This window comes from Tetrao urogallus, assembly GCF_951394365.1.
Source record: "Tetrao urogallus genome assembly, chromosome: Z".
Lineage (NCBI taxonomy): Eukaryota > Metazoa > Chordata > Aves > Galliformes > Phasianidae > Tetrao > Tetrao urogallus.
This window is the reverse complement of record NC_136816.1, coordinates 42,108,076-42,234,475: the sequence shown is the minus strand read 5'-3', so window position 1 is coordinate 42,234,475 and position 126,400 is coordinate 42,108,076. Positions and strand designations below refer to the sequence as shown.

Below are 126,400 nucleotides of genomic sequence, written 5' to 3'. Positions count from 1 at the left end.
TGGGGCTAATGAATCTAAATACCATAGTCTCTCTGAAAAAATGTGCTGCAGTAGAAGTCCACTGTCTGTCTCCATGAGCCTCTGTCTCCCCTAGAATGCAGTGCCGAAAAGGCACAGGAGCTCTGCAAGTTTCATCCTACCTGCTCAGGCTGTGTTGTTTCTCTCATGCATGGATAGAAAATGTTTTGTGAAAATGCCCCTTAACTATCCCATAACATTTTGGTGAATTGTCCTGTTTTTTGAGTGGAATATTTAAGAAGCCCTATAGCAAAGAAACAGAGGCTGTAGGAAATAGAGGAATAATCTTTGTTTCACAAGTGTGTGACCAGAAATGTTTCTTCTTATTGTAGTCAGTGTCCATGAGAAATTTGTTCCTCACCTGCTTTGTTTTTCTAGAAGTGGAAAAAATTGTTCCTTTTTTATTTTACTTTCTAATTTAGCTTTGAGACTAGTCTAAACTATGATTCCTATTCTATTATATAAACCAGGCTCATTCATTGTATAATTTATTTATACGCTGCAGATGCATTTTTCTGTACAAAATCTATTATAACTTTAATTTAGTCATAGAAACAGAACAAAAAAACATTACAAAAGCCTCTCCTGCTTTCTTCTGGGCTGCAAAAAGATGGAATATTAATGATATTCTTAGATGAGAGAAGTGTACTGGTTACTTAAATAATGACAAGGAGTCTGTAAAATGAAAGCAGTGTGGCTGATGCCAAGCACTGGAATGAACACTGTTTTATGTTCTCTCACCAAAGGTGATTTTATTTAATTACAGTAATTAATGCAGGTGGAAGAACTTGGGGCATCCAAACCTCATATTAAAATTGTTTTTTATAGTACTAAAACCAGTAAATGTAAAAATGTTCACCTTAACAGAGTGCTATGCACACTGCAGAGGAGAAATCTCTTCCCAGCTTAAATATGGCTCAAATACTCAAGATGCATGTATTTATCACTGAGGTCTTTGACTCAGTACTTGGCTGAGCACATAGCATTCCTATGTGTTAGTTACTGCAAGACTTTTACTGGAGATGATAATCCATTCATTAAAATATAAAATCAAAATTAAATTAAAACAAAACAAGTGAATCAACAAACCAAAAAGTCCCACAAAGCTTGAAAAGGAGAGAGAGGGATACAAGGTGACCCACCAAAATCAGTGTTTCAAAACGGTCTTATTTCAGCTGAAGGCTTTGAATATATCATCTACTCTTCTATTGCCTCTGATGTCCTTCCTCTGACCTCTTACATCTAGACATAAATCTCAGAAGCCATCTTTCTGCACAGACTAAAAAATTGCTAAGTTTCAAGCTTATGGAGCCATATACTTGCATGCATGCCTTATTCCTGTATTAAGGAGCTCTGTGAATAGCATCTTTAACATCTGTGATCTTTACAAATAACCCATGCCATGAGTGACAGATAAGTCTTCTCAGGATATCAAATAGGCACAGATGGAATGGTCCCTCAGCTTGTGGACAAGCATATGAACAGTTGGACAGAAAATGATCTTAATGTTTTCTTAATACTGCTATTACTGCACATTCAACAGCATAGAAGAACCAGTCTGTACCCAAAACCACACATTGATCCATGGTAATTCTGTGAAACATACATACATGGGCAAAAAATTGTGCATTTTCTTCTGATAGAGATTAAGAGCTAATGGCACACCACTGAATCAAAAATCACTATTTCAGTGACTGCTACAAAGCTAGAACTGCTATTTTTTCTTCAAATGTCATGTTCTTACATCATTTACTATGAAGCTGTTTCATGCTAGCTGCAATGATAATTTAGATCTCTGAAGGTATTTTCACCTTAGCAATGTGAACCCCACTTTAAAGTACCTTCACTGTTCCCTAATTCTATCTTGTATTTCTGTAATTCTCTCTCATTTCATATGTTTGAAATATTTTGGTCCCTATTAACGAAGCTGTGCTTCCTTGAAAGAAATCACAAGAGTGAGCAGAAAGTTTGGAAAAACTGTCTATTCACTGATTCTCAGAACTTGTAGTCCAAAGAGTCAGAAGTTTCTTCAGATGGTCTATACTTACTTTATATCTGCTGAATAGAGTGATTCGGTTCCAATGAACATTCTGCAAGAGCCTATATGTAGCCTCAGCATATTCTCCTGGAATTCATTTTTGAATTCCTTAGGCTCAAGTACACTTTCCTAATGCTTTTATTTCGTTTTTTTCATTTTTCATTACATCCTTTTGTGTGGTTGAAAATGCTATTTGGGTTAGAAGAAAAAAAAATTAAAAACAAAACAAAACAAAACATCAAAACCACAAGAAAACAAACAACAAAAAACAAACGACACCAAACTTTAAGATGGAGCCAACATCCGAAAAATGTAGAAGTCGAATTCTTCAGGATCTCCTATTATAATTAATTACAATTTTTCCATTTCTTTCAAATGATGACTTTCAGAATGAAACTAGCTATATCACCTTGCTTAGCAGCAACAGACAATTTCTAAAATACATTCAACTTGCTTGGAATTTGAATGTGAGGCTTACAAAGAAAAACTCAGAAGACAACAGTGAAATTCTTTTAACTAAGGCAGATTCAATTCATACTGTCTTTAGAGCCGGTGCAGCAGATTGCATCTTCAAAATGTCTTACGTTATGAGAAGAGCATGGGGTATACTCTACCTCATGCCACTGCCAGAGATGCCTAGATTTCTGTATTTCTAGAGGCTGAAGTCTTCTGGAACTCTGCTATGCATCTTGATGTCCTGACAATGGAAATTAGATCAAACTCCAAATCCTATATGTGAGCTACTTGTCTTTCCCTTTTATTCTCTCACTGTAAAGTAGATTTAAGCTCCTTGGAATAAAACATGAGGAAGAACCTGAGAATTAAGGTAAGAATGAGTGGACAATATATGAGAAACAGCACTGCAAAAGAATATTTGAAACGAAGATTTTTGAGAAGAAGAAGGATGTGTTAGTTTGTCTACACTCAAATGAAGTACCAACAACATCAGACTGAAATGAAGGTGCAAGCTGAATGGAAACAAGTCTTAGAATGTGTGTTAAATAAAATATTATCTATGGTCATGTTCAAGCACTAGTGGAATTTTTGTTCTGCCATGAGGCTTCAATTTTCTACTCCACTGACCTGCAGATTGCTGCATTTTATAAAGAATTAATGCTGCTATGTAGCTAGCTGCAAAGGATTTTCCCACCATATTTTGCTGAAAAATGCAGTTTAGATGGCTTACATTTTGGAAAAAAAAAAAAAAAAAAAAAAAAAAAAAAAAAAAAAAAAAAGAAGAATTAAAAAAAAAAGAATAAAAGTGAAAATCCATGCATTCCACTATAGAAAGCCAAAGTAATGTTCACTCCCATTCAGTGTCCACTTGTAAGAATTCTGAAAATAAGACAGGAGCTTAACATATCAACTATTTCAAACTAACTGCTTCTTTGATCATCAAGTAGGACTTTTATTCTATTATTTCGTTTTCTATTATTTCATTTAGTTTGCCTGTTTTCTTCTTTGCCTTCTTTAAAACAAACAAACAAACAAGCAAAAAAACCAAAACCATGAACAATTCACAAGTGGGCAACAGGTGAGATAGAGAAAATTCTTGTTATTATAAATTCTCTAGAATAATATGATTATTTAGACTATTAAAAGTGCTTCTTACATGATCTTTACCGCACTATCAATATTTACCAGGTCACACAACAGCTCTTACATAATAAAAAACCCTCTTTCTCTATCATATGAGATATTTTCCATGTATTACTCACTATTACTCACTATTGTACTTGCATAACAAATTTAACTTAGTTTTTGCTCTTTATATCAACTGGCAACAGACGCACACACAAACTGCTAGAAGTAGCATGCAGTTCTAAATTTGCAAAATCAAGTCTGTTTTATTTTTCTTGTCTAAGAAAACAGTGATTAACAACCCAAAGTCATGATACTGTGCACAAAATCAGGATTAAACACACACAAAAAAATACTGCATTTGGATTGAATATGCAATGATATTTTCTTAATTCGTTTTTGTATACGTGTGTATCTTGTAAAGAAATACAAATACTTCAAAATGAGATACGACACAATACAAGCAAGCATCTTGTTATTGCTCATTACAATTTATTAAAAACAGAATTCAGCTCTCTGAGTTCAAAGCATTATTCATACAGATTCTTGAAGAGAAGTCATAAATGATGGGACAGGTGGTAGAGCTGACAGTAAACAAATCTTTCTTTGACAAATGTCAGCATTTAATTTAGTCAAAGCAGTTCTAAGTCTGTTGAGACTGACAGGCATCAACTCTGTTTGAAGCAAGAAACTACTTTGAGCTTTCAGAAATACAGATGTTCTTTAAAATTATAGTGAAAAGCATGAGTACAATTAAAAGCATTCACCCATGTGAATAGAAATACAAAAGACAAATTAATCAGGGCTTCCCAGCTTCTAGTTGTGCTGATATATAGATGGGCAGCATACCTGTGATTTCAATTAACTTGCAATGGGAGCTTCAGGGGTACAATATCTAGAGAATGACACCACGTACTTCTGCATACCACGAACTGGATGTGGCAGACCACATTGTCCCTCAGTTATATAATTCCCATGCAAAATATTTAACAAACTGTAGAATAGTCTTTTGAGGAGTGCTCTCCAGATTAGTGATCATGGCATCGAACTGCCAGACTTCCAGATGTGTTTGGACAACACTCTCAGACATATAGTCTGAATTTTGGGTGGTGCTGTGTGGAGCCAGGAATTGGACTTGGTGATCCTTGTGGGTTCCTTCCAATTCAGGATCTTCTATGATTCTATGACTAGCACAAGAACCTTCCTTGTACTCCTCACCTGTCATCTCTGTACGGTCTCAAAGTTCATCCTCTAAAATAATACTAATACTAAAATGAATGGACGTGTTTCATTGTTGGTGCTGGACTAGATCAGAAGCAAATGCCTCCTACTGTGCCCACGAGGAGGCCATTACATTCTTCCATTCTGCTCCCCATGAGCACAGGGATGTTCTTTGTTTGCCACTCTCTATGATGAACAACGCTGGTGATACTTCTGAAAGCACTGATGTGACTTGCATTCACAGTCCTTTCTCCTACTGCAGTCCCTTACAGAACCATGATTCAAAATTGGGCACTGTGGAGACAGCGCTGTCCCACACCTCATGGGGCTAAGGTGATACATAGGCTTACACAGTGCCTGTTTTGCTTTAGGTGCACCAAGCATACGTGCTAACGCTGTGGCAAGTCCACATGCAGATTAGAAACAGCTACAGCTATTTCTCAGAATGTTTCCATCCTATCTCCTGTGAACTGCACTACCTAGCTGCTGTGGGTTGTTAGCAGGGATGGAGCTGCCAGTGCAGCATGGCTGCTTTCAGCAGATGCAATCTTTCATCCCAGCTGGGCTGAGATGCAGCATACATACGCAGTGGTTGGCTCAGCCTGCAAAGAAGAGTTGTTACATTTGGATCACACTGCTTGCTTGCACTGCTTAGGCTTTTCCTGGCAGAACTAACAATGACTGTTAATTACTGTTCTGCTAGTCCGACCAAATTGCTAAAGCACACGTTATTGACATTTATTTGGGTTTGATGCTCTTTACCTTCAAGCCAACAGTCACACCAGCGTGCCAGCAGTGGGGCAGGCTGTAAGTTTGGCTGCCCGGGTGTCACTGGCATCGCAAGGGAAGAAGAACACACATACTGAGGGCATACAAGGAACCAGAGCTTTCATCGTCCCACGGAGGCCAGCCAGGCCTGAAGAAGCGGCACGCTAGCACCTGCACCCAGTCCCAGGTCTACTTGTCCACCATCGCCGCCTGCCCGCGCCCCAGCCGAGGCGAGTTGAACGGGCCGTACGGGACGAGAAACAAACGGCACAGGACGGACCGTCGGCAGCGGCCCTCGGGATGCCGGCAGAATCCCGCAGCCCGCCGCCTCCAGCCGCGCGAAGGCTGCTCTCGCTCAGCGCTGCCGGGGCCGGTGGCGGGGCGGGGCGGCCCGGGGCCGCGCGAGGAGGCGGTGCGGCCCTCCCTGACGTCAGGGCGCCCCCGCAGCGCGGCCGCCGCCTGACACCTCCCAGCGCCGGGCGCGCGGGGCTGCGAGCAGCGGGTAGCGGGCAGCGGCAGCAGCTCCTCGTCGGCGGGACCCCGGCCCCATCGCTCCTCGGAACCGCTCGGCTCCGCTCGGCTGCATCGCGCCGCCTTCGCCATGTCGGTGGCCGGGCTCAAGAAGCAGTTCCATAAAGCGACCCAGGTACCGCCTCGGCCCCCCGCGCCGCGAGGGCCGTGCGCGGGTGCGTGGAACGCGGATGCGTGGCGCAGTCCGGTGCGCGGCTCTGGTCTGGGTCCGGCTGCCCAGCCCGTACCCGGCTGCACGGGCACGCTTGGGCGCTTCTGTGAACGAGTGTGCACGAGTGTGCGTGGTGTATGTGGTGTGTGTGCGCGCGGTGCGTGAGCATACACGGGCTCGCGTGAGTGCGCGGTCCACGAAGTGCCCCGCAGGCTGCCCCGCCGCCCCAGCCGCACCGCGGTGCGGAGCGGTGCGCAGGTGCCGATCCCGCAGGGTTGGCTGGGCAGCTAGGGCAGGTGCCCGAGTGGGCGTCGGACCCGTTCTGCGGGCTGCGCGCCGGGTTTCCGTCGGCATGGCTTTAGGCTGGCTTTCTAAATCAGACCTTTTTAAAAATTATTTTTCTCCCCTCCCTTCCTCCCCCCCGACCCACTCAGGGTACAGGCAAAATCTGAATAATGAGATTTGGTCGTGTTGCTTTAGGCATGGTGTGTTACTGCAAGGAGGTCAGGATGGGTGCTTCACCCGGCTTCGATTTGTTTCGTAATGCAGAAGCTGTATGGTGTAGTCCGTAAGGGTACAGTTTCTGAATTGAGCTTGGACTTGATGTGCTTATCTGTATCCCTAGATAAATCCAAAATGGTTTCATAGAAGCCAGGGGAATTTATTCTAATTTACAAACTATAGTCTGAGACTGGTGTGAGGCTCCATTATTTTCTTTGCAAGTAAGTACAGAACTCCTAGTAATTTTCACTGATTGTCACTGCATCTTCAGGTAGCAGTGTATGTTGCTGTAAGCAGCCCCTAGGTGCAGACTTGCAGATACTGCAGCCTTTTCAACACCTACGCTTTTCCCTTTCTCATCAATCTCTTCTCTTTCATCTCATCCGTTGTTGCACTGTGGAGAATTGTGCCTAAAGGAATGATCCTTTTCACAAGAATTTGTCCCAACTTTAGTTCTTGCTGTCTTTACAATTATACCATACCCGTGTTGACTACAAGTGCAGTGGGATGTGCCAAGTCCTCCACAGGCCCATGCAGGAGCAGGGTGACATTGTGTCTCACCTTTCATACCAAATTATGCTGCATCACTGGTAAAACAGTCTCCACAGAAGCCTGCTGTACTCATGACAGATGCAGTAAGGAGCGGTTAAGCGTGCTGCAGTGTCCATCTGCTGCTGCTACTTCATTTTATCACTCCCTGCTACCTATCGTGGTGTTGCAAACCCAGGAATCATCAGTGCTACATTGAGTTCTCATACCAATAAGTAAGAATTGCAGGATCTGTGTCTTCCATAGTTAAGAAGTAGGCAATGAAAAGTTCTCTTTCTAGTAGTGTGTCTCAGTTCACCATTAGTGTAAGTTAATGAGTGTAACTCCACAGCAGTGGGGGTGCACATCCCCTCTGGAGTGAGCCTCGTACAGAAGGGCTGTGAGTGCTGCTCTGTCCTTCAGATGACATGCTCACACAGACTGTCAGCAGTACTGTAATGTAGAAGGAAAGAAGAGTTTTAGCTGGCTGGAGCCAAAATAGTACATTTGTGTTGCCAGATTTAGCAGCTATCAGATGACCCAGGGATTTTTGGGCCCAGCCATGACTTTCACAGACTGTTTGTATGCAGGGCATGAAGACACATTCATGTATGAGAATGACTCACAAGTAGGTTGCAAGACAGATCTGTTTATTGGCTTGTTTTCAGCATAAGTGAGAAATCCAGGCCTTGATTGTGCTGTCCTTACTCCGGGGAAAATACTTCTGATAATGGATTAATCCCCAGGTGAAGTGTGAATTGGCACTGCCAGTGTGAATGGAGCTTCCCAGATGGGACGAAACAAACTGGAAGTTTTGAAGACTGAGTCTTTCCCGCTGTTCTTAGTCATGAAAGAACATGTGTATGATGCAGTTGTACTGCAGTCAAAGTCACACCTGTAACAAAGTTATTTCTGATGTGCCCTTTAATCCAGTAAAGCATTTGGAAGTCTTTCATTTTGTTTCTTTCTTCCTTCAATGCTGTAAAATTAGTAGTCCTCTCACACACAAGTGCATTATGAGTATACAATATTATTATTATGGAATACAGTTTTAGTTGCAAGCATAAAGATACGTGTCACAATTTAAATGTTACAAAAATGTTTTTCTATCAGAAATAAGCCACTGGCAGAACTTGCAATTGTATGACTTGTATGTCTAGATTGTTTTATTGCTAAGTGTTTTGATTTCAAATGTACACATATATATATGTATATATGTATATAAACTTGTGAGAGGTCAGGCTCACCTGCATTAAAAAATGCTACTTTTTTTACCAGAAGTCCTATTGAAGAGCTTAATGTCTGTCAAATTCCTTGCACCAACTGCTGCAGAAGTACATCATTGGAAAGCAGGTGGTATCTTTGCTCCTCACAGAATGAATGGGGTGTTCACCCCTTTTGCATTTTAGAAAACAATATTGATGGTTTTACCTCTGTGCAGCATCATAAAGTTTAGAACAAATATTCCTGAGTTTGTGAAAACAAGAATGAGTCTGTAATCGTGACACTCCTTCAAAATTACAAGATACTAGACTGACAAATGCAGAAGTACTGAACAGGCTAGACTGCACGTTTATGTGTGTAGCCCACAGAACATCTAAGGAAGAAATATAACCACATTTGCCTATTAACTGTGCTGCTGCAAGTCTGTCATCCTTGAATTAAGAGCATTACTCAGTGTACTTTTAATTATTATGTGGGGTTTTTTTTCTTTTCTTTCTTTCTTTCTTTTTTTTTTTTTTCTGAAATGAGCAGCTAGATGCTGTACTACTAAATGGTCAGTTTTCCTTTGGGCATGCAAGTTGCTCTGCCATCAGTGCTATGCCAGCATGGAGAGGTTATTGCAACCTGCAGGTTTGTGGGCGGTGTTAACCCTGCCAGAATGGCTTTAGGTGGTAGAGATTTGACAGTCTGGGGCATGTAAAGAGAGTCGTTGTAAAATATCAAGAACTCCAGTTCTGTGTGATTGCTTTCACGGCGTAATATGGTTCTTGTGAGGGACAGTCAAAACTGGGATAATTTCATGGGGAATCACAGAATTGCAGGAGTTAGATGGGATCTCTGGAGATCATTTAGTCCACTTCCCCTGCTAAAGCAAGTTGCCACATAGGTTTTGTAAAGAAACACAGAGTTGTCAGAATCAGACTTTTAGGTGGAAAGTACCATGCTTTCCTCTTTAACAAGGCAGCCTGTAAAGTGCATGGTGAGACTGACCCCACTGATTAATAAGGAGCAAATGGGACTCTTTCCCTGCTCTGCTATGATGCATGAATTCATGCATTGCAAAATTGTTCTGGCCTTCAGTGGGAATTTGCTGTTCAGTGGGAATGACTGTTCATTTGCAAAAAGACCTCATTAGAGATGAGGCAGAATTTGAAAACACTGAGCCTGTGGATTAAAAGTGTACTGTAAGAGTGTCTGCTTATTAGGAAGAGTGCGGCAAACCTTCTGAGTGCATGAAACCATATAAACTTGTGAAGTACATAAATAATTTCCACTGCTGTGAGTAAAACAGCCTTTCTTGAAACGTAATGTCTTCTGCCCCTGTTGAACTCTTCAACTGCAACTACCCAGTTGTTACACCATTTATTTCTTACTGATAGAGATTGTGGGTAGTGATATATCAATGTCATTATTTTCCTAAATCCTCACCCGGCCCCATATTCTATAATACAAACCTGAGTATCTCTCTGTGTTTAGCAGGAGCTGTTCATGCTTGCCAGCCTAGGCCTTTCCAAGGAAGGCACTTCATCTGTCTTTTCCCACTTACTTTGACTGAGACTGAACTCACACTGTGTCTGCTTATCTCTTTTCATGTCTCCTCTCAACATTATCCATGAAATTTGGTTTAGTTCCCGTATACGCAGAAGTAGATGGATAAGTTTGAGAAGCTAGACAGTACCGTATTTTTTACTGTATTTTTCCTGGTGGAGCTATTGCACTTTGTGTTGCATATATTGGACTTAAGAAGCCTCTATCTTTTGCAAGGTGTAACAAGTGAGCAGATGAAAGAAAGAGGAAAAAGAGATTTTTGTAAGGTGTCATGGCTCTGAGGACAGTGCTCAGACTAGATGTTGAAATCTCTTAGAGGACAGTGTACTACGAGAACTCTATTTTCTCTCAGTTTGGAGTGGTACACTTGTAGGTCAAGGAAAGTGAGCAAATTTTTGATCCAGAAATAAAGAATTATTTTTAAGAAAGTTATGTAATTATCTAGAGAGGGGAATATTTCCAACTGTGAATAGGGAAATTCCTTCTATTTGTGCGCTGTAGCTTGTTTGTCAGATACAGTATTCATGTTTGGCATCATTCCCACATGTCCTTTTATTGATATTATGTAATTGAAAGAATGAAAAATTGACCTTAATCTAAATTACCCTTTGCTTGGCTATTGTATAACCCTTCTGAGTTGTTGATGGCTTAAACAGTCTGTTCCAGTTTCTAACTCTGGTTCTAATCTAATAGGAAGAAGTGCTACTTAGTATGTGAAAAACGTAACGGCTTTTCAAAAATTATTATTATTTCTTGATAATAAGCTGGTTTCTAAATAAAATTTTATCACTGCGTCTTTCCACTTGATATATGCAGTTTCCATTGTTTTGTACGTACATACAAATAAAGTTGGATGATTAACAGTGCTCCCACTGGTCTTTAGAAATAGAATATCTGTGGATGCTGGGCTCAAAACATAACTTGGATTGGAATTGTATTTTCTATTTTGATTTCATCTGCACTGAAAGAATGACACAGCGAGGAATTAGGAAGAGTGGGCTGTTCTTGGTCATCCATGCACAGCCGTGTCTTTAAGATTTAAATGTGCCCTTGTGACTAGCAAGGGCTAATGGCATTCCATAAAAAGCACTGAAGCAGTGTATACACGGTTGATAGAAATGGACTTTGCAGATGTTACTTTGCAGAAGATTCTGCAGTGCTATGTGAACACTTAAGTGAGGTGCTGGGGTGACTGTGCATATTTTAATGGAGACTGAAAGCTGAAGGAGCTTGAACACAAGCTGTTGTGATGTTGTAAGTGTGCTGGTGAAATCTTTGACCTTAAAAACTTGACAGGAGGTAGAGCACTCGAAATCCGGCTTGCTGACCACAGGGAGCTATTGCAGCTCTTTGAGTAAACATGAGTTGTGAATGGGCAGCATTTGGTTCTAAGTGCCTGGAATTAAGCAAACCTATGGCTCCCTTCGCAGGCAATCAAAACTTGCTTCCGACATCTTCTTTTCCTTGAACCAGAAGGTCTTGTTTTGTATTGCCTTCTAGAAACTTCTCTTACTCTTGTTCTCATTTTCTTCTCTCTGGCTGCTAATGGACAATGGTGCTGCTGATCATCTCTTAAATGTAAGGCTTTATGCAGACGAAAGAGCACTAAGCCAAAGCACAGTGTTTGTATGATGCGAACACAGAATTACCTTCCACTCTTATGTAACCCAGCACTTAATCTTGGAGAAAAAAGAGTGGCTTTCTTTTAAACTTGAGGTCACAGCAGATCTTACAGGAATACATTCAGCTTGTCAAAGAAGTGATAGCAATTAAAATTTTTATTAGTTTGTTGTTTTTTTTTTGTTTGTTTGTTTGTTTGTTTGTTTGTTTACCCCAGAGAGGAGATTAAAAAAATGGAAATTCACATTTACTGTGTTAGTGTTTTTCACAAGTTTTCCCTTTTTCCTTGTAGGTCTTTATGGAAGAAAATTGAGAAGAAGTGACTCTTTTTGAAATTGAGTGTAATTCTATTTTTTTGTGTGTGTGTAAGTGGAAAATACTGTGGCAGTCCTAGACAGGATGATTCATAGATTTGTCATTGTAATTTATTTGATACAGATGATGCTCTTCTGCCCATGCTGGAGGCCATATCTGTACAATTAAATAGCATTTTAAAAAGAATCCTCTTACTTAGACTGAGACTGACTGAAGCAGTTGTTGCAGCATAGCATGGGCCACATGAAGGGACAATGGTTTGGTCTCACCTGCCTTTCAAGTCATCATGCACCCACCAAAGAAACGGTGCTATTTGATCCCAGTAGAGGTGCTTCTGAGGCAGCAACAAGTGTGTCTTAGTTTCAGCTGGGGTGAAATTGTTTTCTTCAGGGTGTCTGCTATGGTGCATTTATGGTATTTATAGTTTCTGCTAAGCGGTGTTGTACAGAGCCAAGACCATTCTCAGAAGGGTTCAAGAAGCTGGTGGGAACAGGATTAGGAAAGCTAACTTGAACTGTCCAAAAGAATATTTCATACAGTATGACATCAAGAGGAAGGAGTTTTGGAGGGAGTGGGAATTCATCAATCTCTCTTCTGATGCTCGGGGATGCTCAGCTAGGCAGCGGTTGGGGGGGTGGTGAGCAATTGCTTCTGCATCGTTTCTCACATACCGTCATATATATATGTGACACATAACTATTATATTTTTCCTTTCCTCGATCTTAGTAAATAGTTATCTCAACCCATGAGTTCTACATTTTTTTTCCAATTCTATCCCCCATCCCACTGGTAAGAGAGAGTGAGCGAACAGTGTGGTGCTCAGCCACCTGCTGGGCCAAACCACAACAAAGAGTAACCTTGCTAGCAGCAGCCTGTAAAGGAGGCTTGAGGTGATGCCAGAGGACCTCCTGAAAGAATGACAAATTAATCCGCTGGTTCTGGTTCAGCTAACAGGCATGTCATGCAGGAGAGGGCTAGTAGGGTGGATCCATATTTCTTAAGAACAGATAGCACTAGCTGAGTTAATTAGCCACAGAACAACTGGAATATTACTGCAATTTACATTGGGTTGGTTTGGTCATCTGTCTTGCATTTGAAATCTCTCTGTCAGATTGAGATATCGTACTGAGTTCTTGTAAACTGAAGTTCTCAACAGAGAAAAATGCTGACTTTCTCCACCTTTCTTGCCTACTCTGATGGCACGGAGGGTGTAGTTACACCACACATTTCTGAAATGATGGCAGTCTCTATGTGTTTTTATGATTTGTAGTTTTATTTTTGAAATGATGTGCGATGTGCCAATTATTTGTTTAATTAGATGGTGTACTGGTGGCTGCAAAAGGTTTTTAGATGTGAAGATAATTTAACTGGACATTTTGAAATTGGGCATATTTTTCACTTTTGTGCTAACAAATTTAGTCAATGTTCAAATTCAGTAGCACTGAGAACAGAATTAATTATTCTTCTACTTTAAGACCTCAGCATGGAGCATTATTTTTGTTTTGTTTCTGTGGGGAAAAGTGCCACCACAACAAATGGAATCGTAGAATCATAGAATCACTCACGTTGGAAAAGACCTTAAAGATAGTTGAGTCCAGCCATGCTACCCTAACTCTAACTACCCTCTGCTAAATCAAGCCAGAAATAGGGTGATGGCAGCCAAAATAGTGTGATGGCAGAACACAGTCCAAAAGAGATTCTTCTGCAATGCATCAGGCCCAGCACTGTCAACTGGGTGAGAAAAGATGCTTTGCTCTGGTGCAGTTTTACCTCAAGCACTATGTGTTGCACTATGTGTTTCTGGGCACTGCAATATAAGAAAAAAACATAAAATTTCTAAGGAAGTGTCTAAGGAAGGCTCTCAGAGCAGAGGAGACTGAAGGAATCCCCTCACCAGGGGAGCAGAGGGGTGGCACTGAGCTCTGCTCTCTAGTGATAGTGACAGGACCAGAGGAAGCAGCACAGAGCTGCGTAAGGGGAGGGTCAAGCTGGATTTTAGGAAAAGGTTCTTCATTGAGGTGATGGTCAGGCACTGGAACAGGATCCCCAGAGCACTGGTCACTGCTCCAAGCCGTCAGAGTTCAAGAAGTGATTGTACAGTGCTCTCAGGCATAGGGTTTGACTTTTGAGTGGTCCTGTGTGGAGCCAGGAGTTGGACTTGACTTTTTTGGGTGGGGGTGGCATGTTGCGTGGTAGAATGGCAGGATACGTTTGTTTGTTCTATCCTAAAAAGAACATTCTCCTGAAAACTCTTCTTGATTTCATCTTCTATGACTTTCGTAGACTAACACTTGGTCCTTCAAACATCATTAGCCAAATGCATAATTTTTTGCTGAGTTCTATTCTAGTCTGTTCAATTTTCAGTCTTCAACAATGTGCCAAGATTTCCTTTTCATGCAAAATCAATCTAGATGCAGTAAACCAGTTAATAATTCATAAGACATGAATGTCAAAAATAGTGTTTGTCCTACTAGATGAGTCACTTAGACTGTCTTGGAAAGTTATGGCATCATAAACTAAGGACTAGATTTAAAGCACTGCAGTTCTACAAATATAACTCGAGGATGGATGGATTTCCTCCTGCCAGTCTTTTCTACTTAATTGGTACTGTTTGGAAATGCAGACAACAAATCAAGCCCCATCCTTTTCATTGGCATCAGGATATTTGCATATTACTGGCCAAGGCATTAGAGATGACCAAATGGTATATTGTTCTCAATTAATTTGCCAGCTAAATTTGTGTTTCTTTAGGAATGCTACACTTGGCACTAAAACAAAAGCTGTCCGTGGCTTTAGATGAAGTAAAAGGAGGTTTGGTTACATAGAAGCTGGTCTTAAGTGTTCTGATCCCATTTCTTGCTTTGGCCAGGAATAGAAGGGATTTGACTTTATTTCCTGTTATTTGAAATGAAATAAGAACTTTTAAAACAGCTGCAGCATAAGGAAGTTTCAACTATATGCAAATATTGTTTAGAAACCAAAAAGTTTGAATGTAGAAATATGCCTTAAAATGCATAACAACCACGTGTGCACATAGTTTACTGATTAGACTGGAGTCTAATTGAAGGATTATGTGTTAGCATAAGCAAACAAAAGTTTGTCTTTCAGGAAGGCTAGCTGGATCTTATGTTACCTCTATTTATTATTTGTTTTAAAAATTGGACAATTTATTTCTGAGTCTGAGGGAAAATCTTTCCACAAAAGTGCTAAAAAATATTGTAGTACATATGGGCAGATCCTTTGTTGTTACTGTTGTGGGCAGTATGTATGATATACCGTACCTCTGGTATGTATTAAGAACAGACATGGAAAATATGAATTTCTGGAGGAAAGGAAGACTTAATTGCTGAAAGCAGAGAGAAGCTTGGATACTTTTTAAATAAATGTGTAAATCTTTAACCTTTTTCTTGTTCAGTGCAGAAAAATACTTTTTCATTCTTTACTATTAACCAATTTGTCTTGCCTAGTTATCTTTGCATGCTAGGAATAGGGTTCTCTCACTAGAATAAGAACCACTGATACTGAAAGGCAGATAAGCTTTTCGTTTTATTCTGCAGTGTCTTAATTCAAAATAATTCTAAATAGGATGATTTGGGACCTGTGATTTTCAAAACCGTCAAATCCTTACTCAAATATCTGGCTTGGCATGTTTCAGAATAGCTGCATTTTGAAAGCAAAAAAAATATATACATCCTTGTGGTGACTGAGATGGATTATAGAGCTTCTGGTGTTCTCTTCAGAGTATTGTAGTTTTTATTTAGCTGTGGATATGGGTGGGAGTAAGATTCCTGAAATGAAGATGAATGAGGTTGAAAGAGTAGTAAAGTTCTCAGCAGAAAGCTTTAAAAACAGAGCTGAGGCAAATCTATTCAGATTTGTGGAGATAACTCTGACTGGAGTTGCTTTGTTAGTGCACTGTATTCAGTGTCATCAGTTCCTCATTTGGGCATTATGACAATATGTGGTGTTCCAGCACAAAAGACAAGATGGCCACTATTCCAAAAACACGCAGATAAAATGAATAAAACCAATAGATTGAAAAGGTCGGTATGGATTTTATGGTGTCTGTCAGTGCACGTGGAATCAAACATGACTAAGAATGGACTAAGACTGAAGAAGCTGACATTGTTTCTAAGAAGATAAACCTATAATTTCCAAATTTCCTGTTTTACTGGGGAGGAAGAATATGGAAAAGCAAAGAGAATATGGGAGAGCTCTAATCTGTGGATACTCTTATAACAAAAAATATTGAACAGTCACTGGAAAGTAAGCCTTGTGTAACTTTTGTTCTTCTTCCTTCCCCAGGAGTGAGTTTGCTGTCCCAGACAGGGTGGCAGTCCTTAAGCACATGACAGTTTTCCTCAGTGCTGTTAAAAATTCTGCTAGCTTGTGATGAACGAAGTGCCTGCTTGAAATCTTTTATGCATTCTTATGATTATTAGTGGAAGTCAAAACTGTTTGCATTAGTGTTTTCCCTTGACTCTGTGAAATACCATAGCATCTGTGTTAAGGCCAGATGTACAGCCAGGTACTGAAAATACCTAGGTAAGCTGCAAAGGCAAAGTACAGTATTTGGTTTATTATGACTTTGTGTGAGTCAGGACAAGACTGTCTCAGTTTTTCTTGCTTCTTCATGACCCTCACGCAGCAAGAAGACTGTGCTATTTTAGTGTGAGAAAATGGTGCAGATAAAATTTCTAGTGCCTCTTCAGAAAAGGAGCTATCCTTCTGTTCTGTGCTGATCTGTGCCTACCATAAACGACCATGTTCTATAGCCCCCTTACACATACTTCTGTTAATCACTGGTCTAGAAAGCCTCAACTCCATGAGCTGGTGTTTTGTGTTTCTTGATGCACATTGCCAGTATACTAGACAAGCGTGCAGCTGGGTATGCTTGGGTTCCAGTTCTGATTCATGACTTCTGGTATTATCCTAAGATATAAAAAATATATATATATAAAATAGAATGTTGATGGTCTTAAATTTAAAAATATCTGACAGTGTATAGCAGAAAATTAGTTGATGACTCATTTCCTTTGCTGTAATTTTGGGCTCTGTAAAGTTAACTGCTGATTTACACCTCTCGTTTTGAGAATAAGAGAGCTTCCCAAATCATACATTAAAGTTAGGTACATAGAATTTGTAATAACTTTGATGAAAAAGAGGCAGTCTGCCGAAACAGACTCACTAAGTTCTCTTGACATGTGCTGAAGTAGTGCTGTTACACCTTGTTTACTTTCATCCTGTGAAGGACTTCGTCTCTCCATGCTCAGTGCGCTGGAGTAAGGGAATAGTGAAAATTTAATGAAGCTTCAATAAAATAGACTGTTCCAGTTCCATATTTTTCTCACATGTTTGCAGATTAACTACACTTGTGTCCAGGGAATCTTCTTCATCTGCATGAACTTAAGCACGTTCACTGCTGTAGACTTTTTTTATTCCTTGATTTCTTTTCGAAATGTTCTTCAAACTTTGTAAAATAATTATTATCAAGAATCGTATTTCCTTTAAAATCTTAATTCCTTTTATTGCAATAAAATTAAGTTTAGGAAGGTAAATTAAGCAGCTGAGAGAGAAGCCATGAATATTAAATGAGCTTTATGTAAAAGAATGAAGATCAGATCAGGAGTATAAGAAACAACCCTGTGCAATTGCTAAACCGGAGGCAAAGCCTACTTGAATCCTTGAGCTTTTGAGAGCATGGGAAGGAGAAGGCAGTAGCAGGCCAGCAAGGATGGGGAGTGGGACCAGACCTTACCTTTGCTTTCTTGGATTTAGGAAGCTTATTAGCAATACACTGTTACAGAAGAGTTTATGAGGGAAGCTCTGATTCTTACTGTGTTTTTTTTGTTTGTTTGTTTTCTACAGTGCCATCAGGCACGGAGTCACTGTAGGACAGCTTACTGTGACTGTATCTATTAGACATCAGCAGTATCTTGCAGTGTCCACCTTCTGTCTTAATGTCTCCACTATTGCTCTAAGAGAGTCACAGTGATTTTGAGGTCATAAATATAAGACATGCAATGTTGAAACTTAGAGTTATGAATAATCCTGGATGAGATAATGTGACCTTGCTCCACTGTAGTCCCAGCTGAGAGCTAGAAGTGCTTTGAAGTGTTGTTGCCCCATTTTCACTTTTGTGGCTGGCATTGCTTTCTGTACACTGAATAGAAGAGTAGCAGTCATTTCTGGCTTCCCTGTGCTCAACTGTCAGGAAGCCCTTAGGGAAGGAGATAGGATCTCTGTTATAACTGATTCCATCGCAAAAGCCCAGGAATGAGTGGGGGAAAAAAAAGGTTAAAGAAACCAAACTGTAGTTACAGCAACTTTGTTTCCTGTTCCAGTTCTCACTAGGCTTGGCCAACAGGAGAAGCTTTTCTTCAGTGCACTACTCTGCAACCTTTTTATTCCCAAGTAATCCTTTTCATACAAGTCTCTGCTGCAAAGTGAGCACTGAGCACCAGACAGGGAAGAGCTACTTTCACCTCTTTTTCAGTGCCATCCTATGATATTTCTGGCAGGATTTGTGGAACCTGGTTTACTCTACAGGCATCTCTATGTCATCAAGGAGCTGGAACTTAAGAGAAGTAACTAATTAATTGTGTCCCTTTGACCCTTTTGGAAGAACGTATTTGGCTTGAATACTGGGAAGATTAGTGTTCGTCTTTATACTTTATTATACCTTATTCGTATATCCATATTAAAAAAAAGAGTTCTGTCTTTAGCAACTGCTCTAGATTATAAAACAGCATAGTATGGATCAATTCTTAAACATGGTATTTAAAAGGTAGATCAATTCACAAAAGTAGACAATGATCTTCTAATATCAAAGGACCTGGAAGCAAGCAATGCATACTCAAAACTGAAACATTATGCCACAAATTTGTCTCCTAAAATTTGTTGGAAGTGAACTATGGAGTTAGCTAGGTGAATAAGAGATGATCACTAATGTTTATGCCACATACATTTACTCAACAATAGCAACAACTACAAAACATTTAGCTGACTAAATTTTGCTAATTTGTATTATTTTGCTTATTATATTTCAAATGTTCAGGAGTGACTTTTAACAAGCTGTTTTCTGAATGGTGTTTTATACAGCATATATAACCAAACAAAGAAAACAGTGCAGAATTGAGTCATTTAAAAATTAATAGTAATGTCCTCTATCTCTTTTGTAAATTCTTGTGATTTCGAAGTTTAAATTTTAGGTTCTTTTGAGGATAAATCTAATCTTAAGAATTTTGAGGCAGATGACAACTTTTGCAAAGACCTGCAATAATTCCTTTGAGCCATTTTGTCTCCTGTCAATCTATCTCCTCTGGGAGCTGTTCCAGTTTGAAATATGTGCCAGAACTTTGACTGAAGCATGATTATACTTCTCCCTCTTGCTTTCTTTCACGCTGAGTGATGTATCTGCTGATCTGAAATTCTAAGGCTATGTCTACTTTGGCAAGTGATGCAGTGAAATAGGCATGGGTCTGCAGAATTGACCAATTGGTGCAGAGGATAGAGTGTCCAGCAGAGGACACAGTTTTGGCATATCAATGCAACAAAAGTAATGCAAAAGAGGGAGAGAAACTCACAGCAAAGCTTGGGCTGCTGTTGGGTATTACAATTTGTTAGTTGTTAGGATTATCTACTGTTCAGCTTTCATCTAGGTGCACAGAAAAAGAGTGATTAAGGATCCTTTTTACTTCTTAGGCCAACTAATGTAGATATCAGGGCTCACATGGCTGCCTGACCTGTGACAGTGAAAGACCAGTTGCAAGCTAGTGAGGAGTCTGTGTGAATTTCTCATTTCCTGGTGTGCCAATAAAGATGACTGTTGTAAATAGGACCTTAAGGCAAATGCCTATATCCTGGTTTTTATTGCTGTTATGTATTGTTTTGTCTGTCCCTGTATGGAGCCAATGTACTGATGCAACCAGTGCATTTACCCTGTAAGTACAGTGGAGCATGATCTTGCTTGACCTGTTGTGATATAATTTCTATTTGGTAAATTGCTATTCCTTTGTCTTACTACTGATTTTAAATATCTTGTTTTAAAGATACAGTTTTTCTACCAGAGCTAGGCCTCCTGTTTTCCATGGGATATAAGTTAAGATTTTGCCCTATTCAGTGGGGCTGGAGACCTGATGGATTTTATCTACACTGGATATCCAGTGTTCCTCGTAGGAACAGGAATATTTTAATCTATCAAGGAACTTACAGCTCTATTAACATACGTTGTGAGAAATATTCTCTCTTAATTTAAATTCATATACCTCCTGTTTAATCATTGATTTGCATGAGAGATAGAGGTTAAATGTCTAGATGGCAACCTACAAGTACTTATGAGAACCAAAAAAAGCTGAAATTCAGGAGGAAAAAAAGTTACTACTTTGACGCATCATAAACACTTAAAACAGCCACAGATGTTAAAGGAAAAAAAACAACAGTGTACTGGTTTCTCTCAAAACATTTAAAAAGAGACATTCTCACTCCCAGTTCCTGAAACACTGTAAGGGCCTGCTGCTCTGGATCTGTTTGTTCGGTTGTTTGGTTGTTGTTTTTTTGTTTGTTTGTTTTGTTCTTTTCACATCTGTGCTTTTTTGGGACAAGTTTTATTGAGTTATAGTTCTGTGGTTTCTGTGCTTGCACTGAGCTCCAATAACATAAATTCACTGCTAATAGGTTTTATGAATCTATAAGATATCTTGCCATTTGGTAATCTTGAGTTTGTTACTGGTGTTGCTAACTCCCAGAGCTCAGGATGTCCTGAAGCCTGAACATATTGCTAAGCAGAGTGAAGAAACCTTTAACAATGCTCTGATGTCTTTTTCTCTGTGTCATGGGATGTCTTCTTTATGTTATTTGTATCCCTAGAATAAGATGATGTCCTGTATAGGAGTAACTGCAGGAGATATATAAATATCTCACTGCATGTCTCTCTGTGTCTCTATAGACTTGAAGGGGGCATGCAGATGTCAAAGTTTTCAAGGCTGTATGGACTTTCAAGGTTTTCAGAAAGCCCTTTCGTGCAAGCTAGATCATTCTAGTGTTTTTTTGTTTTGTTTTGTTCTTTCTTTCATTCTTTCTTTCTTTCATTCTTTCTTTCTTTCTTTCTTTCTTTCTTTCTTTCTTTCTTTCTTTCTTTCTTTATTTATTTATTTATTTATTTATTTATTTATTTATTTATTTATTGTTTCCTCCCAGTAAATCTTATTTAAAATTGAATACTAGATGTGTGGTGTGCTTACTTTATTGTTATACTGCACAAGTAATGCTTATCAGTAGCTCTGTAAATAGCCTTCATGACAGCTCTCTTCTTTTAGCATACTTGTGGTTTTTAGGACTATTATAAATTTCTGTACGTAAGACTTAATGGCATCACTGATTATCATTGCAACTAATTCTTGGCTCTTTAATGTTAAATAATCACTTGTGGAGAGCTGTCCATAGACCTCAACCACAATAAATTGTATTGTGTTTTTTCAGTGGAATGGTTAAGTGAGAACAGACACGAGGAGGACATGTGTCTAGATATCAGCACAGAGAGACTGTTTTGCCCTCAGTCTGCTCTGTCTCATGCTGGAAATAACTACAGAGAGACATGTCTGAGTGGCATCCTATATATGCGTGAAGTACTCAACCTTTGTCTGTGAGAGCAAAAAACACTGGAAGAATTTCCCAGTCATTTCCTTCATGCACTGCTAACTTGGCAGGCATGGTTTTACCACTGGGTTGTTTGAGTCACATCATGAAGAGCAGCTATGTCACTGAGACTGACACAGCTTTGCCTGCTTTCATTCAGATGCCTTGACAGTTTGTTGCTTTACAGGTGTTGCTGTACTTGGCAATTAACTGTTCCTCTGTTCTGGTCCTGGTCATCTCTTAGGATCTATGAAGCTCTTAGGAGCTTTATAAATACATTACTTGCACTTGTTTTTTTACAAAACAAAAATGTTTGTTTTTATACCAGTTCTGTTGCTCACATAATATCCTCATCCTCCCAGCTAATTTCACCTCTGCATGCTCTGTGGAAATGCCTGTGAGTCACTCTTTGCGTCTCTGCATTTGGAGACGGATTTAAAATTCTGGAATCCAATTAGTGTCTCCCCATAGACATGCAAGCCTTTTTCATTCCTAGTTTCTCTGCTTTACTTGTCCTTGTGGAACTTGCAGTGAGATTACTGCAATACATCCCCATACTGCAGATCTGTATATGATTATGTATCAAACACTCTTCACCATGGGGATGATCACATTATACGCTGACAAAGGGAACATAAAGTTTTGTATATGTTTCCAATTTTTCACATGGCAGAACAGGAGATTTTTAGGTAACTACATTCCATCTCTGGCAATCTGCAGACTGCAATTTGAGCAGAATTTTAAATGAAGTGGTAGGTATGGGAAAATTATAAGTTAATGCTTCCATCTGACCAGCACAACATATCTGAGATGTAATACAGTATTTGATTATTTTGTGGAAGAGTGGTGCTTTTGTTGTGCTTGTATCCACTGCAAACACAAACAAAAGGACAGAAGTGAATAGAATCAGAATGAACATTAGCAGGCTTTTTGGAGGGGACTTAAGCAGAGCAGTATCCTGATACAAATTAAAGGATGAAAGTGGTTTCTGAAGTAGTGGTAAATATTTTATGTCACACATTGAAGTTGTAAGTTTTGACTGTTTAATGAGACAAGCATTTTCATACGTAGCGTGGACAACTGTGAACACTTTGAATTGACGAAGTGGGTCACTACAATACTGAGAAGTTCTATTGAAAATACAAAATTTTGAAGATGATTTTGGACTTCTGTGTTGTTTTTTATCTGAACCTTTGGGTACTCATATTTGCTTCTAAAAAGTTCTGGCACCAAATACTTGCTGCAAAATTTTATGAAACACTTCTTTTCAAACTTTCATTTGCTTCCAGGGTAAGGAGCTTTTCAGAAAATATTAAACAAAATTGCAAAATTTCAAGGTAATGGAAAGCTCAGGACTTTCAAAATCAGTAAAGCATGTGTCCCCATAGAGTAAGTATGGATGGCTTTTTCTTTCCGTTGCTGTTGTCAGAATTATATTCTTCCAAATCCAAATAGGACTGTGGGAGGTGCTGGCCTCTGCTCCTGGGAACTGGCATCAGGATGAGAACAGTACAGTGCTGTGCCAGAAGAGGGTCAGATTGGGCATTGTAACAATTTCTTAGTACGAGGGTGGCCCAACACTGAAACAGCATTCCTAGAGAGGTGGTTGATGCCCTGTGCACGTCAGTCAAAAGCTGAAAAGGCATTTGAATAATGCCTTCATTAATTTGTTTTAACTTTAGTTTATCTTCAAAGTTGTCAGGCAGTTGGATTAGACGATCTTTGTAGATCCTTTCCAACTGAATGATTCTATTCAGATACTTGCTAAGTTAAACAGATAAATTATCAGTAAACTAAGGGTTAAATGAGTCCATGAAAAAAAGTTTACTTCATTTGTCAAAAATGTTTTCAAATGAGACAGTGAAATATAAGTTCATTGTTTTGTTGGCTTTCTGGATGAGACTTTATTTTAAGCATTGGCAATTGAAGAAATACAGAAAAAGCATGTTCAGCAGAAAAGTGAGCATTGATTGTGAAATTCACATCAGGCCATTAATGGTGAATATATGTGGGACGTTACAAGGTCATAATTCTTCTAGGCATCGTCATAACATTGCTGATTTGAAAACTGAGTCTTCCTCTGTTCTTTCTATTGTGCTTACTTCTGCAGAGATCGGTGACACTGGAACAGTGATGCCTGTTTTGGCAGGGAGTACTTTTAGTCAAGTGTTTTGTTTCCTGCACTGAGTGTGTTGTGTGGCAATGTCCCAGAGCATATTACTCCTATGTGACCTCTCCTTAAAGGGAAGCTGCCTATATTCTCAGTTCTTATTTTTATTTTATTTCAGCCTAAAGCTTGTCTATGGGGAACTCTGTCTACTGTCTTCTCTTACATTTCTTACACTGGAACACTGTTTAGTTTACATCTATTTTCCACTCAGACTTAATTTAAATGTCTACTGCAAAACAGAAGCTGAAGGAAATCTTGTATTTCTCTTGCCTCTTCCCTTTGTGATTTTTGCTGCTGATCTTGAGGAGGCATTGAAATAAATACAAAATTGCAGAAATTAAAAGCACACACTAAGAAGTTCATACTTTTTGAGAAGTCTGTCTTGGCTTACTTAAATTGCAGTAAGCTGCCAGAATATAAATCTGATTCTTTTTTTGTAGCCACTTTCATGGTGCATGAAGACACAATCATACGTGAAAGTAGAGTGTTTGCTAAAGTAACAATATGAAATCATAGATTGCTTTGAGTTGGAAGGGACCTTAATGATTTTCCAGTTCTAACCCACTGCAATAGGCAGGGCTGCCACCCAACAGCTTAGCTGCCCAGAGCCCCATCCAACCTGGCCTTGAACACCTTCAAGGATGGGGCACCTGCAGCTTCTCTGGGCAGCCTGTGCCAGGGACTCACCACCTCTGAGTAAACAATTTCCTCCTAACATCTAATATAACCCTACCTTATTTTAGTTTTCAACCTTTGTCTTTTGTCCTATTACTGCAGTCCTTCACGTACTTTAGATAGCGGAAGGCTTCTATATGGTCTCCCCAGAGTCTTCTCCAATGTAAACAAGCCCAAATCCCTCTGCCTTTCTTCATAGGAAAGTAATTTCAGCCCTCCAATCACCTCTGTGGCCCTCCCCTGGTCCCAGTCCAACAGCTCTGTCCTTCTTATGCTGGGGGTGCTGCGGAGGGAGGATTTATGACATTGGCTTTTCTTTAAAAAGTTGTAGTGATGTCCTTGTTGAAATAAGCTGGTCATGGTGATAGTATTATCACTCAAGATTGATTCTTGCCATGATGGTGAAGTCTGATGAAATTTAATGGGAACCAGGATTTCTTTTGTCAGCTTGGCATTCACTGTTTGGTTCTTCAGTCTTTTTATCTTATGTAGACTGTATTTTCTTTTTTGATGGAATTATAAATTTCTCATAAATTAAGTACTCAGAATTGTTTAACAATAAAACAGGCCAACTCTGCTAATTTATACTGTTGAAGTAGTAGAAAATTGTCATAATTTTCAGCAGAGCATATTTGTTTCTTTGTTTTTATTTACTGGATTTTTGTTGTTTGTTGTTTTGCTTTTTTTTTTTTTTTTTTTTTTTTTTTTTAATAGCACCATTGGCTGTTTACAAAGATGACAAACACTTGTTTCAGTGGGGAAAAAAGTGCTTGATCCAAGTGCTTGTGGGTTTAATTCTTACCTGTGCAGAGTAGATGGGGAACAAAATTGAAACACAAATTTTCTAAGTTGTTTGTCCTCTGTTTTTGTTTTTTGTCTGAAATGTGACAACAGGCAGATACGGAAGCTTGGCTGACTATTGCTGTAGGTAGAAAAAAATCTTGACAGAGTTTTCATAATGGGAATGCGTCTTAGCTGCTAGCATCAACCTTCACTAGAAATGAGAAAAGAAAATAGGCTATTGTGAGTGCCTGTGTTTTGTATACCATTCCTCTTCATGTAGTTATCAATGGGGGTGGCATAATTAGTAACCTTCTCTCTGCCACCCATCAGTTGTTGCAACTTGTTTAAAGCCAGGCTAGAAACGGTGATGGCTTGGATGCAAATCTCATTATTTCTTTTCTGAAAGTCTGTGGTGTTTTTTAAGGCAAGTTATGCTATCATGATGATCTGATGTTCTAGATTCTTTTAAATCACTTGAGTAGAAACAATGGAAATTAGACTGTTGATGAGTTGAAGTGCTAGGAGAGACTAGTGTGAAGGTCCTCTACATTCACACTCTGTGCAAGGTATTAGAACAGGTTTTTTTCTGGTGGCCCAAAGAATGCTGATCACTTAGCTCAGCATAATCATAGAATAATTTAAGCTTAAGTTTATGGTTTGATTCTGAAAGAGTTTAAGCTACTGGCCCTCTTTATTCATCACCATATCATAGCATCTTTATTGTCAACCACTATTCACTATAATTTCAGTACATTCTTGGAACTAATTTGGGATCATCAGCTGACTTACTGAATGACACAGAAAATTGAAATAACTTTTACTGCCATTTAGGGCTGGATCCTTTCTTTTGTTGAAAGCATTGTGGAAAACTGAAATGGAGTTGAGTGACAGGAGGATCAGTTGTAGTTAGAAGAAGATAGACTGGCTAGAAATGAAGTATTTTTTGTTTCAATACCAGTCTCCCTGGACATCTCATGTAATGAGCAGTCTATTCTAACTCGACCACCTGGTAACACAGACACACAGCGTGGGGATCTGAATATCTGCTGGTAGCTGGAAAATGGCTCGCAGACTAAGTAAAATGGCTTTTTACTACATGAAAAAATTATCTTAATATTTTACATATTCTCAGTGCTGAATGAAAGAACTTTGAATAGTGGTGTACAGTCAAACTGCCCAAGAAGAACAGTGATGTCATCAGTGTATTTATTATTATTTTCCACTTAAGCCTCGTGTCTATGCAAAATAATAAAATATTAATAAAGCTTTGCAGTTCAGATATGGCATTTTGGGGATACAGGAAACACAGCTGCAATTTCTTGAGCTTGCTATTCCTTCACTTTCTCGCTATTAATAACTAGGAAGGAGAAGTCCTTGGGGATTTAGAGCCTGGTAAAGACTGCTCCTAAGTGGATTCATGGATACAATGGAGATCTGTGCAGTATTGCTTTGCCTCTCACTGTGCTTCTGGCTGTAAATGAGCATCCTTTCCACTCAAGACTGTATCTTGAAAAGTTCACTTTTTCATTGTAAGGAAATTAATTCCATTTTTACATGCATATAAATGAAGGATATTGTAGCTTCAGTTAGAGTCCTTGGCTCTGGCCCCTGTTTAATGGTGATCTCTTATTGTGATTGGCTGTTCAGTGCTAAATGAGGAACATCCATGACTAGAAGTGTAAGACAGTTCACGTTAATCTTGAATCCCAAGCCCCACTGGCTGGGGTTGTGGTTGGTTTATATTCTGCAGAGACAGAGGATAGAAAGAACATCATTAGAGGATCAGAGCTGAATCTTTATATCCAACCTTGTGAAATATGCTGTTCTCTTTTTATCTATGGTTAGTTCAAACTGGGATAAACCCGGAGGTAATGGCAGCAGAAAAAATCCTCCATCGACAGAAGTCAATCGATACCAGATAAGCTGTATTTAGAACATGTTTTTGCAGTAGAAGATTTGTCCTCATCCTCATCTCTGAATAGTCAAATGTGCTGGGGCTGTGTTAGTAGCACAAATTAACACATTCTCTCCTGGCAGAACTCAAAGCAACTGTGCCAAAATCTTAAATTCATTCTTCAAGAACTACATTGATTGTTTGCATGAGTCTCTTTATAGGAAGCAGAGCACTATGTTAGCGCAATACTCGTTGTCTGAAAAGTTGTAACAAAATTGTAAAGGCCACCATCCACGCTTGATGCTCCTGTTCCTGGATGCATTTTTTTTTTCACTTTGGCTTGTACTGGAAGTGCTTGCAATGCAAACAGGTACAGAGACTCTGCTTGTGCTGTGGAATGGGCCAGCTGGGCAGGGCTGGTGCTGCTATCCCTAAGGAGAGGGCAGTGCCACAGGAGCATATGAGGTGAACCCTGGACAGGCAGCTGTGAGCCTCTTCATGATCTTCCGCACAGCATGGAGTCAGGCCCTGACTTAGCTAATTTTAGTTATAGCACTGAGGGAGGAGGGGGGCAAGGTACACAGTCATGCTTTGCCCTGTGCCTGGCCTTTTCCCGTTGATTTAAGAGTATTACAGTGCTTACATAACACCATTATTACAGTGTCCTGAGAGACAAATGCAGCAGATCCTATATCTGAGGTCATCTATTCACAGAAATTATGGTTTACTAGCTCTTCTTGGGCTTGCATTGTCCGATGGCCTCCTAAATTGATTTATCGCTGGCTGGTAAAGCAGTATAATGTACTTGTTTCTATCTGCTTGATACAAAGACTGTACTTAGTTACATGCTATATTAATCTATATATGCCTTATGTGTACGTTACAAAATGTCTCACAAATGCAGGCTTGGGGCTTCATTTGTCTTGGGCTGGCTCTTTACTGATGCATGGGATGTATGTTGCTGTGATGCTATTCTAAGGACCAGTATTTATCAATTTCTGTAGAAACATCCATTCCGTTTCATGTGGAGTTTTATTAAGGATGTTAAGGCCAACTCTTAAGGGATTTACCAACAAGACATCTCATCTTTTTTTAAAACCCACACAGCTGCATATATGAAAAGTTTCCACTGCCTTGAATTTAGTTACCAGATCCAGAAACCAAATAACAGTGGAAATATTTGTTTTCATCCTTGAGTATGTGTAATCTTTACAAGTCACAACACAAATATGTATTGTGTACAAGCATTGGGTACTTAAGGCACCTGGATTTTGGAGGCACTGTCCTGTTAATTTATACTGTTAATACAAGTCTTAAGTGTGTGAGCATGAAGATACATATTTTTCAGAGAAGATATCCCAAAAGTAATGATCATGATTATGTGAAGAAATAAAATATAAGTTATTAGTGAGTGGAGATTTGAAATCAAAGAAGCAGCTCTGTCCACAGAAAAAGATGTGGTCATTAAAGCTACATACCCACAAAGAAAAATCATCGATATTTTCTACAGATAATTACATAATTATGTATGATGCAAGAAAGCGATGTGATACTTCTGCAACATTTTTGTCATTTTTCTCTCTGCATTGTCAAGAGTTTCTGAAGACTTATCTTTGAAAGGATAAGTCCTACACCCTAAAACGTATTTTAGAAAAAGCAGGGGAAGATCTGTGGTTATGTGCTAGACACATGTGTAATTGAGAAATGCATTTCACCATAAACTGTCTTCAAGTATTTCAGCAAAACTTAGTATCAGTTACCATGTTCTGATTCAAAAGTATTGCTAAAACCAGAAATGGATGCAGAATAGGTAGTGATTTTGACTTTGACCCTATCAACTGTATTGTGTAGAATCCTAGGATGTGTATTGACAATTAATATTTCTTCAGGTGTCCTATGGAAAATATGAGAGAGAATCTTGCAGTGCCTTTGTTTATGTAGTCAGTGTAGAACAATTAACTGATATTTTTGATGGAAAATGCATAGATAGAAATTGAAATTGAGATAGCTGGAAAATAAAATAGACTGAGATAATACACCCATGCTTGGTTCACAGTGCTATTTTCTATAATGTATTTACAAGCTAAATAAGGGAAAGGAATTTTACCATGATCTGTAAAAGTCCAACCATAAAGATTTTCTCCCCTCTGCAAAAAATTTCAGGCAGAAAATAGCAAATCAATTAATCAATTGCACATTAAAATGTAGGAAATGATTGTATGAAGAGTTTTCAAAGAAGTCGAAAATTTCAAGTACGTGTGTTTATAATTTCTTCAATTTATACTAATCCAGGATGTTCAATATAGTACTTATTTTTAAGAGAGAACTATTGTTTAGAAATTGTATTTTTCTCTTTTTTTTTTTTTTTTTTTTTTTTCCCCCAATAAAAACAGTCTTTTAGAAGTTTTATAAATAGAAAAAAGCTGAATGTGGCAACTGAGTTCATTAATAACAGTGCTGGCTTTCACCGGCCTAACAGTATTTATCTTTTTGACTGAATAAGTAATCCTCAACCTAAATTGAACCCAGCTGTCTTAGCCTGTTACTTAACTGCTGCAGTTTCTGGAATAAGCATGTGTTCGGCAGCAGCTTCCTGGAGATTATTCATTCCATTGAACAGGACATCGTAAAACTCTGATACATGCCTTACCATACTGGAAGTATTCATTTATAGTTTGATGATCTAAATCAGAAATCCAAAGCTGTTCAGCTGCATTATAATTTTGATATATTATGCTATTTCTCCTAGAATCTTTTCTTTGTAGGTCATCTACTTAGATTTTTTAGGGACTAGAGTGACTAAAAGTTTCTCAAAGTAAACATTCATGTCCTTTTGTGAAGCAGATGGAAACTGGCAGGAATACTGGTCAGTATTTCTGAACCTTTAGCTAAGTATACGCAAAGCTATATTACCAAAACTGATGCTTCCTTCAGAAATACATAAATAAATAAATTTTCAATTCTCTGTGGATAAATGAAAGCAAAGCCTCCAGAAAACTGGCTTGCTATTCTCTGCAACAGCTCCAGCTGTCTGTGTAGATTTGTATCAAAGTGGCAGGACACCAGTTAACATCCATTCTGAAGGATTTATTTGAAATGGTTTCATCCCGATGGCCAACCAAACTCTACTACACTCTCTCACTCTCTGTATTAAAGGGAAGAAGGGGAGAAAATTAAATGAAAAAGGGCTCAAGGGTTCCAATAAGGACAGGGAAATCACTCACTAGCTACTGTCATGGGCAAAAGAGACTGTCTAGGGAGATTAATTCACTATCTATTGCTAACAGATTGGACCAGTGAGAACTACAAGCAAAACAAAAACTCTTTCCTTCCATCTACACTCTTCGAATGTTCTCCCCTTACCAGTGAGTGACGGGGAATGGGGACTGCAGTCAGTTTGTAACGCTTCATGTCTATCACTCTGCCACGGTCACTCTGCCCCTGCTCCACATGAGTCCCAGATGATGCCACTCTTCCCAGACGGATCCTGCATGAGCTTTCCACAAGCTGCAGCTCTCCGAGTGCTACTTAAACATGATTCCATACTACAGGGCCCACCCTTCAGGCACTGCTCTGTACAGATTACCCGTGGGTAGCATCTCTCCCAGCCCTCCTGCCCCACCACAGGCTGCTCGCAATGGGCAGCAGCTGCAGCTTGGAGTGCTCCTGCAGGGGCTATCACCTCCTTTAGGCCTCATCCACTACTGTGCTGTGGGCTTCTCCGTGGCTGTACGTGGAGATCTGCTCTGTGTGGTGCAGATCTGTGCATGGACTGCAGGAGGACAGCCTTCTCCTCCACGGGCCTCTCCTGGGCTGTAGGGAACTTCTGCTCTGTGCCTGAAACACCTCCTGCCCTCCTTCTGCACCGTGGGGTCTCCAAGGCTGTTCTCTCATGGTTTCTTACTTCTGTCCCCCAGGTACGTTGCAGAGCACTGCTTTCTTTTCACAAACCTGCTCTCCCAGAGACACACTCAGTGACGCACACGGCTCATCTCTGGCAGTGACAGATCTCTTTTGGAGCTTCTGGAGCTGGCTCTGATCTGATATGGGGTAGGGCCAACCCTGCAGCCCCTCCGCTGCCAAAATCTTGCTACATAAACCCAACATAGGAACACAGAAAAGTTCTGTTTGGAATAATTTCATGCGCTTTGAAGACTTAAAAGCTGTCTAAAATATTTTTCTACTTATTCAGAGAGATATATGCAAATTAGTTACTTTCTTTTTTTTTACTAATTTTATTTTTTTCCTTATTACTGTTGTATTTTGTATTAACATTGACCACTGTCCTTTGCAAAGTATTACTTGTGTGGATGGTGGTTTTAAATTTCCCAGGAAAAGCCACAAAGTCAATTTGTATCATTATTATCTCATTATCTTCATCCTCTGGTCAACTGTATTCCACTATATTAAAATGTGTCTATTGGAAGTTGGATATTTTAAAGTAATTGAATGTTTGTTTTTTTTGATCACAGGATTATTTAAAGTGCCCAAAGCCTGTAAGTTGGAATTCAGAGATACATCACATACTCCATAAGCATCATATCTCTGTTGCTTTACAGGCGCTTGTGACAAAGAAACACAATACCAAAGATCTGTATTTAATAGTTAGGTAAATTAGACTTTTATGTCCAGGTACAAAACAAATAGCCCTTTTCGCCGGTTTTTACCACATGGAAAATGAGTAGTGTGCCAATCATTCACCTTAGAATTGCACTGCTATTTTTGATCTCTTCTACTGTGTTCTTAAGGTGAGTCATTATGAAATTACCACTTCCTGCAGAGAAAACCATAGCCAGAAGAAATCATAATGAAAAATCTTTTTATACAATGTAGAGTGGGGATGCTGTGAAACTCCTGGAGTGTAGGCTGTATGGAGGTACCTGTAAGGTAAGTCATTCTAACTTCTTGCTTATACACCTAATTGTACCCATCCAAGTCTTCCTCATATGTTCTGTGAACTACAGAAGAATGTTTTCATTGTATGCGTTATTTCTTGTCATTTCTTTGTTTTGTTCAGAGCTTTTAAGGTTCATGATTTTTTTAACAGGATTTTATTAATGGATCCACTCTTCCACCATATGCTTTTACTAAAATATCAGTCACTTAAACAGAAAGTCAAAAGGAACATTTTTGTTGCAGTGGTGTGCAGATTATTTTGTATACAGTCTTTGGACTTCCTGTCTTACAGGATTTTTCTAAAATTTGTTTTGAATTAATGACAAAGAGGAAAACATTTAATGCACTGTGATTATTCAGATCAGATTTCTGTGCTCCAGAATGAGAAATCTTTTTCAGTGGCTACTCTGTAAACTGATTCATGATTTACCATGCATTTCAGTTCTACTAGACCATCCATCTTTTATTATGCAAAATTTGATTTTTTGTGCACTGAGACAAAATGGATTTTTAAGACTCTATATGTTTCATCAGTAAAAATAAAATTATGACATGGAGAAAGTGATTTGGAGTTTATTGCTTGGCTGGTTGCAGTAGTTTGGTGGATACAATGAAATGTAATAAGAAACAAAGAAAAATAAAAAACAAGAAAACATTGTTTCACTACAAATTATCAAGTTCTCTTATTAACTGCTATATTATGCAATTTGTATTCATGTGATCTCAATGACTTATTTTGTTTATTACCTAATTACCTTTTTATTACCTAAAATCTGTTATACCTCATCTGTATTGGCGTTCTTCTGCTTATCATACCCTCCTTTTTTTCAGTTTGAATTTCTTGAAGATGTATTGCTGTGGCCATGAAAAAAGTTGTATATTAGTCCTTTTTAGGGATCAAAGGAGATAGTACAAAGAATACTTTTTAGTGGTTTACAAGAAGCATGCCTAGTGCTTAATGATCAAGTTTGAGTTGGATTTAACAAAATTATTATAGTTACAGAGTGCTCTGTAATGTAAGTCAAATTTTCCCTGAAATGCATCCAGCAACACTGGAAAAATATTTCATTCTGATATTAACATCTAAGAACATAAGTGTGTTTCATTCACTAGCTCGATTTCCCATCTGATTTTTCCTGGTCTCTTTGAATGCATAGTGCACTTGTCATGGACAGGAAGTCATTACTGCTTTTGGGTAGAAAACTGTGAAGGAAATCCTTCAGATTGAATTGTGAGTGACATTTCCCTGACAACTGATGTTACGTATTTTTCTGAGTCTATCATATTTTCAGTAACTGGAGAACTTTTTTTGCTCAGGCAGAGAAAGCAACATCTGATTAGTATTTTTTATTTTAAAAAACAAATTATTAACCAATTATTTAATATACTGTCTTTTTCCTCTGCATAATTTTATCTGTATATAATATGACTTCTCAACTAGTAAAGTCCTGTGGAAGTGTTGTATTTCAGTGGTGTGAGATGTTTATGCAATTGTATAGTTTTGCTTTGGAAGTCAGCCGAAATTACATCTTTTATGACATGTTTATTTTTTATCTATTTTTTTAAAAATCCTGAATCCTATTTAACAATATCATATTTCAGGCTTAACTGAGAAATAAAAATTAGGCAGATTCCTTTCTCTAATGCAAATTTTATTTATGTTTTACAGTCCATATGTCCTTACACTTGAATCTGAAAACAGATTTAGCTGAAATATGTTTCTGAAATTCCAAATCCTGTTTACCTTGCCCCTAGCTCAGAATGTGTCCAAACTTTTACAGACTTTTAAAATCTCCCTATGTCTTTAGTTCTGTTTTTTTTTTGATAACCAGCTGAATCTTATTCCTTAGACAGTGGAGTAGCTCATTGCCTTGCTTATCTTACAGGAAGACTGGGGTTGAAGAATTTGATGTTCATTCATCTGCTTTCCACTAAGAGATCCACACAGCAAGATTTGATTTCATGCTCACTGCAGGGATGGCCGTCTTTCTTTTTGTAGTGGATTCATTGTACCATTCCTCTTAAGGCACATTCCTCTTCCTGTCTTAAGGCACTCATTCAGGAAATGGGAGATTTCTTCTTGAAGCTTCTAAGACTCAATACCCATCTTCTAGTTTTCTTAAAAAACTTGCAGTCCTCAAAATCACAAATAATTTGTGAAGCATATGAAACAAAAAAAGATTTAATGTTTTGAGTGACTGGAAACATGACTGTAAGATGTGATTTTTCCCTTACCTTGTGTCACCATATGGAATTTGGAAGGTTTCTATCCAGAGAACAAGGGAAAGTGAGGGAGTCAACCTTTGTAATGTCTTTTCCTTGAAAGACTTTACTTTCTGTTATACTGAAATGTTATTTAATGCTAACCAACATTCTCCAGAGTTTTAAATTTAGCATTGTAACAAGAACCTAACTGAAGCCATAGAAAAGCACTGTTACTGAAACTTTTTTTTCTCTGCTCCTTTCCCTTAACTATTCTCTGAGGACTTGGAAAACTGCTAATGGATCTGAAATCTGTCTGTGGAGGAAAGGTGAAATATGAAGAACAAACAAGACTGAAAACTGAGCTCACTGTGGTGCATGTGTATGTTAGTGGAACTTTAAATGGTCTCTGGATGAGTTGATGGGCATGCTTGCTAAACATCATGAACAATAATTCATTCTGCCTGACACCAGAACCTACTGACATCTGTAAGTGTAAAATGTCTTTTAGCAGTAATGGCAGTAAGACAAGAAAAGAAGAGAGAATTAAAAAAAAAAATTAAGTCTAATGTTTTGGCTTCCTCAGAAGGTATTTAAATGCCTGCTGTGTTGGTTGGTTACAATTAACTTTGTGCATTTAGAGTGATTGGGTCAAATAAGTTTTGGAGATACCTGCTGAAATGTAGGAAAAGGATTTACAGAATATGCATCAGTGTATCCAGGTATTGTGACCAAAAGGATACTCTCTGTTTTTCATATGCCTTCAAGCAAGAAATTCCTGTGCTCTTCATCGTGCTGTTATAGCTAGGCCCCACAAAGCAGAACTCAACAGCTGTTCATCTTTTGCAAAGGGGAATGTCTGTGGCATAGCATCTGTTGAGTCTAACTTCACCCACGTGTTCCTTTACACTAAGAAGCTGCCTATAATTTCCACTGCTTCCATGAAAACTTGTGGATATGAAATTCTTCTAGAAATTGCATGCAATTATTCCTTTAAAATCTTTTTTCAAAAAGGAAAAAAGCATGTAGAAAAAGAGAAGGGCTCTGCAGGAGAGGGGGAGATACAGCTGAACAAATTCTGACAAATTCTCTTTCATGCACTCCTACACTGCCATCGCAGATATACTTGTCTCTTTGTAAGAGGTGAGGAAACTGTGGCAATGAGCTAGGCAACATGGATCAAATTCTAAGGTGGTTCTCCTTTGGAAATATCACTTATATGGCATGTGCATCTTCTATTAGTGAAATCAAAGGCTGTTTTGCTATTGATTATAGTGGGAGAATGGATCATGAAGATCCTCCTCAGGATTCTGGATGCAGCATTTCTCAGATCTATCTGTGGAAGGAGAAATCCTCAGCTCTATCAAGCATCCTTGCTAGGCAAGGATGTAGCATATCATTACTTATGATACATAGGCAGAGAAAAACCTTATGTGTTTGTTGCTCTTACAGCTTCATTTGCAGAGCTAAAAAGTAGAACAACTTCATGACATAAGAGTTGGATTTGTGAAAACTTAAAAAAAAAGAAGAAGAAGAAGAAGAAGAAGAAGAAGAAGAAGAATTACTTCTGCCTGAAGTTTCTACCTTTACTTTAAATAGGAAATATTTTGAGAAAGAGAGGGAAAGAATGCTAATTCCCTCGTACTTATTCTTGGCTATGTTAAAAGTTGAGCCTTTCTATTTTAATAGTGTTGTCATAATCATATATAGACACCTTCATGTTTGTCAGTGTTTCAGTGAAATGGCATGGAATTAACACCAGTCAGAATCTCTTAACTGAAGTTTATTTTAAAACTCTTGTGGGCATGATAAAAATCTATTTGTGGAGGAATGAGACAGAGATGTAAGGACAAAAAATGGAGGTGCGATTATGTCGCAGCTACTCATATCTGTATTAGTTAAAATCCTCAGTAGACTCTCCAGATGCACTTGCTCTCCTTCCAGATAAACAGACGCTGTGTGTAAGTGAACAGCTTGTGTGAAGAACATCAGTCTGCTAATTAAACTCTGCATTAGTTTTCACATTTATTACATTTAATCACTTGGGGAATATAATCCCCGTAAGTATCTTGCAAGAAGGAAATATACTTGTAGAACTCCTGATCTCTGACAGACCCAGAGCAGTGAGTGACTCTTGACATCTGGGTATCTCCATATCTGGTGTACAAAAAAAGTACTTGACATTTTATTATTCATGTATCATCCATAACAAACAGGAGCAGTAAATCATCTCCAGTTCAGATGACTTTTTGTAATATTTACAGCTAAAGAAGAAGATTCTTATCTTAAAATATTTTAAAGACAATTATTTGAGAAGTGACAGGAAGTCACTTTTCTTTTGTTTTCCTTTTCTTTTGTTTTCCCTCTGTTTTCAGCAACTGTAACAGTGGGTCTCAAATTAACTACTTGATGACACTGAAAATTCATTAGTAAAGCAGTCAGTTAGAAATTAAACATTGTGTTCCCCTTAAAAATACTGCATTGTGCTTTTTAAAAATGGTGACAATGGATTACAATCATAGGAATTACCTTATGATGGAGGCATTGTACTATGTAGCCAAAGATTATCTGAATTTCTTCAGATGACAACGATATCAACACTTGTAACCAAAAATTACTTTTACTTAATTTTTTTAAGGGTGAGTATTATAAAAAAAAAGCCTCTATGTAGTAACATTAGCACACAGAATATTGCAAAAGAATGTAGTATGTAGCTAATGTTATGCAGACATGGAAACTTGCAAACTATTCTGTTTCTTTTGGAGCTGATCTTAGAAACAGAGTTTGCATCTGCTGCTTTTCACATAAAAGTTAAAATATATAACTTCTAAAAAATATTGAGGACTTCACGCTGTAATGCTGTTCTTCCTTAGAAACACTCATTTTTCTTCTAATACGTCTTTTGTTTGTATAATTTCAGAATCAAAGAAAAAGAACATTGAAAAGGAAAAAAAGAAAATTTAAACAGTTAAGTGGGAAGTTCTAAGAGTATATTTCACCCTATCCTTTAAATGTATGCAAATAGATACAGAAGGTGCATCTGCTACTGTGCCTTGCCATCATAGAGTGGCTTGGACTGGAAGGGACCTTAAGGATCAGCAACACCTCCCCTTAGACCACATTGCCCAAAGCTGCATCCAGCTGGTCTTGAACATACTTAGGTGTCTTAGTGTGCTCATAGTAAGGAACTCTTTCTCGATATCTAATCTATACTACCCTCCATTAAGGCATTACTCCTTGTCCTATCTCTGCACTCTCTGATGAAGAGTCTTTCTCCATTTTTTTTCTTTAGGTCTCATTTAAGGAGTACTTTGCACAGGCTTTGTGTGTGGTGTACAATTAATAATTGTATCCTTATTATGTTGAATTTTTTAATCATTCTCAGCCATGGCAGTTCACTACTTCATACATTATTTTGTACAAATATATAGCATTGGCTTCCATTACTGCTGAGTACTATGGTCAATGGCATAGTTCTATATCAACGTGCAAAGGAAAAATAATTAAGGATTGGATAATTTTGTGTTTGATCACTATTCCTTCAAGGAGGAAAGGATGAATTCCAATATTCTTTTCTGAAGAAAAGAATAAGAATAAGAAACAGAATAAGACATGCCTAGTAACTAAATTATGCCAGTGTAATGTCTCTGTCCAGCTGTGAGACACAATGCTCCAGACCTGCAGGCTACAGATGGCATACTAGGATAGTCAGAAAACATCTTAGTATGTGTTTTAAATGGCTGACCGTATGAAAACTCAGCTGAATGTTAGTCAGCACCCTTGAAGCTGACACTGTATTTAAGTTTGGAGGACAGCAGTTTGCCTATGCTGCAGGTTGCTAGGTGACCCTGCACAGCACCCTTCCTGCCCCCAGCAGTGAATGCAAGCTGCTGCTCTGCTTTGCTTTGAAGTGCCATTTTCCTACAATAAGGAAAAGAACTACATTGTTCCGCCTAAGTGACGTATTTAAGCATACAAAGGAAAATTCTGTGTATATCATGAAATTCACATTTCATTAACTAAATGCAGACATTCCTCCCACCCCCACCCCACCACCAGCTTTACAGCAACTCTGGCAGGTATGAGCTGGCACAGTCATTGTAGTGATTGATTATAACTGGAAAAAAATAATTTTTTGTTAGTTGTGTTGCCTCTTCAGAGATTTCATAGCTAATTAAACCCAAACTCTCAGTATCTATTACACGATACTTTTAAATCTCTGAGAGGCTGCTGAAGAACTTGAGGGAACTGTATAATAGATATCTTCTCAGAATCAGGAACTGAGTGCTGCTGAAACAAAGTGTATGGGTATATACATGTGTAATACGCAGCCTTCACTGATGTGTCAGCAGTGCCCTGTAATTAATATTAATGCAAATATTAAATACAGTGAAGCAGTTTGCTAACCTGCTTCAGTTCTGCATGTGTGCCAGGAAATATCGTAGTGCAAGTAAATCGAAGTAGGAAACTACCAGATACATAGGTAGATAAAATTGATAATTTATTCAAGAAACGTGGTGAATGTTAGCATATGGCATGCTCCATCCTTATAAGACATTTGAAATGAAATAATTTGAGTCTAAACTGACAGCAGTGCAGATTTATTTGAATATCAGTAGGAGGAATAATGTTAGGTTGTTAGGAATAAATTTAAAATTGTGTTTTTTAATTCTTTTTTTTTCCCTCCCTTTTTCCAGTTTTACCCAGAAAGCGTGACCAAAAAGGCTGATCTTTGACAAGCATCAATCTCCATTGCAGAATTACCATATGAATTTTCTGTATTCCATTTGTACACATTTTACTCCAAAAGATGATAGTGTTACACATCTGGGTTATATTCTGCATCCCAAAGATCTGGGCTTGGCTATGAGTGCTTTGCTCATGATAATATGAGTAACACCTTTGACACATCATTGGCCAAAGCCTTATTAAGTCCAGAGAAACCTAATTTCGCCACATTCCTGCTGGCTTTGTAAAGCAGCTAGTTTTTTAATGCTGCAGTAGAGCATCTGAGACAAGACCTAGTTTCTCATACAACACCTTACCAGTCTGTCCACCAGGACAGTCTGGGCTTTGTAATACAGATAGTCTCACTAGAGCCAGGTGAAGGCAATCACATTACAAATGCCAAGGGTAACTTCAGTAAAGACAAATCCTAACACTGGAAGTCTCTAACACTGTTCCTGTGGGCTGCCTGGACCAGGTTTCTCTGTCCTCTCCTTGCAGTGTTCTCTCACTTACTTCCTACCTTTTATGTTCTTACATAGTTAATGCTTAATTCACCTTGCATGCCCCTTCTCTAATATCAGTGGTTGTTTTGAACAGCAAACAACAACTGGTCATTCAGGGTAATGGTTTCTTACCAGTTCCTTCCCTTGAACCTTAATCCTGTATGTTGAAAGAGTGCTGTGGAGTGTTATGAATGTGGTTCAATAATACAGGTCTCTGAAGGTTTAATGACTTTATCTGAAAGCAGATGAGGCCAATGCAGATCTCTAAAGCAGGTATCAAGTACTTAACAGCACTTAATGTACTTCTGATTTTCGCATTGGTACTTCTGTAAAAACATGCAGTGTTCTTTTTTTATTAAGCAATGCCATTTTTCAGGAACAGCTGGTACATGCAGATATAAAATTCTGTAGTATATTAGCTTCTCTATTTGCTGGGAACAAACAGATGAAAAGCATTTTTCCTATTCCTGCCATATTCACCAGATAACAAGAATTTCTAAGAAACAAAACCATCATAGGAATTTATTTGTACACTGATTTTGTTATGAAGGACTTTGGCCTAACTCTTAACTGTTTCTTTTAATATTGGTCTTCATCTTGAGTTGACACTGACAAGGACAGTTCTTTAAAGAATTACTTAGAAGCCAAAGAGTACTTAGAATGTATCAGGCTGACCAGCAGAGGAATATCAGAGTCTTATTCTGCTGTCGGAAAGTCATCTCTTTAGATTACAATTACTATGATGTATCTTTTCAACTCCTAACAATGCATACTTTTGGATATATATTGAAGAGAAAAACTCTACATGCTGTAGTTCAGAGAGATGCTTTCAGAGGTATCCAGTTTCTTCATTCTTTTCCATGTTAAGGTTTACAGTGATATAGCGGTGAGTTGATGTCTTTTCCTTTTATGCCCAGATTTTTTTCTGGAACTTAGTGGATGTTATTTGGCAAGGGTGCTGTTGAAATGATGCAGAACATAAAAGGTCAGCATTAGCTTTGCTTCATACCCTTTGCCTCCCTTCAATGCCAGAAATGACAGATGAAATTAGTCCTAAGATTTATCCTTTGCTATTAATCTCAGGGGCATTAGCCCGCATTACAGCTAATCAACATGAAGATAGATGGTTACAGAATATTTTGCCCTTTAGTTGTAGTAGTTTTTGCATCCTGATCAGAAATGATGTTTAAATATTACCATTCATTGAGATTTAAGATGCTAAAAGTAATAATGACTGCAGGTGGTGAAGAATCTGGGGTGGGAAGGTGTATGAGGAGTTGTTGAAGTCCCTTGTTTTGTTCAGCCCAGAGCAGAGCAGAGTGAGAGTAGGCCACACAAGGGGAGAGGAGGGGCAGTGCTGAGTTCTGCTCTCTTGTGGCAGTGGTGTAATACAAGGGAATGGCATGGAGCTACATTAGGGGAGGTCAGATTGGAAGAAAAGGTTCTTCACCTTAGGATTTGAGGCACTGGTGCACCTCCCCAGGGCAGTGGTCATAGCCCCACGTTGACAGAGTTCAAGGAGCATTTGTACTCTCAGACATATAGTCTGAGCTTTGGGCAGTGCTGTGGGGAGCTAGGTGTTGGATTTGATTACCTTGTGGGTCCCTTCCAGCTCAGGATATTCTATGACTTTTTTAATGTATCTTGATTCTGTGCTTGGAGACATTTCTCCCTAATCTAAAATCACAGAACAAGAAAAGAAATGGCTTCAATATTCTACTTAAAAACAGCTAATACAAACATTTTTAAGGAGCATATTGCATCATCAGATTATAGCTTGCATATTCTGAAGGGTATCTGACTCTTCAGCCTTTTAACTCTGAAGTTAGAGAGTTTTGTAGGACTTCCTGTAAAGTCAACAAGTAGTCTCACAGGCTTGGGAGACCCGCTGAGTGAAGCTGACTTTACCACCAGATAAATGTAGCAGGAAGAAAATGCACCTTGCACATTTTAAAAAGTCATAACACCATGTAACATGTTTTCATCTTACAATGTAAATCCTCTTTCTCTGATATTTTGTCTTGCCATTAATATCCTCCTTAAAAACATAATGTCTTTATCGCAGATATCTAGCAACTACCATATCCTAGTCTATTTCTATAATATGGGTTTTTTGTGCTCTATCTACACTGAGAAAAATTATGGTATTTGCTGCAAATTATGTTTAACATTTTTAAAAACAATTTTAAAAAACTTTTCATAGAACTGTGTTCCGGGAACACATTCTTTCTTAAGCAAGGTGTCTTTCATTTTGCTGTAATTAATTATAACTAAGTTGATTTAAAATTACACTATGTGCCATGACTGATTGCCATGTGCCAACTAAGCTGCTTTCTCACTCCCCCCTCCTTAGCAAGACTTGGGGAAAATAGAAGATTAGAAGCTTGTGGGTTGAGGGTATTACTCATCAGTTACTGACACAGGTGAAACAGATTCAGTTTGGGGAGTTTATTGCCAATTATTAACAAAGCAGGATAGTGGGTAATAAAAGCAAGGCAAAAATATATTCTTCTACCCAAGTTTCATTCCTGACTCTTCTACCCCCTCTCTTCAAAACAGCAGGGAGTGATGAGGTATGGGAGTTGCAGTCAGCACAGAAGACTTCATCTGTGTTGCCCCTTCCTTATTCTATTCTTCTGCTCTGTTTGGGAGTCTCTACCATAGTATATACTCCTTCACAAGCTGTTAAAGTGTGTATCTTTCTACTTTGGGCTGCAGTTCTTCAAGAACAACAGTTCTTGAGCATGTGTTCTTTCCACAGAGTGTAGTCCATCAAGAGTAGAGTCCTCTAGTAAAATCCTGCTCACTGTCTGCAGTTTTAGCCAGCTTGCTCCTGTGTCGGATCTTCATGGATTGCAGCCTCTGTGGTGTGGTGTCCTTCGTGAGTGCACACGTTGATCTGTTCCACCATGGACTTCTCCATGGGCTGTGTGAGAACTTGAGCTCCAGTGCCCTGGGGCAATTCCTGCCTTCTTTCTTCACTGACCCTGTTGTCCGCAGAGCTGTTTCACTCGCATTTTCCTCTTGCCTTTCTCAGCTGCTGCACATTGCTTTTAATCTTTAAAAAGCGTGGCAATTTTTCTATTTCCTGAATTTTGTTAAAATCAGATTCTGAGTTTCATGTTCTAGAAACTTTCTAAAGAGTGCTTTTGCTAAATGCATGCTGAAGCAATTAAAGTAATTTGCTTTGCTTTTATAAAGTATGATTTTAAAATGATTTACAGAAAAGGGCTTTTTAGCTGTTCTTACACAGTACCTTGCTTAGAGAAGTAGGGCTTTTTTTTTGTTTTATATGTTGTTGTAATGTTATTTTAAAACATAAAATGATAGTCATAAAATGTCAAGACTCTTGAAGCAGTGGTTGTCATGACAACTTTCGTTCCATCGAGCAGAGTACAAGGTCTTTCAGTACGTGACTGGACAGCATACAGAGGTAGATAGATGAAATGTTATTCAATATAGTAAAAATAATTATGATTTCATTAATGGATTGACTTTTTCCAGGTTATGCAACAAATTAGCAGAAAGCTGCATTTCGGGAAATAAGCTGTAAATGCTGTGCTTGTTCTATTAATTATTTAAATGGTTGGTAAAGATCTACTGTCTCTTTCATATAAGGAAGTACCAGTGGAAGGAGCATATTTTGTGGGTTCTTATGACTATAAAATTGTCTAGGTTGGAAGATACATCTGAGATCATCTAGTACATCTGTTAACTCAGCATCATAAGGCCCATCACTAAACCATGTCCCATGTCCTACAGTGCCATATCTGCACAGCACTTAAATACCATCAGGCATGGGAGTCCACCATTTCCCTGAGCATATTCTGTGAGGAAGTTCTTTCTGATATCTAGTCTAAGCTTCCCCTGTATCATAATGCACATGTTTGGAAAGCCAAATTAAAGGTAGCTAATAATTTTCTGTAATTTTGTGTAATTTTTGAAAATTTGCCTTTAAATCATTCAGTATATTGAAAACCAGCTTGATGTGTGCAGTTATCTCTTGTGTGCTTGGTCTAGCGGCTGGCAGTCCTGCCTGTGATGTGGGGTTGGAACTGGATGATCCTTGAGGTCCCTTCCAACCCAGGCCACTCTATGGTAATGCAAAATACTAATTTTTTTTATCTTGGTCATCCCAGTTACTTTTTTTTTCACAATGCACAGAGTTACAGAGCCTGAGCTATTTTGCCTTCATGAGATTGTGTCTGTTTATTCTGATACATTGTCATGCACCACGTATGCACCTTTGAACCAGGCAAAGTCATGAGATCTAGAACATAAACAACTGATAATCCTACAAAACAATCAAACTTTAAGGTTAATTCAGAACTTCAGCAGGAGTGGGAGGTGATCAGAGCTTACTTCATGGTTCTGGTGAGAAACTGATGAACCCTAGTCTGTGTAACTGGAACTAATGGGGGTCTGACTTTTGGAAATAATGAATCACAGTAGTAATGCTGAGAAATAGACAAACTTCAATTATCTCAGGACTTTCCTCTTAAACAGGAATCTCAAGCTTGAAAGCACTCCACAATTGATTGAAGTGTTTTGTTCAGTGCAGTTACACAAGCTAGGAAAAAAGCCACCTACTTTTTCCAGAAAACAAAGCAAAATGTAAAGCCACTGAGAGAATCTGGTGTTATTATTATCTGTCAAAAAGATTTTGTAAGGCAAGAACTCATAGTTTCCTGAAGCAAAATTCTGTTTGTATTTATAAAAAAAGAAGATTTAAGTCTAAAGGTCTAGACTACAGATGGAAAAGAGTAAAAGAAAAGAAAAACATAGAAGATTTTTTTTTTTTAATAATTTTTTAATGTCATCAACTGTTACTGTTTATGTCTGTAGGTAGAGGTCTCCCTGCACAGAATGTGATCATAAAGTTATTTCTCTTTTGCTGGTAGTGGTAAGAACAAATTTGAGTTGTTTTTTACTTTCTTATTTAAGAAAGCTCAGTTGTTCTAATTCTTACTGCTGCAAAACCAACAGGAAAAAAATGCAAAATATATGCAGGAAAAATATGTAAATTTGATCCTTTAAGCTGAACAGATGCTATTGTATTTGGAAAAATTATGTCATGAAAGCTGTTAAAAAAATGATCTTGGATTCTAAAGAGTAACATGTGAATATATAACAAACTGAATACTGTAGCCTATGTTATGGGTTATCTCGGTCTGGAAGTGAACAAGGTGCCATTTCTGATGAACCTATTTGATAGCATCCTTAGGATTGTGCATGTAGAATGATAGAATTCAGCACAAGTTTTTCTCTGTGCTATATTAAAAACTGAATATGGTAATGCAGTATTACTTCATTTCCCATTTGCAAGTTATAACATCGATTTGCTTGAGTGACATTAGTATACAATTATATAGATACACTGATTCAACATTAAGACAATGAGAGCACTTCTAGTTAGGTTTCCTGAAGGCCATTTTAATGAAACATAATTTCTTGCTCATGAACTTAGCTTTTTTTTTTTTTTTTTTTTTTTTCCTTTCCCTCAGCAATATTGCTGTTAAATTCCATGATTCTTTGATATTCAAATGGTGCTGGCAGGAAGCACATTTTGCTCTTTTGTTTACACTGCAGAATTCAGGCTATATTTTTCTTTTTTACTTTTTCCATGTAAATCTTCTGGTGTTTTTGCCTGTTGACAAAATCATCCCTGACTGAATTAATTGGTATGTTTATTGGTATGTATTAATTGGTATGAGCTAATATTTGCTGAACTTTACTAAAGAAAGTGTTTAGAATTGTAAACATTTCTTTTGTTTCATCTGTTGGACACAATTAGTTTCATGTTCCTTTTATTTCATTAACATAGAATATTTTAATTATTCAAGAAGAATTGTGTACTGTTCATTCCCCTGTGTAGGTTTTAGGATCTTTGTAGGAATAGTAAATCTGGGGATAAATCTCCCCAGTTTATTATCTTGAGATATATTATATTTATTATTGCAATTAGACAATTCCCATTAAAGTTAATAGAATACAGGAAAATAAAAGCAGCCCTTAATTGTGTTCATCTTTGATCCCCTCACGACAAGAAGGACATTGAGATACTCAAGCATGTGAAGCGAAGAACAATGAAGCTGATGAAGGGACTAGAAGGCAAATGTGAAGGGGAGCAGATGACAAGCTGATAGAATGTGAGGAAATGGCCTCATGTTACAACAGGAAAGGTTTAGATTGGACTTTAGCATGAATTTCTTCATGGAGAGGATGGTGAAACATTGGATTAGTCTACCTAAGTAGTGACAGGATTGTCGTTCCTGGAGGTATTTAAGAGGCATGTGGATGTGGCACTTGTTGTTTGGTGATGGGACTTGGTGTTCAGTTTGATGGTTGAACTTGTTAATCATGAATGTCTTTTTCATTCTCGATGTGTCTGTGTTTCTTTGAATATATAAGTAGAATTTGAAGGACTCTACGTATTTGGCTTTGAAAATGAAATGCTGCGGGAAACTTGCTAAATAGGAGCAAATTGGTATAGAATGCTAAGATGAGAGAACTGTGAGCAACAATCTCCTAGAGTTGGTAAACATTATGTGTGTACGCTCTGCATCATTTGCTTACATAAGCATCTTTTTACCTATCAGGATATAAAGGGAATACTAGTGTCACCCTCACTTTCTCATCAAATCTCTGTGTTCATGTGGTTGAATGGTTATTTTCAGAACTGAAACCCTGTGGACTTTCAAAGTGGCCTAGAGTTTGCAGGCATTTTTTGCTAGGCATGTTGTGCAATGCATCTTGCATGTTGGATATGGAGCATGGTAAGGCCCTTGCAGTGTATGAGGCCTGGAAGTTAAGTAGTGGGATGGTAGTTAGCTGTTTTGGGAAACTGATATTATCTGAAAATTCTTCCTAAGTTGATCTCAAATTGAAAAGTTTTTTTGGAGCTGTGAGATCTCAAGTAAACAATGAAGAAAAGTTTAAGGAAGAAGAAAAGTCTAAGAAAGATTTTTTTGACTCATAACTTTAATGTGTCATTGTTTTCAGTTTTACTTATAAGCTGTGTTCAGCTGTTTGGGTGAAAATATTCAGGTGAGAAGTTACTGAACTCGTATTTTTTAGGCTGTATCTGGATAGCTGCTGATCACAATAATCAAAACTTCACCAAGGATTAGGGAAGCATCAGTTAAAACAATGGGCAGAGGAGCCCCTGTAAGCTAGCAAGAAGTATACTTAATCAGAGACTTGCCATCAAATACCATCAAAAGAGACTGACTATTGGTAAGATGATTTAAGACAAAAACCTCTCAATCTGCTAGTTGAGTTACTGAATTTACTTTGCAAAACAGTGGAAAAATCCTGCATTTCTTGAAGGAATGTAGTCCATTACTAGTCTTTCTCTAAAGGGTATAGCTGTTTCTCCAGCTTAGAGGCTCTCTATCCACTGTATGCAAGAATAACAAATATAAACAAAATTACTTTTCTTGCAGGAGCTCTGCGAAACAAAACCAGGTAGAGCACATTGCTAAGACTATTGTCAAGTCCTTAGATTAAGGTCAGACTGCAAATGTTAGAATGCTCTTCCAAATCTAGATCTTGTGGAATTTTGGATTTATTTTTGTTGCCAGAAAGATTTTTTCAACCTTAAAAATATATAACAAATATTTTCACTAGAGTGGAAGAGTGAAGCAATGTATAAAAAAGCTTTGTACGATGTCAGATTTCAAGTACTACTATGAATTTCATATTCACAGGAGAAATGTCTTATCTGATTGAACTTAATTCCTGTGCAAGCACTTTGCTAATTTCTCTTCACACGACTCCTTGCATTAGTACTAGAAAAAGAACAGTGCTGTAAGTATTTGCTTATTTTCTTGCTGTTGCATAGCCAGCCAGTACAAAGAGAGAAGCAGGAGCAGAAATTGAATCCAATCAGGATATTGAATATTTGTTAGAGATGTAATCCTTGTTTAGTAGCTTTATCTTCTGCTTAGATTTAAAGAAAAAAAACAACCAACGTTTTGCATCTGTGTAAAACTAAGGAAAAATAGTTATCTGAAATTTGGTGTAGGAGATTATCAATGAGTCAAACAGATGGAAAGAATTCAGATAAGGACATGATAAAGCACAGCGCTTTTAGGTCCAAGTTTTAAAAAAAAAAAAAAAAAAAAAAGTGCCTACTTTTCCAAAAAATATTTCACTGCAATTGACACGAAAGGATTCTTCTCTCTGAGAGCCATACGGTTTTTTTATAACAAAAATCCTTATTTCTGGATCTATTGTAATACATCCTTTCCTTACCTTGTGTTTAACGAATAGAGTTATTTTAATTCAGATGGTGCCTATCTGAAAACCTTAATGTAGTCCCAAAATGAAAACTGGAGTCTCTGAAGCAAATGTAAACCACATTGGAAGGATTTTTATGCATATTCTCTTCCCCTACTGAGACATTGCTTGTGTTCCCCTCTTACCTGAAAACCGCCTGTTATTGGCTGTAATTTTTAACTTGATATGGTTCCCTTCTTTTCCTCTTGCGCAAACCATCTGTCATGGCTTTTCTGATGCTGATGAATACAAGCTAGCCAGCTTCATGCTTACATTGCTGCTTGCAGTATACTTTTCCATTTTAGATTTGTGTAGCTGAAAAATCTCTGCTTGTACTTTCTTGTGCTCCATTTAAGTGTCCAAGTTGTTTTGTTCCTGCTTTTAGCAATTTCTCATTTTTCTGTCCATGCTATCAGTTAGCTTGGTACTAGGTGCTTTTCTTTGCCTTTTTTTTTCTTCTTTGAATATTGTTTTTTCTTGTCTTTACTGTTCCTTTGTTTGAAAAGCATGTGTGCTTTTCAATATTTGTCTTTCATTTGAGAAGCTAGAGAAAGTAAAGTTTTAACTTGTATTTATTTGAAGCACTTTTATTGGCAACCTTACTGATCATTTCAGATTTGTAGAATGACATTATAGTCTTCAGAAATATTGTAGAACTGTCCTTGAACCTAACCTGGGACACTACTTACAGAACTGACAAAGACAATACTTGCCAGAGTTTTGAAGCATCTGAAAGGAAGAGTTACAGTGAACTTTTCTGACCTGCTTTGTTTTCTCCAGAAGTGAGGCTAAATTGCAATTGTAATCTATAGTGGAAAAAAAAAAACGATGAAAGGAAAGAAGTAGCAAATAACAGTAAATCCTGCACAAATGAATATGTGCTTTATTTCAATCTCTGTTGGAGTCTGATCTGTCCTACTTCCTGATTGTTTTTAGATCGCTGTCTGCTTCTTACCTCTTGCACCTTCAAGATGACTTTCTACTTTTTCTTCCTTTCTCTCTCTTTGGTTTGTTTTGGTTTTGTTTTTGTTGTTTTGTTTTTTCTCTCACTTTTTATTTTTTTAAGGGCTCTCATGTGGGAAAAGCATAATAATATCTGGCAGCATAGCAATTAGTAACGGTGACCTGAAAATCTCTTTTCCTTCAAAGCCTTTGAGCTTTCAGATCACAACCACTACGTCAAGGACAGTGTGAGCATTAATCAGATCATACGAAGTCTTTGTTTGCAATCCTCTGTGATTGATAGCACTGGATTATGACCAACAGCAGCAGCCTGTCAGTCTAAGCTAAGGTCTTTTCCTAGACAGAGATTGTTAACTTTGAATAATGATTTCATGATTTAAGTGAGTGATCTCCAAAAGTAAGCTTGAAACCAACCATTTTCCTTTGTAATCTGAACAAGATACGACATTAAACACTGAAATGAAAGTATAGCACACAAATACCTCAACAATGAAAAAGATGTACCCAGGGAGAAGTCTTTTCATGCACAGAGTCTACAGATGCTCTCTAATTGTCTACTACAGAACAAACGTTAAGTAACTACTGCTGATTTTAATTTTTGTTCAACAGCTGATCTCTGAAAAGACTTCATATAGCCCTTAGAAGGTTCTAAAAAAGCTTTCAGTTTTGTAGTGATAGATGTTAGCGGTGTGATGAACCTACAATAAATCATTATAATGTCTAAGAGGAATAAAAAAAAACCCACACCATCTGTAATGAGCAGAAAGCTGTGTCCTGGTTATGAAACACTGAATTGTAGCAACATTGCTCATATAGCTGATGTCACTGAAGCTCGGCTGCCTTTCGGGGGCACATTTTATAATTTTTCAGTTGAAGCATTATCTCAGTTCAGGTACAAATGCAGCACTTTGCAAAATGAATCTGGGAAATGGTTCATCCTGAAAAGTCTTCAGAGAAACATAGTAAGTATTAAAATATCTGTTAATATCTGCAGCAAACAATAGCGTGACATGACTGTGTTTCTAAAATATGACAATGTAGAGTTTAACATAATAGTAGCATCTCTAAGAAAATGGGCCACAGAAATGATCCAAAGGATGGAATACCTCTCCTACGAAGAAAGTCTGAGAGAGCTGGTGCTGTTCAGCCTGCAGAAGAGAAGGTTGTGAGGTGACCTGATTGCAGCCTTTCAGTATCTCAAGGGGAGCTACAGGAAAGAAGGGGACAGACGCTTTAGCAGGGTCTGTTGTTATAGGACAAGGGGAAATGGTTTCAGTTTAAAGAGGATAGATTTAGGTTAGATATAAGGAGAACGTCTTTTACAGTGAGAGTGGTGAGGCATTGAAAAAAGTTGTCCAGAGATGTAGTTGATGCCCTGTCCCTGGAGACTTTCAAGGGAAGGCTGGATGGGGCTCTGAGCTGTGTGCATCCCTCTCCATTGCAGTGACCTTTAATGGACTCTCAGGATTCTATGATTCTGTGCAAATAGGTCTTCAGTGTCATCATCTTAAGTTTGACGAATAGTTAAGAGATATCCCTGTAGATAGTAATTGGCTAAAATTACAGACTGCATACCCTAATTATATGATTTAAAGTTTAATCAACACAGAGTTATTTGAGGAACAGTCTATAGTACTGGCAGTTTCCTGGTAATATTGTACCCATAGAGATGAGTGGAAACTATCTGAATCCAGTGTAAAAAGGAGAGAAAGCCTTCAATTTGAAACTTTTATCAGTAAGTAAAAAAGTTAGGAAAGAAGCAAGGAGAACCCAGGGAACTACAGGCTGGTGAGTCTCACCTCTGTGCCTGGGAAGATCATGAAACAGATCATCCTCGATGACGTGCTTGATCATGTGAGGAATGAGCGTGTGATCTGAGACCGCCAGCACGGCTTCACCAAGAGAAGGTCATGCTTGACCGATCTGGTGGCCTTCTATGATGGAGTGACAGCATAGGTGGACAAGGGAAAAGTGACCGATGTCATTTACCTGGACTTGAGCAAGGCCTTTGACATGGTTCCCCACCACATACTTATCTCCAAATTGGAGGGATGTGGATTTGATGTGTGGACCACTCGATGGATAAGAAGCTGGTTGAAAGGCCGCAGACAGAGGGTGGTCATCAATGATTCTGAGTCCAGGTGGAGGCCAGTAACAAGTGGCATCCCCCAGGGTCTGTCTTGGGACCAGTGTTCTTTAACATCTTTATCAATGACATCGATGATGGAATCAAGTGCAACTCAGCAAGTTTGCTGATGACACCAAGATGAGTTGTGTGGTTGATACGGTGGAAGGAAGGGATGCCATTCAGAGAGACCTTGACATGCTGGAAAGGTGGGCCTGGGTGAAACTAATGAGGTTCAACACGATAAAATGCAAGGATTTGCAATTAGGCCAGAGGAATCCCAGGCATCCATACAGACTAAAAGGAGCAGTCTTTGAGACCATCTCTGCAGAGAAGGACCTAGGGGTCTTGATAGATGAAAAGCTTAACATGAGCCAGCAATGTGTCCTTGCAGCTCAGAAAGCAAATGGTATCCTGGTTCCATCAGAAGAGGGGTGACCAGCAGGGACAGGGAGTTGATAGTCCTGCTCTGCTCTGCTCTTGTGAGGCCCCATCTGGAGTACTGTGTCCAAGTCTGGAGCCCCCAGTACCAGAAAGACAGAGAGCTATTGGAGAGAGTCCAAGGAGAGCCGCAAAGATGATCAGGGGACTGGAGCACCTCCACTACGAAGACAGGGGAAGGCTCACTGCAGCCTTTCAGTACCTAAAGGGAGCCTACAAACAGGAGGGGAATCAACTCTTTGATTGCAGGACTGCGGGACTAGGGCAAATGGATTGAAAATGAGGGAGGGAAGATTTAGATTGGATTTCAGGGGGAAATTCTTTACAGAGAGAGTGGTGGTGTGCTGGAACAGGCTGCCCGGAGAGGCTGTGGATGCCCCTTCCCTAGAGGTATTCAAGGGCAGATTGGATGGGCCTTGGGCAGCCTGGTCTAGTATTAAATGGGGAGGTTGATGGCCCTGCATGTGGCAGGGGGGTTGGAGATTCATGATTCTTGAGATCCCTTTCAACCCAGGCCATTCTGTGATTCTGCGATCCTTTGATCAAAGAAGAAATGCACTAGAAATAAATACATACTGTACAAAGGAGTTGCATTATTTCCCTTCCCAAGAGAGATGGGGTGGAGCAATGTGTGAAAAGCAATGAAAGCAAGTGACTGTCTAAGAATAGAAATAGGCATTCAATTTTTCACTGTTGTGTTACAGTACCTTTCTTGAATATCCTCCATATGCACACATGAGCCAGCAATGTGCCTAGGTGGCCAAGAAGGCCAATAGTATCCTGGCTCATATCATAAATATTGTAGACAGCAGGAGGAGGGAGGTGATCATCCCCCCGTACTTAAAACTGGTGAGACAACACATCCAGCGCTGTGTTCAGGTTTGGGCTCCTCTCTACCAGAAAGGTACTGAGTCCTTGGAGTGTGTCCAGAGAAGGGCGACAAAGCTATAAGGGTGTGGAGCACAAGTCTTATGGGGAGCAGTTGAGGAACCTGTCTTGTCTGGAGAAAGCTCAGGAGAGGCATTATTCCTCTTTACAATGACCTGAAAAGAGATGGTAGTGAGGTGGAGTTCAGCGTCTTCTCTTGAGTTACTAGTATTAGGATGAGAGGTAATGGCCTTGAGTTGCACCAATGGATCAGGTTGGATATTAGAAACAATTTCTTCTCAGAAAGAGTAGTTAGGCATTGAACAGTCTGCAAGTGGTGGAGTCACTGTCCCTGAAGGTGTTCAGGAAAAGAGTTGTTGTGGCACAACAATAGACTATATACAAAATAGACTATATACAATATAGTTAACTGAGATTGCTGGTTATAGTATATGTTTCATATAGAAAATAAAAAAGCTTCGGATGTTACATTGATTATATACATTTGGGCATTTATTTATTCTTCCTTTTTTGGGAAAGCTCTCTTATTTTTGAGTTCTGACTTGGTAACAAGTATTGTCTTCTGTCTCTGAAATTTAATATGACACAGATAAAGTCTAAATATTATTAAACTGTGCAGCAAAACAATCTGAGTTTTTCAGTTCATCCTTTGCCTTCTCATCAGACTAACATGTTACATCATTTATGCCCTAGGAATCTTGATTTATTTCCTGTTGCTCTTCAGTGTACATGATATCTCTTTGCTAGTGTTACTCCGACAGCATGTAGATTCTTCACCTGAGGTATAGTAGTAAAATATTTCAGTATTTGGGATTGCTGTCAGATAGTTTTTCATCTTTCTGCAGATAATAAAGTGAGAGAAACTCAGAAGAGAAGTGGGAGAATTACCTCTGACTTAAAAAAAAATTGAAGATGCTGGATTTGAAAAGGAAATGGAAGCAAGTGAATGGCTGCAAAGAGCATTCTGGACATTTTAAAAAGAAGAGGAAAAACTCAGGGGAAAGAATTGGGTTCAACAGTCATTGGACATTGGACTGTTAAGTAACTGTAGGCTAGTGGTACAGTATGGGCAGAACCAGGAGGTACATAAAGCTGAATTTTTTTAGGCATAGACAGAACTAAATGTCGAATAGTACTATAATACCTGCTATCTGGTGTCTTCCATTTTACCACAGAGTTCTTGAAAGTACCTGTACATGCTAGTTGGAATAAGAAGAGCTTGGACAGCAGTTACTTCAGTAGTGGGTAGATTAGTGCACAAAAAACGTGACAGAAAGCAGTGGTGACTGGCATTGTAACAGATTGCACAAGCTAGTAATGAAAGCTAGTTGTGTGGGAAGTGAGAGCTAGATTGTCTGAGGTTGAGGAGTGATACCTCAGAGAATGCCCCTCAAAGTTCAAACACTGTGCAGAAAGTCATGTAGAAGTGGTAGCATAAATGAGAATGTTCTGCTTTTAGCTGCCACTGAGAGCGCTTGCAAAACAAAACATAACAAAGAACAAAAGCAGAACTAAGTTTTCATGTGGGTTGTCATTTCCACTGCTATTTTGGTAGTATTTATCTTTCCTGAGAGATAATTTTTAGTAAGGATATGATTGTAATTTTTAAAAAAGTAAAACTGATTTTGAATTAAAACGAATTTTACTTCTGAGTTGTTATAAAACAAAACGAACAAACAAACAAAAAAACCAAAACAAAAAGACCAAAAAAACAAAACCTGGCTATGCAAATTTCTGTGCAGTAGTGGATATTAAAGACATTGTACAAAACCCATCTATGATAAACACTGTTTCCTCTATGTCGAATGCTAATATAGGTCTAACACAGAAATGCTTTTGGTATGTGAAATCAGTGGTCTGGATTTCCGCAATAATGTATACATCCATTATTTTCCCTGAATAAGTGAATTTACATAACTTAGTGACCTTAGTTGGTATAAATTAACCATTTCTTGGAACAATTAGTTCCTAGCTCCTTTAAGAAAAACATCATAGAAGTTCTGTCTCCACTACTTTGAGAGACCTGTGTTTTCTCCCATATTTTTCAACAGACATCACAGTTGGTGAGTGAGGCTTTAAAAACATGGTGGATTTTGTTGTTATTGTTTTGTTTTCTCTTAGACTTTAAATATGCATAATTTTGGATTTTTGAGGAAATACATATTCACAGTTTGTAAGTCAGTGCAAGATGATGCACTGTGCTTCTGAATCCTTAAAATTAACCTATGGATCCTGGTAATTATCTGCCTTGAAGCCAGCAGATTTTCTTTTCTGCATGTATTTTGAGATGACACTTCTGTAGCTCTGCATGGCAGTTGTGGCTTAATGATATCCTGCTGCCTTAAAAGCTTTTCTTCTTTAAATATTTAATTTGAGCATAGCTAATTTAGGAAAACCTGTGCCACTGGCATTGCTACTGAATTGGCCGGCTGCAGAAGTCAGTTTAATGAGGCTGAAGACAAGAAATTAGATCTGTTTTTGAATTATTTGCATGCAACAGCTGCTCACTTTCCAAGAAATACCTCATATTGAAATAGCTTTCATCATAGAAGAAAGCAATTAGAAGTTAAAGCAGTGAAAACATTCTTCATCTCTTTAGTGATCATTTTAAAATAGAAAAAATGGTTATAAATGTGTGCAGTCTAAGGCTGCCTTTAGATATTCATGCTCTTCTTTTTACATGCAGGTACAAACCAAAGGAAAGCAACAAGTAATAATTCTATCTTATATTGCAACAAGTAATAATTCTATCTCATAAAACTGAATGTGATCTGGTATGCTGCATTTCTGCACAGTGTTCAACTGGACTCCTTACTAGGGAAAGAGTGAAGCTTAAGTACATTATTTCTGTTATGTTTTCTATAGTGGCCAGTGTGATTATTATCAAAAGAGTATCCATCTATGCTGATACATGTTACTGGATGTTAGCCCCAGATGCTATTGCCTTCACAGCTTACAAATTTATTGTGTTGATCAAAACTTCATTTTAATGTGGAAAGTCTTGTTCTCTTCCCATAATTGTATAACGAAAAATTGATTTAGGGATGCAGATGCATTGTTTATGCATTTCAAATGCAACTTTCAGTTACAAGCTAAAAGACTTCAGTTAGTATATGTACGTACTTTGCAAGATGCTGTGGTATCTATTAGTTCTACTTTCTTTTTGCCCTAAAAAAAACTGCTATCCAGCCATTGCATTATCTTAATAAATAAACAGTAGTAAATTTGCACTAATTATGTCATTACATTTGGATCTTTCCAGTTTGTGTTCTCTACTTAAACTTCCCTGAGCTTTCTTCTGATACTGATGTATCCTATTCCAGTTTTAGGCAGAGATTGTCTATTGCATCCAGTCCAGTAGGATCTTTCTTCAAAAGAGTGATCTCCAAAAGAGTGGCCAGTTGCTGGAACAGAGTGCCTAGGGGAGTGACCTTCCCTGCAAATGTTCAAATGTGAAAATGCACATTCTACTCAGGGACATTTAGTGGGGAAATACTAGTGGTAGGTGGATTGTTGGACTGGATGATCTTGGAGGTCTTTTACAACCTTGATGATTCTATCTATGTACAAAACCAGGACTTTACAGTTCTTGTTTTACAAATACTGACGTTTCCACTGTTCAGTTAATCAGACCACTTAGATTACAGAAATTTCAGAAAAGGACTAGTCCTCCATAAACTCCATAAAAGTAATGGGAAATGGACATACTATGACACAAAACTTGAAGTACAGATTTCAGTAGAATTTAAGCACAGTTACGCTCACTTTAAGCAAAGCCTGTTTGACTTGGGAAATCCAAATCTTATCTCTGAAAGTGACTTCAGCACAAGTCCCTGTCTTTTGAGGATCAAATTCATACTTCTGAGGACCTAGGACAGTTACTGCTCAGAAGGACTAATGATCTCTCTCACTGCAGTGGAATTGTTACAACACTTAATTTTGCAAACCTATCAACTTGCTTAATATCAGCAAGTTTCGGTGCCTCCATATTTCCCTGAGGTAATTAGGTATGTATAATTGAAGGTTAAGCAGGAGCGGATGTTTAGGCACCAGTGGAGGTTTTGCTTCCTTAGTTCTTTTATGTCTACCACCTGGGGTAAAACCTTTGCAGTCCTGCACACTACTTTGGTGCATTTTGTCTAAAAATCTCTGCGAAGTCACAAAACCTGTATGAAAACTCTGACCATTTTCTCTGCTGGAAAGAATGACAAAGTTAAAGGAAAATGCTCATTCTGCTGTGAATAATTGGCACATATTTCATCCCTTGTGAATGCTGATGCAGTAAAACCTTTTATTAGGTTCAGCAGGCTATCGTGAAATGACTCAAACATCTCATTACAGTGCAATAGAAATACATAGATTATAACTTGTGGTTACATAAAAGAGAAAGGAAGATTTACTGTGTCTCATAGCAGCTAACTCTGCAATGACTGCCTGAATGCCTTTCCCTGATCAAGCATGGTTGATCATTTCCCTTTTCAAGAGCTATAGATAATGGATTTTAATGGGTTATTAAATTAAGAAATGTTATATAATTAAATTCACAGATCACAAAGAATTTTATTTGTATTTTTGCTGTGGAAAAAAAAGAAAGAAAAAAAAAAAAAGGATGTTTTTCTCTTGTGCATGTAGTTATTGTAGCATTTCTGGTCTAAAAAGAAGCAGAAGTTACATAAAGGAAGTTTCACTGCTGACACAGAAGGGAAAAACAAGCCTGTTGTTTTATGATTTATACAAAAAGTGGATTCATACACTCTGTATTTATGTGGATTCATACATTCTGTATTTATGATGCTATCTTTTTCATTTCCTACCTTATGTAGTAAGGAACATTGTAATAAGTATCAGCCCTACCAACATGCTGAAAGAATTGGAGTTGACCAGCTAACTTGTCATTGACCTCCAGAGCAAAGTGTCTTCCACAGAGTCGTTTAAAAATAGTGAACCTGGAAACTCTATGAGATACGAAGTGATCAGATTAGGAAAGCATGATTTACTTATCTTATAAATCTTTCAGAGATGACAGAAAATCTGCTAACATGTATGATGCTGAAAACAGTTCTGAGATAGCAGAGGAATTTTTATGTAAAAAGCAGAGAGTAGTTTGCTGAAATATATACTGCTCATTTGAGCGTTGTCTGTGAACAGTGTGATCGTAGTCTCTCCCTTTGGACCTCCTCCATGTTGTGTGAGATCCACATCCTTTGCTTCCAAATGTTAACTCGGCCAACGTGATTTTTGTCATTGAACAGATCAATCTTTGAGATGTCAGAAACCCACGTTTTAGTCTCTTCAGTTAGAGAGTTTCCCAGAGTCACTTATTTGCATGATTTTGAATGGAATAACTATCTATTAATGCAGAAATCATTTCTGAAGTCATACCAAAACCACTAAAACTCTGCCAAGAAAATATTTCACTCGGCCAAGTGATGTTATCTGTCAAACTGAGAAATACGTAGCATCTCTGAAGTTACTCTATAGCATACTGTCAGAATTACTATTTCTAATTACCATTTCCATGCCCTAAACCATAAAAGTCCTTCTGCAGTTATTTAACACGCTGATCTTTTGGTTTCCTGACTATATTCATGCAGAGCATCTAAGTCATCAGAATCTATTACAGAGAAGAGATCTCGAGAAAGAATGAGAGATCATCATACTGCATCATCTGAGCTATTTACACAGAGCTTGATAGGGCTAATACCCTCAGTTTTATTGGTTTGCTTGTAGTTTGCACAGGGCTATAAAGCTCATGTAATGATAAATGTGAGAGGTTTTAGACTTTTTCTATGATAGTTTGATGGGGGAAAGCTTTCACTTAATTTTGCATCTCAAAACGTAGGTAAATCTTCTTAGCACAAGTGCCTAGGGAACGTGAAGACCATGGTCTCCGCTGAGTTGTCTTAATGATGTATATGTATTCTGCATACAAATAAACCCAATTTTACTCAGACAGTTTCACAGCTCAAATTGGCAAGAAAGATAAAAGTAGAGGAAAAGGGAGATACTACAGTTTATGCAAAGAACAGTGACAAAGAAGTGTTACCAGCTTCAAAACATTAGTAGCTTTGTCAGCTTATATGGGTACTGTATCTGCAGCTCTGCAGTCCTACAGAGGTTATTTTTCTCCACTTTCCTGTCAGATCAGCAATTGTTTTGCTGTTAATTGTTTTGGTTTAGGTTCATTATTTTGGGGTTTTTTTTTTCCAGTTTCAAATTTCGTGATGATTGTAAAATTTATTGCTGATAAAATATACAGGATACAATAACCTTTTGAAAATGTCCTTATTTTAAACTGTCATCTTTGTTGTTTTCCCCACTGATATCCCTTCAGTATAAAAAAAGGGAAACACTGATTTGTTTATTTTGCTCTGTTTGACAGAATCAATTTCATTTGTTAAAGGAAAAGTGAACTGAAAGAACACTAACTTCATAAAACAATTGTCTTTGTCAAAGAAGAAGTAGAAACTTTATCAGCTATCCAAAAGATAAGGACAATGTTTATTACAAGAGCAAATTACAAGAGCAAAATGCTGTTTTGCATTAAGCACAGTAGTTCTTTCCTCAGTAATTTAAAGTTGCATTATCCTTCAGACTGACTGTGCTGTGGTAAGATAAGATTGAAGTTGAAATTGAACCTGTTCAGGAGCAAAGGCTTCTAATTTCCTCATTTTCTGCTAACTGAAATAGGCTAGTGACCATGCGAGTTGATCGTTCTGCTGGATTATCTTACTGAAAGACTCCAGTTATACTGATGCTGAAACAAACAAAAAACCTGAATCAGAGTGACTTGTGTTAGAACTGATGCACAAATTCTAGTCTGGTACCTGTTGACTGGAAATGAAAGTAAATGGTTGGGTGGTCAGGAGGCTGTGTGAACTTGTAACCATTTTTCTGACAGCACCATCACTAGACACTGTCTCATATTCTTGGTAAAAAGCAGGAGATGGTTTAGTTTAGCTGGGGCTAAACTTTCTTCTCTTGGAAAAAGGTATTGGCTTATGCATTTCTGGCATCTTAAAGAAGAGCAGCTGTGGGTCTGAGAGCTGTTGGTTTTCTTATTGCCCCCCTTATGGTTAAACCCTGGAAAGCCACTGAGCCCCTTGCAGCCATTCGCTCCCTTGCTTACTCTCCCCAGCTGTGAAGGAGAATCAGAAAAGTGAGAGAACTCATGGGTTCAGAAAAAGGCAGCTCTTCCAGCCTCAACTGTTCTGTGGTTGCATGTCCCAAGATGCGTGAGGAATTCTTTTGCCTTTTGAAAAATTTATATTTAAGGAATCTTACCTATTCAGGGCTCTTGTAAACCATTTATGGTTATGAGGCTTAGATTGGCACAGAGTGGCTAGAATATGAGTTAATCAGATCATAACCGGAAGACACAACTGATTTGTGGATGCTATCACAGCCTATGCACGCTTTAAGGAGAAGATGTAAAAGTGGTTTATTCTGAGTATTATCACCTCACAGAGCAGCTAAAAAGCTAGGACACAGACAGTGTTATTCACAGATTCATGAATATTCAGAATGTGACTTATTTACTGTCCAGCAGACTACACAACTTCAGAGTGAGTGGCATATTCTGCATAAAATAAGAATGAAAAATGAGATCTTGCAAAACCCACTGCAATTTCTCAGTCTCCATACACCCTACCTTCAATTCAAGGTACTTTTCCACCACTGGAATCCTGTTTTGCATTGCTATTACCAACAGTGAAAAATATTTACACTTTTACCTAAAGACTTCCAAAATTCTATACAATTTAAACCTCACCTGTATTCATATATATTTCATGTTTTGGATGTAACTTCATGATGGACAATTGCAATGCAAATTTAGCAATAAATTATTATTAGCAGTGTAGAAACTTAAGATACAAATAGTAACTTATTCTTGAAGACAAGGACCAAATTCTCCTTTTTGGATGGTGTCACATCTTTATCTTGTAGAGCTAAGAGTTAAGAATGAATCATCTAGGAAGCAGGTGGCATGCTGTTATGGTGCTTGTTAGCACTGGAATTTGTGTAACCAATTTCTCAGCTTCCACATTTTGCATTTAATAAACAGGATCAAAATGCTTCCATTCATGTATTGTTAGTTAAAATATATGTATATTTTCACTCGTTCCTTTTTTTCATGCCTTCCATGCATACAAAGGTGGGCGTAATTCAGCATGCTGAATTATTCTATGTTACTGTGCATTTATGCCTACTGAATTCCAGCAGCCATCTTTAAGTCTCAGATGCCCTTGCTGTATCATAACTAGCAATTGAGAAGTGTTAACCTGGTTGGGTTCCACCATTGCTAATTGTATTGGCAGTCCAAATATGGGCAGGTCACCTGGCTTTGCATAGTGAAAACCTGAGTAGGGTTAGAAGTAGTTGTGTTTGAACTGCTGGCAATGTACTGCCAGCATTTGAAGTCCTGTGCTGGAGTACTTCTAGCCATAAAGGAGGTGTTTTTGGAAAAGACTCCCTGGAGTAGGCAAAGCTTTTATGTGTCCTTATTAATCAGTTAAAATAGTGCTTAAAATAAAGGGACTAATGGTTTTAACCATAGGCTATAACATTATGGTTGTTTAATATTGATTGTTTTATATGGATTCAAACAACAGCCATTAAATACTAATGAAGTGCAAAACCATTACAAGGTCAAAGTTTCTGTAAAAGTTTGTTTTTACAAATGCGTCAAACATTGCCGTTCCATTTTGAGCTGGTATTTCTGAAATCTGAATAGTACAATATTATCAACTTCCGTTTTCTTTTGTTAATGCAGGACACTCAAGAATCGTGGAAGAAGAATCAGTGGCTTGTGAGGAGAATCTTGACATTGCTAAGATTGTCTTAAATATGAGATTATTGATAAGCAGACTGTAGCAATTGTTAGTTTTAAGTTCCATCACTTCTGCTGTTTTGCTTGATCCTCTATCAGTAAGATCAGTGGGAGTTTTCCTACCTGTCCCTTATGGATAAAGGTGAGCTCTGGGAGCTATGGTATATATGCTAAGAAGGAAGTTATGCTGCCTGCTCATTAAGAATGCTTGTACTTTGCAAAAAATAAAATAAAATAAAATAAAATTGTTGTGGAAACTGATCCTAATTGACTAATCCACCCTGCTACTGATGTGGTGTAGGGAGGGATGAAATCTGAGCAAAGTGGATTAAATGACTTGGCATAGGCCATGCTCAGCCAATATGATACCTTGCTGGAAAAAAGCTGTAAAGCCCGTGGCATAACTGAGACCTACATATGAACAAAAGTGGTGTCTGTTGGTAGGGGGTTGTTTTGGTTGTAATGTAAGCCTTCCTTATTTACTTATCTTCTGTGAACGTGTTAGTTTAAAGTATTTTTTAAAGCTACATAAATGTCAGATATCATTATAAGCAGGTAACAATGAAAAAGCTATGTTCTCAGTGTCCCCACAACCTACAGGTGATACTGTAACAAATGCTAGGAATTTCCACCTGTCACTGACCTTTTTGTCCTGGCTAATCTGGGATCTTCTCTGGATTTGAACTTGCATTAAGACAGCTCAAGTCTAGCACACTATATTGACATATTTCAACAACCTCAGTGTATAATTTCTACTTGTATGTTGCCAATGAAAGCTAATTGAAACACAGTATTTTAAAGCAAGCAATGATTCCATATGAGATTAGAATTTTTCAGAAATTGTTTCTTTCCTCGGACTAAGTTACACTGTGAAGTATCATAATGTAGACTAAAGCAATGAAGTATTTAGCATTCTCTCTGTCGCTCTGTTTCTTCTTTTATAGCCAAGTTCAGACCTGAAGGATGTGAAAGAATACAAATAAAGGGGATATCCGTTTATCCCCAAGAGATAAAACTAGATGGTTATAATGAAGATGTTACTGCAGTAATTATCTGTACAGAGGACAGTAACTGAGCATGTGGATAGGTCAGATGATCAGGCTAATTAAGTAAATGACATGAAGAGGCTAATGCTATATTTTTATTGTTCATTCTGATGTTGAATGTAGTCATTTTCAGCTGCTTTGTACTTGCCGTTGTTTGTTTGCATTTTTACCACCACATAATAATTTATGGTAGATGGCATGTTGAATATAAATGTTTTAATAAATTTAATCAGTAGATTCCCATGAAGGATCGCACATGCTTAAAAATTCCATGCAGATTACAAGATATTTAAATCTTAAAATCCAAGATAAATTTTAAGACTTGCCATTATAGAAAACATGGCAAGGAGGAAGGGAAAAAAAAAAACTGTTATTTTCACCTGCTCTATAAGGTGATTGTCCTTAAATACACTTAGCATTTCAATTGGAATTTGGAGTAGCTATTTCAAATGAAAGAGAAATCCTACACATTTGAACACTTTTTTTTTTTTTTTTTTTTAAAAAAAAAAAAAAAAAAGAAAATAGAAGAAATACAAGAAGATTGGCTTTTCAACTGCAGGGACAGCATAGAGCATCGCTTAGGATGACATCTGGTGAACTGAAAGCAGATCTGTTTGTTTACAACAAACATACCTGCTTTATTTCTCTCTCTGGTTTTGCTCTTTCCACATCCCCTCTCTGCTGCTTTTGCAGATGGCAGGCAGAAACCTCCAAATACTTTACAGCAGTTGGAAAGCCCCTGAACACATGTCAAGGACTGTATAGCATGCCCTATGACAGCTATATACTGCAAAATACATTCAGTTAGGAGAAAACTGGTTTCAGTGGGATGGCTGTGGATGTGTAGGCAGCCAGCTTCTGTGGACTCTGGGGTGATTTCCCTCACCTGTGAAACACAGCTGTGGTCTGTCTCTCTAAACTGGATGAGGCAGGATTAAAGTATGGGTCTCTGTCTGTACTTGGTAGGTATGCAGCTGTCTTTCTAGGATGCAATTAGGATGCCTCTTCACCTATATGAACCTGCTGAAAGGACCAGGTGTATGTAATTCTAAGAAATATATTCCCATGCAAATTTCTGCACTCTGAACTGTGAACATTACTCCCCTCTTATACCAGTGATTTTATTTTTGTAATGCACTGTTTAAAAGGTACTGCCTATCTTTGTGATCAGAAATGTATATAATGTAACTCAGGGAGGACAGAACTTCAGCATTGATAGTCTTCCCCTTATTTCTTATGGGGACTAAAGCATGCAGTGACAAATGTTTCTATTCTGAGTAATGAGTTCCACACTGATATCAGGAAAGAGTTCTACTTTTGAATCTTCCTAATCTGTTTTTAAAATTCAATTTAAATAATTTTAAAATGAGCCCCTACTGCAAGTGCATGAAGGCTCCATAATATTTTTAGGAAAAATCAATAAAATCTAGCAGTTTTATAAAGCTGAACTTGCTCATGCAATAGTTTATTCTCATATCATGTTAAAATTACAGGGACTATAATCAGACAAAAAACAGCAACTGAAATTGATTTTTCAGAGAAGCATTTTTCCCCTTCTTTTCTGTGAAACTTAAGGTAGGTATGCCACAATACTTTGGTCTGTAAAAAACAGAACTGACGTAAGTATTTGCAGTATGCATGTAAAGCACAGTTTGTTGTACTAGACTGTGTTGTCTTATGATGAATCTCTTCTCCAGGCTGAACAAACACAGCTCTTTCAGCCCTTTTTCATAGGAGATGCACTCCCCCCTCTGATCACATGTTTGGACTATGTGCTCTGTGGAGATCTTAAAGGCATATAAAACATGCCCTTGCACACTTCATACTTGCATGTGAGGTACTCAACTTTTCAAAGCTGAAGTTTACTGCAAACGATGTTTTTCATGAGGAGAGAATGTGAATTCTACCTCGCAGTTTGTAAGCTACTGCTATCAGAAACTTATTCACAGTTTTGTACTGAAATGGAGTCGATGACCTCAAGCAGTCTGGTGACTTGGTTTAATGCACCAGACAGCTGTAGATCTGACGTATGCTATGTGGTGAGGTAAGCCAAGTGAAGCAGGGAGAAGGAAGAGGTCATTGGTTCTTCTGAAGTCAGAAGCTACGTAGATGGGGCAGTCATGTGTTATTGTATGCTCCTGAGAGAATGTAATTCGTGATCCATAAACATGATGTACCTGAGCTCCAGATAATGCAGCTTACTGGATGGATACATGGTCTGTTTCTCTTAGCCTCTTTTTCACTATATGTATTGTCTTATGCCTTTGTAATAGTTTTTATGTCCACAGCTTCACTGCCTGAAAGTGCAGCAACTGAATATAAAGCTGCACTTCTAGATTCTGCCTAGAGTATTATTATAAGAGTATTGCAGACTTTACAGAAGCCTCTCAGTGTCTAAAAGGGAGCTTAACTACAAAGACAGACTCTTTAGCAGGGTCTGTTGTGATAGGATAAGGGGAAATGATTTTAAACTAAAAAATGGGAGATTTAGACTGGACAAAAGGAAGTAGTTTTTTTACAGTATGGATAATGAGGCACTGGAACAAGTTGTATGGAATTGTGGTGGATGCCCTGTCCCTGAAGACATCGAAGATCAGGCTGGACAGGGCTCTGAGCACCCTGATCGAGCTGCAGGTGTCCCTGTTCATTGCTGGGGAGGTAGACAAGGTGGCCTATAGAGATCTTTTCCAGCTCAAACAATTCTGTGTTTCTGTGATTTTCCCTTTATAATTTCATTAAAGTTGCTATGAAGATATGAAAGAAGCATGACAGATTCAATGAATGTGTAATTTTGTTGTTCACATTCTCCTAAAATACAAAAACATTGTTTATAGTAACAAAGCATGGTGGGCCAGGAACTGCCCGCTGATAACATTCCATGAGAAAGCTGGCACTGCTCACCTCTGCAGGAAATAAATTTCATAATCCAAAAAGCACTATATTCTTGTTTTGCCTTTTCCTCAGAGTTTTGTTATCACCACCCAGTTTGAGTGAACCATTATCTTGAAAAATCAGTGCTGTCATACTTTTTGGCACTCTGTGAAGTAAACCACAGAGGTCTGCCTTCTGTGTGACAGTACAGTGTATGGCAGAGCTCTCACTGCTGCTGTGGGGAGAACTCACCAGGATTGTGGGTCTGAGTCCAGGTCTCTTTGGGCAACTGCAATAAGTGTATGAGCACGTTATTGTCTGCAGATCTTTTACTGCTTCTATATCACAGCACTGTTGACATCAGAAGTGGGAATACCATATGGGATTAGATTCTCTGCCCCTTCTGCTTACTGAAGAAAACAAAAAAAAAAAAAAAAAAGGAAAAAAAGATTGGCATATATTCTAGCTGATTCTAGCTGATACAGTGACCTTTCTTATGCCAGTTTCTTCTTTGCTGCTGGTACTGATGTCCTGCTGGAGACGGAAAGGTAGTGTCGAAAAAGCACACAGTGTTCTGACTGTCCTCAGCTCTCTGGTAGCATTTGCCAGCTTCTCAGCTCCTCTTTGCCAGCTCCTGAGCCCACTTTGAACAGCAAAGATGCTAAGGTTGTGACCAGCTTTCTGACTGAACACTAACACACAGAGAACTGAGCTTCTGAGGCCCTTGTATGGCTAATGTGAAACTTCAGTAATATATGTGAAATAGATTCCAGTGCTTGTCTTGGGTATATGGCAGTGTCTCAGTTGTCAGTATACATCTGGCACTAGAATGTATAATACTGATTTAGTTTTATGTCTTTCCTATGGTATTACTTACATGCTCTCTTGCAGTGGGTGCCTATGTGCAGGGACTTGCCGCAGGAATACAGTCAGCTACTACTCCCTAGCACTTTCTCAGCAGTTCTGTCTCTGCTCTCATCCTGCTTCGTTTCTATCGCCAGTGGACAGTCTCCAGTCTAATGCAGTGGCATTGCAGCAGAGGCTCTGCAGTAACTGCTGTCAGTGCAGAATCTTGCACAGATGCGGGCATACTTTCATATTGCACGCTAGTGCTGAACAACTCTGCAACAGCAGAATTCTACAATGTGGCCATTACCAGTACTCAGAAAGAAAAATGCTGTATTAGAATGGACATAGTAATTGCTGATTTAGACATCCCCATCCCCCTTCAGCTTTAACTGAAAATGAAAAAAGACCAATTTATGGATTGATTCTGAATGATGAGATTAAATGCATAGGACAGATTCACTATGAATGTTTCTTTCAGTGGATTTCTTTCAAAGGAAAAGTTTCTGTGAGACATTTTGCCATTGCTCCAGATTATTACTGGAGATCCTGTCCCATGAAAATTTTCCCCTGTGACTTAACAAGCTTCATCAGTGGCACTGCCAATTACTGTCTCCTCTGTATGTCACATTACAGCCTATTCCCCAGGAGTTCTAACCTGTCTCTGGACTCAGGGCTCTTTACAAGTCTATGGGCCCTACTGCTAGCAGCTGTGAGCACCAGCAATGCCAAGCTGTTATATGTATATAAAGAGTACTTAGGAAATGCTTTGTGGGAGGCCAAGACAACCTTCTTGTGTCTCAGTCTTAGTTTTCTCTTTCCTTGTTGTGGCTCCCAAATTCAATTCACTTCCTGATTTTTGAGTAGTATACTTTTTGTTGTCATACTGTGTGTGAAATCATCAGAGTCGAGGGAAATATTAAGAAAGGGTGAATGTACCTAGCTGTGATGATACCCTCCTGGGTGGAACAGATCCATGAAATACTAGTAGAGAGAGAAAGTGATTGCAGTACTATCAGGGGAGTTAGTGTATTATTTCCTGATTAAAGATATCTGTCAAATTGTACAAGGGAAACAGAAGAGAGAATCTCAGATGTGTCTGGCAGATGCTCACCTTAACTACATGACTAACATTTCTGCTAGATACACTCATGCTGACAAGCAGTAGCAGATGCAAATTAATTCTCACAATTTTACCTTGTGGTTGGCAAATGTATTCATCTTTCCAGAGAGAAAGCTAAGCTTCAGTGGCGTAATCAGTGTCTTAGTACAAATGGAACAGAAACAGCAAAGTTTCATGGAGATTCTTGGACATCTCTTTTTTTCACTCTTTTGCCTTTCACATTGTTTTCCTTGCTCCTCACAGCTTCTGTTGTAGTGATGAAGTCACTGTGCTTCTCAGTTTTGCGCAGAGAGGATCCTGTACTGATGAAATCCAGCTGGTGTTGGGGGCTGCTCTTCTGGCTGCTAGGGTTGAGAAATTTGTTAATGAGATGTAAATAGCCTTTATTGCCCTCGTTAGACTTAAATATATGTTAAGTTGGGATCCTGTTTGTGTTTTACCACTGAGATGGGTTGTTTTACATTGTTCTTGTCAAGTCCTATTGACAATCCCTCTTTTGTACAGTATTTTTACAAATTAAAAGAAAAATAGAATGAAGTACAAGGACTATTAAATGCAAGGGAAAGGGTGATAAGCTTTCCATTTGTTTGAAATCTTCTATGTTTAACAAAAATATGGGTTATTTTTTTTTGCTCAATTTTTCCAACAGATGAGTGACATGGCTTATAAGGGAAAACAGACATTTCTGGCTTCTGATGAGCTATGTCAAACCTGCTGAGTTTCCTGAAGCTTTCCAGGACCAATGGTTTTGGATCATTTGGCTTGTAAGCTGGGACTTTCCTCACCTAGCTGGCTATTTCTGAAGAGCATGAGCAAGGTTACGTGTCCTCAGTTGAAATCAGACATTGATTTCCTTTCTGGTCCAAAGTCAGGCACTATGCACTGGCAGTGATATTTTCTATAGCACTGCAGGATTTCTGAGTATAAGCTATTTCTATTTTACTGGAGATAGCTATCTTGGAAAAGGTGCCTCTTTTCTATTTCAATGATATTTGGAAAAAGAGAAGTCTCAAATAGAGCTGATTTACTTGCTCCTCTTAGATGCATTCTTTCTTTTAGTCTGTAGTATAATTTAACTGAAATTACCAGAAAATATTCTCTCTTAGCTTCTTGCTAAAGCTGAGAGTGTGACTTGCCACAAGATGTATCTTTTATTGAGTGCAGAGAACCAGAACTGTTGCCATAAATTTGAATTTCAAGCATCACATTTTCTGTGGTAACAAATTCTGAAGTACAGATTCTGTGTGGGAATCAAACAGGCAGAAATATTAACCTGCAAGTTTCTTTTCACTCAACAGAATGTGAAATGACAGAATTAAAAAAAAAAAATCTTGATTGGAGACTGTGCTTTTTATAAATGTACTTTTTCAAATGTTTTCTCCTGAAAAGCCCACAGCATTGGCAGAACTTCTGCATGTGTACACAGACTTCTTTCCATTGAAATGTATGTTTATCACTACTTTTGCAAGCCAGCTATGTCTTCCTTGTGTTTGCAATGCTAACAAAGCATCACAGCATTTTAGAACCTGTTTGAAAAACCTTCATAAACATGAGGCTACTTCTGCCTCTGTGCTTCCAGAAGACTAAACCTTGCACTGATGGGTTTCTGACTGCTTCTGAATCTCTTAAGCAAGCAGATCCTCAGCTGATGCAAGCTGCTGTAGCTTCCTGTCTGGTGATATCATATCTGTGGAACAACAGCTCTTAATTAAATGCTTAAACAGTTGATTAGGAGGATGGATACAAATGGGCTGACAAAAATATGATTTGAGTTGCAAGTGTTTCAGTTGCTTTTCTCAGGCCCACAGCTCCCACGAGACCACCTTAGATTATGGCCTTGAAATGGGAGCATAGTATCTTCATATCCTAATAATATCATAGTATCTCTGAGCAGATTGCTGTCTTCTGCCGTAAGAGGGACAAACTCTTCAGGTTTCTTTTCTCTTAAATTGAAGGCCATAGTGATAAGGTTTGAGAACAACCCAGAGACATCTGGCAGGGAGGTGATTAGATGTCCACAGGGCTAAAAGAAACCAGCTTGTGGGGATGGCCCCCTGAAAGGTCAGAAGTTTACAGTGAAGACAATGAAGGAAGACAATGAAGCTTTCATGAGGAAGACAAATCTTCATCCCATGACCCACTAGGCACGCACAAGAGGGGAGGGTCTGCATGCTAATGAACTCTCGGGGGTGTAATGAATATGTTTCTGAATTCCGGGAAAACTTCTGATTATGGATTAGTTCAGCCTATATCTGTAGCACACTTTTTCCTGACAGTGTGCACGCTAGGTGGATCTATCCCCCATTGCAGCCAACATTTGCACACTGCTGAATAAACCGTACCTGCTTTGTAATCTTACGTGGGTTACAGAGTTTGATTCCGCATGTCAACAGTGGTTTTCCAAACTAGATTTTGGTCTAGATACTAGAGGCGAAAGTGCTTCCCTGAAATTATGTAAGTAACCCTGCAAGAGTCACCCAACTCCAGGAAGGCTCTATGGCTTGTCTCTCAACCTGTGACTCATTCCTGTTGTCTTTAACAGCACTTTACCCAGAAAGTCAAGAACATTTTTTCTGCACACAACATGGACATTTTGTTTGCCACCTTAGATGTGTGACTTCTGTGTGGATTTGTGATTGACAGAGGGATCAAAAATGGAAAGCATGTTGAGAAAAAGGGGCTGAACTGCCTCTTTGACTACAATCTAGCTGACTACAGAGCTGCACTGTTAAGTGTCATGAATTTCTCAGCTGAATATTAAGAGAAAGAGCAGTTGGTAATGTTTGTAAATGTGAAATGGGATCTTCAGGGAATCACTGGGGATGAAAAGACTTGTCTGCAAAACCTCCCCAGCTATGAAGAGCTCCTAAGTTATGAAAAGTAAAGCTACATCTAAAAGTCGGGAGCTTTAATTACCTTCAGGTACTTTCTATCCTTAAAGATGAACATCATCTATTCAAAATCTGCTTTGAATATTTAAGTACTAGCATATTTGAGACCTGTTATTTTCAGGGACCTAAAAGCCTTGTAGTAGGTAGCAGCTTCTGTCCAGATTTTGCTATTTCAGCTGTAGTAGAATGTCTGTTCACAGAAGGCTTATTCATGGGCTGGTGAGGAAAACTTCAGGCTTTTTTTACTTCCTTTGTTACTATTTGTTGTAGATGCTGTGGGTGAATAATACCTTTTCAGATATTTAATCTACCTGTTATCCATAGTAGAATTGTTTCTAACAGCACTGAGCTTATAATATTTAGTTTTTGTGGTACCTCACTGGTCTCTGTTAAGGGTAAGTAGTTCAGCAGTGCAGACCACAGAGAATCATCTGAATTGAAGAATGGGTAAGTGTAGTCTTTTTTTTTTTTTTTTTGAGCTTTTCATAGTGATAATTGGTGCTATTTTGGGTAATTACTAATCACTAATTAGCAGTGAGCTTACAGAAAACAAACAGAACTGATTTTCTATTTTCTATTGCCATTTTCTATTCAAAATGTAATAATAGTCTACATCAATAAGTGCTTTGTGATGCTGTGCTTGCCACTTTGTAGGAATGAACTATAGTGATGATAAAATTAATCATATCTGGATCTTATTAACGGCCAATAAATGATAGGCTGTAGACTGTTTTTTAACCTATGTTAGCATGGGTTGAAACAAAGAGAAAAAAAAGTGCATTTTTTCCTTAATTTCTGCCTGTATGATTCAGAAGTCACTTTACTGAAGTCAGTAGTTACTTTGTTAAAACAGTTGAAAGAAGATTCAGAAGCTCCTAGGAAAATTTATAAAATTAAATCATGTTCAGTGCAAAGAACTGAAAACGTACAGAGAACAGAAACTAATATGTCTGATGAATTTCATATGGCAACTAGCAACCTAATGAAAGAGCAGTGCATTCACTGGGTCACATGCTTCTAGCTGACCTGTGGAGTTACAGCACTAATATGCATCTGTGACAGAAAAAATGCAATTACTAAATCCGTTTTGACTTGTACTGTGTAGCAGTCATCATTCAAATCCACTACTTCACTCCTACTGACTTTAGAGAGAAACTCTCCTGAATGTCTTCCAGCTTGAATTAGGGAAATGAAAACATCGTTTCATTTTCCAATTCATTTTCCAGATGACTATTTTATACAATTAAAAAAGAAACAAAGGAAAACAGAATATTTGCTAAAAAAATGATGGCAAAGTTCAACATTTTGTTTTTTGGTCTGTCAACTAAGTAGTGTATATGGAATGACAGAATCAGAGAATCAGACAGAACAGCGGTAGTGGGAAGGACCCTCAAAATGTAATCAGGTCTGATCTTTGGTGAGAAAAGGGAGCCCTGTCCAATCGCAGCTTGAAAACCTCCAGTGCTGGGGATTCTACCACCATGCTGGGGAGGTTTTTTCAGTGATTGTTTGTTCTCACCCTAAAAATATTCTAGTATCAACATGAATTTTCTCCCAGTGCAGCTTATTACTCGTTCTCCTCAGTGTGGCTCCTTGCAAATGAATGCCTCCATCCTCTTTCTAGCTTCCCTTGGGTGTATTGGAATACTGTGACAAGGTCCCCCAGGGCCTTTGCGAGGGTGAAAAGACTGTATGCAACTCATATGACCCTCAAATTCTTGCATGGTGTGAATATAGATATTTTTTTTTAATGGATCACTTTTATTTATAAACCTTGATTTTAAAGTCAGAAGGCTTAATTGTGGCTTGAGTCAAAATGTGTCTAAGAGTTCAAGGGTATGGGTACCTATTTGTTTCAGGAATACTGGAGTCAGGGCTCAGCTTTGGCTTTATACATGATTATTTTTCTAGGTATTGCATTTTTATGTACTGAACATTGCAGCTCGGGCTGTTTTTCAACTGTGATTAGGAAGTTTTTTATGCTTTGATTCCTTCCCCAGTTCATTCTGTCAAGTGATTTTGTTTTCCACCGGCACAAATGATCGTGGATGTTTCTGTCTGCTGAATTCAGCTCTGTCACTGTTGATTAGTTGCTTGGTAAGTTCAAGATACAGGCATCCATTTCACAGACAAAAAAAGGTGTGATAGTACAAAGATGTGATAGTAGGTATCTCCTTTGGTACGAGCAAAGGTTTGGGTCTCTGAGACTTACAAAGTAGTCCTTTTTTTTTTTTTTTTTTCTGATTGCCTATGATAAAATGTGATTGAAGTAATTTTTTTTTCAGAAAAATTATGTCTGAACGTTGTACCAACTCATGGCAGAAAAACACTTCCCTAATATTGCTGAATGTTTGTTTTTCTTTCTTTCTTTTAAACTGCAGAAAGTGAGTGAAAAAGTAGGAGGTGCAGAAGGAACCAAGCTAGATGATGACTTCAAAGAAATGGAAAGGGTAAGTCTTAATACAGATATGCACAATCATTATTTCTGTTCATTTTTCCTTTCTCAGGATGGACTTCCAAAGCTTCTATCTCTGAGTAATTTGAATAGTTTTGATTGTCTCAAATTCTGTTCAGTAAGACTGAGTTTTGTGATTCTTGTGTCCCTCTTTATCTTTTGATGGAGGAATACATAATATATGGTACTCTTTATACTGTCAATATTTCATTCAGAGATTGGAGCTGATGCCAGCTACAAATTACCATCAGTTAAATCATTGTAGAGGGACACCGTAAGCAGAGAGAGTCTGTCTGTAAGTATGGTCATTTCAGTGGAAAACGTGCTACTGTAATTCTCAGCTACTTGAGCATCACTTGAGAAGCAAGAGCTGTCTGAGGAAGAAGGTTGACAGTAGCAGTGGGATATTCATTTACAGATTCTGAGATATCCTTAGGCAACCTTGCTGCCATAGCATCTTGGGAGGATAGAACTAACTTCCCCCAGTGGACTCCTCTGGGAAGGTGGCAGTTGTAGCATTGACTTTCTTCATGGGAAGAAGTGACACAGCTCTGTGTAGTGGTGAGAATATGTTAGTTGAAAAATTCAGTTTTTTTTTCTAACTTTGTCTTTGAGAGATGCTATCAAATCTTATAACACTAACTACTTCTATGTGGGTTGGCGAGTGTATATCTAATAGATAACAGATCAAGATAAATAGAATAGAAACAGATAAATATATGTGCATTTGTATGGGAAGACAAGGAAAAAAGTTGTGGATGAAAATCAAAGGTGGAGGGCATATCCTTTGAACATCATAGCAGAGTATTAGAGAAGTGATTTCTCCCCCTTGCCCAGCTTCCTTTTGAAAGTGCTACAACCATAAGCCTTGCCATCAAACCTGGAATTTGTTAAAGAAGATTTGGAAACCAGTGTTATCCTTAGAGCTGGAAATAGGACAGTCAGCAAACAAGGGTGAGTCCCACAGGGTGATTGTGGGAGGTACGCTTTGGCAGCCTTGAAGATGAGAGCACTATGAGTTAAGAACAGCACGGAGTAAATTCATTGGCTACTCCCCAACTCCCCACTGGTCCCAGACCCCTTGCCAGCTTTTCTGTAAGCAATGGACATGCTCCTGCCTGTCCATGGCCTTCTGTTCTCTCGCCCCCGCACTCCTCTGCAGCGTTCTTGCCATTTCTGGGCTCCCCACCAGGCAGTTCAGCTACTTGTTCGCCCAGGGTTGGCAGACCTCTGCTGCTTCTTTGTGAAAAGCATAGAGCAAGACCTGGCAGATGGCAATAGCAATAAAACAAAACAACAAAAGAAAAACAAAAAAACACAGGAAAGAGGTCATTTACAGCTTGCTGCAAACAACTTATCTCAGGTGCTCTTTTTTAAAATAGGAATTCACCATTATAGTAAAGAAGATCACTCTGTAGGACAGAAGCCATCCTGTAAAGAAAAGCAATGTATTTTCTTAAATGCAGAGTAGATTATGGTGAACCCCAGATCTGTCAAAACAGCATTTGATTCTGAGAGAGTGTAGTTGTATATTTCCGTATAAGCAACTATAAGCTGATGTCAGCTACTTAAGAAATCAAGAATTCCTTCTAATTCCTTCTACAGTAGAAGAAAATAATGATATGCAGTTCTATACAGTTGTCCTTAGTTAAGTTCCTAAATATAAAATATTTCTTCATGGAGTGATTCAGTGGAAATAAACTGTCAGTGCCGTCTGGCTGCTAATGTTCTTGAAATTGGACACTGAGGGATACCTTGTCTCTCCTATCCCTGTTTTACCAGAACTCCCTCTGAAAGAGGTGGACAGCTCATTTTCTCTTTAGTGGTTGGTTTTGATTTACATCTATTTGTTTTCCACTAGTTTCCACCTATTAGGGGACCACAGATTAATAATTCTTTAGATAGTTTCAATGATCTTTCAATCAAAAATATTTCTTTATTGTGGACATTTTCCAGGGTAATGAAAAGCATCAGTATAGTTCAGTATAGCACAATGAATTTTGTCAGATTCCTGATAGATCATCTCAAGATATGCTATAGTAATAGTTTCACTTAAAGATTGGTTCTGCTACAAACGAAAATGGTGGGTTTGTATTTTGGTAGTTTTTCAAGCATTATCACCATTCTGGAATGAGGGCTGGATTTGCTTCACCGTTATTCACAGAGACACAAAATTAAAGTGATGAAAACAGTTAAAAAAATTCATAAGAGCAAAAAGAAGAGACAAAAGCATCTTCCTCTTGTCTGAGATCTCTTTCCATGTTTCTTCTTGTTTAACTCTCTGTCCTTTAGAAAGTGGATGTTACCAGCAGGGCCGTTATGGAAATAATGGCGAAGACAATAGAGTATCTTCAGCCCAATCCAGGTAATATAGTTTTTCAATCTCTCTACTTGAAGCACTTTTTGAAAAAATGCTTTTTCTCAGCATTGCATGAGACAGACCCTCTTCCTTACTGGTAGAGCTGAAATTAATGCCAAGTCAGTGAACTTTCTTGGGTTGAAAAGACAAAGGTGAGTATGGGTTTCTGTTTTAGGTTGCCAGGGAATGGAAGCTCGCTTTAGGAGATTTTTGTTTTTGTTATATTATTACTTTAGGTAAGAACACAATACATGCTTAGACATGAAGTGTGTTTATGTGCCAGCCATCAGTATGTCTCCCTGAGATGGGAGGTGGCTGCCTTCACAAAGAAGGCAGAGCAGAGCCTCAGTCAGGACCTGTCCCACGATGTGCAGCGAGGCACCAGCCCTGTTATCTCCCTGGGAATGGGAACAGGACTAGGATGGGGATCAGGATCTGCCAGACTTCTCAGTTCCCAGGAAGAACAATAAAGTTCTGAAGGAGATTCTCTGGTTCCTGCAAGGCACAAGAAGTAACACGCTTCACATGGTTTTCTAGCAATTTCCCATCCTCATTAGAGTTGCTAGAAAAGGGGGGTTGCAAAAGAGCTTTTTGTGGTGAACTGGTAAAAAAGGAGGTGTCTGCAGTCCTAATCAGAGATAGCTCACTTAAGCCTTTGAAATAGAACTAAATAACTGGTTTCTATGGGGAGAAGAAAGAATGGCCTTTTGATTGGGCTGATGGAGAGCTGCATGCTGCTGTCTTGCCAGAGGATTGTCACGTGCAGGATGACTTGGAGCTGCTATAGTCACTAGTAAATAGTAAATCCAAGAACGTATAGACGTGATTAGTCTAGAAATGTAAAGGGTTTGTTTGTGCCTGCTTCACCAACAGAATCAATGCAGTTAAGCAACTGAAAGATTAATCTGAAAACAAAACTAGGCCACATACCTAACATTAGTATTTTGGAGTTTCTTGAAGGAACAGACAGAAATTCAGTCAGTATTTCTTAATAGCTGGAAACAAATTCAAACTACTGTGAGATATTTTATCACCAGTGTGGTAGGTTGAAGAACTGTTGCTGGTATAGCTTACTTTATGGTTTTTATGTGTTAGATTGCAGAGGAAAAGAGTACAGTATGATGATGCTGTCAGTGGGTTGAAAAAAGAAGGAAGAATATTTATGAAAACTATTAAAAAGAAAATAATGATGACTAAAACAGGTTCTATATCAACAGATGGAATACTGTTTATGACTCAAGTCCACAGCTTCATTGCTCATCATCAACAAGCTCTCTGCAGGAAAAGCAGTAGGATTGACAAGCGTTATGGAGTTAGTGATAAAATTGTTAACTACTGTCAAGCCGCTGTTGTGCAACAACATATAGACTGAGTAATAAACTTTGACTGTTCTGTGCTTCCCATCCTGATACATCCGAGTGATCGTGATTTATGTGAATCACAAAAGAGGCTCATGACAACAGTGGAGAGCAGAATCTTTGGAAGTATCTCAGAGTGTGATTTGAGCCACCAGAGGCTGTAGAGTATGTGAGTAACATCAGAAAATTAAAATTGTAACAGTCAGGAGGAAGATTTATGTTTTTGCATATCAAATGAGATCATGTTGTTCATTCCACAGCTGTATAAAGGTGGCAGATAGAATAAGAGGAACAAGGAAATGCCTCTTTCTGCTCTCACCTGATCTGAGATTGGTTTATGCCAGCTGCATGATTGTAGAAGAGCTCCCTGCAATAGGAATTACACAAAAAAATGACATTCTAATTCAATAAAAGGAAAAAAAAAAAGGATCTTTAAAAATTCTCTGTACAACTGTGTTACTATTTACTAAAATGTTATTTGGGACATTTGTATTTCCTGTTTTCTTTCTCATTTTACTAAAGAAGCACTACGTTGGAGAGTGGGGTGGAAATGAGTGAAAAAAATAATGGCAATACTTAACAGATGATTTTATTTAGAAGTTTACCTGTTTCTCAAAGGATGAAGAGGGTTTGGGTTGTGGCGCATACCTCTTGAGAAGTAAAATATACCCCTGAAAACAGCAGTATGCTTCGTTAATAAAATAGAGCCCTGTGAGAGATCAATTGTTTTCATGGTATTTTGAGGGATCAACACTGGAGGCCTGCAGCATGGCCCAACTTCACTAAACATTTAATGGACTGATGCTAAAAGAAGAAGGAAGAAGGAAGAAGGAAAAGGGAAAAAGAGGATAGGAGGGAGGGGAAGGGAGGGGAGGGCAGAGAGGAACGAGGAAAAGAAAATAACTATTTTAATGATGAAAGTGAATTTATTTAAAGGGATATTGGGCTAAAGTTATTGTGAATGATAAAATTAGCATTGTAGACTTCCCAATTATAAAAAAGTAGAAGGCTATCTAAAAATAGCTAAAATTGAACAAGATGAAGTCTCATCAGGAAAATTATGTACTTTTCATGTAGATGTACATTGCTATAACATGAAGAAGAAAAATTTAGACATTGAGAGTATAAAGAATTAAAATAAATAATTCTTATGTTTTACAGAGGGTCAGTTAACATTTGTTATTAAGAGAAATCAAGAGCGACACCAGAAATGTCAGTGCAAAGGAGAGGGAGTGCAGTTGGGAAGAGAATCAAGCCATTTCCATATGTTGTTTTGTAAACCTCAGCCTGTCCTCTCTCAGGCTGAGACATAAATTAGAAAAGGGAGTACATGGCATTAGCATAGTAAAGGAATAGAACTGAAATGTGTCAGGATGGGATTATTAGATCAGCTGAGCAGTGACTTATCTCAGCTCGCATGGACGCTAATGGAATCCACTTTAAAAGAGGAGAAATGAGGGCCCAGTGAACATATTCTAAGATTTCCTACTAAAACTAGATTATCTGGGACCTGAGTTTTCCAATTAAGTATAGAAACCAGATTTGATACTAATGATTAAATGAATCATTGAAATATGATTTTTTCATGGTTACCTTTCTCTTCCCCTTTCCTTATTGTTTTTATTGGTTTTTGTTTGTTTTGATGTTGGGTTTCTTTTCATGTCTGCTTAATTCTTTCCTGTACCTTTCTCTTTCTTCTCTTGGTAGCCAGTCTTGGACATAGCCACATCCTTTTTTAACATTTCCTCTTATGTTTTTGCTTTGATTTCTGAAAATATTCACGTTTGTTCCTGTTTTATTTCAGCTTAATGCATCCATTTCTGTTTCCCAACCTACTGATTTTGTTTATGCCAAAGTTTCTTTTGTGTTTCTGTATTTCCCCATTGCCACTATCCTTTCAATGCAATTTTTAATGGCCACACACTTCATTAATATTCAATTTCTTATAGTGAACAGTCAGTCTGCTAATGGTCGTTTTGCAATGAGTAGCAACAGAAGGCATCAAGAAATTCAAATGCAGAAAAGCATGATCTGGTGGCAATGAAGTGTATTGAGACAGCTTACAAAACCACTGTTACTATTGGTTAAAAACATGCTAACCTTTCCTAGCTGTTTCCCAGCCAAAATAAGTACTATGACACTTATCTGATTTTGCTGTCTCCATGCATTGAACCATGGCTATATCTGTGCATAAATATATGCACCACAAAGTGAAATATATTCAGCAGCAAGAACTATGTCATGATAAACACTCTTCAATAATAAATTAAAAGCAAGACACTTGTTGACTGAGCTCTGCTAATGATTTGCTTTGTTGCAGAAATGTGCACAAGGCCAAGTTTTGAACAATTACATTAGCTATTTGACACTTTGTCAGTAGAAATACTAACTTATCAGAGCTGCTGCCGAATCAAATCTTTTTGATGAGGAAGGTAGAGGCATTCATAGGCACCCTTCTGTACTAAATACAATAGTGTAAGTAGAAAAACACACTCTCAGTCATCTGGCAAAAATTGTAGAAAAATTCAATTTAATTCAGTGTCTGCAGGCTATTTACATTCTGTGGCTGCAGAAAAGCAGGCAAATTATTTATTTTTGCTCTCTTTGTTTTCATTATTTGATGATTGTGTGCTTTCTTCTGATCTGTAGTTGTCTATATCTGAAATAAAATGTAAACTAAAGTGCATTCAAAAGCTTATTAAAGTGGGAGTTTATCCAACTCCTCATTCATATCTGGGGACAGAGTTTTTATTTCATGCTCTACAGAGGAAAAACTGAAAAATAAACACCAGGGGCATCAAAAGTTTATTCTTGAGTGTGCCTAGTCTGGACTTGAGGGGAAGATTGGCTCAGTCTAGTACCTGTCTGCTAGGCAGAGATTTCAAGATTAAGCATTTTGAGGCAGATTAAAAATTCTTTTTCCTGAGTTGTAACACATCAAACATGCTATCTTGGCAGTGTTCCTTGGCATTCTTCTATCTGTGTCGTTTCAAGGGAGGCTTTGATTTAAAAACAAGGGCTGAGCCTCTTCTCTGGACTACTAGCAAAAGAAAAAGTCAGTGATTGACAGTGTTTTGTTTCCTTGCTCCAGAGATCATTCCTGACAATCAGTGCTCGATCCCAAATTTGGACAATGTTTTTCAAACACATTGTAGGAAGCTTAAATAAATTTAGAGCGCCGGTGCATCAAGTGTTGCATACACGGTAACATTTCAGGTGAACAGACATTTCAGACATTTCTGTATAATACTGTATAACCTCTGTCACTTTCCTGTTTCAGCTTCCAGAGCTAAACTTAGTATGATCAACACTATGTCAAAAATTCGAGGCCAGGAAAAAGGACCGGGTTACCCTCAGGCTGAAGCCTTGCTGGCAGATGCAATGCTGAAATTTGGCCGAGAACTTGGAGAAGAATGCAACTTTGGTAATTTGATTACTTCTGTTTCCATTACGCCAAAATAAAAATGATAACAAAATTTAATGTAATTTTCGTCATTAAAGTCTTATGGTTTTATAAAAAAGAAATTATGCAAGAATCTCATGTTCAGCTCCATCAGACTCCTACTTTGAGATTGGCCTAGGTCTGCTGACATTATGTGGATCCAGTATTTTCTGTGGGTTTGGACTAGAGATATTTTCTTACAGATGAAAATCAAATTGTTTCCACTTAGAACCATATCAATACAGGCTTTAGGCTTTACTGTAGATTGTGCTACAGGGACTATATTTTGATGGAAGATGTATGTGTTCAGAAAAGGTTATTACTATCTGTGAATTACAAGGGCTGCTCTGAAAATAATGCCCTTCTATTTTGTTATGCTGGCCCACAACATTAGAAGCGGATGTTGGTGGTACAGCAGTAGAAGCTGAACCTTCCCACTAGTATTCCATGTTGTTGCCATGTGGCAGATGGCAGCAGAGAGGCAGTCTGACAAAATGATGTCTGACATGGAAGTGCATCTGAAGCAACGGTGTGGAATTGAGTTCCTTCATGTGGAAAAAAAGCACCCACTGACTTTCCTTGATGTTGAATGTTTGTGGAGACCAAACAGTGGATGTGAGCACAGTGAGGCAGTGGATGGTGTGTTTCAACAGTAGCAAGAGTGATGTGAAGAACAACCCACGTTCCAAACAGCAGGTGCTTGTATATTGCTGTCAAAAAAACATAGCTAATGGTAGTACCTATTTTGAAAAATAGTGTTTTGTAGCTGAGAATTTTCTCTTTCAAATAGTGTTGTTATCTATTGTAGTTTTCATGAAAATAAGTAGGAGGCATTACTTTCAGTGTGACCTGCTTTTTGTCCTCAGACAAAAAAATTATAACTCTTGCTACTGTCTTCATTACAGGCAAAGAATTAAAGCTAATAGATTAAAAAAAAAAAAAAAAAAAAAATTAAGCGTAATTCCTTGTATTTTGGCCTTTTTTTCCTGGGGCACTAGTTACCAACTGTTTTTTCTGTAAAGCCCTTCCCCTTACTCAAGTTTCAAATGAGTTTACAGCTGCCTGAGTGAGACGTGTTATACCAAGATTTTATATCATGTTCATCCACAGCAGGAGTCTAATTAGAAGAGTAATATTTGCAGCAGGTTCCCTTATCTCTGTCATAACTGCTCAGGCTTCTCTCTTGCTATTTTTATCTGTCAACACTCTGAACACTCAAGTAGGATTTCAAAAATTCTATTTCCTATTTGAATCTTCATAGTATATTGTTTCCAGCTTAAAGACATCCGCAATAGAAAAGGCACTATCTTGCTTGTTGACTAGGAGCTGACTATCTTGGCTGATGTGGCCTTATTTGTACTAGAGATTATTTAATTGTGTGTTTTTTGTTTTTTGTTTTAATTGGTTGCCTCTTACTTGCTAATTTTCAAATACATTCTTAAAGGGAAAACTGAGAACTAATGGAATTTAGTTTGTGCAGATTGCTCTACATACCTTAGTGACTACATTAGCACACAGCAGAATAGATATAGGAATTATTTTTACATTCTTAACCAATCACAGCTATTGTAACTGTTTGTCACTCTTCACCCAGATTTGGCAGACTCTTTAGTTTTACTGTGCATCCCTGGCATTCATCCCCTGCTTGGGAAATAAAGGTCTTCCTGATTTCTTGCATTTTTAAGTTTTCAGACCCTTAGTATTCTTTGAAAGTAGACTTTCTTCCACCAACTTCCACCTTAAATTGGGAGAGTATTTTTTAGCTTCTTGCTTTTATTTTCATTCAGAGGAGATAAACCAGAACAGTAATTTTTGTGAACCTCAGACAGATAATTCTTACTGACTTTTATTAACTTTGCTAAGTGTATGAACTTGAAAGTTTCATGAAATGAATCTTTCATCAAATAAAAAGAAAACAGTGGTTAGCTATTTTTACATTTGAAATTGACAACGTTTTAGCTGATACAAATAGGAAAATTTTGACTTGCATAAATACTATTTGTATATGAAATCTAATGTTGAGACCATTCTGGAGCAAATAAAGATGATTATTTTCCAATGCTTCCTTCAGCACAGCAGCAAAGGAATGCACAAAGAGGTGTGTGAGGAGGCAGACTGTATGCAATGTGAATTCTCAAGTTCAGCTGTGTCACAAAGCATAAGTTCTGGGGGCTGTGCAAGTGTAAAATACTTGTTACCCTTTCACATGATGCATCATACTGTGTTTCTTTCCTAAACTTGAAGGTGAAAATGGAATGCTAACTAAATCCATGAGTCAGTTATGTGCATTGGAACCAAATTATTTTAAGATATAGTGAAAATCTTTTTTCAGGACCAGCACTTGCAGATGTGGGAGAAGCAATGAAGGAGCTCTCTGAGGTCAAAGACTCTTTAGACATGGAAGTTAAGCAAAACTTCATTGACCCACTTCAGAATCTCCATGACAAAGATCTGAGAGAAATACAGGTATTGTCATCATTGTAGCATTTTCATAATGCCAACCTTACGGAGCGTATCTATATACAAATATATTTACTCTGTGTGTAGATATACAAAATCTGTTAGTTGTGTACTTTAAAAAGAACTCTTAGATTCACAAATGATCTTAGTCTCTTTTGCTTTGAATTTTACTTTTCATGGCTGTCTCTCTGTTCAGAGTCAGGAAGATCAAAATTGAACTTTTTGAGATTAGCATCATCAAACCTTGGTAGGCATTAACACAGTACTGTAATTTGTATCATCTACGTACATTCTGTACCATCTGTGTGGAAAGATCATTGATGCTTTCACATGGTTAAATAAACAAGGAACAAAGATGTCTTAGGTAGTCTGATACAATTTACAAAACTGATAAAGTAATCATAATAGATGACAAATTGATTTTTCTGAGGAAGAGTAAAGATCTTAAGTATTCTGACTAGAAATACTACCTTTTGGCCAGCGTGGCATGGCAAGTGCAAAATGGAATGACAAGAGTGATCTGTCAATTAATAAACCAGAGAATTTTCAATAGAAGATAGCATTAAGATACTCTGATGATCTGATGAAAGTGATTAAAAGTGTATTCTGTGTTGCTTTGCTCATGAAAAGTATTTAGCAAGCCAAAGAGAGTTTAATGTCAGAAACTTTCATATATTTAGTATAAGTATCAACAGTATTTATTCACTGTATGTGGCCTGTTTTAGTGCTGAATATCTTTCATATTTGGACAGCAGTAAAAGAGATGTAAGACCACCTCATTGTACTGCTTTTTCTGTCTCAGAAAGGGATGACATATTTGTAAATGTACATGGTGTATCAGTTACACTGCAGAGAGCCCATGGTAGAGAAAGGCAAGGGGAGTTGGGAAACACTCTTTATTCTTATTTATTCTTTTGCATTTTTGGTTTTCAGCATCACCTAAAGAAAATGGAAGGTCGGCGTCTGGATTTTGATTACAAGAAGAAAAGACAGGGCAAGCTCCCTGATGAAGAGCTTCGCCAAGCTCTAGAGAAATTTGATGAATCAAAAGAAATTGCTGAGTCAAGCATGTTCAACCTTCTGGAGATGGATGTGAGATACCCCTTGTTTATGCTCTGAGCTAAGTGAAAGATGCTGGTTCAGCAGTGAAGGCAATCTAAAGGAGTCTAAAGCTTCTAAATCTGTTGATGACATAGAATCCTATAACTTTAAAATGAGAAAGTACTTCCTACTTCATTGCACTCAGTGATAGGCTCAGAAGCTATGTTAATGTACAGCATGCTCATGTGAGACTGATTTAATAAGTACTTGATGGATAAGTGATAAGGAACATAAATCCCCTATACTACCATTGTGCTTCCTAACCGAACAGTATTAGTTAAAAAGACAAAATATCTTCCTTCTTAGAATGACATAAATGCAAATCATGATTTTTACCTGGCTGTGGTTGTGGAGTTTAATCTGAGGCTTTTGCTCAAGTCCGTATGCTGCTGAGAGGACTGGTAAAGATCAGAGATGATAAATGCACAACTGTCTTGATCTCCGCCCTAACAAAATGCAGTAGGAAATAGGAAAGCAGAGTTAATATGACTGCTGAAACCTGACTATGAAGCCTACTTTTTTGCTTAGAGACTGGTTTAGGATTTTGCATCTATTAGGTTTTTAAACTCTCTTTGTGTAAGTAATGTAACTGTAAAATCAAACTAGAAATAAATCTACCTGTTCTGGAGGAAAAACAAAACAAAAAAAACCCAAACAACTATACATTACAGCTGAAGCTTGTTGTTTAAATAAATGATTGGATTTATTATAAGTTTAAATTCTCACATAACTTAATAGCTCATTTTTGTTACCTGAGCACTCTAAAGGAGATATTAAAAGAACGAACACATTTGCAAAATGAAACTAGTGTGTTGAATTTTCAATTTTAATGTTTCTATTAAGGGACTACCCTATATGACCAGATAGTCCAGGCTTTTGATACACCACTGAGGCATTGTGCATCATAGAAACTGCTGAAAAATACATGGAATAATAGAATAGTAGAATCATAGAATGGCTTGAGTTGGAAGAGACCTTAAAGACCATCCAGTTACAAGCCCCATGCCATGGGCAGAGTTTCCACCCACCAGATCACCCTGCCTAGGACACCATCCAACCTCCAGAGATGGTGGACCCACAGATTCTCTAAGCAACCTGTTCCAATGCCTTACCTCTTCCATAGTGAAAAATTTCTTCCGAGGATCTAATCTAAACCTATTGTCTTTTAGCTTAAAAGTGTTCCCCTTTGTCCAGTCATTGTCAAAGTGTAAAAAAACCTCTCTAAATCGTTCTTGTAAGTGCCCTTTATTAAAATACCACAGTGAGGTTTCCCTTCGGCCTTCTGTTCTCCAGGCTGAATAACCTCAGCTCCTTTGGCCTTTCTTCATTGGAGAGGTGCTCCCCTCACAAGAGTTTTCGCTGGTCTGTTCTTTATGAAGTAAAATGCTGTCTGTCTTCACTACAAATAACCTATATCCAAAGGAGCATTGCATCTTCTGCAACCCAGAATAAAAAAGAGGCATATCTGTGATCCTTGTGGTTTTGTGTCCCTCCGAGACACCAGAGGTTGCAATGGAGAAGATGTATTATGCTTTAATTTTAGTCTCATTTTGACTTTCTGAGTGAAAGTATTTTTGGAACGAAGAAGATCTGTAGGCTGTTGTTTATGCAGATAGACACTGGAGATAATCAACAGAGAAGAGCTTTCATCACCATTCCTGATCATGTCATAACCAGACATGGTAGTCCATAAAGGCTAATATGTAACTGTTCTTGAACTACAAGGAGAGATAAAATTTTTAAAGAAAAAATTAAGGCTGCCCTTGCAGTTTCAGTGTGATATTGTTTGTTTTCTGTTACTGATGTGTAATGATGTGACCTAAGATATGTTTTCATGTCAATCGTCAGATTGAACAAGTGAGCCAGCTTTCTGCTCTTGTACAAGCCCAGCTGGAGTACCACAAGCAGGCCACACAGATCCTTCAGCGAGTTACTTCTAAGCTTGAAGACAGGTATTGCTCTTTTTCTAAGTTTATTGAACTGGTTTTTATGCGTTGCAGAGGCAGAAAACCTATGAATAGAATACAAAAGCTTGGTTTTTTGGAATGTGGTAATTGTATGGTTATGAAAGGAAAATGATCTCAGTAGGCAACTACAAATTGAGATTTATGTATTTTGAAGATGCAAATACTTCTGAGTATGACTGAATGAGATCTGAGTTGAAGGCAGAATCTCACTACACTAAGGCTATTAATTGAATTTAATTGAATACATATGTTTAGATGCGCTGGATGCCAGTTGTACATGTAATTTTGTTTTCGTTTCCATTCATGTGTTAGTTCTGAAGTAGTCTTTTCAGATATTTTAATGTCTGCTAGAAAAAGAGTATATTTTGCATTCTACCTGAAGGGGATCTCCCAGTGCCATGTAATTGCCACCTTGTTAAATAATCCTCAGCTGTTTTTTTTTCCAATCAAATCACACTTTATATGAGACTTAATTGAGTTTACCTCTTCCATCCACTTAACTACGATTGCTAAATCAATGCAGTGTTTTTTTAAAACTTCCTTTTTTTTTTTTCTTTTTTTTTTTCTTTTTTTTTTTCTATCAACACAAAGTAGATTGTATGTCTTTGAGATGAGGAACGTAACATTTATTAAAAGTTCACCAATCTCCTACACATGCTTCAAGGAAACATAACATTGATTCCACATGTTTCTGAAGGGCTACTCCTAAAAGCTAGCCATGATTCCCTACCTTCATATACTATATGAAGGCAATACTTTGGTTGCAGATAATTCTTTGCTGTTTTTTGTCACTTCTGTACATCTAGTTTCTGGTGCTACTGGATCTGCCGATATTTGTTTTTTCAGAATATATAGTCTGTAAGCCTCATCCAGTTCTAACTCTTGAAGTTTTTTTGAGATCACAAGTTTCTGTTCGTGGCTGCAGTTTACAGGCCTGCTTGAGGAGCTAACAGAATGATTTTCTACGCTTTCAAATGAAGAATGCAATTCACTTACTGCACAGAAAATGTTAAAAAGTTCTCAGGTGTAGGTTGTTTTGTAGTCCATAAGTTATGCAACAGACTGATGATTCCTGTCTTCACAGCAGATTTCTCATCCTGTGTCAATTTAGATAATTATTTGTTCTTTTGGAACTTCTGCTGAATGGTCTTGCTTTGACTTAACTTCAAGGGCCTTGCATCAGATTACTATTATTGATTACCCAGAATAAAATAATAATAATAAAAAAACCCACCCTGCATAAGCATACTGTGCAATCCTAAATTGTAAATTGTCCACTTCACACCACTGGGAACAAGTTAATGCATTGTGATCTGTTTGTGCCAGGGATTAAGCAGAGATGTCAAGCTGTTATTATTCAAATACCTGTCTTTTCCTGTGGTGGTAAGCAAGCAACCAAGAACAAATGGTTCTTCATTTTTTTGATTGATTTTTTAGTTATGGACCACAAAATAAATAATGCTTTACTTTTAAGCTGAGCAAATCTGACTCTGTTCAATCTTACAGAATCTACAGTGCATATTGCTGATTTTGCAGATGATATTAAAAGATGTGAATGCACTTTGTTCATGCTCTTGTCTTCTTGCTGTTAAGAGCATCTTCTTTAAAATCATGCTCAAATAATTTTAAAAGAATACGATATAAACAACAACAAAAAAAAACCAGCAAACACAAGAAATTTAAAAACACAGTGAATTCAGGAAGGTCATGGAAAGGCTATTCCTTTTAAACTCGCTTTTTCAGCAAGCAGAAGGAAGCTTCAGTTATCAAGACAGAGAATCATGACAGAGCAGCTAGGAAACAGGAACAGTGTCCTTGGAGATATTTCTTTTCTTAAGAAAAAAAGCTTATGCTAAGCTTTTAGGTAACTTTTGTTTAGTCATTAAAAGTATCACCTTCAAGTTCATGAAATATGAAAAATGGTAGTTTCTGAACAGAAGTATTACAAGTAATAAACTGGTTAAATCTGTTCTTTTTCAATGCTTTACAGTTTCAAAACAAACAAACAAACAAACAAAACTTTTATAAATGAATGAAATGCAGCAAAGCCTTTTTTATTAAAGTTCATTTGTTAACTTCATTGCTTTCTACTTATACATACTGAATTTATTTTGTTTCTGAAGAAGAAAAGCTGTCTCTAGGATTGACTAATATTGGTAGTATTTTGAATGGTGAGAAGACTCTCATTTTCAGGATGAGAACTGGTTAAGATATAAGCAGCTTTTTCAGTAAATAAATAAAAATATTTTATTAACCATGAATCTAGGGCCAGCCTAGAAAAGATGAGAGAAACCAACCTTTAGTTTGAATGGAGAGGTCTTGACTCAGCTATTCTTCCCTACATGATATTAGAAACAGATTGGGAAGTTGTTCCGCATAAATTGCTAGAATTCTGTCTAGCCAGGAATCTGAAAAGGCGCTCTTTGCTAGAAATTATAGATTTCTCAATTTGAAGAGTAAAATGAAATGAATGATGTGTAACATTTTTATTCTGTGAGTCAGGAAAACTTGAGTTGTGTGTCTCTATGAAGCAAGAATTCCCAATTACAGGTGAAGAATTCTGCAGCAGAAGTCAATAAGTTCTCACATAGTTCTCCTCATAAAATGACAAGGATTGGCATTAAAGTGCTGAACAGTCAAGGAATGACAGCAGTGGCAGCAAAATAACTAGCTTCAGTCAATCTAAATATAAGTATAGAGCTATTCTCTAAGCACTGCTAGATCATATCACAAGGTTTTCTTCATTAGGAGCTCTTGTTATTGTTAAAAGGATCTTGGCCCAAAATGCTAATTCTTAAGGGAAAAGAGAAATGATTAAATTAATGGCATACTCATGTCACGTGATAATTTAAACTACTGGGTTAAACAACAATTACCCCAATTGCCAAAACTTGTTTAGACTGGCTGATTGACAAATATTAACTTTTAGCCTCAGAAATATTGTTTGATGCATCTCATCTGTTTGTTCAAGGAAGTAAGCCTTGACATTTTACTAATTTCATGTTTTCACAGAATAAAAGAGGCATCATCTCAGCCCAAAAGAGAATACCAACCCAAACCTCGCATGAGCCTGGATTTCACAACTGGTGGTGACAATACCCAGCACAATGGAGGAATATCCCATGCCACCACTCCAAAACCAGCAGGTAACAGCAGTAGCATTGAGAACAAAGAAAAAAAAGGCCAAATCTAGCTGAATTTTCCTACAGTGTGGATGTTCCTCCTAGAAGCTAGTTCTTCCTTAGTAAGGAAAATGAGAATGAATATAATACAGGTGAACTATTTGAATTGATTGAATTAACTACATTATTCTACTGAAAGACCTAGGCTGGTTGCAAAGCACAGTACAGAATTTTTTGTGAAACACTCATTTCCTCAGGCAGAAAAACATAGATGGATCATCCATCTTTGGATTAAAAATGTCCTTAGTACTAGAAATAAAAAGAGTTACTGCCATACTAAACTCCTCTTGAAATATAGATCATAGAACAGGCATTTAGAAAACTCAGAGATCAACTGTAGTTTTCCAAAAAATATAGAACTCTGAAACACTGAAAATCTCCATAATGTTACCCTACTTTTTAAAAACAGGCGTTATGATACATATGACTTGAAATTAAAAATCACTAAACCGGAAACAAAGGCAAATGAGGTATGTTATTTGTCCATTGGTGAGCAGCATATACAAGGTGAAAACATTTATATCACTGTACTTCATTAGTATCTTCAAGATGTATTTCATTTCCTATCAGCACATACTCTGAAAGCCTTATCACATGTTCCTCACAATAACAGTCTTTTGATACATTTTATCATGACGGTTGTCCTCTTCCCAGACTCTGACCTCAAATATTCCAACTGACCTCACTGACAATTGCTAACACACCTTATGTTGCAAGATTAAATGTTTTTCACTAGATCATTAGTCAGGATTTTCTTCCTTCTCATAGCATCCAGTGTGAGTGTTTAAACTTCCAGATATATGCAGCAACCTTATCTTCGTTTGGCAACTGGAAGTGGTCTTGTAAACTAGTAATTTTGTGATTATGCAGACAAGGGATGGGAGTTAAACTGGGGATTCCTTGTGCATGAGTTGTAGCTTCAGTCTTGTATAGTGAAAATCTCCATGTCATACCACCACAATTTTCTTCTTCACTTGTGTTTTTGTGGTGTCATGAGCACTTCTTTGTGATAAGGTTGTACAAGCTGATATTCCTGTATCTCTCAGACTTGTGCTTTTCCTTTCAGAGAGCAGTATTTAACATTTTCTTCAGTAGGAGTTCTTTATTTTGAGGGGCTCATTATTTTTAGAGAAACATCTTCTTTTAAAATTCCTTGATGTAGATTTGTGTTAGTTTATTCAAAGATTTCCTCTTTGCATTAAATCTTGCTCTACTGACATCTATAGAAATGGAATATTCTTATCCTAAAATAGCTCAAGCATGGATCTTCTAGCTACAAGGAGCAGTTGAAATGAATATTTAAAAAGTCTGAATCTGAAATCAATTCATCCTGAAACTGGTTCATGTGAAAATGTTGAAACACATATTCATAGAATTGGCATGATTAGGAGGCACATGTCATTAGATTCTGACCAGTGGAAGTGCACAGACTTTCACTACGGAAAATCAGATAGAGATATAAGCTTAATACATTTTAGTGCTGATAAATCCTAAATATTTTGACTGTGAATAATTGTGCTTTTGGTAAGCTTAAAGCTATAGAATCTTTGGGGATTGAGAGAGTATGGGAGAACAAGGAGAAAATAAAATTTCTAGATTTCATATAACCAATTAAAGTCTTATATAATAATTATAATAATATTCATTGGCCATGCTAAATGGTTTATGGTTAGATGTTCGTGAAATATCTTATTAGAAAGCATTCCATTTTGAACCTGTTCCAAACCAGTTCTGATGGCTCTAATCATCAGTCATTTCATGGGAATGAGAAGCTTTTCTTTGGAAACCTCATACAAAAATTGATGAGGTCAGGAGCATATAGAGTCGTATACGCAATAGCTGTACTAATGAAGATTCGAAATAAAGACACAGTTTTATTTTGCTGTTATTTTTAGATACCCTTTCACTGTTTCCCTGAGACATAGACAAAGCATTTCTGTGCCAGTAAAGCTGGAAATACATTTGGGCTTTTGCTTCATTTTTTGTGTTTTGCCAACAGATAAAAATTAGATCCTGAACTGATAGTACTTGTTCATTTAAGTGTGGGCTTGAATGTAGTTTAGTTCTTTCAGTATTCCCAGCTGCCAAAAGCTGGTAACTATCTTCTAATACAGTTTAACAGTCCAGATTTAGATGCTGTCAAGGGGCTGTCTCATCACCATGTGAAATACAATAGAAACAGCAAAATCTATACAAAGTACAAGGTTAAAAAACGGTAACTGCTGGGATTTTAAAACATTATTTCTTTCTGTTTCTTCTCCATAGGTGCTCACATGGATCAGCCATGCTGCCGAGCTCTGTATGACTTCGAACCAGAAAATGAAGGGGAGCTGGGATTTAAGGAGGGTGATATCATTACCCTCACTAACCAGATTGATGAAAACTGGTATGAAGGAATGCTTCATGGCCAGTCAGGTTTCTTCCCCATCAATTATGTTGATATTCTCGTTCCTTTACCCAATTAAGATAGCTGATCAAACACCTCTGTTCCAGATAGTAATGTCAGTACCACTGCTTTCAAAATGCTGCTTCTTACACCTTATAAGTGCAAATTGCAGTGGTTAGAATCGTCAAATCCCACTGAGCATCTTTGGTTTATGTGTTGTTATACTATGTAGTGGTGATGTGTGGTATCTTCTGAGCCAACATAGTATGGGTTAGACCACTTGACCACACTGGCCTGGTGGTAGCCAGAGTACTGCTGAGATGATGCTGGAAAGATGATAGCAAGCCAAACAGGTAACTCATGGTGAAGTAGCAGGAAGTGAAGATTGTATTGGGAAGATAATGCCTATCACCACTGTATTACTTTTCAGTCTTAGTTCTCTATAAAAAGAGGGAAAAGTTCTTGCCATTCCATCTTTCCCTTCCTAGTGATACAGTTCACATGAGTTTAACCGTGACTAACAAGAATTGTATCTTCTGACCAAAATGGCTTGCTATTCTCACAGAGACAGTATAAATGTAGACTCTCTGGTTTCTCAGAAAGTGAACCACTGTACTTGTGCCCTTCTGGTCCCTGCTCATTTTTGTATTTTTGATTGTTATTAAAAGACCTATTTCCATCTATAGGTAAACTTTGAACCATAATAAGGGGATTCCTATAGTAAAAAGCTTGAACCATGAATTCATGAAACTACATGAATTTGCCCTTCAGAAACCTTGAGCATGCTCAATAAAATGCCAGTAGAAGGGCAGGATGGGGGATAAAACTGTTATTAGTTTTAACTGTTAACTGTTTCTTGTCAAGTTTTGGCACAAAATCATGCTGCTTAAGCACCAGATAGTTTTTGTAAACTCATTCACTGTGGAGGAAAACCAACCAAATACAATCTTCCCTACTTTTATTTCTGTCTGCCATGTGTTCTTCGAACATCATTTGTGTGTATTCTGCCCTCAATGAGGACTAAATGAAACTTATTTCTTTCTGTGTTGAGCAATTAAAGACATGTGGCTGTATATGCAAAAACATTTCCCCATATGTTTAGTTCACTTTTTTCCTCCTTACTGCACTTGGTGTGTACAGTGCTGTGCCTAGCTTCTCAGCGTTCTTTCAGATGCAAAAGTTCTATTAGTTTAGTAACACAAAGTTCTATTTATCTAAACTATAGAGACTCTTTCAAAGGTTTAATGTGCTGCTTTGAACGTGCCACTTCAGTACTGGATGATGTGAAATGATGACAATTCCCTATTGCTTAATATATAAACTGCATAATGGAATATTGATATTTCAAATAAATACTGAGAGAATAACTAGAATAATTTTGTGAATTATTATTTTATTGTTTAAAAACATTTTGTGCTTAACTTTGGCTAACAAGAATTTTGTTTCAGAAAATGTGTTTCACAAGCCTGACTTGAAAATGTGAAAAAAAGATATTTTTGTATTATTCTATATCTATCTTCTCTGAATTTAAACCCGTGTATGTAAAATGATCTTTATAAATAGGGTAGGCTGAACATCAAGCACATAAAGTTAATGTCGTTATGACCAGCATGCAATCTTGTGGAGACAGGTTACTTCCTATTAAAGTGTGCTGCATTTCAAAAAATACCAAGTAATGCTTAGGCTTTCTTAGTTTGTAATTGTATTTTGAAGGTTTTGTATCAGAGTTAAATAGGGTTTATATTCTTTGTTGTACAGATATGGTCATAGGTTAGCCTTGGCAAAGAACTGGACATCCATCCAGTGGTTTGTTCTTGGTCCCTTCTCAGTGGGCTGGGAGAGAAGGGAAGAGAAAGCTTGCGAGCCAAGATAAATACGGGGAGATCATTTGCTTGTTACTGTCACTGACAAACTGACTTTATGGGGTTTATGTGTCAAGGTTTTGGTAGCAGGGGGGTTACAGGGGTGGCTTCTGTGAAAAGAACCTAGAAACTGCCCTGTTTTAGATACGAGCCAGTTCCAGCTGTCTAGAAAACTCACTGCTGGACAGTGAGAGACACTCTTGTGCCTCTGGGAGAGCACTCTCAAGACATGGAGAAAGTGCTATACAGCAGCAGCAACTTTGTAAAGGATGGGAAATATTTATGAAGCTGTGCTGAAGCACTGCTTGGATTGCTGCAGCCTGTGGGAAGCCCACGTGGGATTAGTTTGGGAAGGACAGCATTCCATGGTGGAGACCCACATGGAGCAGGGACCATGGAGGAGCAGCAGAGATGTAGTGTTCTGATCTGGCTGAAGCTCCCATTGCCAGTTCCACCTGAACTTCAGAGGAGGTGAAGGTAGAATAGGGTGAATGGGGGAAATATTTTTTTGTTTTCAATTCTCTAGACTACTAGTAACAGGAAATAAATTACATTAGTCTCCCCACATTTATTCTGTTTTGCCCATGACAGTAATTGGTGAGTGATCTCCCTGTCCTTATCTTGACGCTTGAGACCTTTTCCATTGTATTTTCTCCCCTTCTTCCTTTGAAGGTTGGGAATGAGAGCAGTGTGATGGAGTTTAGCTGCTCAGCAGGGTGAACGACCACACCAGCTAAACTTAGAGAAAATTTAGATTTGGGTAGTAAGAAACAAACAAACGAATGAACACATAAAGACTAACATATTCAGGTAACACTTTATAAATCTGACTCCATTCAATAGAAATGAACTTGGTCTTTATTTTCTGTAATGTACCAGTAAGCTGACTACATGAAAAATTAGACTTTTACTCTGTAATCTCTATTAATCTTAGTCTCTAGTAGTCCAAATGCAGACTTGGAATTTCTGAAAGGTACTGCTATCTTGTTTCACTGTTTTATGAAGCTCACTGGCACCTCCAAAATTCTCTAGTCCCACTGAGCACCTTTCCCAGGTCTGTGCCCATTCAGGTTTAAGTACCTCCACAGGTGGTGACTTCATGGCCTCTCTGAGCAATCTTAGCCAGCGTTTGACAACCTTCACAACTAAAAAGTTTTATTGTGTTCAGGTGGATATTCATATGTTTTATTTGTGCTCCTCAGTTCTCAATCTTTCACTGTGAACCTCTGAACAGAATCTGTCTTCATCTTCTTCATTCAGTCTCCTGGGGTATTTGTACGCACTGGTTAGATCTCCCTGAGCTTTGTCTTTTACAGGCTGAACAGCCCCAGCTCTCTCATCCTCCTCTCACGGGGCGTGATGCTCCAGGCTGGCTGCCATCACAGCTGCCCTTTCTGTTGCAATATATCCATGCCTTTCTTCTGCTGGGGAGCCCAGTACTGGACATCGGACTCCAAATTTAACTTACCAGTGCTGATTAGAGGGAAGGGTTTGTTCCCCAGCCCCACTGGCAGCACTGCCTTAAGCAGGCCTGGAGCTTGTTGGCTTATTCACTGCAAGTTTTGACGATTTCATTCCACTAGGACTCACATGTCCTTCTCAGCAGAGCTATGCAGACTGCTGTGTCTGTTAGCTGCCTTGCTCTGCTCAGGATGCTGTACTTATACCCCACATAACATCTACGCCCAATTTTGTATAATGCATAAACTCTTTTGCCCTACATGGAGACCCATATTGTCATTAACTTTCACTATGATAACATTCTTTTTAGACGTGACAGCATTATATCACGTTTCCCTTTGTTGAAGCCTGTTAATTTTCTGTTGGTCAGTTTCTCCAGTCTGTTTGGGCCCTTCTGGCTGGAAACAAAGTCCTTCGGTATATCAGCCACTTCTCACCACCTTGTATCATTAGCAAAGTCATAGGGGATGCACTCTGCCTAATTGCCAGACCATGAGGGAAGATGTTGAATGTGTTTGGACCTAATTTTGACTGTTAGGGTATATTACTTCTGGCTGGCCTACTGCTGGTCTTTGTGCCATCGATTCATAATGTGGCAGGTCCAGTCATTCAGCCAGTTTTCAGATCCACATACATTAACAGTTTATCTATGAGGATGCTAAATTACAGACATGTTGTATGACTAAGAAAGGTTAGAAAATAATAAATTGCGTATATGTATCTGTAGCACTTGCCTATATATATACAGCTGAATGTTCTTTTTAATTGGGGGATTCTGGAATATTACATTTGACATTCATTTTCATGACATTTTGGGAAAAAAAATTCACAGAATCAAAGAAAAAATCAGATTTGGAGAGCTATCTAGGGGGCTAGTCCAACCTCCTGCTCAGAAGACGTATGTTCAGTTAAGTCCTGAGCATCTCTATGTTGCAGCTGTGGATTCTTCAAACTTTTTTTCCTGTTACAGAGAGGTAGAACATTCTTAATATCTACTGAAATTAATGAAATCACAGACTTGTAAAATGTAACTGCTGTAAACTATGCATCAAAACACCCGTAGTTCCTCAGGCCTTTATCGTCTGCTTCTAAGGATTAATGAGATCAAGACTAGTTATGGCTCTGTGCAGTGTTTAGAGCTACAGTGCTTGACAGCATGAAGTACTTGAAGGACAGTGAGGCATTTAATGGTTGAAATGAGAATATAGAACTTGCATAATCACAGAGTTAATTGCATTAGGAAAATTCCACAAATGCCTTGGTTAGGTTTCAAGGATTAAATGTCTGTTTTAAGTGCTTATATGCTAAGTTTGGTTTCTCAAAGTGCCCATTGAGTTTCCACTTAACCTGGTGGTGATAACGGGTTTTGTTTGCCAAGTTCCTCAAGTGCCTGAATTTCTTACCCAGGAGCACTGAAACCTTGACAAACCCTACTCTTTGCAACTGACAAGTAACATTGCAGTATCAAAATATTGCAAGCAGAACTCAGTCCAGCTTACAGCCTCTTTTTTTTTTTTTTTTTTTTTTTTTTTTTAATTTACATTGAGGCCTCTTGGGTGATTTGATCTTCAAACACGTTTTGCAAATTTACAGCACTAACTAGCTGGATCCCAGGCAGACATTTTGTATCTTCTTCTTCCGGAGCCCTTTTACAGATCAAGAGAAGAGTATGAAACCCAGAAGCTCTGGTAGTAATGCATAAGTTTTTAGCTCATGTATGGACTTTCATGATGAAGGCAGCTCTAGGAAAGGCACAAAGGATGTTCAGTCTGTTCGCAGGAAGCCTCAGAGCTGGATCTATCCTCTCTTCTTACTATGTTTTCAGCTGACATAGGGGAAAAACACATTTGCTAAATTGCTGGACTGAGACAGCAGTGTACTCTGTAAGTGAAAGAGGAAGGGATTCTATTTAATTTCTCCCCTGGCTTGTATTCCTGAAATTTCTCTGATTTTTATCTCTAAGTGAAATGTGATCAGAACTGGTTTTGGTCCTAAAATAAATACTGACATGAAGAGCAAATCAGAGGCACAAACATAAAACCTTGCAATCATATCTATTCAATGTGAGAGAAGAAGCTAGCCTCTGACGAGTAGCCCTGTGCAGTAAGCAGAAGTAGCTTGTAAACACCTCAGTTACCTTAATACAAACTTGATCCATGAAGAAAGGATATGATGTGGTGATGGACAACAGCATATATCAGTGATGATGTCCTAAGGAAGCTGCAGATGCATCAGTTTCACTCAACAATACATGACTTTCTCATCCAGCATCATACTCATGTATGATGAGTTGGAGCAGAGAAAAGGACAGTTCTGAGGCAACTTATGAGTCCCTGCATGATAACAGGTGCACTAAGCCTTGCTCTTCAAAAAGCAAGATGAATTACAAAGTACATAGAAGGCAGCTGGATTGTATATGCACCCATTTTAGCATTTCTCAGAAAAAAAAGATAAAAACGTGGCACACTACATGAAAAACAGCTTAGACTCACTACATTTACTGCAGAAGAACAGCAGTTGTATTCAGCTGTGCATGAAGCTGATATAGCTGTGAAAAATGAGGGACTTTTAGAGGCTCAGGACAGTACAGATCATTTCATAGCTTCTTCAGCATTCTTCCTCCCAAAAACTGCTCCCTGAGTTCGCCCTAGAGAGCACTGTGAAATTACTGTCTTTTGGCCTAAAAGGGAATCCCCAGGTTACTGATGTCACACCATGCTTGTTTCCAAAGTACACAGAGATCTGTTTGGGATTCTGGGATGTGACTCAGCATGGACTTGATTTCCAGCATTGTCACAGAAATTGGGCAGTGTGTAGTTTTAGACCTCCAATTGTACAGTGGAGCTGATAATAATTCTGTATTTCACAGAACTGTTGAGAATGCATATTAATGTGCATAAAGCTCTGAGACTTACTTCTTGAGGTAAAATTGCGTGGTTTGCTCTGTATGGCTATTGTACTAATCTAATAAAGAAATAAAAATTCTGCACTTACCCAAATTAGAACTCTGAAGTTTTTCCTTTGCCTGCTTAAGAATAGTTGCTAAACTTTAATACCCAACATTCAGCCCAGAGACAGAAAAAGAACATGAGAAGAAGGTATCCTCCAGGATGGTGTTTGGCAGCTAGAGCTATCAATGTGATGCAATTTTATAGGCAGACATGTGGAGGGCACAACTTCAGCATTTCTCTAGATTGTGACCTTAACTGCAAATGTGTTTTTCCACAGCCTCATCTCAGAGAACCTATTAAATAATAGCACAAACAGCATCAGCTGCTCTTTCTCTATTTTTCTGGGCCTACAGAGTAAAAAATATTCCCATCAGCTTACAAGTTTCCCCCTTTTTTTTTATGTCTAAAAGGAGTTCTTGGAATTCTGCAATGCTTTATGTAACAAGTACCCTTGCTTGTCTGCTGCTCCCTGCAACACTGGAGTCTGAAGACATACAAAGAAACAAGACTGCTGGTCTGCCTTGTAGCACTGTGACTTCTGGAAGTTGCCAGGAGGTGAAGCTGCAAGAGCAGTCAGGTGTTAAAATCCCTGCTATGTCTATGTGAGTCAGCTCCTCCTGAAGATCGACAATCACCTGCTGCTTCCTCTAAGAAACTCTTTCCAGTCTGTGCAGCAAACTTCTTATTGATCTCTGCAGTGAGGAAATCCCTCTTGATAGTGAGCAATTATCACTCTGTTTCCTAAACCTAACATAGGACAGCAGCTCTCTCTCCATTGCTCATGTGGGAAACAATAGCAAGGAGGGACTGCAGGAGCAGGAAACTCACAATCCCTATTGAACTTATGGACTTTCACTGTCTGCAGATAAAGTAATAGGGCATAATTTGTTTCTATTTTCATACCCTGCAAAGCATGTTTTTAAATAAGTGACATATAAATACAGATCGTTTTTTGACTATGAATGTGGTTTATTCTACCAGCATGCAGTTGGCAGCCACTGGAAAAGTCAATTATCTCTTCAAGCTCCGTGCATTGTATGTTGCCACCATCTTTTCAAGGCATGGGAGGGACTTGTTTTTAACAAGTTCGGCACGTTTTGAATTACACACAGCTGGTAAACTTTTCATAAATTATGGCACATTGGTTGTTGTTGTTTGTTTGTTTGCCAGGTTACAAATACATGATTTTTGTTACCCCGATCTTAATATTGGAGGCCAGTAGAGGGCACTCTGATATTTAATTTTAATGTTTTTAACTATTAAATAGATACATTTCCCCCTTCAGATTTGAAGTTATAGAAGATACTTTAACAAATGTAGAGATTTCTCATGAAGGCCACTGTGCAACAAAGGAAAATAGGCTAAGCCTGTGAAATTTGCCTAAGTTAATCCTATCTACTCACGCATTATCTTTGTGTTTTATTTTTGCATAATATAGGCAAACTTTTGTTCACGCAGATCTTCAGAGTGGATTAATGAAACATATCAAAGGGTTGAAAAGTCCAGTAAAACAGTTGAATAGCACCCATATATCCACATCACCCATCTGTCTTGAATAAAATTATTTTTAGCTGTCTCCTAGCCACAGATCCTTCCAGCACAAAGCTTTATAATTTCAGTCAGACAGACACATGCATGGATACAGCTTTTTTCCCCCCTCTTCCCATATAATAATAGAATTGCAGATGCTCACCTTCAGAAAGCATTAAAAAATCAGAATCACTTCTGAAATTGTTCATTCAAGCACAAATTATTCATCGTGAAATACATCTGTCAGCCTCTAGCTATAAGGAGAGCTAAGCCTACTTTGGGCCAAACTGTCTCAGGGAAAGTATTACAATACGAATGCTTTGACCATTCATACCACCTTTCATCTGAAGTTCTTCAAATAATTCACGCATATTAACTGCGGTCCCTTCTTCTTGTAGCAAAATTGTTTTTAGTATATCATTTTTACAGATGGACCCTTGAGAAATATGTGATTAAGACCAACCTCTTCCAGAGCATATCTTGAAGTAGTTGTTTTAGTCCCAAGCTGTACGTCGCTATAAGCTTAGCATGATTTCAAACGTGTTTTTGTTTTTTCTCTAACGATGTAAGACAAACAGGGGGAAGTGCGGAGGCTGAGGGAACTAATAAAATAACAATCTAATTAATTGGCAACTTGATCCTAAGGAGTACAGATATATTATCCTCAGACATTCCAATAGCTTTCATATTGGTAAATAGCTAAACTAAAAAGCACCTGTTGAAGTGCTGAAAAAATGTATTCTTCACTGTGAAATCTTAAAACTGGACTCAAAAACAATTTTTAAAACTACCCCCCTCATAAACATCATTCTGCAAGAGGAGACAATGTGTGGGGTAAAAGGGAAATAATCTGAGGCATTATGGGATTGGCATAGTTAAGACAGAGGCTTCTTATGGTGTCAAAGGGACAGGAGCAAGGACAACAAAGCACTGTGTATGTGCTCCTGCATGGCATTTCACCATGAAGTGGTGAAGTTATCAGCAAAGCCAATAATGAAATACATTTTCTTTCCCAGCATAACAGAGACATCTTTTCCTGTGATAGCTATCATTCTGACTCTTTAGAACAGGCTAAAAAGAGAGGAAAAGAGGCTGAATTAAAAAAAAAAAAAAAAAAGAGATGCTAGAACTTCATGAATATGTGCTGCTGCTTCCACCTGCATACCACTGTCCTAGGAAAGGCATACAAGCTGTGCTGCAGGCATGACAGCATCAGTGCAGTTCTTGCAAGTATCTTGAACTTGCAAAGTAGAAAACTTTTTGTTGATGAGCTCTGGAAATTCCCTTCCAGCAACCAATCTTTACTGTATTTATTACTGTGTCCTTTCAAAGCATCATTAGTTGATTTAGCACTTGCTTCAGCAGATACTTTTTTTCCTTAAGACCTAGGAGAATTCCTTAAAGCTCTAACTCCTGTGTCGACAATGTACAAAGCTTCTGAATACTAGATTCCAGATTAATCTCATGTTCTGTGCTATGGCAAATCTACACAGCAGACGTGGCAAAATATGTTGAAAGGGAAGAAAGTAAATCCCTTTCATAGGATATTTTAATCATTCCTTTCCACCTTTTTTTTTTTTTTTCTTTTCGTCTTCAGCATCTCTTTTATTTGCCATGGGAGCATCATAACCTTTGCCTTGAACAGGAGTGGGTGATTGAGCATGATGAGCCATAGCTAACAGTACAGTGCAGGCAAGAACTGAGTGTGATGACCCTTCCTGTGACAGGAGAACAACGTCTGAAACTGTTGAACAGGCTGGAGCACTCTGAGACAGCACTTGGCTGTGAAATGCTCCATTAAGAGATACTGGTGAAAGGTGGTATATATGTGGGCACCATTTAGACACATTTAGAAACAGAGGATCTGAGGTGCAACTGTTGAAGCATTAGTGCCAAGTCCCCAGACGGAGTCTGCCATGGAATAGGTGAAGAGAAATAGTTTTTCTGCTACCTGAACTACCTGACATGAGAAATTGAGAGGAAGCATGCACATAACTACATATGTTAACACTGTGTGTGTGCACGTGCATGTACACAAGTATAATTCTTTCACCTGACAGATTATCCCACATTTTTTTCCCTTAATAAAATTAACTCAGCCATGCCATACTACCTGGCTATCCTCTTGTCTGCATTACATTGTTTCGTTACCAAAACCCCAGAGGTTACATTCCTTCAAAAAATATTTTCTTCCTTTTGGGGATCACTGTATTTTTGTTTTTCTACTAAAATGCTTTTAAAACATTTTCTTTAATAAAACTTAACACTGGAGGAAAATTTTATTTGTTGATTGATTGATTGGTTGATGGACGGATTGTAATTTCTCCCTTTTGAAACAATATGGAGACTAAAATTGTCTAATGTCCAGTTATGTTGTTTTTTTTGTTTGTTTGTTTGTTTGTTTGTTTTTATGATAAATTTGCAAGTGAAAGGTCTGTAATCTTCTCTTATACAGTTATAAGCTATGATTTACCCAGGTTTTGGTGAAACAACAATCTGAAAAACTGCAGGAATGTTTCTAGCTGTGAAAAATATATTTAAAGCATTTGCTCTTAGACTCCTCTTTGGTGTTATGTGGTGTGGTATCTGGAACTGCTTAGGTTTGATATTAAAAAATTAGTGGAGAACTTGCACCATGTCTTCACCTCATATTAGTTTTCCAGTCTGCAGGTGGAAGCAACAGTCTTTATTATGTATTTTTTTTTCATGTTTTATGGAGAATAACTTTGGTTTACATGTAAGATCCACAGCTACTTGTTAGTGAGTTAGTCCTTAAGGAGACAGTTTTGATAAAGATAATTCCATCTTCAAATCTCTGTTATCAAGATTCTTCTTACTTTTCATTTTTCCTGTCATCACCTGTAAGTCTTCATGATTTGTAAATCCTGAGAATCTGGCCATGTTCCAGAGACTGAAAACAGTTACTTCTCTTTTTACCTCAGCATTTTTGCATCTGGTCTTTGTTCTCATCTACCTAATATTCTTCAAAACTTCATGGAGGTGGTAGTTTTGTTTGTTTTTCCCATATGATACTCAGAGAACAGGGATCTAGCCAGGAAAATATTTTTTTAAATCCTGCAAATTTGTACACTGGGAGTATATGTGTAGATGCAAGTATTCATTGCATTCTCATAAGTTTTTTTGCATCTAGTTTCTTTCAAATAGTTTGATCTTACACCTAGGCAATGAATTACCTAACTTTACTTCTACAGCATAAAATCATAGAATTACCAAGGCTGGAAAAGACCTACGAGATCATCCAGTTCAACCATCCACCTATTACCAGTAGTTCTCACTAAATCATGTCCCTCGACACACGACGTCTAAATGTTCCTTGAACATCTCTACAGTCAGTGACTCCATCATCTCCTATGGGGCAGCCCATTGCAGCATCTAACCACTCTTTTGGAAAAGCAGTACTTCCTAACATCCAGCCTGAATTTCCCCTGGAATAACTTGAGGCCATTCCCTCCAGTCCTATCACTAGTAACACAAGAGAAGAGGCCTTTAGTATAGAAAGAGAAAAAAAAAATCCCAATATAATTTTTTTTTTGAGAGTTATGACTGACATGGAACAAGATCAGAAGTAATCGTATTAAGTCTTAGCAACTATAGACATCATCTTACATATCACCCAGTAAATCTAAGCAGATTTTCTCTGTATTTTCTGCAATATTATTTGGACTTGCTTTTAAAGATCTATAGATCTCTAATGAAAATCTAGACTGTAATGACATTATTCAGATGATGCTGCACTGCTGCACTTACAGAGAAAAAAGACTAAGTGTCTTTTACTAGCAGTGTATAGGAACAGCTAACCCTGTGCATTTAGGGGGCCCGGTTAGTGCTGCTGAAGACAAAAGCTACTGAGAGCTCTATACGTAGAGGAAGGCAGAAAGGGATGCTGGAGGATAGGAATCTGACTGAGTAATTTAACTAATTTGCAATTCCTATATGGATGCTATCAAGCAAGTTGCCATCCAAGGTCCTTGCTCAGGCTTACACAAAGTAAATATAGATAGGAGATAGCAAGAAACTTCTGAGGGAATGCTCACTCCTCAGAGCAATAAGAAAAATTGTTTCAGGATATTTTCTTATCTTCCCATCAAGTCTGACAACATTTTCTTCTGTGAGCATCTCAATTTCCACTTCTATTATTTCCACTTAAGAGGAAAAAAAGCTAAATATTTCAACAAAACACATCCCCAGAGTGTTGATCTACCAGTTGAAATATTTTGTGAACTTTGTGACAGTGTTTAGCATAGTTTCTGATATGTTGAAAATTACCACAGCACAGATAATGAAATTGATGAGATACCATGGATGCTTTTACTAGGTAAAATTTTATCTTTAAAAAAGAATGACTACATTATCTGACCAACTTTTTATGAGTTATTGGTGCATAAATCTTCAAATCTTTACCAAAATTCTATGCAAGGGTAGACTTGAAACAGTGAAGACATACAGCTATTCTTTACTAACTGATCAAAATTCCAATCCTGCATATTTGTGTAGGCTACCAGAAAAAAATATGAAGATTTGTGAGGTTTTCTTCCCCATCTAGCAATATCTATGCTCTGACTTCACCTCCATGTTTTGTAACAGTGATCCTTTGGTGCATGAACAGAGTGGTGGAGTTTGCTCCATTCAAAACTGTATACATCATTCTGGATTGCTGTAGGAGGTTGATAAGAAGAGAACATAAAAATGACAATGTCATGACAAAATAGTATTTTTAAAGAAATATGTGCATAAAAACAAAGGTCACAAACTTTAAAACAAAAGGACACGCAAAAACAAGAATCTGAGATGCAATATCCTCAGTTAGCCTTATAGGAAAGAAGCATTCAAAATAAGGCCTAGGCTGTAAATGCTAGTTTCCAACAGCAGACACACTGAAGAATACTTCGCATATTTGCTATTGGTTTTTTACCTTATCATCTCCTTTCAGCATTGCAGAATAAATTCTACACTTTTATCTTCGCAATAGTGCTACTATCTTTCCGAAACACATAAAATGAGTATTAATTAGTAGGTCCAGAGAGGATTTTAGTATGATACATAGCATTCCTGAAACTGATGACAAAATACTAAATACATTTCTAACTTCAACACTTGCAAAGAAATTGAAAAATGAAGATGTAGGAAAGGAGTTGCTGATTGTTTCAAGGCTGGGAAAATATGCAAGGACAAGACTCGCTCCTTTTTTAGCTTAATAACAGGACAGAGATAATGCACAAAAATTATATTTATTGGTATAACTGGTACAAAATAGTGAATATATGGCATCTACTGAAAAATTCATAAATACAGTAAGAAACTGTATTTGACAAAATATGGATAGATGTATCCATTCTCTTAGTAACTTGGTCTGTTTCAAAATAAAGTCTATGGTAAAGCACAGTATGTAGTTGCAGTTATTAAGTAATGTCAATTGGATGAGACTCTGTGTCAGGAAATACATTTTATTCTATGTGTTCTATGTGTTTAGTTGCTTCTACAAATCTCAAAGACAAGAAGTTGGTACTGAAGAAATCAAGGAAACTGGAGGGTAGAGGAAGAAAGAACTGAACTTGGTGAGCTTTGTTGAAAAGAACAAGCAGGGATTCTACAGTTACATAAGTGAGAAAAGATAGGCCTAAGAGAGCATATCTCTGCTAAATGAAAAAGGAGAACTGGCTACAAGAAATGTGAAGAAGGCCAAGATACCTAGTAAGTTCTTTGCCTCAGTCTTCTCTGGCAGCCAGGATTCTCATGTCCCTGAACCTCACCTCCCTGAACCTGAACCTCTAGGTGGAAACTGGGTAGCAAACTTGTCCCCACTATAAGAGAAGAGCAAGCACGAAACCAACTCATGAATAAATATGTACAAGTCTACGGGACTGGACAATATGCATCCCAGCATCCCATGGGAGCTGACTGATGCTGAGCCACTCTCCATCATATCTGAAAAATTGTGGCTGCTGGGCAGAAGTGTCTGGGGGCTGGAAAAAGGAGTCCAATTTTAATTCTTCACTCCAATTCTTGTGAAAGGGAATAAGGAGGAACTACAGGCCAGAGAAATTCACATCTGTGCCTGGGAAGATCATGGAGCAGATCCTCCTGGAAGACATCTTAAGGCACATGAGGGAGAAGAGGGTGATCTGAGACAGCCAGCATGGCTTCACCAAGGGAAGATCACAATATAGCCAATTTGGTGGCCTTCTATGATGGAGTAATGGCTCTGATGGAGAAAGGAAATGTAAGAGATATCATCTAGCTGGATTTCTGCAAAGCCTTTGACATGGTCCCCCACCACACTCTTATCTCTAAATTGGAGAGATGTGGACTTGAAGAGTGTACTTCTTGTTGTATAAGGAACCAGTTGGAAGGTTGCAACTGGAGGATTTTTGTCAGCGGCTGTATGTCCAGGTGAAGACCAGTAATGAGCGTCCTTCAGAGGTCTTGGGACCAGTGCTCTTTGACAACTTTATCTATGACATAAATGATGGGATTGAGTGTATCTTCAGCATGTTTGCTGATGACATCAAGCTGAACAGTGAAACTGATACAGCAGAAGGAAGGGATGCCACCCAGAGGGACCTTGATAAACTTGAAAGATGAGCCCTTGTGAACCTAATGAGGTTCAACAAAGCAAAGTGCAACGTTTTGCACTTAGGTCAAGGTAATTTGAGGTATTTATACAAACTGGTAGAAGAACTAGATGAAGGTAGCCCTGCTGAGAAGGATTTAGGGGTCCTGGTTGACGAAAATCTTGACAAGAGCCAGCACTGTGCACTTGCAGGTAAGAAGACCAATGGTATCCTGGGTTCCATCAGAAGATTGGTGGCCAACAGGGCGAAGATGATGATTGTCTTGCTCTACTTTTTCCTTGTGAGACTCCAGATGGAGTACCATCTTCAAGTCTGGGAACCACAACACAGGAAAGATATGAAGCTTTTGAAGAGAGTCCAGGAGAGGGCCATGAAGATGATCAAAGGGCTAGAGCATGTCTCCTATGAAGACAAGCTGAACAAAATGAGCTTGTTCAGTCTGGAAAAGAGAAGGCTGTGAGGAGACCTACTTTGACCTCCCATTATTTAAAGGCAGATTATAAATGTGAGGGGAACCAAATTTTTACAAGGGTAAACAGTGATAGGACAAGGGATGGTGGTTTTAAACTAACTGAAGGGAGATTTAGATTAGATGTAAGGGGAATTTTTTTGCTGAGAGAGTGGCGAGGTGCAGGCACAGGCTGCCCAGATAGGCTGTGTATGCCCTGTCCCTGGAAGTATTCAAGGCCAGGCTGAGTGAGGTCCTGGGCAATCTGATCTAGTACTTGAACTAGAAGTTGGCAACCCCGCCTATGGCAGGAGTATTGGAACTTGATGATCCTTGAGGTCCCTTCCAACTCACAGCCACTTCACAATTCTACGATTCTGTGACTACAGTTCTGCGATTCTATGATTACTAAAAATAGCCTTCATTTCAGTTCAAAACAGAAATATGTGGATGTAGATATGATTTTCTCTGCAAATTTACGTACAGCTCTTCTTCACTCATAGTTGGTCTTCCTAGCACTTGAAGATTAAGATTAACACTTATTTACTGTAGAAGCAGAATGTAATAACAGATTTTTCTATGAGGGACAGCTGCATAAATTATTCCACTGGTACTAGAAAGTCAAACATCTCAGCATTTCACCTGCATAACTCCTTGATTGAAAATTTACCAGACTTCATCCATTTCAGTTTAAAGTTACACACATGTTTATAGAGTTAGATGAAGAACAAGGTAATTTCATGGTAAGTGATTTTAAAGTCTTAATGGATGCTTTAGCCCTTGCTATACCTAAAGAATGTTTGTTTATTCTATTTAGGTACTTGTAACTGCATGCTAGAACTGCACAGTGCAATAGAGTTGTTATCACATTTAAGATCTCCACCTAGCTTGCATACAAGTGCTTTTTCTTTTTTACTCCCTGTTATGGAAAACATTCCTAATGTCAAGCACTGTTAGCACAGCTCTGGATTCCCTACATATTTTCATTTTTAAAAAGGAGCTTCATTGTCCTAGTTCTTTTTGATGTAACTAGGGAAATAAATGAATTCCTTTTACAGAAATAATAATAACAATTGAGTAACCTTTGAAATATGTCAAACAACTTCTTCAGATGGCATATGTGGCTAGAGTATATCATGTGAGGCACTAGCTTTTGGCTAGAAATGCACAAAACAAACTAATAGATGACAAGAAAAAATCTCTTAACAGATGATCTCTTGGCTCTTTTTCATGTAAAACTATCATGGCTTTATCTTTTACCTCTTCAACAACTTTAAGCAATAAGAACCAGGCCAAAACAGAAAGAAATGGATACAGGTAAAGACCTTTAATGCAGTGAGAAAGGCTTGCATATCATCCAGGCAAACTGTCTTAGAAGAATCTTGGTGATGAAGAGGGAAATACTGTTTGCATTTGAAAATACTCAATAAATTGCTTTATATATTTCTTTTTGTGTGCTCTCAGAAAGCACCTATTATGGAGCTTTGTTTATTTTAACATTAATATGCTGAACTCTGTGCTTCTTGTCCAAGGGTCTCAAAAGTGGCTCATGAGAAAACAAATTTGAGTCATAAAGGTTGGAGTTATAGAGACACAGATAGAGTTAAGAAAAATAGTTTCCATAATGTTTGTCTGATTTAATGCCAGCACTAAAATGTCTGCTGGATCCTATATTACAGGATCTTGTATCTAATTACTCAAATTTTATTTACTGGCAATCTTTTTGGAAGACTTTTATCTTTTCCAACATTTTCTGTGTGTATCAAAACCAGAAGTATTATTCATGGATAGCCAACAGTAAAAATTCAGACTTCATGCTAGTGTTGTGCTAGGAAAAAATCAATCTTTGTTAATCTTAGTGATTCTAATGCAGTTCAGTGCTGCAAAGTACAGAACAGTGACTACTTGGCCCAATTATTTGATATTTTATATGTAGAAGATTTGTAATTTGTACTCAGAATTGATATGGTTCATTCATTTCAGCGGAAGAGTTGTCTTTTGCTTTGCCTTTTGCTTTGTCTTCATGAAGTCCCATCTGGACTACTTCATACACGTCTGGGGCCACTAACACAAGAAAGATGTGGATATCTTAGGGTAAGTCCAGAGGAGGATCACAAAAGTGCTCAGGGGGCTAGAGCTCCTCTTCTACAAAGAAAGGCTGAAGGAGCTGGTCTTGTTCAGCCCGGAGAATAGAAGGGTGCAGAGAGACATCATTACAGCCTTCCCGTACTTAAAGAAAGCTTATAAATGGGAGGGAGACTGACTTTTACTTGGGCAGATAGTAATAGAATAAGGGGAAATGGTTTTAAACTAAAAGAGAAGAGGCTTAGATTAGATATTATAGGGAAATTTTTTACTGTGGTGGTGAGGCACTGGTACAGGTTGCCCAGAGAAGCTGTGGGTGCTCCATCCTTGGAGGCATTCAAGGCAGGTTGGATGGGGCCCTGGGCAGCCTAATTTGGTGGATGGCAACCCTATCCATGACCTTGGGGTTTGAATTGTATGTTCTTTAAGGTCCCTTTCTACCAAAGCCACTCTATGATTCTATGATATTGTCCACCTGAGCAAAACTTGCTTTCTCTGAATACCTCAGTAGCACTTGTTCAGTAAATATATTTAATATTACCCACCCTAGCAAAATATTGCTGCTTATGTTTTTACGACATATATTACAATATTACCACAATATTACCACAGTATTTATTGGCTTTGCACTAAGGACTATTTTTCTGTTCTCTGTGTAAAATGATTTATGGTGGCTACCATTTATGGTGGACTGATTCATTCACTTGGATGCAGGAGAGTGTGAATTTGCACTTTTAAAGACAAGCATCCTACACTTACACTAATTCTACTGGCACCACCCAAACTAGAATACAGTGTTACATTTGGTTCAGTGGGCTTTATATTTGGACATGTATGTAGCAGTTAAATCCATGACTTATTCCAACTCCAGAAGCTGTAACAGAGAGAATTGCATACTAATAATGGCAATGCTTGAAGCACACTTTAAGAACTGCACAGAAGCTTTCTTTCAAAATTCTGTTTAATCTGCCTAAAGTCGTCCCCCTCAACTAGATGCAAAGAGGTGTTGGATGTTTCAGACAATATGATGAGGAGAACACTTTTTATTTTGTGTGTTCCACTGAACTGCCAGAGAAAATGCTTTGTGCCTACTGGATTTCAGTGGATGGTAGGCTGTGAAACTCTCAATGCTTATCTCTGCTGCTTATCTTTAGCTTGAGATTTTTCAGCTCTCTGGAAATGGTTGAGCAGATAATTCACTTAGTTTTTGGTAAATGCATTTTATTATGTGCTGTGTTTGAAGAATTTGCAGGAGCTCACATGCCTAACAGAAAAGATGTGGCAAAACTAGGCTATTCTAGTAACGTACAAAATGCAAAATAAAAAATATCTGATTAGGTTAACAAATGATTGCTATGTGAGAACATCTAGAAATATTGCTGCATGAAACCATGGGTCCTTGCAGTTCTCTTTTTTATCAAGGTATCAGTATTATTCTCTTATTTTTTCTCCTCATCATTTAATCTGATTTTTAGAAAGATTTTAATTATGCTATGTATACACACATGACAGTGGCAACTAGAACTACAACTAGTGAATTAGCTCACTTGTTAATGATCTCTCCCTGTATAAATGAAAATACCACATCTTTATTTTTGGAGATCTGTGGGTTGTATAGAACAATCTAAAATAAAATAAAATAAAATAATATAAAGAAGAAGACAAAGCTAAACAGGAACTGTACTTCAGGTATTATTCCAAAAAAGAAAATCTTTCATGGAGTGAGAAGAAGCAAGGTAAACACAGGAAGGATAAAACAAGCTAATGATACAAAAAGTCTCAGAACTCTGGAATGTTACTTCCCTTAAAAAAGGACAGTTCGTACCACAGATTTTCAAACAAGCTCCTGCAATCAATTTGAAATTATGGTGAGGAAGGTTGCATCTATTCATGCAATCTGTTGCAAAAATATTAGGAAAATCTCACGTCCGTGTAAGCATTTCCAAATTTGGTGGGTTTTGTTTGTTTGTTTGTTTGCTTGTTTGTGTTATTATTGGTTATTATTGTGTTCTTTTAAGTAGTTAATACATCACTGATTGTTTTCACACTTAGCTGAAGTTAATTTGATTTTTCAGGATGTTATATCACATCCAATATCAAGCCAACACCAAGTAAGAACTATTGCATTACAAACTAGCATTCATTTTGGCTAAGAAGAAATATTTTTTAGTATGAGTTCCTAGATTTAAACAGCTCTCACTAACTGTGGCTAATAACACTCAGAAAAAAAAAAAACCCTCAACATGCAGTGTTTATTTCAGAAATGATTTTCTTCATAGAAAAATCTCTGTGCTGCATATAGTCCAATTGAAACTTTCCAACATTTCATATTTTCCTTTCAGTTTGAACAGAATTGCTCACAAACAAATATGCCACATTCTTACAGTAAAACCAACAAAAATCATTTGCTAATAAGCTCTTTTTCTATTTTTCCTTGATATCTCCTGCAAATGAAATGTTTTATTTTGCACTTCTATTTTTTGGTGCTCATATTCTACCTTTAATTCTAGCAAAATGTAAATATTTCAACACTATTTTATCTCAGATATCTTACATCTTCACTTTGGATTTCCTTCACTCATCTGTTGAGGTGCACCCCTGCACCCCTACCTGATGATATGCCCCAAAGAAGCAGTATTTCCAGATCCCTGTACTACAAGAGCCCGTGGCTAAAGTCCAACTGCTCAAAAAAGCTTCAGAATACATACAATGATAATTTTTTTTCTCTAGAACTCATTTGTTTTTTAACTCCCAGAAAGGCAGAAAGAGAGTTTGCTGCAAAATAATATTGCTTAGGATACATTATCTGTTCAACCTGGAAACAATTTAGAAAACCTGTAAGGCTTTTTGCCAACTTTCTGCCCTTCAAGTATTAGCTTCTGGGTTGATTCACTGAGGATGCATGACATATCTGCATCACTTTCAACACAAATACACTGTCAAACTCCCTGCTTCTGAATGAAACAGATCATTTTCAATAAAAATATCTCCTGTCAATTTTGCCAGTGGGTATACTAAGGTTTGCTGCATTTCCAGCCCTTTTTACAATTTAAGTTAGGAAATTTTCTTATGATCAGCCTTGATTTTATCACTGAGGGCTTTTGCTATGAGATTAAAACAGTTGTACAAAAGGAATAAGAGCCTAAATACAAATTTTAAAATTTAAAGGACAAATCTATGTACAAACTTGCCAAGAATTTCCTGAAAGAGTCCTTGTCCTATATACCTAGTGCTACACTGAAAAGGCTTACTCTTTTCCAGTTTATAGTATCCTTCAATTTGATCCAGCACTGTAAGTTGTAATAATAATGCTTGATTTGTGACATTGCATTCACTTCTATGGCAACTAAATGCTAAGTCACAAATACAGGATTATGGCTGTCGGCAAAATTATTCTTATCCAAGAACAAATATGCCAGATAATAAATAGCAAAGGAAATGTAGAAAATGATGGGCCAACTGAATTGTTCTACATAGAAATATAAAGAAATCAGTCTTACGAGACTGCTCAAGAGACCAGCAGTAACTGGTTGCCTAGTGCTGGTTGTTTTAATTAAAGATCAAGTAAAAATTCCATTGGAACAATTAGGAAATTTTTTTTGAGTATTAAGGCAGGAAGAAATGAAATCCCTGGTACAAATATTACTGTACTTTATTAAGAGGTGTTGATGGGAAAAATACTTCAATAGAAATAATTGCTAAGGAATTTTCTGACTGTTCTTGCAAAAAAGTACAAAAATCAATTGAATGTTCAAAATATGGTCTTCAAAGAAATGGCTGGCTGGTGTATAAGCATTGTCATAATCATTTTAGTCTTTGAAATTAATCCCCTAAAAAAAGGCATTAGATTTGCACAAAGGATATTGTCTGTCAATTAGAGTTTTTAACTGTTCTTCCTCCTTACACTTATAACTCTCTTATCTGGAAGGAAGCAGTAATTTCCATTCAGTTAGAAATCATCCAGATTTGCTTGCATAATTATTTCAAAGTCATTTCACTTATAGGAATTGTGTTTGAAGATTTTTCTTTGTTTCAATTTCCATTATATTAACTCAGGTCTACATTTTAAACATGGAAAAAATATTCAGTTTCTAGTCCAGCTCCTGCATAAAGCTGTCTAAAACATATGAATCATAGGCGATCTCTGGTTTCCACCTAGAATAGCGTTTTGATTATTTTTTCTCATTCATTTAAGTTGGCTATGGCTAATGCCTATCAACTAAGTGAATGTTCATAGTATTTATCCCCCAGCACTTCCCAGAAGATGTTGGTTCTGCTTCATGTTATGAGAGTAAAACACAATAAGGTTTAACGATGTAAGTATGTAACCATGGAATTAGACGCTAAAAATCATTGTATATTGTAAACAGGAAACTCAGTAATTGGAGAGAGCTGAAGAAGAAAGCAGCTCCAGTGCTCTACTCAGTAGCAATTTGCTTATGAGAGGTAAATAAAGAAAATTTGCAATCCTATCGCGATTTTTTAGAAAGTCAGGAAGGCGACATAAATGTTGTGTCATGCACTCATCACTGCCTGTGTTGAAAAAAGATGAAGTGAAATTGGAGAAGGTGCACAAAATGGCTACTGTGAAGATTCACAATATAGAACACCGATGGAAAAGTCTTTTTAATTTAAAGGATATTAAGGGTGCAGACTCAGATGATTACATTAGTGTATTACATTAGTGATGAATATCACTGATGTACTGGATTTTACTTAAGTAATAAAAGCTTCATAGCAGAGTATGCCAGTGATGTCCAATCTCCCTTTCAGAGTGAACATCATCAGATGCTGTGGTGACTGAATGAAAAACATTGGAAGCTGAATAGCTGGTCTGATGCTCTTTCCTAAATTCCAGCACAGCAGTTTTATTTTATCACCATGCCTCAAACCAAAAATTCAGTCTAAATAAGTAGAAGTCTGTGTTTGCATTTAACTGCTTAATGATGTTTTAAAATATATTTTGCTAATGGGTGAGGAAGGATATATGAAGGTGGAGAAGGCATTACGGTGGCTAGGATCCTATGGTGAATCATTTTTCAAAGCTTGATCCCTCTCTAATTACTCTGATAGCAGGCACAAAGGTATGAAAACAAGATTTAGATTACAGAAAAATATATGGTTTACTGTAGCTGACTTAATCACTACAGTCGAATTTCAAAGATAATAATTACAATAATAATTTCTCCAGTCTAATTTAAGAAGCTCCATCATTTAGAAATGAGTGGATACTAAGAAATCTTTCAAGCATGTTTCTTTCTCACATAGAAGCTAAGAATATTTATTAGCCTTTTAAATGCTTTCTAAAATCTCAGAAAAACTGGGACAGATAAAAGACATTTACTGCAAGAATAATCTAATAATATAATCCAGGCATCCTGCCTGGATGCCTACCTGTGCTACCTGGTGTAGGGAACCTGCTTTGGCAGGGGGGTTGGACTCGATGATCTCTGGAGGTCCCTTCCAACCCCTACAATTCTGTGATTCTAATGATTTTAAATTCTTTCAGCTTTTTCATGGCAGGTTGTGACTGTAATCTGCATGATACTAGAAATGCTGTTTCATCTACATCTCTCTGTAAAGTCATGAAAGACAAAAATAGATCATAGAATTATAGAATCACTTAGGTTGGAAAAGATCAAGTCCAACTATGACCTAATCATACTATCCTAACTAACAACCCTCCACTAAATCGTGTTCCTGAGCACCACATCAAACAGTTTTTAAACACATTCAGGGATGGTGACTCAACCACCTCACTGGGGATCCTATTCCAGTGCTTAACAATCCTTTCTAGTAAGAAGTGTTTCCTAATATCCAACCTAAACTAACCCTGGTGCATCTTGAAGCCATTTACCCATATCCTGTCACCTGTCACCAGTGAGAAGAGACTGACCCCGCTCTCACTGTAAGCGCTTTTCAGGCACTGGAAGAGAGCAATAAGGTCTCCCCTCAGCCTCCTTTTCCCCAGACTGAACATCCCAGTTCCTTCAGTCTCTCCTCATAGGGCATATTCTCCAAGCCCTAAACAAGCCTTGTAGCCCTTCTTTGGACTTGCTCCAGCACCTCAATGTCCTTTCTGTACTGAGGTGCCCAAAACTGAACACAGTACTCGAGGTGAGGCCTCACCAATGCCGAGTACAGGGGCAGGATGACTTCCCTAGACCTGCTGACCACACCATTCCTGATACAAGCCAGGATGCCATTGGCCTTCTTGGCCACCTGGGCATGCTGCTGGCTCATATTCAGCTGACTGTCCATCAGTACACCAAAATCTCTTTCCATCAGCTTTCCAAACACTTGTCCCCAAGACTATAGGGTTGCCTGGGTTTGTTGAGACCAAAATGCAGGTCCCAACACTTGGCTCTATTGAAACTTTTGAAACTCTATTGAAAGTTTGCCTTGGCCAATCAATTCAGTCTATCCAGGTCCCTCTGTAGTGCCCTTCTCCCCTCAGGCAGATCAGCACTCCCTCTCAGCTTGGTGTCATCTGCAAACTTACTGAGTGTGAACTCAATCCCCTCATCAAGATCATTAATAAAGCACTAAATAAACCTGGTCCCAGCACTGAGCCCTGGGATACACCACTCAACTAGATTTAACTCCATTGACCACAACTCTTTGGCACGGCCATCCAGCCAGTGTTTCACCCAGTGGAGCATACACCCATCCAAACCACAGGCAGCTAACTTCTCCACTGAAGGAAAAGGAAATTCTCCTTCCCTAAACACCCCAATGAGAAAAAAATATTTTGTCTTTTAAGTGGGCTATTGTTATCTTCCAATTGTTTTAATGTTTTGCATGAATAACAATAAAAACAGGTGTTGTGGCTTGCTAACCGAAGCTGCCAAGTCTTCATAATTCTTAGCGAATGTGTAATTCATTCCCCCATACAGAGAGAGATACAAGTGCAATTTCACTTCCACTTCTGCTAGGCTTTCAGGTATACTAGTTCTGTAGACCATGTTCTGTTGAGTTAGGCCGTCTTACGATGTGAATGTTGTAGAATGCCAACCATATTCCAGATACCAGAAGTACTTAGCAAATATCAGGCTTTTGACAGAGTTTCCTTTACAAACAGGCTGAATCAGGGAATGGAGCATGGAGATGGGGGTGAGAGAAAGATAGAAGTGAGATAAATAGTGACTACTGGCATCAATAGATGGTGATGAATGATGAAAATGAATAGAATGATTTGGGTTGGAAGGGACCTCATAAGACCATTCAACCTCCTCCTGTAGGTAGGGTTGCCACCCACCAGCTCAGGCTGCCCAGGGTCCCATCCAACCTGATTTTGAAGACATTCAGGTAAGAGATATTCATGGCTTCTCTGGGCAGCCTCGCCACTGCCTCATCACCCTGTGAAGAAAGAATTTCTCCCCTAATATCTAATGTAAACCTCTTCTCTTTTAGTTTAAAACCATTCCATCTTACGTTCCACAGATCACTACCAGACAGTGTAAAAAGTTGATCTTCTACCTGTCTACAAGCTCCCTTTAAGTACTGGAAGGTCACAACAAAATCTACCTGGAGCCTTCTCGTTCAACCTCCCTTTTTTAGCCTATAGAGAACAAGCCCAGATCCCTCAGTCTTTCTTTGTATGAGAGGTGCTCCAGCCGTCTGATCATCTTCCTGGCCTTCTGGATACACTCCAAGAGTTCAAAATCTTTCTTGTGTTGGGTCCTAGACTGGGATGCAGCAACACAGATGGAGCTTCACAAAGGCAGAGTAGAGGACAATCACCTCCCTCACTTTGCTGGCCAATCTCTCTCTTGACGAAGCTCAGGATACTGTTCACCTTCTCGGCTGCAAGAGCACACTGTTGAATCATACAGATTTTTGACCATTAGAACTTGTAAGTCCTTTTCTGCAGGACTGCTCTCACTGAGTTCTTCTCCAAGTCTGTACAAAAATCTGGAACTGCTGCCACCCAAGTGCAGTAACTTGTGCTTGGATTTGTTGAACCTCATTAAGTTTATGTGGGTTCACTTCTCAAGCCCGTCCAGACCCTTCCTTCATATGAACTTCATCATTCAGTTTAAAGAATGTGGTGATGGACCATAAAAGGCCTTTAGAAAGTTAAGGTAGATGATGTCAATTACTCTTCATTTACTGATAACCACCATAGAAGGCCACTGCCAGATTGGTCAGGCATGATCTGCCCTTGGAGAAGCTGTGCTGGCTGTTTTGGACCATTTCTTCATCTTTCATGCTCCTTAACATCTCTTCCTGGAGGATCTATTCCATGATTTCATGTGCTCTATTCTGGAACACAAGTCTTATGAGGAGCAGCTGAGTGAGCTGGGATTTTTCAGTCTGGAGAAGAAGAGGCTCAGGGGAGACCTCATTGCACTCTACGACTTCCTGAAGGGAGGTTGTGGTAAAGAGAGACTTGGCCTCTTCTCCCAGGCAACGAGCAGGACACGGGGTAATGGCTGCAGAGGAGGTTTAGATTAGACATAAGGGAGAACTATTTCTCTCAGAGAGTGGTCAGGCACTGGAATGGCTGCACAGGGAGGTGGTGGAGTCGCTGTCCCTGGCAGTTCAAGAGGCGTCTGGATGACGTGCTGCGTGATATGGGTTAGTGCTTGTGGTGGCAATGATGATGAGGAGACGGTTGGACTAGATGATCTTGTAGGTCGCTTCTAGCCTCGTGATTCTATGATTCTATGACTCTATGATCTTTCTTAGAGGTCTTTTCCAATTTTAATGACTGTATGATTCTACTCCTCTATAATCTTCCCAGGCACTAAAGTAAGGCTCAGCAATCTGTATTTTCCTGGATCTTTCTTCCTCCCTTTCTTAAAAATGGGAGTGACGTTTCCCTTTTTCCAGTCACCATGGACTTTACTCGACAGCCATGACTTTTTGAAAGTGGTAGAGTGTCTTGGCAACTTCATCAGCAAATTTCTTTAGAACCCGGGGATGCATGTCATTGGGCTCCACAGCCATACACATTCAGCCACATGAGGCAGTCTCAAACTTGCTCTTCTCATGTAGTAGAGGGTATTTTATTCTCTCAGTCCCCACCTACAGGTTTAGTAGTGTGAAGGATGTGAGAAGCACAACTGCCAGTGAAGACTGAGGCAAAGCTTTTGTTCAGCACGTCAGGCTTCTCTGTATCTGTTGCTGCCAGTTCTCCCTTCTCATCTATCAGAGGGGGTACACTCTCTTCAGCCTTTCACTTTTGACCAATGTACCTGTAGAATACTACTTGTTATTTTTCACATCCGTCACCAAGTGCAGTTCCATACGCTCCTTGGCTGCATGTCTGGACAACATCCCTGTATTCTTCCCACATGCCTCTGCAAAGAAGAAAATAAAGTTTTTTTATTCATATTTCTATTCATACTAACAAGTAAAAAATGCTTCTTACCTTGCAAGAGAAAATATTCTGGTGAATACCAATGACTTTCAGAACTTCTAAATGACCTACGAAAAATGTTATGTACTCTTGACTAATATGTGAGAAACCATGCTATGAACAAGTGGCCAGTTCAATAGACAGCACTTTACGTTTATGAAGCCAAGTAATACTGTCCAGAATCAAGAATGATAAAAAGCACTTAGTTGCCTCTTAAATGCACAGCACTTCTTTGTAATTTAAAACTGGAACTTATGGACATAGAATACTCTCATTTTCAGTGAGACTTGAAGAGTGTGTAAAATTAGTTTTTACCTTAATTAATACAAGGAGAAGACCTAAATAAGAAGTTTAATTCATGCAGTTTCTTGATAAAATAAATGACATCTTAAAATAAATTTCAAAATGTTTTGGTTTTTACAACGCTCAGTCATTCTAGTGTCTCAGAAATATAAAAAAATGCATGTACTGTAACTGGGCCAGAACTATAAAGTAAGATCCAAATCCAAACATCTTTAAAACTCAGATACAATCAGATCCAAAGTTTTGGATCTGCTCATTATGAGACAGCTGCAAAATCTGGACTCTGATGTAGTAACTTCCTCAGAGTTTGCAGTGTCCAGATGTTTGGTGGGGAGCATTCTTTGTTTGGACCATTTTTTTGGGTTTGGTTTACATTGCTTTATATTCTCACATTTTAATTTTTTCTTACATCCGCCACAGTTTTGAAATGGCATACTTTATGCTGACTGCATTTGAAACTCTGAGATTCTTTTAATTCTGACTTTTTCATATTTAACTGAAAAAGAAAGTAGGCATGATACTGTATGAAGGTTAAGCTGTATTAATTCAATGTGGGATTTTACTGTTGAATTTTGGAGTGATCCAGTGCATCACCCCCGGGGCTGGAAATCTTCATGCTACTGCTTTGAAAAAACATTTAAGTTAATTATTATAAATTTAAAATGTGGAACTCAGATATTTTTCGAATGTGAGATTTCAGTTTGAAGTTCTACCTTGCTACACAGTTGCATTGAGTTCACACTGAGGTTAAGAAGATGTGATTTGGATTAAAAAAAAAAAAAGACTAAGATATGCTTTTGTCAAAACAGGAATCATCAAGATAAAGAAGACCACACAGTTTGTCATACACTGGCAGATTTGGCCTTTTCATTTATTGTTATGAAGTTAATGTTCCTCCTTTTGGAATTGCTTAACTCCAACCTGTCAGCTCTACTCCCTATTTCTGACTGATTTGTTGCTTCCTTCACTTGTGATAATCATTCCAATAAGCTGGAAAGTGCCAGTGTTCTTAGATGACTGTGCTTTCCTCGAACTGTTCATGGAAATAAGCCTGGAAGGTTAAATCCTCATGATTTAGACAATGATATCACTGAAGTAAGTACTTTCACCACAGCAGAGGACTCTTCAAAGAGATTTATTTTTTTTCAGTGAAACGAAGCCCAGAGGCCAGAAAGGTGGATGGATTTCTATGTCAATTTGCTTAGTTTAGAAAACAAGCATACTGTAACAGTAAGTATGTTTCCCTAAAAGACTGAATGTTCTACGACTAATTGCATTGCAGGCTTTGCAGTGTACATTCTAAACCTTCATCTAGGAGGGGCTGTATTGGAAAGAATTTGTTCTGTGGCATCTAGACAAAAACAGAAACTGAATTCCTTGCCTTGTAAACATAGTTCTCTTTTGCAGAAATGTACTGCAGGTGGTGACTATCCAGACGCAAAGCTGGGAGCACCTCTCAGCAGAGCTGGAAGATGTGACGCTTCTGCATTTTCTCCCTCCTAGAAAGCCATGGGCTGTAAAATGGTGTGTGTTGGGGTGGGGAGGGCAGGGCTGTTCACTGTGCGTCTCCCATGCCCTACTATCAGTGCTCACTTGGAGTAAGCTATGTTCAGTCAGTATGACTTCATTAACAGGGGACAGTTTCAATATGTGAGGCTAGGAGGAGCAGTGCCTTCTAAGTCACAGAGATGTTGACAAGCTGAGTCTGAGCTGCACAAAAACAGTGTGAAGAGAAACTTTTGGCATCAAACTATCAGTTGGGCTCCAACAGTTTAGCTGCTCAAGTCCGGTGAGGCTCTGCAGCCAAAATCACAGTACTCTGACTTCTTACTTTATAGACCCCACTTTTATATTAAGTATCATTCTGTGTTCTGTTTAACTAACTTCACTGTATATTAGTAGGAGCTACTTGTTTAACATTCCATAGAGGCATACAAAGCTTACAAAGATCCACTGAAAAAGAGCTTGAGATGCATATTTTTGTGTGAAAAATAATGTGAAAATTATTCTTTCAGGAACTGAGCGGGACACCCAGCTTTGGCAATTCAGGGTAGTCACAAAGTATCTGGCTAACCTCCTATTGAGCTGGCTAATAAGAAGAGTTTTAAAAGGAGGGATAAGGGACCATTTAATGTGCCATCTTCATTGCCAATGGAACACTATTTTATTTAATAGCTAGCCTCACTAATCTCAGAGGGGATACGCACATGAAAAATTTTTATTCCAAATACATAAGCAAATCAAAATTAGATCACAAAGCACTCTTCACACTTCTGAAGCATCTGAAGAAACTGGCTTTATGGGAGTTTCTGGCCCTTTTTTAGAGCTCTTCAAGTCTAACCCCTCTCAACAAGAAGGGCTTGGTCTCTGGCATTTAGCAGCAGTAGTGTCAGGGAGTGTACAGAGTGTACTTCCAGCTCCAGAGGAGAAGTAGGAGGCTCCTCTTTTTCTTTCTGGTTCTCCTTTAAAGAATGCCTCTAGTGCATCTGGCAATCTTTGTTCACCTACATGTAGGGGCAGAGGCATGCCATATTTCTTTACGTCCTTCTTCTTGGCAACCTGCTCAGTAGGAATTTTTGTACTCCCTTTAGCACACAAGATCAAAGGTAAAATTTTTCTTATTTTCTAAATTAAATTTTAACTCTTGTAATAATAAATGTTGAACACTTTGCAGAACAATCAGATATGCAGAAGTTACTGCTAATGAAAGGAGGATCCTTCCTTTTCTTGAAACATGAGAGTTATACACAAAGACAGGATGGAGAATATCTTTGGGTGGTACCAAGGGGTAGAACTGGGAGTAATGGAGTCAGGCAGTAATAAAGAGAAATCAGCATAGGCTGAGCAATGAGAAAAAGCTCTTAATAAGTTAGCAGCCCAAGAGACAGAGGGAAAACCCTGTCATATGGAATGCTGAACATTTCATGTTTAACGTTAGACTGCAAAATGCATTGAATGAAGGAATAATCCAGCTCTGGGAGAGGAAAGTTCTTATAATACAACTAATAATTTCATGGCCAAATTTTCTGCTAATATAAATAAGTCAAACTCTGCTGAAGTCAAACTCTCAGCAATGGAGACCCACACTTTCATGCCAACAAAGGATACAGTTTTCCTTGCTACTCTCAATGAAGCACAATTTTGAATGGGGATCATTAATCTCCACGAAGCAGAGGCCTGTGTCAGTACTTGGCTTTCCGGTTTCCTGAGATTTTTTTTTTTCTTTTCTTTTTAACTCCTTTTTTTTTTTTTTTTTTTTTTTTTTCCCCTACTTTCTCACTGTTATGAAAGCCTAAATGAGAAAATGCAAACTGTGGCATACTTTCTTTAACCTTCAACATGTGGCATCTGCTGACCCTAATAGCAATATTCATCCCTATGTCTCTTGAGACTGTATGATTTTTTCAAATCAGTAAGTGCCAAAGAAAATTTAATTCAACTAAAGCTTTAATTTTTTAATGAACAGAGTTGACACATAAAGGCATAAAAAAAAGGAACCAACCTTCTACAAGGTTGCATACAAGTTTCTAATATTCCATTTTCTTTCTTTTTTTTTATATGTAGCCCTTTTCCCTTACTACCTATTATGTAGTTTAAACAGCTAAATCTTTCTTCCCTCTGCTTCTACCAACTTTGTTCCAATAAATAATAGGCTCAAACGTGGGTTTAAGATCTATCCTGGGAGATCATCTAACCTTGCACTTCCAGACCTCCAAGTTTCACATGCCTAGCAGCAATTCACAATTTATTTGTTCTTCTTGCTAGCTCCTTTGCAAGGCTTGAGGGAATTAGCAAGACTCACTAGCAATTGCAGTGGAGAACTTTGCAGCCAGGAATGAAAGCTGCTGTCATCAGGTAAACAAAATCTGATGTGATTTAGCCAGAAATAAAATTTAAACTAGCATAAACCTACTGGACTCTGACCCTAATCTTTTCACAACACCCACAGGAATTCAGTTGAATAGGCCCAGGCGGAACATTGCCTAAAACCCCAAAGGAAAAGAGCTAAGTGTGACTCAGTGCATTATGCAGGCAGAGGCAACACATAATTTTTATATGTGCATTAGAGTATTTAACTCTAAGTTTGGGATCTGAATGGGCTTGAATCTTTTGCCTGTTTCCTTTCCACCCAGGTCTGATCACCATGCATAAGAAATTAACACCAACACCAGTGGAAACAGGCCTAAGTTCCTTGCAGAGAAAACATCCCAGTTCAGCTGGTCTAATCCTTATTCTGAGATTCCCAGATTTATCCTGACTAATTGTAAGCCCATGCCACTTAAAAATGGTTACTTTATCATTATTAGTATTGTTATTGTTAATATTATTATTAGGAAAAAACAGTTTACTTGTTCTTTAGAAGTAAATCTTTTGCTTTTAAAAAGTGAATAAAACAATAAAAAATCAGTCAGTGATACTTTCCATTTCCCTTATTACAAAGATGCCAAAATGGCATCAGCTCTGAGTGAGAAAATCCGAGAGAAACAGCCCTGCAAACCCCAAGGTCAGTGCAGAAGGAGGCAGGGAGTGCTCCAGGTGCAGAACAGAAGCTCCCTGCAGCCCAAGAGGGGCCCATGCAGGAACAGGTGTCTTCTTGCAGTCCATGGGCACCATGCAGAGCAGATGTCCACATGCAGCAGTGCTGAGGCGTGAAGGAGGAACAGCCTATGGGAGAGCCTCTCCAGCAGCAGCCCCAGACCAGAGCTGCAGCCCACAGAGAGGAACCAGCGGTGGGGCAGGAGGGCAGGAGGCTGCTGCTGTCTGTGGGGACATTTGCAGGAGAAATCCACCCCTGAAGGGCGGGTCCTGTGGAACAGAGACATGTTGGAGGAGTGCTTGGAGAGCTGCAGCCTGTGAGAAGCCCACTCAGGATCACTTTGGAAAGGACAGCATCCTTTGGGAGAGACGCATGGAGGAGGGGCAGAGACTGACAACTAGAGAGTAGCAGAGATGAAGCATTATGGATTGACGAGGAGGTAGAAGAGAGTGCAGTTGGAGGAGGACTTTTTTTAAATTTTGTTTTCAGTTCTCACTGACCTATACTGTTGCTTATTAGCAATAAACTGATCTTCCCAAATGGAGTTTGTTTGGCCTATGATTGTAATTGGTGGGCAACTTCCTTTTCTTTATCTCAACTTTTATGATTATTTTCTGCAACTTTTTGTTGACAGGAGGAGAGAGAGAAGCTGTGTAGTGCTTAGCTGCCCGTCATCATTATGCCATAACAGTGGCCATACACAGACTTGTTCTTAGCCTTAAAATTTTCTCAGGAGTGTTTTAACTGACAGCAGAGTACCACTATCTTCACTACACCTTCAAATGCTTCTGTAAAGAACAAGGCCTTGCCAGAATACACTTATCACTTTGGTGACACAGCTGATAGCTTATCTTGGAGATTCTTAAGTATCACTGCAGTGTTTTGTGTTCAGTGTGATTGTGCATTCCTTTTATGCTGGCAAAAGAAACCAAAAAACTTTTTGGATGTGTGCAGGATGCTGATGTTCTTGTGATGCACACGGTAGAGGTTTTCTCTGTTTTGTTGCTATCACAAGCAGAGATGATCAAATCTTTGATCATGACTATGATTTATTAGGGGACGATAAATTGTTTTCCTTAAAACTTTTGGTACGTCCTCCACAAATTTGATGAAGGTATATATACGCACTGAGCAATTTCTGCCAACACCTCTCCCACCACATGGGATCCCCAGACGTAACAGACAGCTTTCTTCAGAAGACTTTTTATAAAGTAACCTTTCCTACCATTACTAAACCCTTCCAGAACAAAAGAGATGTGCTTCCCGGATAATAATGTGGGGAAGGATTTTAAAATTTTTGGATACTACTCTTACTTCTTAAATCTTGTTAGTGTAATGCCTTTAATCTTTAAACAGCATCTACCTCCAGAATGCACATATCCATACAACTTGGAGCCTGATGACGCAAGCTCTGTAATATGCTCATCTGATGGCAACTCACCCATCAATAAACCTGAATTATTGCCAGATGGGTCCTTCCTGGCCCCCAGATGACTCATGATTATAACTGAGATGTGATAAACACAACAAGGCATTCATAGAGCTCAAGGCACAAATATGCCCAGATGAAGTACATCATAAAAATCTCTGGTTTACATTTCCTTTAATGTCTATGAAAGGATTGCAATGTTCTTATCAGTGAAATCATGGGAGGACACTTTAAAAGCTGGTGAAAAGAAGTAACTATATAACTCATCAAGTTCTCTTACAGTGGTGTTGCTGGGTTGGATCTCTGTCTAAATTTTTTCCCACAGATAACTCAGTAACAATTTTGCAACTTTGCATGCAGTTGATTTTTTTCTCATAGCCCAGGCTGTAAAATGACATCTTCCTTCTGCTTGTAACCTTCAATATATTTATCTTTTTTTTTTTTTTTTTTTTTTTTCCTATCATCTCTGTACCAGGCTGGCTAGCCTGATGCCTCATGCTTCTGCCAGAGGTAGAGTTTTATGTAATCTGGGAAAAGATTCCTAACTCTCTATTGAAAACATGATTCTCAGAGATCTCTCAAAGCCTGTAACTCTTCTCCAGAGCCTTGTTCAGTTCTTAGGAGCACCAGGTACAGACAAGAACTCCTTCTTTGCTGTGTGTGCCAAAGGCCTGGTTGCTTTCAGTACGAGTACAGTACAAGGGAAACATAACTTGCTATAGCTTACCATTTTTGAAATTAAAGGTCATAAGAGCTCATGTTATGATCTTTACTTTGACCATCCTGAAGTTTCAAAAATAACTTCAGGATCACAAAAGTTTACACTTAGTTTAGTTGCTGAAGGAATAGAGGCTAGAAAAATCATACTACTGTATCTTCTCTTCAGTATTCAGTGTTTATTATGCAAAGTACTTGTCCTGCTGCTGAACGACATCTCTTTAGGGATCAGCTAAAAACTCTTCAATCTCCCCATTCAAATGTGGTCCACACATGCTCCCTTATAGTTTTGACTGCTAAAACCTTAGGTGCTTCATATTGTATTGTGTAAGACAAGCATTCAAATGTGGCCCCTGCCAGGTATTTTTATAGTAGCATTTGATATAGCCATGAAAAAAAACACCCATTCAATTTAAAAGCTGTCAGCAGCATATCAATGACCATATAGCTATCCAAGAATAAAGATTCTATTTGATGATCGGTAGCTTATAATACAAGGCAGATTTAACTTTTTCCCTTTTTGGCCACATACATAAGCCAAAGGATGCTGGAGAGCAGCCCTGCAGAAAGAAATCTGGGGGTTTTGGTTGATGACAAGCTGAACATGAGTCCACAGTGTGTCCTGGCAGCCAAAAGGGCTAGCTGTCCCCTGAGGTATGTCAGGCCCAGGACTGCCACTGGATGAGGGGAGTGATAGTGTGAGGGGAGTGATAGAGTGAGGGGAGTCTAGCTCTGCTCTGAGCTGTATGGCCTCACTTCAAGCACTGGGTGTGCGTTTGGGTGCCGCGGTATGAAAAAGACATAAAAACATTAGAGAGAACAGTAAAGATGGAGAAAGGTCTAGAGGATAAGATATGAGGAGTGGCTGAGGAGCCTTGGTGTGTTCAGGTCAGAGCAGAGGAGACAGGGAAGAGGCCTCATGGCAGCCTGAAGCTTCTCACAAGGGGACCAGAGGGGCAATGCTGAGCTCTGCTCTCTGGTGACGGTGACAGGACCTAAGGGAAGGGCATGGAGCTGTCTCAGAGGAGGGTCTTCTGGCAGCTAGGGAAAGGTTCTGCGAGGGTGAACAGGCTACCAGCAAAGTGGTCATGAACCAATGCTGCTGTTGTTCAAGAAGTGCTTGGAGAAAGCTCATAGAAATAGTTTGAATTTTGGGTAGACCAGCTGTTGGACTTCATGATTCTTGTGAGTCCTTTCCAACTCAGGATATTCTATGACTCTATGATTGAATGAAGGAAACTGAATGCCTCTTTTTCCTCTGATGATAGCTCTCTGGAGGATGGAAAGCAATTGTGCTGTGTTTAAGAAACATAAACCAGTACCTGGACAAACAAGTATAGAACAGTGCAGCGTGCTGGAAGGGGTCCCTACAGTAATAGTCATCTTTTCACTTTCCTTTTTTTTCATAGGATGTGTAACAAACTATACTCATAAGTTACTTCATGAATCATCAGCAGGCTCCCCTCAAAAGCTCTACATCTTGTTAGCAGTAGTAACACCTTTCTTTTGGCAAGTCAAGTATCTTCTCATGACTAGTTTTCTGTCACACAGAGGAGTTTTCTCTTTAAGCATCATGTTGTCCACCTCATAATGTTCCAGTGGTGAAAGAGTGGTCACATAAACTTTGATTTTTCAGCAGTGCTGAAAAAATAGAGGAAATAATCTTTGCGGCTAGATATTCAAATTTTGGAAAAGCTGCTTGATGTCATGAGAAACAAATAGACAGTCTGTGAAATAGGCACTCATACGGAGTACCTCTATGCAGTTGAGTTTACCGCCTTGGCATTGTCCCCTCATTTAGAAACTATCAACAAATTAGCCATCATTGCCTTTGGCACTGTGTACTAGGAAACTGGAATGCCATCATCCTCATGCCCATAAACAATTGAATAAAATCCACAAAACACATGGTCTCTTGTACAGGCTCATTTTCTAACCCTTCTTATCCATCCCAAAGGGCATCTGGTGCCGATTCCATGGCATGTAATATATAAGACCTGCTCCAAAAGTAATGCCTCCTATTTTATTATGTTGGCTCACATAAGGTAGATTATCAGAGGTAGATGTTGGTGGTATGGCTGTAGAGTTTGAACCTTCCCACCATTATTCCATTGCATTTTGGTGCTATGAGATAGATGGCAGCAGAAGGGCAGTCCTCCAGAATGGCATTTGTCATGAAAGTACGAATGAAACAAAGGTGTGGAACTGAATTCCTCCTTGTGGAAAAAGTGGCACCCATTGGCATTCACTGACACTTGCTGAATGTTTTTGGAGACCAAAGAGTGGATGTGAGAGAAACAAGATGGTCAGTGGTGCATTTTAGCAGTGATGACAATGACATGAAAAACAAGCTATGTTCCAGATGGCCATGCTCATCTGCCACACCACAGAATGAAGAGCATCTCCATTAGTTCATCCATGAGAATTGGCTAATAATGATGAGTGTGTTGGAAAATATTGTTTTATATCTGAGAATTTGTTGTATCAAGTAGCGTTATTCTATCCTTTGCATCTGTTGTAGTTTTCCTTCGTAATAAATAGGAGGCATTACTGTTGGAGTGTTCTGTTTAGCTTG

At 38.2% G+C, this 126,400-nt stretch overlaps 1 protein-coding gene across 1 annotated transcript; it reads left to right on the top strand.

The window, feature by feature from the left end:
- Positions 1–6,227: 6,227 nt before the first annotated feature.
- On the top strand, positions 6,228–90,624 carry SH3GL2 (SH3 domain containing GRB2 like 2, endophilin A1; the record flags this gene model as incomplete). The annotated part of the gene is made up of 9 exons (XM_079548566.1): positions 6,228–6,272; positions 72,217–72,285; positions 74,583–74,655; positions 79,288–79,431; positions 81,782–81,915; positions 82,843–83,001; positions 84,859–84,962; positions 87,990–88,123; positions 90,425–90,624. 9 exons carry the CDS (start codon positions 6,228–6,230, stop codon positions 90,622–90,624), a joined length of 1,062 nt encoding a protein of 353 aa, XP_079404692.1.
- Between the last annotated feature and the right edge of the window lie 35,776 nt (positions 90,625–126,400).